Source organism: Ixodes scapularis, unplaced genomic scaffold (assembly GCF_016920785.2).
Source record: "Ixodes scapularis isolate PalLabHiFi unplaced genomic scaffold, ASM1692078v2 PGA_scaffold3__209_contigs__length_174095766, whole genome shotgun sequence".
NCBI classification, from domain to species: domain Eukaryota; kingdom Metazoa; phylum Arthropoda; class Arachnida; order Ixodida; family Ixodidae; genus Ixodes; species Ixodes scapularis.
The window spans coordinates 113352326-113496504 of NW_024609868.1; the positions used below are offsets into that span (position 1 = coordinate 113352326).

The 144179-nt window shown below is 46.7% G+C and overlaps 2 protein-coding genes across 2 annotated transcripts; both read right to left on the bottom strand.

Annotated features, from left to right (window-relative positions):
• Nucleotides 1-6720: 6720 nt before the first annotated feature.
• Nucleotides 6721-72524, bottom strand: LOC8053708. Its single transcript, XM_029981605.4, has 4 exons — nt 71841-72524; nt 58310-58479; nt 49753-49923; nt 6721-9635 (listed from the first exon to the last, which is right to left on the bottom strand). Exons 1-4 carry the CDS (start codon nt 72164-72166, stop codon nt 9352-9354), a joined length of 951 nt encoding a protein of 316 aa, XP_029837465.1. The 5' UTR covers nt 72167-72524; the 3' UTR covers nt 6721-9351.
• A 33686-nt stretch (nt 72525-106210) lies between these two features.
• LOC8029552 (protein spaetzle-like) lies at nt 106211-113319 on the bottom strand. The gene is made up of 4 exons (XM_029981609.4): nt 113270-113319; nt 108646-108828; nt 107558-107812; nt 106211-106558 (listed from the first exon to the last, which is right to left on the bottom strand). Exons 1-4 carry the CDS (start codon nt 113317-113319, stop codon nt 106348-106350), a joined length of 699 nt encoding a protein of 232 aa, XP_029837469.2. The 3' UTR covers nt 106211-106347.
• Nucleotides 113320-144179: the final 30860 nt, after the last annotated feature.

Consider the following 144179-nt stretch of genomic DNA (forward strand, 5'->3'; position numbering starts at 1 on the left):
AGGGTTGTGGTGTATATATAAGAGCGGAGGTGTTCAAATAAACTAGAAGCTGTGTTTGAGATTTGTTGTTGTTTTGTCCGTTTTTTTTTTTCGTGTCTCCGGTTTACGATGGAAGACCAGAATGGTTTATGGACAGTGCTGAACCCCATGTTCGGTCACTGTAGCGGTCAGATTTGTGCTACTTTCTAAAAATTGGTTTTACTAACAGCTCTAGTGAGAGAATTTCGAAATGTGAGCTTAGACTTAAAAACCCGTCGTCTGCATTGAGCGCTTCTAAAACGTTCGGAAAATTTCAATGCTGCAAGCAGGCGACGTTTTGCTACTGCACCTAGAACACATTTTTAAACGAAATATTTACTTTTAGACCCATTTAAACTGTCAAGACGTGTTCCAACTTTAGACGACTTCGCGTGTTAATAACATAATGCACTCTGCCTTAACGAGAGGCCCCAAATAACCGCCTAATACGAAATCTGTAATTAAACGCTAGCATAGCGGTAGAGTACTTCAGAAGTTTGTGGTTTGCGTGTATCCAGTTGTTTATGAAATTAAGGCAACGAGGTAGAGGTGCCTAAAGTGCGTCACTGACTGGAGTGTTTAGCGTCCTATGCTGTCCATACATCAAAAGCGGTCCCTAAGTGGCAACTCACAGAAGTCGGAGTATCATGCTGTTGCATGTCGCGATCCTGGCGGCTCGTCGTAGAAATGTAAGCGAGAAGCACAAGCGAACACGAGTGTAGCTGTCGTCCCGGCGTCCCAACTTCTGACTGCCGAAGTTTCCGTGGACTGTCATATTGGAAAGTGACCTGCAGCAGTAAAGGTGTCTGCCACATCAATCACCACCGATGGAACACCACCAGTATCGCGACCGGCGACAGCATGACACCTCTATAACGTCATCAGGCGGAAATCGAGGGACCACTTCTATTGACACGGTAAACACACCAGTCGGAAACGGGTTCCAGGCACCTTGGTAGACTCATAGATGTTGTGTACTAGAATTACTAGGCCACAGTACTAGAATACGGGGTGCCGGAGCGGCCGGCGTGAGGCGTGTGGTGTAGTAGATCGCGATAGGTGTCGACACCGGCGCACAGGCAGTAGGGCAGTATGGTGGTGGTCGTGCGCGTGCACCGCGTCCACGAGCACGTGCAGCGGCATGAGCGGACTACAGCGACTTCCTGCTGCCCTGTCGACTGCAGCCGCCGGGATTGTCGTATACACACGCAGCCTCACAAGCTCCCATTGCCGAGCCGCGCCGTTCCAAACACTATCCCGTATTCTAGTACACTGTATACTCTATCTCAGAAGTTGTGTGTAGCAAAGGTAAAGGCATTGGCGCGGGCACGTGGCTTTCAGAGGTGCTTTCTTTTCGCGAGTGCTCGTGAAAGGAAAGCAAATATGAAAGCCAGGCCCTCGCGCCTGTACTTTTGCCTCTGCTGCACGCAACTCATGAGACACAGTATAGTATGGTGGTGGCTGTGCGTGTGAACCGCGTGCACGCGCACGTAGGGCGGCACGTACGGAATGAATGATCGAATAATTGAGTGAATGGATGAACGAATGAATGAATGTTTATTTCCGGAAGCGAGTCCTCAATGCGGGACAGTACCACGAGTCACGGGACGGGTGGTCAGTCACTCTAGTGTGCTACGATATTATTACCATATGTGTATAGTTTTAAATATCCTCTCTGTAATGTCTACAAAGGCCCTTGAGGAAATAAACAAAATAACATTTTCACATCACTGGAGTTTGTTTCCAGATGCACCACATGTTCAGGAGAGGTGGAAAGGGTGCAGCCCCATGCAACAAGTCTGCCAGTCTGGTGTGTTTCATTTATTACTATTGGTGGGTCAGAGAGGCGGGTGTACTCAAACGCTCCAGCATGTAGCGAACACTTTTTCTTGGTGTGTAAACTGAAGGCGTAAAGGCTGTATTGCGAATATGATGCATACTTGGTTGGTATATAAAATATGTTTTGATTCTTATTACAACGGTTCCTTTAATGAGTTTGTTCTGCGACAGTCTCGTATCGGGCGTTCAGTCGTAGTACCTTGCGCTCCTTGTCGTTGGAGGACACTCCTAGCATGTCGGTGTTCAGTTTGGTCGAGTAACGACTTTGGCTGATGCCGAACTGGGATCATGTGTCATGTGCCACCACTGACATCTGACGCACTGAAGCTGCAGGGCTGGCTTTTATTTGCAAATTTTCCTGGTAGTTTTCTGTGTCAATGTAGCAAGTTCGGGCATGTATTGCTTTCGTGGCTGTGCCTTTTACTGTACTGTTGACTTGATGGCTGGCAACCATGTTTGTTTGCTGTCCCAACACCGCCTCTATTAGTTGGCTGTCCAAGCCACTTCACTTACATTCTGTAATGGCGATTTCTTCTGCATGCCACAACCATTGCATCTTCTGTAAGTCTCGTGTGGCTAAGTGGTCGGGTGGTGCTGGGCGTCCAATCTTTGAAAACGACCAACTGTTCCACTCTATTTCTTCAAGTGACTCAGTGGCATTTTCTCTCGAAGTTGGAAATCGCTAGCTTCGTGGAGTGGACACAGATAATTTGTGTCGGCAAATTATATTGCCCTAGGACGACGACAGACTCCAAATCAACTGTCATTGCATTGCCGCTCACCTGCATTGTTGTGCTTAGCGTAAAAGGATATGTCGAGCTTACGTCCCATCGAGGTGATAGGGGTCAAGAGCTTCGGGGTATGTCAGCACCAGGGACAGAGGCTACCGAAGATACTACTCAATATTCCATGGTTGCTCCTCGATATGTGGTCAGGGGTCTTTCGGCACAAACCCTCGCAGGCCTATTCACTGGTACGGGCACCTCTGGTAGACATGGTCGGCCCCGTGTAGTGGTAGCAGGGTGGTCGTCGGTTGGCCGCTTGTAACACCTCCGCCTTCTTCGATGTACTTTGTTCAATGCAGACCTACACTGGATCTTTCCGACGTCAGCAATACTGCGGCATTGGGGTGCCCCATTAAATTGGCATACTAATGAGCAGCCGGTGGCAGTCATCGTGCCACTGCGGCATAAGTCACCCTCGGTTCGTCAGATGCCGCTTTGCTTGAAGAAGTTTCCGGTTGAAATGCCTGTTGATCTTCCCAAATAATCTTGGCAATCGAAATAAAACCCGAGTGACTGGTGGCAGGAAGTAGCTTCCTGATCCCCTCCCGGACAACATTGTGCTGGGAGGCTGGCGTTGAAGTTGCAGCTGGACGACTTGAGTGTCGAGATGCTGGAAAGTTGTTGATGGTCATGCGCTCGGGCATGCAGTGCACATGCAATGTTTGAAGCCTCGGTGATGAACTCTTCGGCTGTTGTCAGAGGGTGTTGGACAAGGCTGCCAAGGATGTTGTCCTTCACATGAGGGACATATGGATTCTCAGCTTCTTGTCTTCTAGAACTTGAGGGTCGGCGCGGGCGATCGATCAGTCGCAAAACATCCTCTACGAAGGCGGTGATGCTCTCGTTAGGGCAGCGTCTCTCTCATCAATGTTGGCTGACGAACGTGCACTTCAGCTTGATCTTGCAAACTTCCCATGACGCTGAGAAGGATTCGTGGTTGTCCAACCAGTCTGGTAGTTTCTTCCACGACAAGTATACGTTCTGTAGGTGCCTGGTTGTCTGTCCACCTATTGTGGCGGGCAATACGGTCATATTGTTCAATCCAGTCCTTGATGTCTTCATACACCTTGCCGTGAAAGGGCATCGGAGTGTGAGGTGCGACGGGCATGCAAAAAATGGTGGGAGTGGCCGCGGTTTGCTGCTACGGGTTTGTCATTGTTGGCTTAGTACGCTTCAGTTTTTCTGGCAGGAGGCCGAATTCCGGTGGCTCTTCCTGGTAGCAGTGACTGGCTCAAATTTCAGGTTCTTAGTGGTGTATTTACAAGGTTCGCTCTAGTGGAACTCGCTCGTCTTGCGGTTTTTCTGCTAAACTCGGGATAGGAGTTGTTTCAGTTCGCCAGGGGCTAAAGATGCGAGATAGCTTGCCATCCGTGTCCCGTTATCGGGCAACTCAGCTGAGAGCCACCAGGATGCACACAAAGTGAAAGGCTAAAGGTAAAGTACCCAGCACCTCCACCAGAAAATACGATGACAGCCGAGCATGGCCTGGAACTTTCGAGAATAGTAAAGATTGATAAAAGAAAGGACTGGGACAAGCATATCCGTGACAACATAACAAAACTGACAGAATAGTCTATCCTGATCAGTAAAGAAGCTGCATTGCTTTAGTGGCATTCTGTCCGAATAACTTCTCCCCTTCAAGGTTTTCATGACTGCCGTGATGAAGTAAACTGAATGTGGGACCACTGTTCTGGTAATGAGCCACTGCAGACTGTCGCCGCAAAGCGGCGTGAAGTGAACGGGTGGGCTGCGTAGGTAACACTTGCCCCAGTGATACACGATTAATGAGATATGTCCACTCAGCTTGTGATTTGCTTAACGAGTGCTGATAAAACGTATATATCGACGAAACATGGATCAGACCAGTGGATTAAATGCCAACTGCAACACCTGCGATCCGCGAAAGTGCACAATTACGCCAGAACAATCCAGGAAGCAGCACAGCAGCACCTAGCACTGCACAAGAACTAGCAACTTGAAGGCAGCTCTTCGGTGCGCTGCACACCTGTGCTCCGTAAAAGTGCACGTGTACGCCGAAACAATGTAGGAAGCAGCACAGCATCATCTAGCACGGCACGGGAACTACCAGCTTCAAAGCAGCTCTCCGGTGCGCCACACAACAAAAGTGAGCCTTCAGTCATTTGAACAAAGCGGCACCACAATTACAGACTGCCAAGCCCGACTCATGCAATTTCCGTAGCTAAACTGTGTATCCAAATACATTACGCATGCTTCAATGTAGACCTCGAAGATTCTGATGATCAACAACAGCACAGAAACTTTGCATTAAAATTTTTCCTTGCGATATTCGAATTCATGGTCCAAGCAACACAGGGCTGACTGTCTTTCGTGGCAATATCCCTGTCGATCACCAGCAAAATGCACACTGTTCCTCCATATTTGCACGTTATACCAACGTGAGAGATGACGCTGAACTCTGAAGTTGCTTTCGACCAAGTTCATGTGGCGGCTCCCACACCTGAAATCAACTCTATGAGGCCAACGACAACAAACAATGAATCTGACAAGCTCTGGCCAATGCTCCAGCCCAGTTGAGGCCAACCGCTGCCTGGGTGCTGCCATCTTCTCTGGAGCGTCACATATTTGGTTCAGTCATGTGACAAGTAGACACATTAGCGCACAGTGGCAGCAGCCTGGGAGGGGGGGGGTCACTTCTGAGTGCAGACTGGAACCCCGGTTTATCGCTCTAAGCCCCTCTTACCTCGTTGCTGAGGCGTGTCGTGAAATGCGTCGGTTCCACACCGCCTGTAGATGTGTTCAGCAATCTAGCTTATCCGCTGTTTACATGCAAACAAGGCAAGTTTCCGTTCGACTTGATTTGAAGCCAGCGATACGCCATCGCACAACCGCTGTTGTCACGCTATGCCCAGCATGACAGTCGCCCTAACTCAACATCACCCACCCTAAATATCACAGCTTTTTTTTCTTTGGGCAATAGCCCAACCAACAGTCTGGAACACAACAGTAGCGGTTCATACCTCAAGAATCTTGGCAGTCTCCAGGCGCCAAAAGACGGCAAGAAATGCCAATTTCGTCCGCCTCAAGCGCATTGGGGAGCAAAACAAACAAAACAAAGAACATGTCAGATGTTTCGCAAACGACGTCACATTGCCAGCCGCTTACGCAGCTTGGAAAATGCACCAAAGTTAAGAAAAATAATGATTAATATTCGCGTGGTAATTCTATTTCACCAGGATTTAGTAAATTCTACTTTAAAGAATATCACTGATGCGGTGCGTTCTCTCCCAGAGTTCCATTCGAGCCCATCGCCTTCCGCACGCTGCCGGACCATCTATCGTAAGGCGGATCTACCTGCCGAGCGGAAGCCGCCAGGACACCATCCGGTCGCACCGCTGCTGCAGGTTTCAATGGTCGTTTCCCCACCTGCCTATCTAACACCCTGATCGCAATACTGGTGTTGCTGTGACCGGTGCTTTTAAGCTCACTTGTAGTTGCACAAGAGTGGAGAACCGAAGGACACTGTCTTAGTTGTACACACCAACCCACGATGGAATGTTAAATCGTTAAGATAGTACACTTGCCGCGGAATGAACGAGCCTGAATTATATGCTTCCAAAATGGTTTTTGCTGTCCTAAAATGACTGACCAAGCACATAACTGCATCAGAAAAAAAAAAAATGCATTATCGATCAGAATGCCAAGCATTCTGTGCTAAAATAAACAACCTAAACGTCAATACTATGACTGGTTCTCGTCTCGCCAAAAAAGAGGCATCACCACACGTTATTAATTTTGTCTCCCCTGAATTTGCAACAATCTATTCTGGCAACTCTCCGAATGTGTCCGTAACATTTCACGTTCGGTTGCAAAACACTCGTATTCAAAAACATTCTGCCCCATCAGTAAATGCGATGAATAGGACACCTCCAGCAGCAACACCGAGATTAATCCCTTGGCAAGACAGCATGCAACACAAGGCAGTGCCCCAAGTGCGGCAGAGCGCACCACCGACGAGTAGGAAACTGTGGCTGCCCGTGTGCTTCATACCCAGAATGCGCAGTTTGTATCCATTACGCAAGTTTGCCAATGTTTCTCATTTGTGGATACTTGCATTTTTATTGAAACATATCATATGAAATATATTTACACATCTCCTGAGATCAAAGGGCACAGCATTTGAGCTTTCAGGAAGGAGTATTTCATTCGTGATTAAGAATGGCACTTCACACTTGCGGTACTTTATTTTTTCGGATTCCAGTGTCCTAGTCTATGCCTCACTATGCAGCAGTGCTGCACACTTTTGCGATGTGTTCAGTCACAGTAGTGTGAATGCAAGATTTCAAAGCATAAAGGAAGTTATGAATACCACTTTCTGGGAAAAGTGCAGTGGTGACCCTAGACAGGCAACCACACCTGCATGTGAAACTTTCCAAACTGACAACAGAACAGCATTCCAGATGCAACCACAGAGATGCACAACCCCCTCTAGGTTTGAAATAGATGTTAAGAAAACCTTTGGCATTATTGCTCACAATCATTACCACTGACAGAAAGGAAAGAATAGGTAATACAGCACGAAAAGCATTGTTTCTATCTCAGCTTTTTACACAATATCTGGAACCCCTTATAAAGAAAACATGACAAAAACTACCTAGTCCGTGGACTAAATGATTGAAAAAAAATTTCAGTCTATTTCACTTTACACAAAATATGAACAATTTATATTTTCAATGCCTTAAGGGAGGACACTATTCAAAAGGGTCTACTTTTGAACCTTTGGCTGAATATGAATTAAATTTACAGTATATACTGGCAGTTGCAAGGCAGAATGCAGTGCAAAGTTCCATCTGTACATGAATTGTGAAAAAAATTACAGTGACTTTTGTCAGGGACACACTGACATTGTTTAGGTAGGAAAACTATCGGAAAACTAATGTAATTAACTTTTTCTTCACTAGATGAGCAGCAGAATTCCTGGAGAGTGCAGCTGTGAAAGCAATTTCCAAAAAGTAATTTATTCTATGCTAACATCGCGCTGAAAAATCAAATAAATTGATTGCATTTTATCTTGTCGACAAAATCTTAACATACTTAATAAAAGGCATCCACAAAGTAAAAAAACAATGCCACAGCTGCATGGCCCATTAAATTCCACTTAAGCAAAACCATGAGTGAACCTTTCCTTTTGTCCCATTACCAAATAATAGATTTCCAAATTGAAATTTATGCCGAAAATTCCCAGGACACCTAGTACTTCTTACGAGTTGTGAATGTGAAAACATTAATGTCCGCTCCCTTAGTTCGTCTGCAGTGTATTGGCATGGACGGCCACGTTTTGCTACTGCCGAGGTTGCGGCCGCCAACGATATAGATACCTCAAACAGCACCATGTTCCTCGGCGCCAAGAAGAGCAAAAACAACCGCAGCCCTCCTCGCCCCCCCCTTCGGCAACGCCTGACATGAGAGGGGCAGGCAGCGTGCGCACCACCCTCTCCCTTTTACCGGCGTGTGGGCCGCAGCGCCAGGAAGAGAGCTTCTCTGTGGGGTGGCGTTCCTTGGAACTATGACATGACGGGTCGCAGCCAATGGCTATATAGGAGCCGTTTCTCTCTGCCAATGGGAAAATGGGAATTTAGGTCGCGTTTTTGGCGATTACAGACGACTTCGGCTTTGCTCTACGGGACAGTAGATGCTTTCGGGTTAAAAGTGGAACGGAGACAAATCTGTTCGAACTACTCGAACCTCTATCTTGCTTTTAGCATTGGTGGACCGAAAAAGTTTTATGAAAAAAACTCTATGCTGTGTAAACAAAGGATTTTGTGAATACTCTCTAGATGATGATAGATGTGAATATGACATTCTTCAAAATCAACTTTGTTTGCAGAAATTCTTTTTTTCTGGGTAGTTGAGAGGAGCAGAGAGACAGCAGAGAACACAAGATTCAATAAATATTTGGCAGTAAACACCTTTACAGTCCGAATTTATCAGAAAACAACTCCAAGAGGGAAAGAAAATTTTTTTGTTGAAAATGGCCCTCTGTACCAGAATTTCACGCGGCATATCCAGTTTTCATAAACATTGTGTTGAGACACTTAAGTGCTCCTTTTTCTGCCAATGCAGTCGGGTCTGGTATAGCCCTGTTTGTACTTTTCATAGAACAGTTGCTGCACAAACTTTAGCAAACCACTATCGCAAGCTCATTCTCTATGTCGGAAGGGTGTTCTCTAGGTTCCAGCGGCAAAGTAAATAAAAAAAAGAATGCACTGCTATCAATTACTGCAATGTAGCAAACAATGTGTCATTGAGATTGAAACATAGTATCTCATAGCTATGTTGCACACCCTGACTGTAGAAAAGTCATTCTTTCACCTCATTTCCTTTTATTTATGTTTGCACAAATCATTGTTTCAAAGTTTCAAACTGTGTGATGACAAAACTCCACAAAACCTCCGTCCTCTACTAAACATGATTGAAGACTACGGAAAACTTCACATTATGTTCTCAAATTTTCCGGAAAATACGCTCCCAAATATGCGTTCTTGTAATCATGCATCCTCATGATGCATGATTACAATCTATTCTCCTTTGGACTCCACTCAATCCTAATGAATGAATTGTAATGAAGAATGATTTGAATCCATTTCACTTCCCCCAACCCTCAATGATAATGCCCACCATCATACCAAAACACTTGATACGCAACGAAGTGTCGCCTGGCAGTTCTCGATCACTGTGCCTTCCGGACTAGTTCGTCGAACATCTTCTTCATGAGCTCCAAGTGCATCTTGTCCGTGTCGTTGCGTATCTTGCGCTCCTCCTCCTCCATGTCCAGCCTCCTCACCTTGACCGCCATCTCTGCTTCGAACTTGGTCCTCTCGAAGGCCAGCCGCTCTTCGTCGAGCTTGAGCCTTCGTTCCTCAAGCTGCAGTTCTTTTTCCTTGATCATTTGTTCCCGGTCCACTTGCCTTTCGAGGAACTCCTGCCGCCCGTCCTGACACTTCCTTTTGGCCCCTGGAAAACACACCAAAAAGAGGACCATTGTAACAAGTTTTTACCAATTTATTTTGGTACCCTCAGGGTCTGGAGGCATTAAAGAGGGGAGGGGCAAAAAGCTAAACATAATGGCGGCCAAAAACAAGACCAATACAAAAAGAAAATGTGAGCGGTCAAGTTTCAACAAAAATGGCTGGATATTGCAATTTTAAATTATGACCGACGATATTGACACTAACTATGCGGGAAGGTGGTTCCATTCAGAAGACATTCTGGGGCGAAAGGGGCGATGTGGGCAACAGTATGACAGTGATGAATTCAGACTTTGAATAGAACATTTGCTATATCCCCCAAGCGCCCTGGCCCGAACTCGAGAAATCATGAGAACGGTGTTCCTTCACATCTTTAGTGATCGGTAATTTCGAACTTATCTTTGGTTACACAGCTTTAAGCTTAATTTCGAGTCACCCTGAACAAGTGCCTGATATACCCAAATGACCTGTCCATATCGCTTTTAATATTTCTCCTCAATGTCAGCATTTTTGATACTGTGCATGCTGTCCACCTTTCAACCTGGATGGGCTGCAGAAATTTCTTACATTATTATCATTCTCGTACAATTTCAAAGACGCTGATATTAAGTTAGAAACGCTAAAAATGCACTAAACAGCACCGCGGACTAAGAGCTAAATCCTGGTTTTTGTTGTTGTGAATTCTCGGCTTTTTAAGCAATTCCTGCTAAAACAAAAATCATGAGAATGATAATATTATATAAGAGATTTCTGCAGCTCAGCCAGGTTGAAAGGTGGATTGCATGCACAATATCAAAAATGCTGACATTGACAAGAAATTTTAAAAGTGATATGACAGGTCCCTGGGGTATATCAGGCGCATGTTCACGGTGACTCCGAATTACGCTCAAAAAGTGTGTAACCATGGAACTGGTTGAAATTAGCGATCACTAGGGAGCTGAAGGAACACCGTTCCCATGATTTCTCGAGTGCGAGCCGGGGCACTTGGGAATATTGCAAGTGGTTTATTGACGATCAATGTAAGAGGAAATATACAGAGCAGGAAAAAGCAGCTTATCTTTTATCACATTAATAGCGAGATAATAAGCAAGTTATGGTCTTAACTAATAAAAATTCCACCGCTGAATGTTGGAACTATTAGGCAGAGAATCAAGAAAACAAGAATAAAATTAACTGTGTTTATACATAGAAATAGAGAAAAAGTGAGAAAGGAATTTAAATGTATCTTACGGTAAAGTGATGAGACACAGAATATACAGCATGCTTTGAATTTTCGCACCATATGGGTGATAGTTTTTTTGTAGCAACATGTAACTATAACGATGATAATCAAAGCTGGTCTGCTGGCACAGTAGTTGGTGTTGTATTATGAAGCGACAGGTTTGTGGTTCAATTCTTGTTGGGGGACAGGGTGGTTTTTGGAAAGACACCTGGTTGTGTTGGCATATTTTCACAGCAACACTTGGTGATGCTCTTGACTTGAAGAGCAGCCGTAAAACACATGTTAGTAACTTCACCATACGAGTAACTGAAGAAAGAAAGAAAGACAAGGCTCAGCCCCTGGCCCCGATGGAATTCCCAACGCTGTCCTGAAGTCTTGTGCTGAAGTTATTTTGAGTTACTTGGTAATTTTGTTTACAAAATCGGTGAAATATGGCTTCTTGCCTCTAGACTGGAAATCTGCAAATGTTGTCCCCGTCCACAAGTCTGGCCCAAAAAATCTGGTACAAAACTACAGGCCCATCTCACTGACAAGTGTGTACTGCAAAACTATGGAGCACATTATTTACACTAACCTAATGAAACACCTTAGTCTGATCAATTTCTTTAGCCCATTTCAACATGGTTTTCGTACAGGATTTTCTTGTACCACGCAGTTGCTCGAGTTGTCACGACATTTCACAATCGTTTGATAAGGGCTGACAAGTTGACTGTATCCTCCTGGACTTCAAAAAGGCTTTTGACATGGTTCCTTAAGATCTTCTTACAAACAAGCTTCACAAACTAAACATAGATTTGGAAACTTTCAATTGGATTGGCGATTACCTAAATTCAAGAAAACAGTCCATGTTCATTAACGGCCTTACAGTCCTCTTATATGAAAATAACATCCGCAGTCCCACAGGGGTAGGTAGTTGGCCCTCTCCTTTTTTTTTCGATATATATTAATGATACAGTACAAGCCGTCTCTTCACATATTCAATTACATGCAGACGACTGCATTTTGTACAGTGATATGACCTGTGATGCTTGAGAGGATATCGCACCTCCCGAGCCCTATGCAATTCCAATGGCAACTTTTTAGTATATTTTCTCAAGAACCAGCAAACGGATTGACTTGGCATTGGTTTTATTAGAAAGATAATAAAAAAACAGTAATACTGTGGTGCTACATTTTTCGATTTTTAAGCTAACATTTTTTATGGGAACTGAAAGATGATTGAAAAAGCCTTTTTTTATCGTTCCATGCTTCATAAACCTTTAAAAATAAATCGGGGCCTAAATACAAATTTAGGCTCGACAATATTCAAGACCAGGACTTTTTGAATATATTTCTTACAAGTTTTTTTTTTTTAGAGATTCTCATTGTAATAAATTTTAACCTGGTTTGTAGCCCATCAAAACCTAAAAAAATCCAGCTGTCTGGTGGCACCATCTATGAGTGTGTCCGCAATACTTGCTTTTAAAATTGCGCAATGCGTTATCGTGCCCCGGACTACTTGCATCTTTAAGGTCGTCGGGTTGACAGTCGGGATTTTGAGGAAGAGTGCCTCTCAAAACAGATTTTTTTTCTTGGGGGGAGGGCGAAGATATTTTGCGGGTTATCGCGATAGTGAGTAATAGGTTGTACATCGCCCGAGCGCGTCCTTGGGAGGATTTGTAGGTGTTTTGGCGTCGCACTAATGCAAGTAAAAAGTTTTTTTTCTTCTTTTTTTTGTTTAGTGGCGGAGATATTTAGCAGGGTTGGGCAGAAATACTCAGAAATGTATTTGGAAATACAAATACTGGGATACATTAAAATAGTAGCTAAAATACTGATACTGAAATATATCTGTAAAAGTGTATCGCAATACGTATCGGAAATACATTTTAAATAGAGGCGAAAAGTATTTGAAAATACAAATACAGGAATTCATTTTAGGGAGGGCAGAAATACAAATACAGAAATACTGATCCTGCAATACATTTTTCAAATTTGTTTGAGATGCCAAATGAAATGAAGCTTGAAGTTGCAAATGGAAGTTTTTGATCCTGAAATCACTTTCCCGTAGGCTTGGCGCTTTGCCTTGAAGGTAGTGATTTTGGACGACGAGGAGTCTTCAATGGGCTCAAAAAAACATTCCATCAAGGACTGACCGCGGTCCCATCCCGGACATCCTGTCTGTCTGACGAGGGATGCGAAAAGACTTCAACCTCTAAATAGATTTTATGTCATGCTAAATCCCATCAAAACATCACCACGCCCCTGTCCAATAAGGACGCCCTTGTCAACAACTATCACATGACGTCACGGTGGAATCAACTGGTATTCTTTATCTGTAGGTGTGGCCTTGAACATGAAACTTTAACACACTGCTGTATGAAAGGACAATACATACTTTCATTGTAGGTTACCTCGTTGAAGATCGTGCAGGCAGTGTCATTTGGAATTTTCGAGAATAGTGGACCACCTGAAGCATTTTGGAAAACATGTCTTAGTTTCTGTTACGGTTGAAAAAAATGATACGGTGGCATCCCTGTTGTAAAGGTCCTTCCTGTCGACCCTCCGCCACCGACGCATGGATTGCAGTCCAAGTTTCGTCTTGCATACTTAAATAGAGACCTCGTGAATTGCGACCTCATATTGCCGGCACAGGTGCGAGCTCTCCGAGAAACAGCGCGCTCGAGACGCGTCGCAGGTGTACGAAGTCTGGGTCGGCACAGCGAGGCCACGTCTGACCTCCTTCCTGGCTTTTGGATCACCAGAGCAGCGGGTCACTTTCACGTCGGCTGATTACGTACCCTTGAGCCGTGCAATATTATGGGCGCAGCCGCAGACGCATTCGAATATGTGTTGAACTTCACTGCGTGGGCCATCCTACTATTTCAAGTCAACCACCGCCAGGATCGTGCTGCAACGGACAGTGACTCAGCTTCGCCGGCTGGGTGTACTGTGTACGTTAAGGCGAGCGAGACGGTTAGCAGCGGGCTTTGGATGCCTGCAAACAATGACTCAGGAAACCCCTACCTAAGGACCTGCGGCACAAGATGCTCTGACTCCACTCCTGGCACGCCACCTGGTTCGAGTCCCTGACTACGCAACATTTCTCAGAGGAGAGAAGAGGTCGCAGAGAAAAATAGTTGGAAGGAAGCTTGGTCAGCATAGTAACAATGCCCCAGCATCTCCCTCACCCTGGTGCCCTCAAAAGTTAAAAAACAAAAGCGTTCGGATTTGTATTTTTTTTGGGGGGAGTTTCTCAAGAAATGTAACGAAATACATTTCACCCTGACTGTATCGCGATACAAAGGAACATTCAAAATGTATTTCGATACAGGAATACAGATACTGATGAAAAAAATGTATCGCGATACAGAAATACAGATGCGAAATGTATTTCTGAAATACTATCGCGATACATTTGTATCGCGATACTGCCCAACCCTGATATTTAGCGGGTGGGTGAGAGTCATTAGTTTTCAATCGCCGGAGCGCATCATTGGGAGGATGTTCCATTCTTTGTTGGCATTTCGGGTCAAGAAAATGGGAGTGAAAGATTTCACGCTTCGAGCAGTCCTTGCGTGAGGCCTGAAGTTAGCAAATGCAGGCAGACAAAAGCTACTGAGGGGTCAAAGAGTAGATACTGCCTTACTACTTCTTTCTGTTCGAAATAGGATAGATGATTTGATCTGGCGATTTCAAATATTCTCCAGAGATGCATTTAAAATGTTTACTCATTTTAAATGTGGAGGAAACATACGTAAGTTCGTTGATTTTGTTTTAATTTCGACATTCGCTTTGCATATCAGCTTGTGGAGGCGGATTTCTACCCAAATAAAACAAACATTGCGAAAAAAATTCAATGAAGCTAAAAACAGAACAAGCTTTTTGGAAGTAGGCGTGACTCACATGTTGCTATTTGGAAGTTGTGGAAGTCGCGCTGAAGATTCCTTGTTTAACCCGAACCAATACACTCTTGATTCAGTATTTTATTAAATAGAGGCAAATGTATTAGACAAGAACCCGCACGCCTTTTATTATGGTGTTCGTCGATTGCACAGTCTTGGCTGCGATGAGCCTTTGGTCGGCTCCCTAGCAGCACAGATGTCCTATACACATCCACAGGACATCCCTGGAACGTCAGGACATCCTGAGGATATCCGGAGGACCATGTCTGCTGCTTGGGCTGTTACTGTTGAGCGGCGGACAGAAAATCTCAACGGAGAACGGGCGGCGGAGAAAAGCTTACCGAAGAGAAGCTCACCAGTGAAATGCTCACTGCAAAATCGACAAATGTAGAGAAAAGCTCATTTCCGAAATATTTTATTAATGTTCGCACTGCGGTGTTTATATTTAAAACTCACGTCCACACTTTGCTCAGCGCTCGCGCGCTTTTTGCGTGTTCGTATATTTGTAAAACCAAGTGTTCTCGTTCAGCCCCAGAAGAACAGCTTACTTTCTAAGAAAAATGGGGAAGAGGCAGACGAATCTAGTTTTGCAGAATGCAAACACATAATGCGAACACATAAACACATAAAAAACTTTTACATGGAGACAGGACATTGCCTCAACGTTGAGTACCACGAAAAGCAACAATGTCACCTCCGTCTCGGCACCCGACGACTCCTGGCCCCCAAAAAGTATCAAGTTCGTCTTAGGCCACATAACTGAAGGAAGTCATTGTTTACTACAAAGCAAAAGAAAAACAGAACATAATATTACCGCGTGCGCAGCTAGCCAACTAGGCAGCCCGCCCGTGGCCTAACGGTTACCGTGCTTATCTTCACGCAAGTAGCCGAGGTTCGATGCCTGGCCGCGGATACACCTTTTTTTGTTTCTGTAATGTCGCATTTTGGTGAATTCCAGAACACTGTTGCTTATTCGAGGTTAGTATGTTCTACGCGCCGAACCTTCTACGCCGGTTGTTCCAGAAGCCCACGCGTGTATGTAACGAGCTCCACGTGGAGAGCCGGGGTCAGTCCCGATCCTGCTGTTTCGCCGACATCACGCCTGCGACGCCAACCTTCTACTTTGTTTGCCCCATTAAATGTTTAGTTTTTTCAGTTATTCACCGCCTCATCATTTGTCATTCGTGACATTATCTTTATCCTTTGAATGCAAAGAAAAAAAGACTATTTACAAAAACGAGAAACGATGTGGCCAGAAACCATGATGTTCGATAAAACGGTGTTCTACGAAACGGCTTTGATGAAATAGACCTATAGGGAGTACCGTATTTGCACAATTCTAACGCGCACTTTTTTTCCGAAAAAACTGTCCTCTAAATTGCATGCGCGTTACAATCGAAACCGAAAAAAAAAAAATGGAAAAACAAACTCGGCGTTAGATAGCTACCCGCATCGTTATGGACACTGGATCGCTGGGCTTTCACTGGATTGTGTAAGCTCCAAATCCAATCCAATCCATGCGTCGTCACATGTTTTCTTCCTTCGCTTGCTACGCCATTTTGCTTTTGTCGTTGTCGAACTTCAAAATGGAGAAGCAGAAGCGGTTTCGCTATGAGGCTTCGTTCAAACAAAAAGTGATTCTGCTTGTTGAAAAAGAGGGAAATCGAGCGGCGTCCCGTGTCTTGGGGGTCCCCGAGACGTGTGTTCGCGAGTGGCGGAAACAGAGAAACCGCATTTTTGCGTGCAAGGCCACCAGGAAAGGTTTTAATGGCCCTCAACAAGGACGTTTCCCCAAACTGGAGAGCGCGCTTTCTGACTTCGTCAAGGAACTGCGCACAAATCAGCTGCCCGTATCTTCCGATATCATCAAGGTGAAAGCCCTTCAACTGGCTCTGAGCTTCAGGATCCCGCGGACCAGTTTCAAAGCCAGCCGGAGATGGATCACAAAGTTCATGAAGCAGAAGGGATTTTCCATGAGGCGAAGAACCAGCATCTGCCAGAAGCTCCCGGAAGCTTACGAGGAGAAGCTGGTGGCATTCCAGCGGTTTGTGATTATGCTCCGCCGCACAAACGACTATATCGCTGGGCAAATGGGCAACGCAGACCAAACGCCCATGTTTTTTGACATGCCGTCAAATTACACAGTGGAGACGAAAGGCGCTACGCAAGTGAGGATACTGACCTCCGGCAACGAGAAAAACAGGGTAACAGCGATGCTCTGTTGCACGGCCGACGGACACAAGCTGAACCCATATTTGATTTTCAAAAGGAAGACTTTGCCGGCAAACGTGGCATTCCCCGCGAATGGGATCGTCCGAGTGCACCCGAAAGGGTGGATGGACACGGACCTGATGGTCGATTGGATTGACTCCGTCTCGATGAAGAGGCCAGGAGCTGACCTAGCCGTGAGGTCCATGCTCGTGTTGGACTCTTTCAGGTGTCACATCACCCAGCGTGTGAAGGACAAGCTCGCGGCGTGCCGCACCGATCTCGTTGTCATTCCAGGTGGAATGACATCTCAACTCCAGCCGCTGGACGTGTGCCTCAACAAGCCAATAAAGGATCGCGTCCGGGCTGCCTACAATGAGTGGCTCATCGACGGCGAGCACGCTCTGACGCCAGCAGGACGTCTCAAAAGAGCGGCGCTCAACGACCTCGCCAAGTGGGTGCTCGACGCGTGGAAGGCACTTCCCCAGGCAATGGTCGCCCACTCGTTCAAGAAGTGCGGCATCTCCAACGCCTTGGACGGAACCGAAGACGACTGCCTGTGGTCCGTGGAAAGTGACAAGGACCTCTCGTCGGACTCTGACGACGACTAGTCTGTCAATTTGTATTCTTTTTTGTGCTGTATAAATACCTCTTATCAGGTATGTGTTGCTCAGCCTTGACTTTTTCTTACTTGCGCGTTAGAATCGGCATCAAGTTATTTTTCGAATATCCGGGAGTCAAAGAGACGTGCGCGTTAGAATCGGGGGCGCGTTAGAATCGTGCAAATACGGTATTCACTGGACGTCATATTTGTGGGTGCTGTTTAGAGCGCATCATTCAGAACGAGCTCACATCAATAGGCTGCTAAGACCGGCATTCTTGAGGGTGCGGAATGCACGCTGCAAAAGAACTGTGGAAGCTCGCCATCAGCACGCACCCAGCATTCGTGCACACAGCTATGGCCACCAGTGAATATTCCCTATTGCTATATTACCCTAGCATCAAGGATATTGCAGGAATTGGTGTTGCACGCGCCACACGTGCTGGCCTCAGCAGTAGTAACTTTTCTAAAACAAATACCGTATTTTCCGGTGTATAAGACGCGGCTTTTTTCAAAAGTTCTTGCTGGTGCGTCTTATACAACAATGCGTCTTATACGCGAATTTTTTTTTTTTTTTGCGAGTTCAGAAATTTTAAATTTACTCGGTTGATGTTCAAGCTTGTTTCACCAAAAACAAAATATCGCTACCGATCACGCGGTCGTAACACGGTGATACTTCAATACGGGGACCACCGCGTGCCACGTTTTAGGTGAACTCCAAGATTGCAAACATACGGTCGTTGCGGATGCGGAGGTCCCAGGCGTAAGTAATGTGAAATGCCAACAGATGGCGACAATCACGCTTCTCGCCAAGACAAGCCAGGACAAGCCAGGACAAGCCGCCTCTCTTTTTCAGTCGCCATTTTCATCTTTGTTCGCTCTGCGTGCGTGCGTCGTCGTGTTTTCCTGCCATCTGCCCGGTCTTGCTACAATATGCCACCGCAGTCGCGCAAGAGCTACACAGCGAAGTTTAAATTATATGCGGTCGAGTACGCTACCGAACACGGTAACCGGGCTGCAGGTCGCCGTTTCGACGTCACCGAGAAGATGATTCGCACATGGCGACAGTCGTCCACCAAACTACAGGCGATGAAAAGTGGAAAAAAGGCTGACCGCGGAAAGAAGGCGCGGTGGCCTGAACTTGAAGACCAGCTCGTCAAGTGGGCTCTTGAACAGCGGGCTGAAGGCAGGGCACTGTCAACCGTGCAATTGCGCTTGAAAGCACGCACTTTGGCCAGTGGAATGGGTGCCGCTGATTTTGTTGGTGGGCCGTCATGGTGTTATAGATTTATGCGCCGCAAAGCCTTGTCAATCAGAGCGCGAACGACAATGTGTCAGAAACTCCCAGACGACTTCGGAGAAAAAGTGGAGAAGTTCCAAGAATTTGTAAAGAAGGAAGTCGAAAAGAGTAACATCATCGACAGCCACATTGTGAACATGGATGAAGTGCCCCTGACATTTGATATCCCTATGTCAAAAAGTGTCGCTCAGAAAGGTGCCAAGGCAGTCACAGTACGAACAACTGGGCACGAAAAGTCTCACTTTACAGTTGTACTAGCGTGCTGTGCTGACGGAACAAAGCTGCCGCCGATGTTGATTTTTAAAAGAAAAACGATGCCAAAAGAAAGCTTTCCGCCTGGTGTTGTCGTCAAAACTAACGAGAAGGGCTGGATGGATGAGCAAATGATGGGAGTCTGGCTCGAAACCTGCTTTTCGAAGCGCCCGGATGGATTTTTTCATGCCCGGAAGGGCCTTCTAGTCATGGATAGCATGCGGGCACACATGACAGACTTGACACTAAGGCAGATTAAGACGATGAACTGCACCCCTACAATAATACCCGGCGGTATGACGAAGATTCTGCAGCCTTTAGACATATCCGTAAACCGCAGCTTTAAAGCTGTTTTGCGACGCATTTGGGAGGCGTGGATGACGGAAGGCGAGCACAGCTACACCGCAACTGGACGCATGAGGCGCGCTTCGTTTAGTGAAGTTGCAAAGTGGGTCCATGAGGCCTGGAGTGCAGTTTCAGCGGCAACCATAACTGCGGGCTTCCGCAAGGCTGGCCTACTAGCTTCAGCGCCACCTCAGCACGACGATGACGACAATGACCTGAGCGACTCTGAGTGTGAAGAGACTGTCGCAGCAGAGTTGCCGCCAGAAATTGCCGAACTTTTTGACAGCGCATCCGAAGATGAAGACTTCGCAGGTTTTGAGTAGAAATAAAATGTTATGGGCGTATGAGAGAGTTCTTTCGTCGTTATTTATTTATTTTTTTTTGCAAAGGGGTGGGTGGTTGGGGCGTGTGGTGGCTTTTTCGATCACTTCACGCCACATAAAGGCCCAACCACATGCCGCGTCAGCGTTTCCCAGTTAACGCCGAGGTCTGTCCTGTCCAGATATGCGCGTCGCTTTTTTTCGGATGGCCTTCGGGCGATGCGAGCAGGCGCCGGGAAACGCCGACTCGTCTCAGACGCGCCCGTGTGGTTGGGTCTTACGGACTTCTCACAGGTAAGGTGCATTTCGCAATGGTCGCGCAAGCGTGCTTAATTAGTTTCGTTAGCCTATGTGGATAAATTCGGGTGCGTCTTATACACGGGTGCGTCTTATATACCAACTCTTTCAATGAAAGCCTGCATATAGGGTGGGTGCGTCTTATACAAAGGTGCGTCTTATACACCGGAAAATACGGTACCTAAAACAAATGGCATCTTGCACGCGCGTTCATCAATGCTTTATTTTGGTTACTTTATTTTGGTTACTTCGAACCTTTTATACGAGGAAGGCGTGCGCGAGTGGCGCGTGGAACACCAATCTCTGCATTCTCCTTGATGCTTGGGTAATATAGCAAATGGTCTCTTGGGTTAAATTACATGGCGTTCATTTAAATGACTTTGATATAACAGAGTTCGATAAAATATCGAGTGCTGCGAAGAAATAATGTTAAAATGGTTTGTAAAGGTGAGCTTTTCTCCGCATCTATCCTAAGTCTGGTGAGCTCTTCTCCGCATCCGCTGGATTTCCGGTGAGCTTTTCTCCGCCAGAGAACAGCGCAACACCGAGAGGCTCACGGGAGAAAAGTTTGCCGAAAAACTGGGAGATGCTGAGATAAACCCACTCAAGAATTATACGATCAAGCTTTTAAATTTAGTATTTGCGGCTCTACTCTGGGGGCACTGTGGGGAACACAAACGGAGATTTATACAATATCCGTATATAGCAGACACCAAAATGAATGAAGAAGCAGAAGTCCACAGTTCTGCAGAATGGGAACAATTAACAAAGGGATAGACACGTCTTTTTCTATAAAGACATTGCCTCAACGTTGAGTTCTATGAACAGTAACGAAGTGACCTCGTCATTGCACCCGACGACCACAGAGAGCCCCCAAATTGGGTCAGGACCCATCACGCCAGAAATGTTAAGTTACTACAAATAAAAAAAAAAAATATGGAAAAGACTTTTTTTTTTTTTATCTATATACCAAAAAAATGCCATTTCCGAAAACGAAAATCGTAGGCGAGTTTCCACCGCATTCATCAAGAGGCCGGCGAGCTTCTGTCCGCGTCAGTCGGTTTTGCGGTGAGATTTTCTTCTATTAGCTTTATCTCGGAAAAAAGCTAATAGAAGAAAATCTCACCGCAAGACCGACTGACGCGGACAGAAGCTCGCCGGCCTCTTGATGAATGCGGTGGAAACTCGCCTACGATTTTCGTTTTCGGAAATGGCATTCAGATTTGTGACTTCGGCATCAACCTGAACCTTTTCTAAATCGAAACCACAGAAGATTGCACGGGCCTGAAAGACTATGCCGGTTTTCAGCCATCACATTTTCACAAAGTGAGGCACCTAAGGTTCTGCTGTGCACTAGAAGGTCACTCGCACCTACACTGGACATTTTATCGAACGCCGTTTCATTGAATGCGTCATAGGTTTCTGCAATAAAATTTGAAAAAAATTTCATTGTGCTCTCGTACGACAGACGCCTGGATGGCACGACGGAAGACACACCTGCATGGGGTGTACCCAAGCGGGAGGATTCAGGTTCCACCACGTCCCCCTCCACTAGTCCCAAATTTTTTGTTTTGTTTTGTTAGCAGCATTTTTTGGCCGGCTATTAGGATTCTTTGTTTAAAAATACTTGACGTTTCGGTACGGGACGACCATTATTTTGATGAAACAGCATTCGATGAAATGTCCTGGAACCTAGGCGTTTGCTACTTCTTTTTCTTCGAGGTTATTTTCCCGATTATTCCTTTACTCGACGACAACTCAGGCACAGCTTTGTGCCCCCCTTTTTTTTTCTCTCTCTCTCTCTCTCTCTCTAATTAGAAACCGACAAAACACAAAGGAGGCCCAGACTCCTCTATATGCCATATACCGGCATGTATACCCTAGCCACAAGACAGTGGACCCCCTTTAATAAACCGATCTCACCAAGTGTTCGGCACATGTGTGAAGCCGACATAACTTTCGTTCACAAGAAGCAGGTGGCAGTGTCCGAGACGGCTCGTGCCGTCTTGTGCTTTTCACGCGCAGAGTTCCAGCGAGGTTTGGGCATGTGCCGAAATACTAAAGTTCTCTCGAAGCATTGCGGCAGCGGTGCCGTAGTCAAACCGGCTGGTGAGATGGGTGTGTTCTTTCATAGACCCAGCACACAACAGCAGACAACGAGGCAGGGGACGCGAGCGCATCCGCAAGACGAGACCATGTTATGATGGCTGAATCATCCAGGTGGCTCTGTAACATTCGATTTTGCACGTGCCACGTTCGAATGCAAGCATCTGAAGATGCGCGATAACAAAACCTCTAAAAAAATAAAAATTAAAAAAAGAATTATACAGCTCGCGGCCGCAGCGTCCCATTAAACATTCCTCTCATCTTTGCCTTCGTTCACAGCTTCCGCGAGCACATATATTTCACTTTACGTGATAGCGAAGCCGAAGCTACTCACAAAAGCACATCCTCCTGAAAGATGCTTGCACTGTATGAGCACGCGTGCTTGACAGGGACGCTGAAAGCTCGCAGCTCGCTCTTGTAGCCCCTGCTACGCTGGCACTTAGAGTGTAATGGAGTAGAAAAAAAACTCTTGTGGGGAAGCGTATTGACGCATGTTTGAAACCCGGGCCAAATATTCTATTTTGCTCGCCTGGAGCGCTGCTCAAAACTTGAGAGCTACGGGCCTATCCCCAGGGCAAAAAGGGAGCATAAAATGTTCGTCGTTTCGTCAACCTTTTTTTTGTAACATCGCGGAGGTTTGTGGAAGTTTCAGATCCGACTGAGAACGAAGTTGGAAACCGTTCGCGCCAATATGGTGCCTTTATTAGCCGCGAGAACAAGTTTGCAATCAGTGTTATGATTGGTTGCTCTATCCTCGCCGTGGCGTCACTGGCAGAACAGCGGTTTTGTCTGCAGGAGATTAGGATTGCGGGAATAAAAATATAGGCCCTGTGGCAGTGTAGGCACATAATTCTTGCCTTGCAGGAATAAGGCAAAAATTATCATGGATGGAATATATTATCAGCCAATACTCAATCATTTCCGAGACGGCTCTAAAACTCTACTCAAAAAAACTTTTTTTCCATTTGTTTTTTCTCAAATAAATAAATCTGGAAACTGAAATAAGGTATTCTCTGCCGAAGCAAGGACTATACCCGTCGGTGCACCGATCTCGTGTTTTTGAAATTGAATCGGTCATAGTATGCGACAAAGACCACTGCGGAGGTGGCCGCAGTACATGGCTCACTGATACGCAAACATTTGACTTTATCTCAGTTTTGCTTGACATATAATTAACTCATTTCGAAAAAAAGAAAACAAAAAAAAACCTCTACCTGTGATTTTGTAAAAAATATAATCACATGGCCCACAAATCAACCAGCGCACTTTTACTCTTTTACTATGTGCAACGGCGTTTACTTATTTGAGTGATTTGCGGTGGCGGCGTCTCGTCCCGGCGAACAAAACAACAAATCCGGTGCTCGGTAAAATATGCTAGGGCCTTAGTGGCAATTCAGTTTTGAGAAGCGATTAATCGGAACACGTAATTATGGAAGTTATTGTTTTAATAACTTGTTTAAAGCATAGATTTGTCACAATAAAACTACGCTTTGATCAGTACGTACATAAGATGCAACACTATCTAAACTTGTGGTCATTAATTTTTTGGCATTTCGGCAGTACAACAGATAGTTCTGATTTTGTGCCATTTAGAAAACGCACACAGATTTAGGAATCGGGGTGACCGGGTATCGGGAACCGGTTCATTTAGTTGTTTTTTTTTGCACAAGGAGATCAGACACTTTTTAGAGTAAGTAGCTTTATTTTTTTAAAGCGCTGCTCCGCGGCAATAAAAAGAAGGCTCTGAGGGGCCGTTATTTGGGACGCAACACCATTCTGACTCGTGGTAGATTATTTCGCAACATTATGACACGACACATGGCCCATTTCGTTTTGCAATCACGATATGGCAAATTTTGTTTTTGTAACGACGATATCAACAGTCTACACGCTATTTGGAAATCGTGTCGTAGAAAAACCTCGTAACGCGAAGAACTGAGCCAAATGAATCCAAAGTATCGGCCAAATGAGGCGTTCTCTAACCGTGCTTTTTTTTTCCTCAATCCGGTAAGAATGGGACAAAGGGCCCCTTCGCGATGGCCTCGGAGGCCCACAACACTCCCTCTCTTTGAATGAATAAAAAACAAAGCCATTCTCGCAGCTCGCAGGGTGCAGAGCCTTCTGCACGGCGGTGGGACGGGATGGGTGGGTTAAGGGGGGGGCTTTCAGGGTCGAGCCGTCCGCCGACAACCGGAACAAAAGGTTGAGCTTTTTCTGTATTTTTATTCGGAAGTAGAACTATATCGCGTAAGCAGTTGAGTGGAGAGGCTTCCCCCCAGTGCCATCTGGATTTTGAAAAAGTTTCTATCGGAGATGAAGTTCTACTGCTATATCCTCTTAAGTGTTCGCTCTTCAAAGTGATTTAAATAAAATTGATGACTGGTGTATCAAATGGCACATGCCTCTAAACGTATCTAAATGTATTAGCGTTAGATTTACTAGAAAAACTCACTTTATTCCTTCATCCTACAGACTCGGTGGTGTTTCACATGAACTGGCATCGGAGGCTAAATATTTGGGAGTTATTTTTTCGCGCGACTTAAGGTGGAATAAACATGCTGACTATATTACTGTACAGCGAAAGCAAGCCGGTCACTGGGATTTATTAAACATAATTTTAGGATGACTCCCCCATCTTTGAAGGAGGCATCATATTTTTCTCATGTGGGGTGTGTCCTCGACTACGCCAGTGAGATATGGGATCCGCTCAGACAGAACCATATAGGTAAAATTGAAAAGGTAAAAGAATCTTGCTGCGAGATTTGTTTCGGGTAATTACGATTTCAGAGCTAGCATAACTGAACTTAAATTGTCTCTAAATTGGATGCCTCTGAGTCAACGATGGAAATTGCTCAGTCTCAAAATGTTACAGAGTGTTTTACAGCAATAGCGCAATTTGTAGGTCCAAGTGTATTTTTGAGCCTGTCTATGTATCAGAAAGAAGAGATAATTAAAGAAAAAATTTGTCCATTTCACTGCAGAACTGATGTTTTCAAATGCCCCTTTTCCCCGCAGTCCATTGAAGATTGGAATAATCCCGCTAAGGGACGTTGTTGAAACAGCGTTGTCAGAGCTGTTTTTTTTTTAAAAGATTCAATGTTACTTCTAACTACCGTTATGTATTACTTCTTGAATGATTGTGTTTCACCTTGTGTTTGTAGTGTACAAATTTTATGTCTGTGGCCCTCCCTACTATAATGCCTCTTCAGGCGATGTGGGTATGCAAATAAATAAATAAATACCCTGACAGCTTTGGCCTTAAAGAGCAATTCCGCTTCATTTTTTTTTTTAATAGAATGCAGTCTATGCAGTATCACCCAGGAAGACCACACATCAAATATTGCAACCTATAGTTCGGTCTAAATGTTTCTTGAACGGTTTGGCAAACTTTGCAATGTGCTAAGTTGCCAAAATCTGCTGATTCTACCGGACGAACTGAGGCGCAACAAACAGCACAGTCAAAGCTATGGCATTGGTGTAGCCAACATTGAGCTAAACGTCATCACCACTGCCCCCTTTTTGTTTGTTCTTACTTCTCCGGGCAAGCGTAATGGGTATTGTCAGCAAATTTCCTCTCGGTACAGAGCGGTGTCAACGTTATTGGCGTACGTGCTTGTGCAGTGCGCTTTTTGGGGGCAGTACTGCCGTCTCCTGCGTCACAACTGCTGTCGTCTTGCCGTTTGTGAATATTGTCTTGGAGTTTCATTCACACTATGTGTGCAGACTGATGTCGCAGTTGTGCAGACGTGATTGAATGTCGTAGACACCAAAACATGGTGAAGGGTGTGGTGCAGACGACACTTGCGCCTGGCACACGCCCGCCCCAATCCCACCCATTGTTGCATAGAGGATCATGTGACATCTCGTACCACGTGATAGCCAAGTTCTTGGCGGCCAGACGCCAATGTTGCCGGAAGGAGTCAAAGTTTAGGTTTCGATTTCTGCTCATGTTTAAAGTAAGATTTAACAATATATATCCCAGTTTTTGCAAAGCAAATTACATAGTGCCTTTTATTAATGCTTTTCAATGTGAAATCACTCATTATCCCGAAATTTTCAGAATCCAGCAGAGTTACCCTTTTAAGGGCAAGTGACCTGTTAGAAGAAGCAACTCGACTCTTTACTGCAAAGCACAGGGATCCTTGCCCTAGTGACAGAGTGCGCTAAATTTATTGAGGCGGACATGGCGTGGGAGGAATTAAATCATTCTTGAGTTGTTGCTCCTGAATATATACTGGGCATCAAAGAAATAACCATCGTCCTACATGGTCGTCAACATTCACAATCAAGAGGACACCGGAGACTGACCGTTGACAGAATGACAAGGCACCACTTCAGAGTTCCCATTCTACCTCCTAGGACAGATGTAATCCTGCCAATTTCTTTTTACAGTGGAGCTGTTAAGGGCTAGGTTCCCCAGGACCGTGTCCGGTACCAAAGAAATGTTGACACAAACCTACGCGAACCTCTGGACAGCTAACGCCATCTATAAACGACAACGGCAACCAGTCTGGTTGCCGCCATCGCTCATAGATGGCGGCAACCTTCGCAGCTATCATAGAAGAATGGATAAGTGGGCGAGTTGGTGGGAAATCATCGTTGAACACAGGGGGCGCGAAAAAAAGACGAGGACGAAGAAGAAACGTGCGTGACGAGCGTAGCGCACGTCACGTCGTCTTCGTCTGTTTTGCGTGCTGTATCGTACGCTCTTATCAGTTTCGGTTTGGACTCGCGATGGGTCGGCCGTGTGCCCTTTCTTCGGGGATAGAAGACGGAGTGCGGAAGAAGCGGCGACGTACGCAGCAGCGCGAATGGGTCCGCAACCGCCGCGTGCGTCGGCAACCGCCGCGTGCGTCCGCAACCGCCGAGTGCGTCCGCAACCGTCGAGTGCGTCCGCAACCGTCGAGTGCGTCCGCAACCGCCGCGTGCGTCCGCAACCGCCGCGTGCGTCCACAACCGCCGCGTGCGTCGAGCGCTTCAGATTCCCTTCCGGAAGAGCAGAGCAGAGCACTCGCCTGGAAAGCCACCGCCGAGAACAGAAGCTACTGCTCCGCTGCTCTTCCTTCTTCACCAGAGGGAAAAGGCTGAAATTTTTTGTTTTCTTTCTTTCAATAGATACTTAGTGGATTCGACACAGCGCACAAGAAACGAAGACAAAGTAGAAGGGTGCAAACAAAACAAGCGCTTACTCTCAACTGAAAGATTTTATTGAAAAGAAACACCGAAGTAAACAACAGCATTCCACACCACCACGGCCAATTCAGTATGTGTCGAGATAATATATCTCTTCGCTATGTAGAATGACCGATTTTCGGCGTACACATTGCCCAGTCCCTTCTTTGATCATGTAGGCCTCTAAAATTTCCCTAGTCATCTGATCTCCCCCCCCTTCCAGCAATTGACACGTGATGGAAGTTGGACTGGCATCCCCAATTGCTGGAAGGGGGGGAGATCAGATGACTAAGGAAATTTTAGAGGCCTACACAATCAAAGAAGAAGGGACTGGGCAATGTGTACGCCAAAAATCTGTCATTCTACATAGCAAAGAGATATGTTATCTCGACACATACTTAATTGGCTGTGATGGTGTGGAATGTTGTTGTTTACTTAGGTGTTTCTTTTCAATAAGAACTTTCAGTTGAAAGTAAGTGCTTGTCCTATGTGCACCCTTCTACTTTGTCTTCGTTTCTTGTGCGCTGTGTCGAATCCACTAAGCATGAACCAACTAGCCCGCATCACCACCCTAAAATAGATCCAGTCGAACCCTGCTTCAACGAACGCCGCCTCAACAAAATTTCTGGTTAACAAATATTTTTCGGTTCCTAGTCAATGATCCATAGGAGTCAATGCATAAAAATTCTCGCAACAGCGAACACTGCTTCTTGTGCCGTTTTGCTCGAGCAAAAGTTTATAGAGCAATTCAAAGTTCGAAAGTTTAATTTTTTGTAAGGAAAACAAACTTTGGAGCACTTTGGTGCATTTTGGCACATAAAAATATGTCTACTATAAAGTTCAAATCGCATGTTGAACCACCAGAAACTGGCACTAATAACTGGTACCCAAGCGCAACGTTGACTGGGCGTGCAGGCCGCCTTTACTCGATGGTGACAGCAATGAGGCTGGCCTCCTGGGCTTTCCTTCGTCATTGCACCGATGTGGGTTACACCCTAGATTTTGGCTTGATAATCCGCTGCTGCAGACTATCCAAAGCTGAAGCTCAGTCGTCTTTTATGTTTTGTCGGTCGTCCTTTTGTCAGTACAGCATGCAGGATTTTTGGGCATGGCACCCCAAAGCAAAACATGGAAGTTTTTATCTTTAGAAGATAAAGCTTGCATCTTGGCCAAAGTTGCAAGTGGACAGAAAAAAGCTGTCATTGCAGAAAAATCCGGAATTTCTCAGAGTTTTTATTTGACGATCCTAAAGTCTAAAGATGCAATCAAAAAGGCTCTTGCATCGGGACATCAGCCAGGCGAAAGAAACTGACGCCATCGGAACACGAAGAGCTTGACAAGGCTATGTATACATGGTTTGTGGAGACGAGGGCGAAGAAGATACCGATCAGCAGAAGCGTTGTGCAGCAGAAGGCATTAAATTTCGCTTGTCTGCTAGGAATCGACAACTTCAAAGCTAGTAGCAGCTGGCTCAACAGGTTCAAGGCCCACCATGACATTGTCGGCAAGACGCTTAGTGGCGAGTCAGCATCGGCAGACACAGGCAGTGCTTCCGCTTGGATGTCAACAAACGTTTCAGCATTGCTGAAGGACTGTGCGATGTCCGACATTTACAACGCCGACGAGACAGGACTTTTCTTTGAGATGCTGCTGTCGAAAACACTGGGAATGAAAGGTCAGTGCTGCCACAGCGGAAAACACAGTAAAAAGCGCGTGACTGTGCTGCTTTGCGCCAATGTGGAAGGGTCAGACAAACGCCCACCGCTGATTATTGGCACGAGTGCAAGTCCCCGTTGTTTTAAAGGAAACAGGAGCCTTCCCGTCAAGTATGTAGCCAACAGCCGGTCTTGGCTGACGCAAGCCATTTTTTCGGAATGTGTTGAAAGGTTCAACTACGACATGAGGAGGTAGGGCCGGCAGGTTTGCTTCTGGACAAAAGACTTCTTCCAAAACTCGAAGTCCCCCATCGCGGCGAAATGCCACGCAGTACACTCTGGGAACTTTGGCCCCTCAGTTTCGGTTTCAATTGACGACCTTCAATTCATGCTATCACGCCGTGACCGAATGAGCTGCTTGCGTTTTCGAGTGTCCGACTTCCCACGAATGTACAATACTCTAAGCATTCTCGAACGATTTAGAAGGAAGACCGGGGCACTTCTCTTGGTTCCCGACATGTCGGATATTGTGCGTGCGTATGCAAACGTAGTGAAACGTGATAGTCGCCTCTCCCCACGATTGTATCTTTGAGCTCACTTTCAATAATCCTGTCTAGTACCAGTGAACCACAATTAAAATTCGGTCACTGGTACTAATTTGAGCCCTACACGTATTTGATTTGCCAACCGTCCGCTTCGTGTTACTTCATTGAGCAAACAAGCCTCATTCTCACAGGATACTCACAGTTGAGCCCGACGTTAGTGCATGACCTTTCAGGGAAACGCAATGAATTTGCACTCACTACTGCACAGAAGTTACTATGAAGTCCTCCTTGTGTCATTATATATCTCCCACTCAAATTTTATGCCGAATGGAGGTTACGTTTTCGGAAACACCAAGATCGGCTAGCTTTGACGGAGTCCCTAACAAGCGTCCCCTACTCCTCGTGAAGCCTTTTTTGACGAGCCTTTACCGACGCCCGAGAGCTGTGTCTGAACGGTGGTTCTGAAATTATCTCGGAATACTCAGTCACGAAGAAAGCAAACATATAACAAATCTTAAGACTATTAGCAACCGCCAAATGCGCTTTGAATTCTTTAGTTAAGTGGGCGCACCACGTAGGGGTTCATGGCGTATACCTACTGTCCGCCGAACAGTGCAGCATTCTTCACACAAGTGCTCGACTGTTGCTTTCTTCAAAAAACGGTTTGTACGTGTGAATGTGCCTCTATGGTTGCAATATAACTTCATGCAATATTGAATTAGTCGAATCCAAACGTGTAGGAATTTCACTTCCTGCAGTGCCGTGGGTCAGTACAGCTATAAAGAGATGAGAAGTGTTTGATTTTAGCTTTTCAATGGCATCTCCCAGTTTTACCTCGTGTACTCAGGTGTATTAAGAAAAAGAGTAATTGAAAAAAAAATGAAATTTCGTAAAGGGATGCATAAAACAAGTAACAAACTTGCTGACCAGCAACACTAATGTAAAGTTGCGAGCTCGGCGTTCGTGAGTTATTGGTTGTTACAGCTTGTTGACTCGTACACAAGCAAGATCCTCAAGCTTCGGAGCGTCGAGATTCCCAACGCTGGCTCGTCCACCACACCTCGAAACGCTAACAGAAAGGCTCAAGTACAAAAATAAACAAGCATGCGAGTGTCAAGACAAAGTTTACGTATAGTTTGGGCTTCTGCAAAAGCTTAGAGTTCTGGCCATTCAGGTTAGTTTAGAAACCCAAAACGATGCGCTGGAGACCAGGAACCATGAGATAACGGCTGTTTATATTCCACGCTCTGTGAATGATCTCTCTCGAAGTTTCGCTCCAAACCAAAACCATGCCGCTCTCCTCCCTGGCCAACTAGTTCCCACAGTGCAACGTGCGCAGTGTTGCATGCAGGGATTTATGAAGTAGTCTATTGCTCCTTCACCGAATTTCGGACGCTACGCTCACAAATGTGAAGCTTTAGTAGTTTCCTCCTAACTGCACTTCAGTTATCCAGCACCTTGACCAAGGTGTCATTAGAAGCCTGAAGTGCATCCACCACCAGCGAGTGATGCAGCGTCTCCTACTAAACGTGCGCGCAGGTCGAGACACCCAGTTGGATCTCTACATCGCGCTGCAGATGATGGCTGCTGTATGAATCAAACGTCCAGTCATCGCAAACTGTCTCACGCACACGGGCTTCAAGCTCGGAGACCCAGACGCCGACTCCACTGATGATAACAAAGCAGTGCGTCCGCCGGGAGGGGCTGCTCCTTCTTGAGCCGCCCTTCAAGATGCTGAAACTGCACTATCAGGTGTCAAGCTAGAAGATTTTGTCGGCGCTGACATGGATGTTATTGCTCATAAAGAAGTGAACAACGAGGACATTATAAAAAGTGTCCACGACGGGACGCAGTCAGATGAAGAAGACGTGCCGGACCTGCAGCCTCCGCCGACCATGGTGCACGTACTGGATGTGTTCCCACATGCTCAGAAACTATGTGGCTGCGCACGATGACGACTTCGCCGTGAACCTACTCGCCGAATGTGAAAATTGCATCACGGAGCTCCAACAAGAAAAAATGAAAGCCCTTTACAACTCCCTGTAACGCCGAATTAGAGCGCAGCTCTTGAGGAGAAGGAGGGAAGGGTACTGGGGGATGGGTCAAGTGACCTCGGGGGGGTGGGGGGTCACGTGACCTTGGGGGTCACGTGACCTTGTGGGAGTCACGTGACCTTGGGGCGTCACGTGACGTCGGGGGGTCACGTGACCTGGGGCCACGTGACGATACCGATGACGTCATCAGTAGCGTCACTGATGACGCCATCAGTGATGATGATGACGATGCAAATGCCGGTGACGTCATCAGTGACGTCACTAATGACGTCATCAGCGATGATGACGATGCGGATGCTGGTGACGTCATCAGTGACGTCACTGATGACGTCATCAGTGGCTATGACGTCAACGGGGGGTCACGTGACCTCGGGGGGTATCCCCAGGTCACGTGACCCCAGGGGGGGTCACGACCTGGGTAACCATCGTGACCCTCATGAGGGTAACCCTAGTAACCCTTGTGAGGGCAACTCTCGTGACCCTCGTGAGGGTAACTCTCGTGACCCTCGTGAGGGTAACTCTCGTGACCCTCGTGAGGGTAACTCTCGTGACCCTCGTAAGGGTAACTCTCATAACCCTCGTGACCCTCGTGAGGGTAACCCTCGTGAAGGTTACCCTCGTAACCCTCATGAGGGTTACGAGGGTAAGTAACCCTCGTGAGGGTAACTCTCATAACCCTCGTGACCCTCGTGAGGGTAACCCTCGTGAAGGTTACCCTCACGAGGGTTACTAACCCTCGTAACCCTCAAAAGGGTTACCTTCACGAGGGTTACCCTCACGAGGGTTACTAACCCTCGTAACCCTCGTGAAGGTTACAAGGGTAAGTAACCCTCGTGAGGGTATCCCTCGTGAAGGTAACCCTTTTGAGGGTAACTAACCCTCGTAACCCTCGTGAGGGTTACGAGGGTAAGTAACCCTCGTGATCCTCGTGAGGGTAACCCTCATGAGATTAACCCTCGTAACCCTCACGAGGGTTACGAGGGTTGCGGTTACGCCGACGCCGACGCCGACGCCGCTCAAGCCGGGAACGGGCCCCTAAGAGCTGCGCTCTAAAAAGGTAGCAGGCGACGCTCGGTAAATTCTGGAAAAAAAATGAAAGCCGCTTACAACTCCCTGTAACGCCGAATTAGAGCGCAGCTCTTGAGGAGGAGGAGGGAAGGGCACAAGGGGGGGGGGGTAAACTAACCAGGGGGGGGGGGGTCACGTGACCTTGGGGGTCACGTGACCCCCAATGCCGATGATGTCATCACTGACGTCACTGATGACGTCATCCGTGACGATGACGATGCGGGTACCGATGACGTCATTAGTGACGTCACTGATGGCTTCACCAGTGATGATGACGATGACGATGTGGATGCCGGTGACGTCATCAGTGATGATGACGATGACAATGTGGATGCCGGTGACGTCATCAGTGATGATGACGATGACGATGTGGATGCCGGTGACATCAGTGATGATGACGATGACGATGGGGATGCCGGTGACGTCATCAGTGATGATGACGATGACGATGCGGATGCCGGTGACGTCATCAGTGATGATGACGATGACGATGTGGATGCCGGTGACGTCATCAGTGATGATGACGATGGGGATGCCGGTGACGTCATCAGTGATGATGACGATGACGATGTGGATGCCGGTGACGTCATCAGTAATGATGACGATGACGATGCGGATGCCGATGACGTCATCAGTAATGATGACGATGACGATGTGGATGCCGGTGACGTCATCAGTGATGATGACGATGACGATGTGGATGCCGGTGACGTCATCAGTGATGATGACGATGACGATGTGGATGCTGGTGACGTCATCAGTGATGATGACGATGACGATGTGGATGCCGGTGACGTCATCAGTGACGATTAGGGATGTCGCGAACCACCCTAGGTTCGATTTCGAAAGGTTTCGATATTTGCGAAGCGAACTGAGGTTCGATTTCGAAAAATTTCGATATTTTCGTACCGACCGAGGTTCGATTTCGAAAAATTCGCAACTTTTGTCCACAGCGGAGTTTCGAAATCGAAAAGTTCGAAGCTTTCACGGTTTCTAAAATTTCGAATTCGAATATTTCGAATATTTTTTTACTTCAGGTTCGATAAATTCGAAGATTTCGAAATTCTTTGTAAAAAAGATTCGAAAACTTCGAACGCTTCGAATTTGTATATACATGAAGTTCGAACAATTCGAAGATTTCGAATTTCTTTTTCCATAAAGTTCGAAAAGTTCGAAGGTTTCGATTCTGTTTTAACGCTAAATTAAAAAAAAAAAAAAAAAAAAATTTTCAAAGATTTTGAATTACTTTCTAATCCAAGTTTTCAAAGTTCGAAGTCCGATTTTCAAGTTTTTCCACAGTTTCAGTTTCAAATAACGTTTTCACGACTCACTGATTTTCACAAAATCAAGTTTAGAAAAGTTAGGGTGTGATATCTAGATTCTGCGAAGTTGGTCAGGCAATTAAATGAGACGACGAGTGTCCCGGACGTGCTAGAATATTTGCCAGTGCAGAATTGTAACCGCCAGCCCCGGGGGGGGGGGGGAGGCCTTTAACCTGCATCACGCAGTAGTGATTGCACGAACACACTGTTTTACGAGACTCTTCCAGTTCGAAACGGCCAGGGGCGAGCAGGAGGTTGAGGCTCAGAAAAACCGTGAAGCGACCTGGCAAACTAGCTCGCCACCCCTTGCACGCTGGTAGTAATCCGATCCGGTGAAGTTTATAATTGTCCTGGAGGTTTATTTTCTGGGACGGAGGAATCGCCTCGCAAAAAGCACAAAAGCCGACACAACTCGAGGTCGAGGAGCGTTCTACCATACAAGTGGCGTCGGAAGAGGAAAAACGGGGGGAAAGAGGCGATTTCTTTAACAGTCCGAAATACCTGCAAGGGGAAGAAGGAGGCTGAAGACCCCCCCCCCCCGCTACGGGGGGGGGGGTCTTCAGCCTCCTTCTTCCCCTTGCAGGTATTTCGGACTGTTAAAGAAAACAATACGGGGAAAGAGGGCGTGGTCGAGCTTATTTTAATCTGAAATTATTTATGCATATGTATAGCTAATGTCGCTCTTCACTGCATAAAAGGTTGTGTAGATGGTCATTGTTAGAAACTCGTTGTCAGAAGGCACTGCTCGTCACATGCTTAGTGGTTCGGAAGTCCAAAGCTGTCTTTTCGACCTAAACACCTGTGCCGATAGTAACAAAAGAAAAAAAAAAAAAAAAATGCGGGAATGAAAAGCAGGAGAAAAAAAAAAAAAAAAACTATCAAGAATTTGTTGGAAGTGTTCTATTCTTGCATATTCAGAGGTTCAGAACTTCGAAACAAGTTTCTTTTACCAAAGTGTGTACAGGCTAAAAGAAACACGTCCCAGGAACGTGAAGCGAAAAAAAAAAAAGTTTTCTTTTAATGACGTGCTGAACTTGAACACTACTAGAAATCTTCTCCCATGAGTTAATTTATTCCTTAACGTGAAAAAACAATAAATATATTATTTTGTATTCTGCAGATGGCAATTATATGTACTGTCTGTGGTGTTAATTTAAATGCGATACCTCAAACAACTTAGACAAAAATAAATATCAAGTTTAGGTCATAATTGCATGCAGATACATGTTTGGACATTTCTTCGAAACTCACAATGAATAAAATTAATCACATCTTAAAACGGCACTTACCTAGGCTATACATAGATCGTTCTTAAAAAAGTATAACTTATCTACCATGAATAGCTCCGGCTGCAGCGTGCTTCAAATCTGGCACAAACGATAATCGTCAAAAACCCGTCGTCCTTCCTCGCCCCTTCGGCGATTTATTTCTTTAAACCTAAGCATGCCAGAACATTGAAATAAACGACATTGTCTTTCGTAAGGAACGCAGCACCGCGTGTAAAAGTTAGAGAAAAAAAAATTACGAATGTACCCCACTACTTGAAATCAAATGAAACCGTCCGCCGGTCTTTCGAAGTTCGACGAACGTCGAACTTTTACCCTAAAAGTTCGAAGTTCGTCGAACTTCTGACTTTTCAGAGTTCGAAAGTTCGAAACTTTTCGAATTCTCTTGATAAATAAGTTCGAAAGTTCAAAATTCATCGAATTTTTTGCTCAGTCAAGTTCGAAAGTTCGACAAGCATCGAACCTTGCAGCGCAATAAATTCGAAAGTTCGAAAAAGATCGAATTTTTTAGCGTAATAAGTTCGACGGTTCGAAAAGCGTCGAACTTCTTAGCTTAAAAAGTTCGAAAATTCGACCTCCGTCGAATTTTACGATATAGACAATTCGAAAAATCGAAATCTTTCGAACCTTTCGAACCGCTTGATTCGATCATCGAAACTTCGATTCGAAAAAAGTTCGCGGCATCCCTAGTGACGATGACGTCATCGGGGGGTCACGCGACATCGGCGGGGGTCACGTGACCTCGAGGAGGGGGTCACGTGACCTTGAGGAGGGGGTCACGTGACCTCGGGGGGGTCACGTGACCCCGGTGGGGGGGCTCGCGCGGTGCATTATGGGACATTTCCCATGATGCACCGCGCGGTTACGCCGACGGCGACGGCGACGGCGACGCCGCTCAAGCCGGAAACGGGCCCCTAAGAGCTGCGCTCTAAAAGATGTCTGTACTCTACAAGTTCAGGTATGCCATTTTTAGAGCGCAGCTCTTAGGGGCCCGTTCCCGGCTTGAGCGGCGTCGGCGTCGGCGTAACCGCAACCCTCGTAACCCTCGTGAGGGTTACGAGGGTTAATCTCATGAGGGTTACCCTCACGAGAATCACGAGGGTTACTTACCCTCGTAACCCTCACGAGGGTTACGAGGGTTAATTACCCTCAAAAGGGTTACCTTCACGAGGGTTACCCTTACGAAAGTTACTTACCCTCGTAACCCTCACGAGGGTTACGAGGGTTAGTTACCCTCAAAAGGGTTACCTTCACGAGGGTTACCCTCACGAGGGTCACGAGGGTTACCCTCACGAGGGTCACGAGAGTTACCCTCACGAGGGTCACGAGAGTTACCCTCACGAGGGTGACGAGAGTTGCCCTCACAAGGGTTACTAGGGTTACCCTCACGAGGGTCACGATGGTTACCCAGGTCACGTGACCCCCCGTTGACGTCATAGCCACTGATGACGTCATCAGTGACGTCACTGATGACGTCACCGGCATCCGCATCGTCATCGTCATCATCAATGATGACGTCATCAGTGACGTCACTGATGACGTTACCAGCATCCGCATCGTCATCATCATCATCCCTGATGACGTCATCAGTGACGTCACTGATGACGTCATCGGCACCGTCACGTGGCCCCAGGTCACGTGACCCCCCCCCCCCCCCCCCGACGTCACGTGACCCCCCGCCCCCCCGAGGTCACTTGACCCACCCCTCCAGTACTCTTCCCTCCTCCTCCTCAAGAGCTGCGCTCTAATTCGGCGTTACAGGGAGTTGTAAACGGCTTTCATTTTTTTGTGAATTTCACAACAACAAATGTTTTGCTACAACAGATTTCTTCTCGTGCACCGTCAATTTCGTTGCAGCGGAACTTGATTGCACTTGTTAATTTTTTTTATTTTCCTCGTAAGTACAAACTTATTTTTGAACAAAAAGATCTAACGACTGGAACTTTGTCAATTATTTTTCAAAAAAGAAGCTGATATTAGCTATGACATGCTTCACAGGTAATATTAATGTCTGAGGAACTGTCCCAAAAGGTAGCCTGTTTCCCCCAAGTCAATGCAGAAGGAAATTGCCAACTAAGTACCCGGCTCAATCTGTGAAGTGTCACATAGTGACGAGTGCCAATGTCAGGGGTTTCAAACAAGCGGCCGGAGGGCCGCATGTGGCCCGCAACTCGCTGGGACACGGCCCGCAGGCAACCGGCTATGCGTCCCGGCTTCCATGTCTCGAGCACTAGAAATGGCGTGCGCCATCCCCCGTGATCTCCTCCTCGTCGATTCCTTTTCAATCGAAAAGTCGCTCCGCTCTTTTAACTAACTGATATAGTTTTTACTTATCTGTGTTCGTTTTCCCTTTGTTCCGCTTTATCTTTTGCTTCCCAGCTTTTTGTAATGTATAACAATTCCACTACTAGGATGCATGCACGAGCTCTGCATTGATGGATGCATCTTGGCTGCGCGAACTCTGGATCAGCAGGAGCAACTGCCGAAGATGAAGCTACCAGCTTGTGATTTACGCTTCAAAAAGAAATATCACCATTAAAAGACAAGTATAGGTGTTTTAATACAAATCGAGAGGAAGGCAAGAACTGTTAAATCACCGATTGTTTTTTAGAGAAATGTTGAGCTTTGCAAATTCCTGAGTGAACTGAGCAACAGAAATGGCAGTGTACTTGCTCTTTTGTTCTATTAAAAATTCCAACCACGTTGGCAGGGTGGTGTCATTTTAATTATTGTTATCACATCAGGTCAGGGTACCCGAAGTAGTCATATAAACGAATCAAATCTAAAAATGGCACTGGCAAAACTGAGTTTACAAAAAGCATAAAGCACGAGGTCTCTTCTCTTTTAAATCTCTTGATTCCTCCCCCCCACGTCTAACGTTGGCCCCCGGCCTTCCCAATGTCGGCTATCTGGCCCGCACGCTCAAATGAGTTTGAGACCACTGGCCTATGTAGTGCAAGCAGCGACTTAACCCTTTCCTGGCCATGAAAAAAAATCCGTTTTGTGTGGCTTTTTGTTACTTTCTTTTATTATTAGGTTTACAATATAATGCCATTAATAAAAATGAAGCTGAAAAATAGGCTTTTAAATGATGTCAAAGAAGAGGCTTGACCTTTAATGCAAAACTTGATTCATAAAAAAAAATTTTCTACAAATTGATTGAAACCGAATAAAGATATGGCTTTTGTATCTCGAAAAAGAAAGTGCCCCAAAGAATGAAAATACCTACAGCAAAATACCGGACAAGCGCCCACTCAAAATTTAGAGATAATCGCGAAAAAATGGGGGATGGGCGCTTGTCCAGTTATCAATTTTACATATTGATCTACTGTACATATTTTCTCAGATCTTAGAAATTTGGGAATGGGCGCTTAATGTGGAATGGGCGGATGCGCGGTATTCTACGGTACATATGAAATGTTATGTGCGATGAAAGTCTGGCGGAATGTCCGATGAAAGTCTGGCGGAATGCTTTAACACTCACTTTTCGGTTGAACAACCCACTGCTTTTAATCCTAGTGCCCTTTCATTTGTGAGGCATAATAACGATACTTTTTTTCTAAATCCAACTGACGAAATTGAGATATGTAATATATTCTTAGGACTAAAAACAGCAAAAGTAGTAACGTTGATCAATTACAAATAAAGTCGGCTAAATATGTAATAGATATAATCGCCCCATGCTTAGCACACATATATAATTTGGCATTATCATCTGGACAATTTCCAGCAAACATGAAGTTGGCAAAAGTTTCTGCTATATATAAAGGAGGCGATAAGAACGTCCCGAATAATTACAGGCCTATATCAGTATTACCTATCTTCTCTAAGGCACTTGAAAAAATTATACTCGCAAGTCTAAATTCGTTTTTTACAAAACATTCTATACTATCGGACGGTCAATTTGGTTTTCGACAAGGTAAATCCACTGAAGCCGCTTTATTACTTCAAAAAGAAATTATATTGCAAAATATTGAAAAAAGGCTTCTTACGTTAGGTGTATTTATAGACTTCAGTAAAGCGTTCGATGTTCTCAATCACCACATTCTTCTTGCTAAACTTGGCAACTATGGTGTCCGCGGAGTACCCCTTGCTTTACTTACATCATATCTACAATATAGGAAACAGTGCGTAGTAATTGACGGTCATTACTCTTCCTTTCATAATGTTATTGCTGGTGTGCTGCAAGGAAGCATACTTGGGCCTTTTCTATTTAATGTATACATAAATGATATTGTTAACATCGATCACCAAGTTCAGTTTGTCATTTATGCTGATGATACGAGCCTCTTTGTTTCTGCTACTGATGCTGATGTTCTGATATGTAAAGCGAATAATATCTTAAGTAAATTTGACATGTGGTCCAAAGTTAATGGCCTTAAAGTAAACACCCAAAAATCTAAAGCCATTTTATTTAGATCTACAGTTGAACCTCGATGTAACGAAGTCGGTAAAATTCGCAATTTACTTCGTTACATTGAAATTTCGCTAAATCGAAATTTGGCTTTAGCATGCGAAAAAAAAAAATTCCGAAACATTTTACGGGTATGAAAACTCACCGAAAATGACATTTATTTAGGGGCAAAGTAGTCCGCGAGTTTTGCTTGCGCCTTGTCCGACAGTAGCAGCGGCGTCGGCGGCGTCATACGGCGTTCGAGCGCCCAGAGCGCTTGCACAGCATCTTGCTGCCCATGCGACGCCGTGTACCTCCTCAGTACGTCCATTGCGTCGAGCACTTCCCGAGTGCTCGTGATCTCGGCAGTTTCTTCAGGATGGCGTTCAAAACGTTTGCTTTCTCATCCAAAGAAAGAACTTTACGTTTCCTTATGGCAGCAAGCACGTAAGTGAACCGCCCGGTTAAAAAATAAAGCTGTTTAGTTTAGGCGGTGCCAATGTTTCCAACCTACACAGCACTCTTGACCGCACAGTTTACTTGCCCCCTTGCGCCCACAGTGTGCTTGCGCCTTGGCTTTACATCACGCTCGCAAGACGATAATCGGTCTTCTCCTAGATGGCACTGCCCGTGCGGTCGCGCCAGGGTCGCGCCATCACGTCGCTCACCCGCGGAAGTTGGCTCCTGCGCTACCCGCGGTACAGTGAACTATGATGATCAGTGAATGTCAGTGGTGATGCTGTTATGCCGTGTTAACTTTTTGCTCGGCATTTTCTGGCCAGCCTCGCGGAATCCGCTTTGCCGCATGCCTCGCCGGCGCTACCGACGCCGCATCCTCGGGCAGCCTAGGAACGTTGGAAGGCCTGTCCCCGTGAAGTAACCTATCAAGCGCTCGCGTTTGCGCATAATTTTTTTTTTTTTAACCACAATTTTTTTGCGAAGTTGTTTTTTAGAGTTGATTTATTTATTGCCTTCTATGGCAATGGCGCTTCGTTATATTGAAATAGCAGCTAAATAGACTTCATTATATAGGGACTAAAAATACATGGGGTCTATGGGCAAGAAATTATGAAAAATAAAATACTTCGTTAAATCGAGGATTTCGTTACATTGAAGTTCGTTATATCGAGGTTCGACTGTATTAATAAACCAGTTCTGGTTAAAAATGAAATCAAACTTGGTGATTCACAAATTGAATTAGTTAGCCAACATAAAATTTTAGGAGTACTTTTTTCCGAGTATATGATGTGGGACAGTCATGTTAACTATCTAATTGCTAAACTTTCCAGAGTTGTCGGCATTATTGCCCGCTGTCGTCATGTTCTACCAATCAGTATTAAGTTAAAACTTTACTACGCACTATTTGAGTCCAATTTAAATTACTGTAATCTTGTATGGGCTACGACAACTAAGACAAACCTTCAAATTATACTATTATTGCAAAAAAAAGTTTTACGTTTTATCGCGGGTGTCTCATATACAGACCATACAGAACCATTATTTTCTAGATATAAGATACTACCCATAGAACGCGTATATAATTATCGTTTACTCTGTACCCTTCGTTTCTCATCGCCAACACTCATAGATTTTTTGTATTTTATTTCTCAACTTGAGAAACGTGAAAGTAATCTAAACACACGCCGTGTCGACACTTGGCTCCTTCCTCGGTGCCGCACAAATTACAACCTCCAATCATTGCATTACAAAGTACCGTACGTGTTAAATAAATGTTCCACGAACAACATAAACATCTACACAATCGGCAAAAAAGACTTACGTACCTACTGTTTTAACTATTCATAGCTAATTTTGTTCTTCTGCTACTCCAATGTTATGTGACCTTGTTTTATTTTTCTTATCACCATGGTAAAGTGTTTTATATGTTTGTTGTCCGAGCTGCTGCCATGTATAAGAGGGACCCAGACCCAGTCAAGCTGCTTTTAGCAGCTTTTTGTCTGGGGACCCCTCCAGTACTTCTGGAAAAATAAAGTTTATTGTATTGTATTGTATTGTATCTCGAAAAAGAAAGTGCCCCAAAGAATGAAAATACCTACAGCAAAATACCGGACAAGCGCCCACTCAAAATTTAGAGATAATCGCGAAAAAATGGGGGATGGGCGCTTGTCCAGTCATCAATTTTACATATTAATCTACTGTACATATTTTCTCAGATCTTAGAAATTTGGGAATGGGCGCTTAATGTGGAATGGGCGGATGCGCGGTATTCTACGGTACATATGAAATGTTTACCAGTTATAGCTCAAAAAGGTCAGGAAATCAAGACAAACTGTTTCCCCACGACCTCTTAAAAGCAACATGCAGAACTTTGATGTTCGCATTACAAAAAAAGTGTGGCTTGTTATAGAGAAGTTTTTTCCTGGGAGCATCCCAACAAAAGTGGCTGGTGCCTCCTAGCAGAAAGTGACTGGTGCCACCTTCTGCTAGAAGGCACCAGCCGTTACCCGATTCTAAGAGTTCAGCCCTATCCATTAAACTCTTGGAGCTGAACCTTGTGACACTTGAATAAACAGTAGTAGTTATAACCATTCTTTGCTCTCTTTGTTATCTGTTTGGCATTCGAGTCTAAAAATCCAAGTTATGTTGTGGGCAGTTGTGGGCTACATGTTGTGCTGCACTGCCGTTTTGCAACATTGTCATCAGTTCAAGTACAATAGCAAAACCCTCAAGGAAAAACTAGGGATTCTGTATGAAGTCGACAATGAGCACTCGCATTGGAAAAGCTGCCATGTTCATTGCCCTGTCAACTGAAAGGTGCCTGGGATCAAGCCACAGCGACGACTGCAAACTGTTTCTGTCAAGAACAGCGGTACAGCCCAGGTACGGCCGTTCGCATAGCAGGTTATGTTGGAACTTGATGCTGCGTGCCTCACCGTACACTGCAATGCGGCACAAAGAACCAGATGACCTGACTTTCCAAGAATGTAAGCAGAAGGTGATGAGCGGTTCATGATTGATTTTGATGAAAGACAGAGAGGTTAGCCTGGACATTTGGCCTAGCTGGCTGCTCTGCATGGGGCTAGGGAAGAAGGGCAAGAAGACTTTTGGATTAATACAAAAGTAGCAATTCTGGGCACTCCCGGGTCTACCAGACACCGAATGCGGCTCCTGTTCTTTGACTCTGAATGCAGTATAGCCCGCTTATAACAAATGCCGCGAAAATCTAAAATCAGTTCGCCATATCCATTCTTTGCTATATGTGGACTTCGAAAAAAAAAAGCGAAAAATCAGCTGCTTCAGCACGCCACTTTAATGCTCTTCAAAATAGCCGTCGATTCGGGACTGTACGTACCACGTAAGGACGTCTGCACGATCGCCTGCCAATTGCGTCGAAGTGCAGGAAAAGACTTTGTCAGTCTGACCTGCCTGACACCAGCGAAGTAGTCTCGAAGGGTTCCCACCGTGGCGAGAGCCGTTCTGACGGACACCGATCTCGCGGAGTCGTCGCCACTCTCGTCACTTTCGCTACCTGCCTCCACATTAAAAGGTTACACTTCACGAGAGCTTCATCAATCATCTCCTCAGTGGCCACAACGTCGTCCTCTGTTGTGAGGAAGCTGATGAGGTCAAGGCCGGACGGCACAAGTTGATCCTTAGCCATAGTTTCCCCAGAGCCGTTCCAACGGCGCAGAAATTTCGGCAACAGTAGGGGCGTCGTCTCCGGCAAACGCTTCGTTGCCCGTAGCAGGGGAGTCTGGCAGCCTGGCTCGGGAAAAACCACCTCTTTTGAAGCAGTGTGCGATCGTGCCACGTTGGACGCACCACTGACCGTTTGCACGGCTTTGGCTAATGTCACCTTCTGGTCCTTCGGTGTCACGTTGGTCTGTAGATCGATGAGGCGACGCTCGACAACCCGGCGATGGTAATGGACCTCAAAGTTGGCGGTAACGCCCTGGTCCATCGGCTGAAGCTTGGCCGTGGTGTTTGGGGGCAGGAAGAGGACTTCCATGGCGTTAAGCAGCAGATTGATGTGATGCGCGCTACAGTTATCTAGAAGAAGCAGAACTTTCTGTTTCTTCGCGCCATGTCGTCGTCAAAGTCGGTCAACCACGCCAGAAAGCGTTCCCCCGTCATCCACGCCTTCCCATTTGCACGTACGTCACGGGAAGCGAAAGCATGGCAGCAAAGCCCCGCGGTTTATGAGATTTTCCGATGACCAGCAACTTGCACTTGCCGCCGCCATCCATATTTGCGCACACCAGGACCATGACACGCTCCCTGCCCGCCTTGGTGCCGAGACACTTGTCATCTTTTGATGCAAGCGTCTTGGCCGGGAACAGCTGGAATAACAGTCCTGTCTCATCTACGTAATAAATGTTGCAGTCGGCATACGTTTTGAAGATTTGGTCGAGATGTTTGTCCAGCCAAGCTTGGAGCACCGTGTGTGTTGTCCAGATGCAGCCTTGACCACAATGCTTTTGCAGTGATGCTGTGTCGGTCCTTAAACTGCTGCAACCAGCCGGTTTTAGGCATGAAGTCATGAACGAAGATGAACCCCAGGTTGCGCACTTTGTAGAGTAGAATCAGTCTGCTGATCGGGGCGCCCTTGGTACGCACGTCCAGAAACCATTTAAAGAATGCAGATTTAACATCCTCGTACAATGGCTTGCTAGTCTCTTGCAGTTTGCGCGGTCAGCACCACTGTCTAGTGCCGCGCCAATTTTGTTGCCGTTCTTAATGAAAGTCGCCAACCGATATTTTGGATGCCGATTTTTCGGACACGTTCGATTATTCTGACAGCTTTGCCGAACCGCCACTCACCCAATAAAGTTAATGTATAACATTGACCGAAATTTAGGACGCCAGAAAGTTTATTGCTCGATATTTTAGACATAATCTGAATGATTTCCTCTGTGAGGCATGGCAGGGCTGAGGCAGGGCGTAGAAGTGATAATTAGGGACTTTATTGAAGAGCTTAGAGGATTACATGTTAAGAGGGCTAGAGGCGAAGGCGGTCTGTCACACAAAGCGAAGTAAGCGGTGGGCACCCGCCGTTTCTTCCCTTACAGCCAGAAAAGAGGGACGAGGGGAAGCGGGCAGCAAACTCCATTGTTTCTTTGGACCTAATCGCTTCGGCTATTGTCGCAGGTGGCGTGCTGTGCGGCGAAGAGGCGTTTAAGAAGCGACGCCGGGTAGTGGTGCGAGACTTCAACTTCAAAAATTGTTTTCTCGTTTTAAACAAAAATTACTCTGATTAAACTTTCAGAATCAAAAGACGATCAATCGTTCTTCCAAACCCACCATATTTTGTATTTTTACTTGGACCACCTCATGGTGAAATAAACGGCTGTTTATGCGTCAAAACACACTTTTTGGCAACTTCAGGATTTTTTGTTTTACGGCAAGATGTTTAATTGAGCGGTTTAAAATATTTTTTATACGTTTTATACCTAAAGGGCGACCTATAAAAAGTTATATTAGGTCCCGGGAGCAATTATATATTTTTTAGTAAAATGAAAAAAATGTTGATTTTTGAATAAAATTATGTATTTTTTAAAAATATTTAAATTAAACAAAACAGCACAAACTCAACCACATTCTAAGCCGACAACCGTGCAAAGTTAAGAAAAAAATATAGTTTTGTGTTTCATAAAAAAGCTGATTTTTCGTATATTATTGAGTGATGCCTAGTTTCACGCTGTTTTCAAAAATTAAAATCGCGCTCACGTCATCACAAACTTTTTTTTCGTCAAAACTATTTTAGGGTATGGCTACGGACCTTGTGACCGAAGCCCATAAATTTTTTTTAGAAATCGGAGGTGGTCGAGCGCAACGTCTGGGACGTTTCACATGGAATGACCCAATAGGCTTAGTATTGAAGCAAACTTGGTGGACTAAATGTTGTCTACAAATAGTGCCAAATGGTGCCAACTTCAACTTCGCTGTTTGTGCCAACGAAGGCGCCGACAATGTGCAGCACTGAGATCAAAAAGATCAACGAACAAGTGAAAAGTAAACAATATAAAGTGGAAGTTTCATGGGAACTTAAAATTGACATTAAGCAAGTGGAAAGTGGCCAATATGCAGTGGAACATGCGTTGCAATTTGATAATTTGATTAAAATCAATTTTTCGGACCACTTGATTATTCGGACAATTTCGGGATCCCCCGCGAGTCCAAAAGATTGGTCGGCGACCGTATTGTCGACGGTGTTGACGGAGGTATCTCGTACCTCTTGGGGTTTGCGGATTTCTTCAAACCAAGTCAAACATCTTCCAGGGTTGTCCGCTTCACCTTCAGTGACAGGACCTTTCTTTTCACTGTTGGTGGTCCAGAAAGTGACATATTGCACAAAATCCGGGGATAGTCAGGGTCGGCAGCGGTAGGTTAAGTCAGGTAGGGTACCGTAGTGTATGGAGGGGAGTCCGCCTCAATGTTGAGAGAAACTTTGTATAGGTCCGTAGTCAGATGGCGAAACGGGGGACGAAAAAATGCGGAGCAAACAGGAACGGCCGAAAACCCTAAATTTCGTGCAAGCCACGCGTACTGTGGAGGACAAAACTTACCAAACAGAGCGAATTCCTCCCTCGCTCGGACAAAGCGTGGTAGCCGCCTTAGTTGCAGGATCCGTACGCAATTGTTTGTTTTTGCGATTATTTTCCACAAAGAAACCGTAAATAGCTTTTCTTGCACTTAATTTGAGTATGTTTTGCAACTTTTTTTTTGCTATATCCATGGCGGGCCTCCCATAGTTTTTCGTTAAAAGCGGGCTCGTATCTCATTGCGGGTATACAAACGGTAACGGGAAATTAAAATCCGTTTGTTATATCCATTATTGCGCTATTTCCAGGTTTGTTAAAAGTGGGCTGTACTGTAGTTCAAACTTTGTTTATTTCAAACGTTTCAACACCCACTTGAAATTAAAGGGACCATGAAATTACTTTTTTACTTTTTCCAGATAACTTTTACATTAAACCGTCAATGTTCACTGAATGCCGAACAGGCATCCGTTTTCGTCTCGGTTTATTAACTTCTACACAAAAAATTAATGAAATATCGACTTTTTCTTGACCGCAAAACAAGCCGTGACGTACGCTGCTTCCGGAACCGGAAGTTCTCTCGGCAGTTGGAGATGGGAGCGTTAGCGGCGACGAGTTGAGGTGTGCCGGTAGGTTTTACTGCGCCGATGTCACCGACGTATTTTCTGAATCGGCGCCTCTCATCGCCACATCGCAGCTGAGCGAAATTCAATGAGATACGTTGCGCTACAGCGACAGCATACGCCGTTATGCCTGTTGGGAAGTGCAGCGAGTCTTCCGGTGAAGACTCCAGAAGTTAACCCAACTGTCATTGTTGGTAAAAGGCGGCCAGTGTCAGTCGTTTGCAAAGCGACGTAGATGGAAACAAATTGCCGCGGCGTTTTTCGCGGTCTCGGAGATGCAGGAGCGAGCCGACGTTAAAAAAGATATGTTTGAACTACGAGTGTCAGCAAGAGCCAAGTAAATACCTGTTCACACTCAGAGCGGACGCGCGCGTTTGATGAAGTGCTGTATTCGCGCTGTTGGTAAGCGCTTCGGGACCGATCTTTTACGATTGCAACTCGATACTGACGCGACACTCGGCAAAGAAAGGTTGGACCGGTATTGCGCGTATACCTCCCACGAACTGTTACAGCTCGACAGTGACGTGCAGTCTGTCAGAATAAAAATGGCATACCAATAACAAAGTGTACATACCGTGTTACGAAGGTAATCCATACAGCGTTTATTTCAGCTCTATATCACACAAAACAAGAAGAGAGAATTGACGAGGGTCCCTTTTCGACGAGTGTTCGTCAACCCTGCCTCGGAAAACAAGGGGAAGAGATTGACCTCACCTCTTAACCTAAAATTGAGGTCAGCGATCAAACTATAATACGGGAAGGGTCCACAAGGGTAGCGCGGGCATATTCCATTCAGCACGCCAACCGGTCGTAGGCAGACAGACGGTCTTGCGACGAAGCAACGCTGCGCCGAGTCGGAGTGCCTGCTAGGCCTATATCCTGAGAGCTTCGTAGGAGCGGGATTCGCGGCTGTTGTCGCTCTTCTCGGGTGTTTGTGGATCCAGCGTTCTTGTTCGTCGTGGTTTGTTTTAAGTACATTTCTTTCTTGCTGCTTGAAGTCGGCACGCGCGAGATGAACACGTAGAAAAATAAACGTTCAGTCAGTCAGAGTTTTGAGAGGAAGGAAACCAAAGGAAATAACCGTTCTGAACTTGGCCCTGCCTTACTGCGCACGCACAGTAGTTGCTTCGTTTACCACACGATAGATGGCGCTTGGCTCTCAGCATTATCAAATTTGGCAATTTTCGCCACACATCTCTAATTATGCTACAAAATGTGGATCTGAATATTATTTAACAAAACTTTTAGGAAACATTCGCCGGCTATTTATTGTTTACGATCGCGGTGCTGGTGAGGTAGGCTCTTACCCAATAGGCGACCTGGATTTGGCTGACGTGCTCCATTTCCGCGGATGCATCGTAGTGAACAGGCGAAGGAAGGAAGGCGCAAAAGAGTCCAGTTTTCTTTTAAAAGTTCTATAGCAAATAATTTTTTTTGGCTCCCTAGTTTTGTGTTTTTGTGTTTCTTTTCACACCTTTTACGAGGTGCGGTGGATGAAATTCGATTTTAAAATCATTTCATGGTCCCTTTAACAAGCTTTTAACGCGTCTAGTTACTATAGACCTTTGTCCAGAAGTGCTCTTTTTAGCCTCGACCGCAAGGAGCAAAAGCGAACAATAATCTCGAACCCAAATGCTCACAGGGAGGGGGGGCTGCGTCGGCCTGCGCCGCCGCTTCCCGTTGAGGGCTTCTTCGCTGGTGTGCCAACTGCCGTTTCGCCGGCACCGGTCCTGTTTACCGCGGTATGTGAGTACAGTGCCCATAATGTGAGAGCCGTGTGTCCATACGCCACTTTGCCGCTGTTGGTTTCCATCTAGCCGAGCCAGAAAACATCTCGCGACGAGTTGACCGCACCGCGAGTGACGACGTGCTAACATACTCGGAGCCCTCGTTTACGCCGCTTCGCAGCGGCAGACAAGGCGCCACATTACAAAAGAAAGCTAATCTGGGCTGTCTATGTAACTAGACCCATTCGCTAGTCATTCGATGAAACGCTGTGGTCTCGTTTTCATTCGCTAAAACGGCGTTCGATCAAGTGAACGCCTCCCACTTATTTTGGCTCGGCAGAGCCGCGCTGCCGCAGAAAGGCAAGCAGATCGCGAAAATCGGTCTCAAACGTTTCACGAATGTAATGTCGTATACAAGAAGTCAACAATCAAGCATTTGAAAGCTACAAGAAAGCGGTAGCGAAATATTTACTACGCAATGAACCCGGACTGAAACACGGATGTCAAGGGTCAGCAGACACCAAGAACATTTAAGACAAAAAAAGGTTTTCTCTTGTTTTCTTGATAGAGATGGGTTCTCGAATGTTCACGACATCTTATCTGTTGAAGAACGGGTCGTGGAGGCTTCTGGTGAAGACATCGTTCACGATGTGCCTGTGCATTCGGACAGCCTGCCGCATCCAGCTCCCCAAAGCAACGCCGCCAACGCAGCCCCCCCTCCTGCCTGCCAGTTCTCTCCGCGTGGTGGCGCGAGCGTAGATAAACATGGCGGCGCCCTGGAATTGGCGCGGACACTGGTCTATACAAGCACCTTCTTCCTAAAACATGCTTCCGTGTCCGCATGGCTGATTGTCCCGCCCAAAGTGTACGATACACAAGCCTAAGCTGCTACGACACCTCTCTCCTTGTTGCCCTTAACTGGCCAGGTGAACAAGAAACTTAGAGAAAATGGAGGTAAGGAAGAAAAGAAGGAAACATACCAGCACAAGCGAGCCAAACGAGAAGACCCCGACGGAAGCAGAAAGTATAGGTTGCTGTTGGTGGGAACGCCCCCAAGGGCATCCTTGGTTTTGTTTGTTTTTGGCCATCGTTGGGGGCGTGTCCCTCCAAACTCTAAGTCTTTCCCAGCTTCACCTCTGGCGGCATCGTGTCACATCCAGAAGCTTCCTACCTCCAAGCTAGAGAGAATCCCCTCCCTCATCCACCTCACGAAGGACACCCACCTCCGTTTTTGTGCTCCATGGTGTCCTCTCCGGACGAGACGGAAGGGTCGGCTCCCGCCAGGCTGTAGCCCTCGATGAACTCAGTCTGGACGCTGTCATGAAGATCTGTCTCCGGCACGGGGTAGGTATCTGGGTAGGACACGATGTGGCACACGACCCCGTTCGAATTCTCTGCAAAACAGTGCACAGGCAGTCAGCACCCCTTCACCGCAAGCTGTTGTACGGAAGCTTAGACACCGCGGAGTCACTGACAGCGTAACAAGCGCATGATGTGGCACGTCCCAAGCGTCTCATTATCACTCCACAGCCTAAGAGATTGCGGTATTAGCCAATCAGAATACCAAAGAACCTATCAGAAAGCAAGAAGCGTCGACGCAATAAGCCACACCCTGCATTTCTCAAATCGTCAGTGACTACAGACTGCTTTAAAGTCGCATCTGGTGTCTCTGTTATACAACTTTGTTATACTCCATCTTCTTAACAGGCACTACAAGCTGTGTTAGCACTATAATCCTTCACGTGTTGCACGTGACCTCAAGTCCCTCGTAACAAGAAGGCCAAGCAACACAATCCGAGCTATGGATTGGCTCCATCGTGCACAGAGCCAATCCATAGTGTTGTGCACGACTGTGCGGGGGGACAAACGGATAAGGACATTGGCAAACGCCCCTTCGCAAGCCCAGGACTTTGTTGCTCGTGCGCGTCTCAGTCACCCAATGGGCCAGGTGGAAATTATGAGCTTTTTCCTAATGTATTCTAGTTTGCACATATAAATGTTTACTAACTTTGCCTGTATGTATTTGAGATCATGCCTACAAACTTTTACAGTGTGCTTATTTCAGTTGATACCTATGAATGTTTACAATCTTTCTGAGACAATTTAAGTTCACACCTATGAATGTCTGAGTAAAATAAATTGTCTCGTGACAGTTCTTAGCTGTCTCATCTCTAGTTCCCCCCCCAAATGGTGTTCTAGTTTCTTACGTTTTGCCGGATCATAAGTTTTATTTCCCCGATCCACTGGAAAACATATCAACGAGGTCCTACTGTATCTAGGGATGCCACAAACCACCCTAGGTTCGAATTCGAAAGGTTTCAATATTTTTGAACCGAACTGATGTTCGATTTCGAAAAGTTTAGATATTTTCAACCGTAGGGAGGTTCGAATTCGAAAAATTCTCAACTTTCCAGAATCTTGGGGTTTCGAGTTCGAAAAGTTCGAAGCTTTTACGGTTTCTAAAAGTTCGGATTCGAATATTTGTTTACTTGAGGTTTGATAAATTCGAATATTTCGAACTTCTCTAATTTGAAATTCGAGAGATTTGAATGTTTCAAATTTCTTTAGATCTAAAATTCGAAAAATTTGAACGTTTCGAATTTTCAAAGACATAAAGTTCGATAAATTCGAAGATTTTGAATTTCTTTCTACATAAAGTTAGAAAAGTTTAAAGGTTTCGATTCTCTTTTAGTTCTAAATTAGAGAAGAAAAAAAAAAAAAAACTTTGAAGGGTTCTGATTTTTTTTAAGTCCAAGTGCGCAAAGTTCGAAGACCGGTTTTCATGTTCCGCCACAGTTTCAGTTTCAAATAATGTTTTCACGCCTCACTGGTTTTCACGAAATCAGGCTTAGAAAAGTTTGGGTGTGATATTTAGACTGCGCAAAGTTGGTCAGGCAATTAAATGAGACGACGAGTGCCCCGCATGTGCTGGAATATTTGCCAGTGCAGTGATGTGCAACAATAGATCAGCAATTGTGACCACCAGCCCGGAGTGGTCATTAACGTGCATTACGAAGTAGTGATCCTACGAACGCACTGTTTAACAACACTCATCCAGTTCGAAACGGCCAGGGGCAGGCAGGTGGTTGAGGCTCAGAAAAACCTTGAAGTAATCTGGCAAACTGCCCCCCTACCCCCTTGCACGCTGGTAGTAATCCGATCGAACGCCGCCCGAGTGACGCTGGCATATAGTAAGTTTAGTTTGTACATGATGCAAAATCCTGAGACTGATAATGAAATTTGAAAGAAAAAGTGTAAGAAGACAGAAAAAAGGGGACAGGACAACGTCTCGAACTCAACTCAGCTGAAAACTCAGCTCAGAACAACGTCTCAAACTCAATTCAGCTCAAAACTCAGCTCAGGACAACGTCTCAAACTCAACTCAGCTGAGTTTGAGACGTTGTCCTGTCCCCATTTTTCTTTTTTCTTACACTATTTCTTACGAATTTCACTCCCAGTCTCGGGATTTTGCATCATGATCAACATACACCAGCATGCCTGCACCTTGACAATTTTTTTGTTTGTAATTGCTTTGGAGGTTTATTTTCTGGGGCGAAAGAAACACCGAGCAAAACGCACAGAAGCTGACGCAACTTGAGGTCGAGGAGCATTCTACCATACCAGTGGCGTCAGAACAAGAAAAGCGGGGGAGGGGGGGGGAGCTCCAGTCTCTCCCCCCCCCCCCCCTCCCCCCAGATATTTCGGACTGTTAAAGAAAACAATACGGGGAAAGAAGGCATGGTCGAGCTTATTTTAATCTGAAATTATTTATGCATAACTATAGCTACTGTCGCTCTTCACTGCATAAAAGATTGCGTAGATGGTCATTGTTAAGGCCAGTTCTCACATGCAGAGAAGCGCTGATGTAACGCTGCTCACGTGCCGTCAGCGCTAGCACGAGGTCAGCGCTATGCTTGTTGCGCTCCGCTGCATGTGTGAACAGGCCTTTAGAAACTCGTTGTCAGGAGGCACTACTCGTCACATGCTCGGTGGCTCGAAAGTTCAAAGCTATGTCTTTTCGACCTAAATAACTCTGCCATTGGTAAAAAAAAATCAATAAATAAACATAACAATAAATGCAAAAATAAAAAGCTGGAGAAAAAAAAAAAAACATCAAGAACCTGCCGGAAGTGTTGTATTCTTGCATATTCAGAGGCCCAGAACTATCAAACAAGTTTCTCCTACCAAAATGCGTACAGGCCAAAAGAAACACGTCCCAAAAGCGTAAAATGAGAAAAAACAAATTTTTTTTATGACGCGCTGAACTTGAACAAGTTTAGAAATCTTCCCCCGTGAGTTAATTTATTCCTCAACGTGAAAAAAGCAATAAATACGTTATTTTGTATTCTACAGATGGTAATGATATGTACTGTCTCTGGTGTTAATTTAAATGCGATACCCAAACAATGTAGGCGAAAAAAATTACCAAGTTTAGGGCATCATTGTCCGTAGGTACATGTTTGGATATTTATTCGAAACTCGTATTGAACAACAATAATCATATCTTAAGACGACACTCACCTAGGCTATATATAGATCATTCTTAAAAGGTTTAACATCTCTACCATAAATAGCTCCGGCTATAGCGCGCTTCAAATATGGCAAAAACGACAATTGTCAAAAACCCGTCGTCCTTCCTCGCTTTTTCGGGAATCTATTTTTCTAAAACCAAGCATGCCAGATGATTGAAATAAACGGCATTGTCTTTCACAAGGAATGCATCACCCAATGTAAAATTGCAAAAAATGAAACCGCCCGCCGGTCTTTCGAAGTTCGACGAGCTTTGAACTTTTACCCTAAAAGTTCGAAGTTCGTCGAACTTTTGACTTTTCAGGAATCGAGAGTTCGACAATTTTAGAATTCTTTAGATTAATAGGTTCGAAAGTTCGAAAATTATCGAATTTCTTAGCGTAGGAAGTTCGAAAGTTCGAAAAGCTTCGAAATTTTTAGTGCAATAAGTTTGAAAGTTCGAAAATCATCGAATTTTTTCGTCTATCAAGTTCGAAAGTTCGACAAGCATTGAATTTTGGAGCGTAATAACTTCGAAAATTCGAAAAGCGTCAAACTTCTTAGTTTAATAAATTCGAAAATTCAACTTCCGTCGAATTTCTCGATATGGAAAGTTCGAAAATTCGAAATCTTTCGAACCTTTCAAACCGCTTGATTCGATCATCGAAACTTCAATTCGAAAAAAGTTTGCGGCATCCCTAACTGTATCTATGCTTAGACGAAAAGATGTTTCAAATTTAGCCTTATATCAAGCAGAAAATCGCACTACTTGCTGACTGACAAAATTGTCGCTCCTGGTGACATTGCACCATGATTCCCATGGCCACCATATGCGGCTGCAAATTGAAAATTAGCCACCTTTTCTCCTTCGAGATTAGGCAGCAGAATAGCAGTATTTCAAAGAAAGGTGACGCGTTTACTCGCACTTCCGCAGAGTAAACAGTTTAAAAAATGCAAGCTGTAAATTCTTTCAACGTCAAAATTAATGCATTGCACCTTTAAAGGAGCTGTGCAAGAGTTTCAGTGCTTTGCTTAAATAAATTGGGAGTTGGTGTCTCGACCTTTTTGAAGTAGAGAACAAAAAAACGCTTTTGCCTGCATGTCCTAGTTTTTATTATAAAATTAACAAAGATTGAGGTTTTTGGCGCCTCTCAACTCCTTCACCATCTTCCGAGTCACAGGTGCTGTGTTGTCAATGGGGTTGGCGCGGGGTTCCGGTGAAGCTCTCTCTCTAGAGCCATCCGTGAGCAGCAAGAACTTATCCGCTCGCGACCGCGTGACCATGCGCTGGGGGGGGCAGTGCGAACAATATGGTGAAAGGAGGAAAGTCTCATTCGGGTCCGGCCATACCCGTCCGGCCCTGTCCCCCTCCCACTCCGGCTTCTGGTGGCTGTTCGCGGTAGCAGATAGAGCTGACAGTTTTGTGGACCTAGGATAGATGGCGCCACTAAAACTCCGTTTAATAGAAGTTTTGTCGATGACACCAGGTTTTTGACGAAATTTATATTGATGTTAGAACAACAAGATTTAAAGAATAGTTACCTTTTATAGAGCAGGTATTCGCACAACTTGCTATTTTTTTACAAGACCCCCATTGACGTCATGCCGCGCGTTTCTCACGGCCGCCGCTTGCGGCTGCAGGTCGGAGAATATTCTCATTTTTGCCTCGCGATTATGCGGCAGAATCGCAACATTTCGAAGGAAGGAGGTGTATTTTCCGTCCTTGTGACAAGGTGAACAATTTAAAAGAAATAGAAGACGCCAATTCTTTCAACGTCAAAATCGTTGCACAGCTCCTTTAAAGCGGCACTAAAAAGGATTCTGCGATTGTCTGTTCTTGGTCTCAACTGATTCTACAGGCCCTAAGCATAATAAAACTCCAAAAATTACAATAATGTGACGCCGATTTCCCTATCAAAAATGCGATGAAAAGTCGGGACACACCACTTTCTGAGCGGATTTCCCGCTCAGGGACACCGCTGCTAGGGTGTTTCTAAGCGGTGTCAGCGCGGTGACGGCGGGCACTCGTCGGCCAATCGCAAGGCACCTGACGAGCACCCATCGTCACTGTACTGTCACCGCTGCTAGGGCGTGCTTTGCCTACCGTAATATCCCGAGTCATCGCCCATCCCCGAGCCATCGCCCACCCCATTTTTTGGGCCAATATTGATTTCCGAAAAAACACCGAGTCATCGCCCACCCCTTCAAATACCCCAGCGCGGACTCTGCGATCCGCGAACACTCATCCTACCCGAATGACGCGGCCGCGGACCTTACAGTTGGAGGACGTCCGTGACAAAGTAAAACGAAGGAGGGAAAGACACTTCTTTTTGTTTACGCATTTCCTCCGTGAGCGACCCCAAAGTGGTCGTGTATCCGTGCGAAAAGAAAACGACGGAGATAACAAAATAAGAGTTTGTTAACGTAACCGCGGAGTGTTAGGTCAAAGTCTGTCTCCGCCGAAGTAAGGTCATTGCGAACCCGCTCCTTCTTCCCGCCCGTCGCGACCGCGGTTGTGCAATATTTTAGGCAAAGCCAAAGCGTAAATAAAGCTTTGCTGGAACGTCCTACACAGACGTTTGCAGAGCGTCCCAACCGTGCATTGATAGCCCGCCGTGCACGGATGCACGTATGTACGCACCAAACAAGAAAGTTGCGCAAGAGCTTGCAATTGACAAGGCGCCCGACTTGGCCCGACGCCAAAGTATTTGCCAACGCGACCGCCGGCTTTCCCGCTTTCCCAGCATTGCTCTTGGTCGCTTCTTTGGTCCGCTCTCTCGCTCGCTCGTTGCGCCTGGTCGGTTTTTCTATTTTCTTGTAGACTTTTCTTTCTTTCTTTTTTAACTAACTAGGAGAACATAGTGGTGACATTCTTTCACGGAACAAACGTGCGTGCTATATGCAGATCGGCGGTGTTTCTAGCGCGTATGCAATCATCGGACTTTGCTATAGTAAAATATTCTTTCGTGAGCATTTTTTTCTATAAAACAATGAAACTAAATCGAGTTTTGAGTTTGTTGTATTTCTTGTGCATCAGCGCTAGATACGCAGAGAAAAATAGGCAGTTTTTTCCGCTTTTTTTTAAGTGTTTGTGCTCACCCACCGAGACATGGCCCACCCCACTTTTTTAAAGAATTTCAGGCGGTTGGGGGGTGGGCGATGACTCGGGATATTACGGTATACACACAGGAAGGGGTGTGTCCTGACCTTTTATCACGTTTTTAATAAGGAAATCGGCATCGCGTGATTGCAATATTTGAATTTTTAGAGTGCTTAGGGTCCATAGAATCACTTATGACCAAGAACAGGCGATTTGAGAATCCTCTTTATTGCCCCTTTAACTGCTACGTCAAAATGCTGCGACTGGATGCAACACACGCACGAAACAGAAGCATCTGGCTTGAGCTGGAATACGACCAATGTGTTGGCAAACACCCAAGATTGGGCTCACAGCGATGGAAATAGCGGAGTCTTAACAATATACACTCTTTGCAAATGTGCCAGATTACAGCCACCATTGCTGAGCTTCTCTTGTCTTACCGAGATACCAAGCCACTCAAGCAGGTGTTGACAAGCCTCCACAAAGGCCAATGCCGAGGAGAAGGACACAACAGAATCTAAGATGGCAATAACCTGGCCTGCTATGGAAGGTCGGTTATGGCGGTGCTCAAGCAGAGCTGCTGCAAAGCATTTCCAGGGCACACGCACCGCAGATCGCCCTGTCGAACATAGAGCTAACCCAAACATTAACAGTGCCAACCACTACCTGAACATATGGCCGCCCGTTCCAGCTGGCAGTCGGAAAAAACTCCCGCTTATCACGATACCTAGCTTCCGTAAAGAAAATCTAATGCGCATTCTGTAAATTCAACATAAAATTCTCGTGGTTTTTTTACAACTATCCTGGATTTATTTAAAACAGAGCTTTGCTCCCATAAAATCTTTTATCTCTTTTACAGGAGTACCGAGAATGCTCATTACAGTGTAGACCGCATATAACGTATGTCGCGGGAGTCACGAAAATCCGCACTATAAGCGGTACCGCGCTATAACCAAAACATCAATTTTTCAGGCCAAAATACATGCCATGAGACAACTTACCTTTGTAAAAGAATTTATTTTATGTTAGATGAAAAATAAAGCTTAGTTTGAGGAAGGTATTTATTTCACCAGACTAGTACTGCTAGTACACTTCTCTCTCAAGTGTGTCACACATTTTGAAAGAAATGAGCAACTTTTGCCTGGCGCAGCCTTCTAGCGGCACCGCGGGTTGCAGATGGACGTGGCGAGCGTTCAGGATTGCTAACCCTAATGACTTTTCTCCGGTGATGAAAACGCGTGAAAATTCGCATCCTTTATACGGTACGCGCCAGTAATACCTTCAACTTGAGCACAGGCATGAAATTCTCCAAATAAGAAATCAGGGCGATGTTCGAAAACACAAATGCTTAGAAAGCACCATTGTAGTCGAAGTAAACAAACACAACGACACAGGCGTTTCTGCCGTCTTGAGTGTGCCGCCACGACATCGCCGCACGAGTATGTGGATCTTCCCGTCTTTTACATACGTGCTGGGTTATCATAGCGACACACAGCGAAAATTCACAGTCAAGGATAGCGCTTTATGCGGAACGATGAGCTTCCACCATGCCTTCTATGTCGACGATCACAACCGACGTCATGTTTCCGGATAGAAGAAGCAAGAAGTTGCCCCGCAACCGGCATGCAACGCACGCGAACACTTCTCCTCGACCTGCGACTGGTCTGCCGTTGCGGTTGTTTCCTACGCAGCGGAGGGAAGCACGCACATGAACGACACGTGCATGCGTCCCTCCGTCGCTATGGCAACTGAAGCTTCTCTCTTCCGCTTCTTCGAGTCAGCCACTTCGAGCAACCTCCTTGCCCCGCGAGTGCCGCTTGCGGCTGGCGCCGTTATCTTGGTTATCTAGTGTTGCACAGGGAAGCGTGCTCGCTGCGTCGGTCGGCTCAGCGGGCTGTTTCAGAAACCACACTATAACCGGTATTTCCCTTGGCGCGCCTGCATTTTAAGCGGTCTGTAATTACATGGAGTTCTATGGGAGGCGAACCGGTGGTTTAAAAAAGCCGCGTTATACCCGGTCCTGCACTATAAGCGGTTACGTTGTAAGTGGTCTATACTGTACTAACCAGCACTGCTTATGAGAAAAGCTCGGCATACCAAACGTCAGAAAAGTGGAGAAATAGGACACGTCCCCACCCGCAGCAGTCTATGTACGCAGCCCAGAAGCTCACCGGTCGTGCCCAGTGGCGAGACCACTGTCTGGCCATCAACGTCCATCTTTTTGAGGCGGGGCCTCGGGTAAAGCACTCTGCGGGGCTTGGGGTACACCTGCTGCTCCATGTCGAAGACCTGCTGTAGCAGCTTCTCCTTCTCCAGGTACTGCTCATGATTGGCCGACCGGCTGTAGGGAAAAAGGATGGGGTATGCATAGGGACAGAGGTCTGTTATTCTAGCAAATGGCACACCAATGCACCGGGTGCCTCGTTTTAAAGCATAAGGTGTGTTAGAACGAAACCCACAAATCCCAGAAAGCTGATTGTCCCTCCGTTCATGCATACCTTATGCCAGGCAATGCGTGCACAGTTGGTCTGGCTGCCGTGTAACGGCGTGACGTGATGGCACTTCGCACGATGTCAGACTGTCGTGCACCACCACGACTTGACAGCGTAACACTACATGACATTTAATGCCTCTTAAACTAACTTTAACAATTGCTGCTTAAGCACTACATTCCACACATAAAGGTAACTGACAATATTTTTCACTAAAGGCAGCCCGTGATTGCAACATGCCCCCAAATCACACGGTAAACCCGGCACGGAGTTAGCCTTAGTAAGTTGACCGCCGAGTTTCGGGAATTTTTGTTTTCCAAGCTCATCTTTAAAGTTTAACATCCCTCTTGCGTAGTCTGATCTAGTTCATCGACCCACGAAAAGTTCAATTCAGCTTAAAACAATTCACGAATGGAAGCCGATGGCGGAAAGTCGGACAACACTACTGCTGCGAGCGATTTTTTCGTCGGGACAATGCAGGTACCCTCGCGTATAACATCACATTACAAAGTGGCTATTTTCTGCAGTTTTTTCATTTTCCTTTTTCTCATTTGGCTACTTCTAAGGCATACAGCCCCTTCTGGTCCACCCCTGGAAAGCCTGACAAAGCAGATTCTCAGTCTCCAAGAACGATCTCTTTCTCATTTCTTTCAAAACCCCTTTGAGTGCCACGCTTGAGTACACTCGGGCGCATTCACTTGTGGTTTCAGTTCCGCTTTGCTCCCTGTCCCTCCCATCTGGGCTGTCATCTGTTTTTATGTGCAGCAACATGCATGAGCAAGTGCTGAAAACAGTGTTTTATCTTGTGGTGCCACTTCTTGATGACAGTGGCACATATTGTTATTATTTTTCTAGGCAACTTTTGTTTCGGTATGCTCCTTCATTGTTACAGAATGGCAAATCTATGCGTTTAATCTCACGCTTCATGGTGCGAACACCGAGATCTAGAAATTACTAATGAACTAGGTATTTGACGACCATGAGAACAAGGAAGGAAGGAAGGAAGGAACCATAGCATAAGAGAGTGACCTTACGGTGCGAGGTCAAGGTGCCACTGCATAGTACCGTGCCTCAAAAAGTACAATACAAGAAATATGTCGTCGGTTAGGGGCATGCAGACATCAATTAGCTTTTTGCCTATAAAGTGCTGTCTTTCATAAATAAATATTCTTCATAGAGCACGCTAGTGTTATTTAGACAAAATTTGCATTCAGCATGCAGGGAAAAAAAACAGCATTCAAAGGGTTCAAAAAACACAAAACCTAGAAAACAAAAAAAAAATTCTACCTGGTCAGGACAGGCATGCCGCAAAATAAATGTTTGTCGAAAAAAATATATATACATTTTCCCAATGTCCATGTTACAATACAAATTTTTCGATTTCCAGGCGAAACCGAAATTGTATTCTGTGGCATGATGATGATGCTGATGATGATGATGATGATGATAGTATTTGTACGCAACTATACACCAACTCATGTCTACAAATAAACCGAAGCGCCCCTAGCGGACACCACCGACGTCGCGCATGTTCGGTGGAGGAAGGGCAAGAAGCTCACCGTCGCCCATAAACAAACCATTGAATTGCGTTGTTGTCGGCGTCGGTGTAAAACCCCGTGCTCTTTTTCTTATTAGAATTGTTGATTTTACGTCCTCATAGCAATGTCTTACCACTTTAATTGCCTGAGCGAAATTATCAAGATTCGTTACGCCGCTAAACTTTGCGTAAATAATTTGACGTGCGGTGATTCCTTCGCATGAACGCTGCAGAATGGACGCCAAAACCATGATGTTATTCTTCTAGCTATTTTCGGTCGCAATGTCGCTCGTGCTGCAGAAGTGTAGAAGGTAGCGGCGATGATTGATGCCGATACTGAAAATTGGAAGCGAGAACAGACTAAGCGTAACAAGTCGGTGATGGCCACTGGTACCAATGATCAACATCTTGTATCTACTGCTTACACCGAGCCTACTTAAGCCTTTTGAGGCTTGCAACTACTTCTTATTGCAATCACCTGGTCAAAGTTTGGTCTACGGGCCGCTTTTGTTTGAACGTGCAAACAACAAAACGCAGACAAGTTTGAAAGAGCAGACGAAAGTTCGAACGATCAGGCGGCTGTGTGAATTTGAAGATGCACTGAACCCTCGGGTGGTCCGGACAACTTGGCGGTTTTTTTCTCCTTCATGTTGGAACAAAACAACTACATCTGGCCTCCCCTGAGGACTACTACAAATGGACCAAAGTGAACGCGCATGCCGGAGCCCTTTTGGACTTTATACGGGATGCACAAATAGCGCACCTAATCTAAACAATCAAGCTATGCTTGTTGCACGAAGAAAAAAAAAAAAAAAACTACATCTGACGACCACAAAGTGTTGCCGCACAAGCAATCGTAGTTCGACAGCGTCTGGTTTGCCCTTGTCACGGCTACTATGCACGTTCTCGGACTAACGGAGGGGGCAGAAACACATGAAAACTGATCTTCAAACCTTTCCAGACTCTCTTGGTACAGCCCCTGTTGCAGCATTTTGACAAGAGGGCAGCTTTTTTGTCTGGTTTCCCCCAAAAAAATGCAGGAATGCATGTCTCGCACGGCGACTCCTGCCCACTGCCCCAGACCGGAAGTGCACCCAATGCGCCACCACCGCGGCGCGACGTAGGAGAGTTGAGTTTGTGTACAGACCGTTTTACTGAAAGAGGGCGAGAGAGAAAAGGGGAAAGGGCTACCGGCGCTTTCCCCCTTTCTGATTGTGTAGAAAGAGTGAAAGTCCCAGATGAGAGGCTTGGCCGGTGTTGGGTGTCTGCTGTGCCCCAACTTCGTTCGCGCTTTCTTTTCTGTTTTGAACTCGCAAACTTAATTAAAGTAACGGGCTTCGATGGCAACAGTTCCCCGGTCATCGGGACACCATTGCTCGGTCATACGGTGCACGAATAACGACAGAAAGCGTTGAATACTGTCCGAGGACCTATGTAGCTTGCAATGAATCCGGCAAGGCGAGAGCGGCTGCAATGTCTTTAAGGTCCATCGCTTTCCAAATGACCCCGGTCTTGGCGGCAGTGGATTCCGTTCGTAAACCGAAAGGATATTTCCTCAACACCATCTTCTCGACTGTGCTCGGAACAGCTTGTGAATGGAGCGCGCACCAAACGCTGTACCGCCGATGAACATAGGGTACGCTCGCAAGGTGCGTGCCAGCTCTCTCATGATAACTGCTGTTTCAGCTTGTAAAATTTTGTAACTGAATTTATCTTAATATTGATAATTTGCAGTGGTGACTGACTCGATTTCATCATTTACAATACTTAGTTGAAGGCTTATTTCCGCCGCCGGGTGAGGCTAGAAATTGTTGAAAAGGTACTTCTATCGGTTTTCCTGAATAGCGATCCCCTGTGCGATACCAGAGCCGACAAAAGCACTCCGTGGAGTGCCGCGGGTGGGTTGTTTCCGTTGATTGGGCACTTTGAAGCGCTGGATAGTCGCTCCAGGGTACGACTCGTGTGTTGCGATCTGCGTCTTCGAGCCCAGTGTGTACGTTTCTTTGTTAGAGTCATGGCATCCGCCAGTGCGGCAACGGGGGGAACAGCGGCAGCGAACGTGTCAGTGATAGAAATTGGAGGTTAGTACTCAAAATATTGCATCAAATAGTAAAATAATTCGTGGCTGCTGTGACGCTTTCTGCGGTTCGATATAAGCACATCTAGAACGTCTTCGTCGTTCACCCACAATGAAATATGAGAACACGGACACGCAAGATAAAAGCAGCGCAGCAAAACGATATGTAGCAGCTCCGGGTGTTTACAAAAGTTAATTGAGGTTCCCATTTTGTGTATTGCTTGTTCATTACTAAAATCGGCTGCGTTGAGATGGGCCTATTGCAAGCAAAAATTTATGATTGGTTCATCATTTCCAGTCACGCGGAAAGCGGTGGAGCTTCAAAACATTGCAGCCACACGTGCCTTGCCGAATTCCATGCAAGCTACGAGGTCCTTGGGCGGTATTCGACGCTTTCTGTCGTTATTCGTGCACCCTATGACCGAGCAATGGTGTCCTGATGACCGGGGGACTGTTGCCATCGAAGCCCGTGGCTCTAATTAAGTTTGCGAGTTCAAAACAAAAAAGAAAGCGCGAAAGATGTTGGGGCACAGCAGACACCCAACACCGGCCAAGCCTCTTCATCCGGGACTTGTACTCTTTCTACACAATCAGAAAGGGGGAAAGCGCCGGTAGCCCTTTCCCCTTTTCTCTCGCTCTCAAAATGGTGCTAACCATGATAAAACGGTCTATACTCTGTGTTACTAGTTTCAGGCAGTACAGGCAAAGATGATGCAGAGTATGAATTTTTAGCACACATCGAAAATGGAAACAAGATTAAACCAATCTGGCTGAAACCAAGAGTTCAAGAAACTCTCAAAATAGGGATGGACGCAGGGTCCAAATACTCTCTTCTGTCAATGACTCTGTACAAGGAACACTTCTCGCACATGTGACTGCAAAGAACACCAGTGCGTTCTAATACCCTGATGGGTGAAACTTTCAAACCAGAAGGTATTGCAACAGTCAAGGTGACACTTGGGAAGTCAATGGGCCAACTGCAGCTGTTTGTGGTGGACACCCCAGGACCTCTGCTCTTCAGGAGGGATGGGATCAACCATTTAAACCTTCTCAAGCTTAGCAACGTGTTGAAGGTGGACAGCCAGCCTGAACTAAAGAAACAGGACCAACTAAACATGAAGACCGCAGAGTACAAGGACGTCTTCGATTACAACATCGAGAAGCTCAAATACTTCAAACTGAAGCTGCACCTGAAGGATGATGCTCATTCCAAGTTCTGTCGTCCACATCAAGTCCCATATGCCTTGAAGGAGAAAGCGAACACCGAACTGGATCGCCTGGGGTCAGAAGGCATTGTGACAAAGGTCAACCACAGCGACTGGGCTACACCAGTGGTGAAAGAAAGTGGAGTCGTTTGCATTTGTGGCGGTTTCAAGAGCACAATCAATTAACCCCGACCTTGTGGTGGCCCAGTAACCCTTACCTTGCGTCAAAGAATCTTTGCAAAGTTGTCTAGGAAAAAGATATTTTTTCAAGATTGATCTGCAAAAGGCCTATCTTAAATAAAAGTGGACTAGGAACGTAGCGCCACTCCTCACCATCAATACAGAGAAGGGACTGTACCAGAAAGACAGGATAATCTTTGGCATATCACATGCGCACCAGCCGAGTGGCAGCGAATAATCAACCAGATCTTGCAAGGGATTTCGACGTGCCATGCAATGCAAGAAAACATTCTGGTCACTGGGGAGTCAGAAAAGCCACACCTGCAAAATCTCTCTAAAGTACTGAGCATTTCTTCAGGTTGGCTATATGTTCATACTTGTTCAGTACAATGTACAAGTATGGACTTAAAGGGGTCATGAAACGCTTTTCCAACTTTTTCCTGTTTCGCTTTCCTCCTCAACTCATAAATCGCGCATTTCACCAAACAGTTCAAGAAGACGAAAAGAAGGGAGGCCCCCCTCGCTCGGAACCTGGTTTGTGTAATCCCCGGACACATCCATTCTCCCCCTAGAAGATTAGCCCGTCGCTCAAAACTCAGACAAAAGTTTCTTTCCCTAGCCCGTTCACCCCTAAGCTGACAGTGCTGTGGAAGCTACGTGCTCCTTGGGCTAGCCACACTTTTGCCACGTAAGCGTGGCAAATGTGGCTGCAGAGAATGAAGTCAGGTGATGAAACGGAGGTGCCTGATTGGTCCGGCAAGCGTGTAGCTTCCACCACAATGTCAGGGTAGGGGTGAAGGGACTAAATGAGGTCCGGTTTTGTGTGACGTCAGTTTGGACCCGATGACACGCTTTTGGGACCGCGGATGTATCCCCGTGAAAAGGCAGAGCGGTTACGAAGGGGAGAAGGAACGAAATAGTCCGCTGTGTTTTCAAATTTTCGCACTGAATGTCAGGCTTTTGACTTTCTACCTTTTTTCTTTTGGCCCACTGAACGATGTTCTATTAGTAAAATCCCAATCTAAAATGATTTATCCCAACCCAAAAATCGTTTCATGGGCCCTTTAAAGCCAACCTGCAGAAATACTCCTTTTCAAAGACTCAGTTACTTACTGTGGCTACAAACTTGATGGAATGGGCCTGCACACGGCTCAAGACAAGATCAGAGCTGTAGTGGATGCTCCGACACACAAGTCTAACACTGAGCTGCGGTCGTTCCTTGGCCTTATAAACTACTACGAGATGTTCATTCCCGACTGTGCAAACCTGCTTTGACCTCTACATGTGCTACTGTAGACGTCGACAATTTGGAAATGGACCAAAGAGTTTGTCATATCATTCGAGAAAGCCAAGGAAATCATCGCATCTGACACACAGTGCTCGTCTACTATGACCCCAACTTGGAGGTGCACTTAGCATGTGATGCTGGACCCCACAGACTGGAAGCAGTTCTCTCACATATCATGCCAAATGGAAGTGAGACCGATCGCATTTGCTCTCTGGACACAGAGAATGTCAGAAAATAACTAGTTGCAATTTGGCACGGGCCTTAGCCATCATCTGGGGAATTCAGAAATTCCATGTGTGCCTGTATGCAAGACGCTTCAAACTGATCACCGATCATCAGCCACTAACACAAATCTTCGGTTTGAGCAGCAGCATACCTGCTATGCAAGCAGCACGGATTCAGCGATATGCACTGTTCCTAGCAGGTTCTGACTATGAGATTGGAAGCAGAGCTCTTCCACATCACTCAAATGGAACAACTTCCTGTGACAGTGCAGCAAGTCAGACAAGCCATCTAACGCGATCATATTCTTTCAAGAGTACATTTCCATGTTTTGAATGATTGGGAAAAATGCAGGCAGGACGATGATATCTCACCCTATTACAGACGAAAAGATGAGTTCTCGATCCACCAGGGAGTGATCACATGAGGCATATGGACTGTCATACTGCCGAAACTGCAACAAAGTATTCTCACAGAACTCCCGAGTGGCCGCAATTGTACTGTACGGATGAAAATACTTGCCAGCTCATACGCCTGGTGGCCCACCAATAAGATACATTGAAGAGCAAGGAAAGAAGTTCAGCAGTTGTAGTGCACAACAAAACCTTTCAGCAAAGGCACTGCCCCTCCAGTGGGAACTTCTAAGTGGACAGTGAAAGGGAATCCACATTGACTTTGTTGGACCGTTCATGAACAAGATGTTCTGGTCGTCGTGGATGCCTGCTCATAGTGGCTGGAAGTGGTGGTCATGAACAGTATGACAGCCACACGTACCACTGAAGTTCTTCAAACCATCTTCTCCAGAAATGGAGTGCCTACCAGGGTCGTCAGTGACAATGGCCCTCAGTTTGCATCAAGAAATTAGACTTGTAATTGAAGAAGGAAGGAACTGTATAGTGTTTGGCCTACTCACAGATCTGGGTAGGTAACATTGGGCAATGTCATTTCTGACCCAAAGCTCTCCGCCATGCTGTCACAAGTTTGAACAGCTTTTTAAGTTGTGTGTTAATTTCCTTAAGAGTTGCAAAGACAGGACACCTGTAGTGCTTATTTCACTGAAAAACTTTTCAGTTAAAAAGACAATATTGTTTTCTTTCTTGTCGACAAGTCTTTTTCACCGACATAATAGACCTTTTTCAGAGCTTGGCCACAATCGTGGCACACCCTCGCAGGAATCACTAGAAACACTTTTGGGGTCTCCAGGACCGTTACTCCATCAGCCGTGCCGGCGCCTGGCGTGTCTTCCAGTCCGAGTGTTTACGTGTTCTCTGGTGGCATTGTTTCGTCTTTTGCCATTCCGAATGTGTCTCTCTGTCGTCTCTTTGCGTGCATCTTTTCTTCGAAACGGCTGAGGAAGACCCTGGAGGGTAAACGAAAGCCACTGCCTACGAAACAGACAACCTCGTTTCTCTTTAAACCTTCAAAGATGGATAGACCGCTGACGCTGCATCGCTTCCTACCCAGGGTTCATAGCAACTGAGAAGAAAAAAATTCAACGGTTTTTAATGACTTTCAAGGCCCTAACAAAGAATTTTTCAGGGACTTGAAACATGAAACAACACTTTTTGAGATCGTAGAAAAAGACAACACCATCTTTCACAGCATGGAAGCACATCTTTTACTGCACACAAGTAAAAGCAAGCACATTTTTCACAAGCGAATAGACGTATTGCACACACACACAAAAAAAGGGGCCTATTTTCAAACAGTGGACACCAGATTAAGTTCCCGAAGCTTTCCCTTCAGGTTTTCATCCATTTCTGCGAGCTCCGGAGTCTTTTCTTTTGCCGTTTTTTGTAAGCTGCTTGACTTCACAATCAAGGTGATGTCACTTGTGGCCCGCTGAGCGTAGTTGTCGGCGCGGGCTGTTAAATTGGCAATTGTTGCTTCCAGCCTCTTCTTTTTCGTCTTGATACCACGCACCTCTTCTTCAATGTGACTTCTCTTTGATGCCTTTGTCTGCTCGATCACTTGTTTTTTTCTCTCCTCCAAGTAGGCCCGATAGCGGTTGTGTGCGGCTGAGACAGATGTACGAAACTCCTTCATTGTTTCAATGTTCAGGATGCCGCCAGCCTTGCTTACTGCATCGCAAACGATTCGCTGTGTACACATACGAGATCTCCTTCAGGTTTTTGACAGAGACCTGACGGTTGACGCTGAAGCCTCTTTCAACTGCTCGTGGTCGTGGCTCAAGACGAGAAGAAGTTGGACAATTTTCCACAACTGCACATAGTATGAGTCGACCTTCAATAGCTCAAGGTGGAACTTGTCTAGGCTAAAAGAGTGTTTATCAAACTGCCGCAGGTTGTGTTTCTTCTCTTCCAGAAGTTCTGTGTATTCGCCAAGGACAGAATCACGCTCATGCTCACCCAATCGTCTAACTGCAATGAGCACGTCAAAGACTATCCTGAAACCTGCAAGGCACTCAACCGGCTTTGAGACCATTTGACGGGGGTCGAGTGAGGACAGACTCCTAACTAGATGGTATGTCAGCGGGCTCTTTTCCAGAATTTTCTTGGTTGTACTTATAACGAACTGTTTGCATTCCATCCTAAAAGCAAGTATATTTTTGGTGCACACCTTTGCAGGTTTGAGTGCTTGTTCAGCAGCATGCCCAATGTCAACTTTCTCTAAGGATACATGGTTATTTGGGTTTACAAGGTTCATTTTGAGTATGCTGACAATTCCCGTGGAAGAGGACAGCACCGAGCTCTTCACGAATCTCACGAGACATTCGAGCTCTCTTTTCAGTAAGAACATCAGTGGTTTGTCCAGTTGGTATTCCGTGAGGAATGGTTTTAGAATCATTGCGATGCCGAGAGCAAACATCAGTTTGGCCAACAGCAGTGCGTCCTGGCAAAAGACACCGAGCTGTGTAAATGACGCACACTTAGGCAAGTTCACCTCTTTCTTTTTTGCACTTTCCACATACCTTTTCACGTCACCCCACAGTGCAATGGCACGTTCGATCACAGGAACATTTTCTGCCCAGCGATGAACAGCAAATTTTAGGGGAACTGTCGTTTGGCCTGTCACAGCAGAGAAGTCTTCCCTTCGGGCTGGCGCATCATGAAAAATGGCATTGAGGCTTGAAAGAAGATTCTCTAGGCCCCACTTGCTGGCAACAAGACCCGCCCCGTAAAGGGATACTTCAACGAAATTGGAAATATTCCCGTCATGTTCAAAAATAGGCTGAATATGATCCACAATATCCGTAAAAGACAATCACACATTTGTATTTTGAGCCTGGTGGCTATATTTTTCGTTATAAATGGCCCACTCTGGCAAGAGCTCGGAGAAGGCCCAGCGGAGACCATGTGACACCTAACGCAATCGTGACGTTGGTCATCTTGGGACGAGCAAAGCTACGGCCAGGCTGACGTCGAGAGGATGGCCTAGTCGTTGCAGCCACCGAAGCGGTTGCTTTTGTACGAATTTTGAGTGACGGGTAAATCTTCTATAATCTTATAGGGGGACAATAGCGACTTCTGCGACACACAAAAGGCATTCTCGGGAAGAGGGAAGTTCCTCCTTCCCCCACTTCTTTCGTTGTGGCTGGAGGTGCGACAACCTCCGTCACTAGCTGTCAAGGTTCCTAGACGTGCATTACAAATGAGGCATCAGCGACATCCACCAGGTGCTCTTTGCTAATCATTTAATTCAATTTAAAATTCCTTTTCGTGACTTTTTTAACAAGATACTGGTATGTTCGCTGTCATACTGCTCCTTTGAACACATATAGACCATAAAATAAGCACCGAAATTTTGTTGTAGTATCCCTGTATGTATTGTATGCAGTCCGCAAGTTCCCAGGTCCAAACACTGGACTGGATGGTACCGCTGCAGGTATTCCTGCATTCCCCTAAAACACTTTAGGTTTACGTTGGGGCCATCCATGGACAGATGGACAGCTTTCGCCAACGGCAAATCGGCCAAGGCAGCCAGAAGCTTCTTCTGAAGGTATTCGGCAGTCAAATGTCCCATGAACACCGACGTGTAATATCTCGTGGTTACACGCTCGGGCATTGTGCTCCAGGACCGCAAATATATGTCCATCTGTTATCTCTGCAGGCAGTCGTTGAAAGACTCATCAAACAGAACGGTATAACCATCAGACTGCTCTAATTCGCGTTGTAGACACGAGAGAAAAAACGGTTTCAGACCATGGCACACCACGTATGCAGATTTCTTTTCGCCGCAGGAAAATGCCTCAGCGATTTAGCTATCCGGGAACATTTTCTTGAACAATTCCCCTGCATGTGATGACGAGTTGTAGGAATAGTGCGATGTAACCATTTTCAGGATCCACAGTATCTCCGCGTCAGTCAAACCCTTGTGCGCTTTGCACAGGCTGCTCACATCCGACGACGTCGATGGAGCTGGCTCGACGCGTTGCTCATGAACTGTTGTCGTCAAGTAGCTCCGCACGGTACAATGCGCCGTAGTCGCTTTCATATTCTCCATGTGTTTTGAGCTCTTCATGCGACTTTTAAGGGCTGACTCCCCCATTGATGACACGTCAAATGTTTTCCCACGTGGTTTGCACTTTGCCCAATGCAAGATCGACGTATCCGGAGAAATCCACTCCTTATAAGCACCACTGCTTAACCACGACTGTTGGAAATTGCACTTTCCAGGCATATTGAGGCTGCAAAAGACGCGACTTTGATTATACGTGCACCATATTCCCGAACCGAAGGTAGGCTTAGCTTTTGTTGTTGCTGCCGCTGGCCGTACTGCGTTGCAGCTACAGAAGTGGATTGGATGGATGCCTAGGTGGCTCAAGTACGTAGTTGCCAGGCGTTTAAAAGGCATCCGCTAAAAACCAGCTGAACGAAAGTCTATTGACAAAATTCAAGGAAATTTAAAGACCTAAAAAAATGTAAAGGTTTTCAAGGCCTTGAAAATGCTATTTTAAAATTCCAGGGTTTTCAAGGGTCTCAAGGACTGCTACGAACCCTGCTACCGTTGACTCGGAGTCACTCAATTGTCACTTCGGTATTGCATCATGCAAGGAACTGAAAAATGTGTTGGCTTTCAAGGCGAAGTGTTATGAGGAAAGTAATGGTGATCAGTTTTGATACTAACCCAACTATCCACCTTGTGTGTGGCTTTTGAGCTCCGTTTATGAGGCCAGGCCACTAAAAACGGCTGATTTCGCTCTCCTTGAGCACCTAAGTTATTCAAGCCTATTGCATTCTCTCACTTCGCCGTCCTGTGTACTGCGCGAGTGCACGGGGCATCGCCGTACCAAGGGGCATCTAAACAAACTATGGATGGCGTGAAATCCGGGTTGTCTTGATATCGCAAAGCCTTGCCTGCACCGTCAAAAAGTAAGGAATGGTATGTTATAAAGAATCTCTCTTTAAATTCAGCATGTCTACAAACCTTTGATGAAGTGGGCTCCACAAACAGGAGAGTTCACAGTTGGTTGGCAAGATGTACCGTCAGGGTTCCGTCGCCGTAGGGCTTAAATTAATAACTGATAATTTCTGTGTCACAACATCGCAAGACGCAAATGTCTATGGCACACGCCTCAAGAACGGAAAGCTTTATCCAGTTATTTTTAGCTTTAGTACCGGGTACGGCATGATTACGTTACACAACCTCATGTGCAGGCTTACTGTCTTTACGTTAAACACAGATGTCCCACCGTCACATTGCGGAGCTGGCTACCTGACACGGGGGATTCGCGTAACAGGTTTCTAATCGGGGATTTTGAAAGTGGGGAAAAAAGGGCAAGATGTTTGACACTGGGTGCTTTCGTTTACCACCTGCAAAAGGCTGCTGAAACTGAATAAAATCTTGCATTCAAACCATTTTTGCTGCTATATGTGTAACTAAGCAGCTGCACAGCAGTAAGGCATGACCACTATGAAGCCAAGCCGCGAGAATAGCAGAGGTAGTCAAGCCAACCAGCACTGTCCAAGCGACTGAGCAGATGAGAGCCCCCCCAAAAATGGCAGCTAGGTTTTGGTAGACACTGGCTCATCGAAAATTTTAGTTTTTCTTTTGTATATTTAGGGCCAGGCAATGTTATGGGCTAAATCGCATTTTGTCATCCAAGCTAGCATCTTACTGTCAAGGAGTTTCAGCTTTCTACAATACATAACTAATGTATGCAGGCCTAAAGCCTGTTTCATTTTCTCGGTCTCAGCTTGTACTTTACGCAGCCTAAACATGATATATCAATTCACTCGCTACTGCTGTATGTTTTGTTTATTTTTGTTTTTGAAAACTTTTGAGTGCAAGCTAGGCACTGCAGCTACATATAGCTTGCATGTGACGTCATTCGCGGCCATGGTAGTATTCTATTGCCCCGAGCGTTCGGTTCGCAGTGTTACTTTCACACCGCAAAAGCTATATTACGAAGAAACCAGTAGGTAGAAATAACCGCCAGTAACCAGTAATGGCGACGCTTGCAAGCTAGGTATTACATATCAACCGTAAATTCAACAAATAATTTCGCGCAATCAAATTTAAAAAAAAAAAGTTTACCCGCCAAGCGTGGACACAAGGCGCCCAGCTAATTGATTTAATTAACTGATTAATGGGTACATCCACGGCAAGCCCGTACTCAACAAACCGACGACACGTTCTCGATACGCTGCGACTCGCCAAAAGCACGATTCACGACCCAGAGCGTCGCTGCACCGTAGCTCCGCTAAGCTCCCGCACCAGGTACCGTAAAGAGGACGCACCTTTTCAGGCGCTCTCTGGCGTCGGTGTCACTCCACTGCGAGAGCAGCAGGTCCATCCGTTCCCTGGCACCCCGCACTGTGAACTCTTTCAGCGTCTCTTTCCTCAGGGTATGCACAACGTTCATCCAGCGGTCGGGATCCTCGAACGGGTTGTGCTTGATCACTTCGCGCAGGAGCACAAAGTCGTCCTGGAGGTGGAAACGCTTCCTCGTCATCGCCATGTTTTTGCGGAAGCGGCGGGCTTCCGACCGATCGCTTGGCGCCACCGTGGTTGCACGATCGATCGGCGCCGCTTGGGTAGCGCCCGTCGTCGCGTTAGACCACATACGGGACTCGTGCGATCGATTCCTTCTCGGTCGATGGCTGCCGAATGGTGCGAAGTCCGGAAACGCTCGTAGTATGCGGCCAGGGTTGTCGTGAAGCGCGCCAAGGATATCGTGGGTTAGAGAGGAGAGGCCCAGAGTACACCATACCAGGGAGGCTAACGTTTCGAGCTGGAATCGGCAAGCACCCCGACAAACGATAAAGAATAGCGCGAGCTGCAGCTCCTACTGCGCACGACCACGATACGCGGAGCGGAAAACAACGTAAACAGCAGACACCGAAAACTGCCGAACGAACCGAACGGGATTCCAAGAACGCGAGCGGACACCGTGGCGCCATCGCGTGGAGGGCAGTGCGACTAGAAAGAACGAGACCAATGTTGCCACGCCAGGTAGTGACTTGCCCCTGACTGGAGGCCCCAGGGATCTGGAGGGCAACGAGCTTGCTGGAGGGCCACATATGGCCTCAGACTTAGGGTGACCACCTTCCTGCAATCGAAATGCGGGACAGCGGGGCAGGGGGGGGGGGGGGGGGGGGGGGGGGGGGGATCGGGTTATCGGATCGGGCTGGAACTTTGGCATCTGGTTGTGACCTCTAGCTCTACCTTTGGGCGGAGAATGCGCGTTCAGCGATGCCTAGTTTATTTTTGCGGTAAAAAAGACCGTGTAAATTTTCTTTTGTGACACCCTGTATATTATATTTAAAATTTTGGCGAGCAATTTTTCTTAGAATATTTTGCCACCAAGGGGAGAGGCGCAACAGAGCAAGCGCGTCGGTTCTACTGCAAGAACAACGGTCGCTTCCCGCAATGCTTGGATAGAAAATGGCGTACCCATGCGATTCACACGATTACCAGTGACCTCCGCGCTTTCCCGTGCCCCGTTGTTCGGCAGCACCATGAGTTGCAGTGTGAATTTTACTACAGTATGAAGTGCGGGACATTTTGAAGATTTGAAAATTTCTTGCGGGACGCGGGACTCGAGCCCTCAATGCGGGACAGTCCCGCGAGTCGCGGAACGGGTGGTCACCCTACTCAAACTCCGAGTTCCCGAAGCGCGCGAATGCGCGCTTCGGGATTTCGGTTCAACTGGCGCTAGTGTGCTGCTGCAAATTGAAGCAGGCAGCAACCAGTCGAAAACTGACTTCCGGTAATGCATTTCTATGGGGAAAAGTGAGTGCATTTTCTTTTTGTGCACGATTATAAGAGGCTGAGCAAACATACATTCCTAACTCAGGCAGGCGAAATAATTGGCCAGTTACGACGCTTTTCTTTCAAATGAATTGCATTAGAAACGGTGCTAAGACGGCTTCGTATATGTATTTATGTGCACTGTCGGCCACCGTTAGCGTGAACACGACGTCGGCACTTTTCAACTAAGACGACAAAAACTACGCAGTAACACTGGATCAGTAACTCCCTCCGTACGTACGATCAAAATAAAATGAGGGCCACGCAACACAGTCATATTTTCAATATGTACTGCTTTATTCTTTCTGGTCTGTGCAAATATTCTTCTTCTAGGTTCAGAACTTCACCCGCAAGCTCGAAATCTTCGATGACAAGTGCCCGATAAAGACTACCCGGCAGAGGAAATATTAGAAAGAGACGCCTTTCATATCTCACATACTTTGTTCTTTACGCTTTGAATGTTTTTAACCGCTCCTAAAGATAAAAGAAGGGGTCATTTTCATATAGTGCCAAGCATATTATCAATATACCCAGGTAGCACAAAACATTATAATAACATTAATTTTTTGTTGTGTAAGTTGAAATAACGTTTTGTGTGAGGTGTAAATGTTGCAGCAACGTTCAAATACAACGCACAACGTTTTAGGTATGTTTGCAATGTTAGTGTAACGTTCAAATTAAACATACAACAATATGGTTGTGTACAAAATGTTATAACAACATTCAATATATTACTGTAAAGCAATGTTATGAGCACTAACATTCAAGCAACATTTAGTAACATTATGCTGCTAACATTATTTTGAAGTTTACAATTAAACACCACGTACAGTAACAATTTATTGGTATAATGCTTTCAACAGAGTAACATTTTTGCAAATGTTGTAAGATAATATAGTACACTATTTCAGTTTCAGATTTTATTGAAATGTAGCGTGAAGGTACAAAAAATGGCAAGGGAAATGAAAATATATGCTATGCTACTTTTTTGCATTTCATGTCTCTTGCTCTATAAAGATGGAAGCATTTCGATTAACCATTTCTGTAGCAGCTGCAAACTCCAAAAAACGGAAAATCTTGGAAACCTGAATGTAAAATGTGATTCATAGAAAGACGACCATAAATAGAATGTACTTGTTTCGCTTGTTTTTTGTTTCACATGAATATTCACTTCCCTTTACCAGGAAGGTCTGAGGGGAGAGGTGGTGATGATGTGCATCACGACAACCCTTTCGTCCCTTCTTGATAAACGGTTCGTCGCTCGGCTTGCCAGCTTGACCCTTCTAAGGTGTTCACTATATTTCTTTGGCCCTCTTGAAGTGACCTGCATCCCACTATGATTTACTACAGAGATGCCCGAAGGTGGTGGATTAATTATCTGAAAGTATAGAAACATGCGCCTCCTTAAATAATAAAACATAATAAAACATAATAAAACATAATAAAACGACCCACTAAAGCACCACACATGAGATCATCTCTAGCCTGCCAGTGAAGGGCCAGAATTCTAGCCAATGTCAGAGCAGTGAGTGATCGGGAGCGAGCATGGCTGCCGAAGAATAGCGTAAGCTTCCCCCCTTTGCTGAACACTTTCAACTGATCTTATAAGATCAACCTCATAGGAGTCTTATATGGAGCTGTGATACTCTAGGGATGGCAGGCCCAGGGCTATCAGAGGCACCTAAGTGAGCTATGGCCTGTTTCGCTGGACACGCAAAGTACAAAACCCAGTGTTCCGCACATTTTGGACAAAACTGACGACATGCTGTGTGAAGAAACATAGCTGCTTGTTTATAGCAGCCCTTGTCGATGTTGTTCTGCAAATCTTTGTGGTTTCCGGGGTCACCTGATAAGCAGCACCACCATCAGGTCAACCGTAACAGCAATGGAGTCGTTTGGAGGGAGGCATTATCACGATTAATAAGCATGCTGCGAACAACTGGACTGAGCACACCGTCCCGTCAAACAGTTGAGCACTTGGACCACTGGAAATAGTTTCATGGTATACACTGCACTCCGAGCGACTGAACTTGAAGGCTTCTAGTATGCACACATTTAATTAATTCTAGTGTTAATGAGCACCAGTGGCTCGCTGGGTAAGTCGTAGGACTCGGTCACGGAAGCCGGGCAGCACGCACAGTATAGCAGCACCTTGCCAAGCTTGTGGGAGGTTCCAGCTCCAGGTTACGGCGTCGCTAAAAGGGTAATCGGAAAAATACCACGAGCAGCACAAATCTAGAGTTCTTAGCACGATCCTTTCCGTAAGTAGCGTGCTCCACTGTATCAATTGACAGGGTGACCGCCATAAACCGAATCTTGCATCCTCGTTTTACATACCGATAGAACTGACGTGGGATGCGTCTCAGGGAGTGAGTGAAGGTGAAACAGGTCAATTGGAGCCAAGTACCCATTTTGAGAATCATACTGCGAGTTGACACAACGCAAAAGGCTCGCGTCTCGCAGCGTCGCTTGTAGAAGCACCATTCGGAGAGTCTGCACACTGTGAAGGTAAGAGCGCGTTCACATTGAAGAGCTCATCATTGAAGGTGGCTACTCAGGTTTTAAGAGCCACTGATCGTCGCAATCGCACTACGAAGACGCCGCGTTGTCGTAGATTGTTTTTCACCAGCTTGGTCATGTAAGGCTGAGGCCAGGGCTGGGGGATCTGTCGCCGGAAACGTGAAGGAACCAAGCAAACGACGTGAGGCCCACTGACTCAGTTCCTGGGTGTCGACGACGTCCGAGCAACCCTAGTGGGGTCCTTGCTTCCAAGAAGACTGGAGATTCTTTCCGGCGGGCCCATAATATCCAGACAGCATGCTTGTGGCTGATGCGGATCGCAGGAGGTGGATAACAGGACAACCAACGCACGAGTAGGTCGAGTACGGCCGGCACTCGAGAAAATGGTGGTCGCCGCCATGTTAATATGAAACCAAGTCAATTGGCCAAGCTTCAGTTTAGTACACAACGCACTACAACCTGGTTTATTACAAATAATTATATAAATGTTAAAAAGCTTTTTGTATTTGAACGTTCTAATTTCCGTCGACTAAAACAAGCACGTTCACGTTGCGTCAAATGAGCTTGGTCGGAACCAACGTTACTACAACACTCAGTTGGGAAACTCCCATAGAGACACCTTTAAAAAAATTGCCCCAATCTGTCCCCGAGCACCGAGCTGATGACGAACACAATGCACACCGTTTCTCCGGCAGCGGCCACTCGAGGAACTGCACATGACTTCTATTTTGGCTTTGAGAACAGATGCCACACCCGTCACCCCAGCGGACGCGCCGCGTTCAACTGCCGAAGGTAAAATGCACCTAGGTCGGGACGTGCTACCTGAAAGGCCCGCTGAGGCATGGTTGTATAAAAACAATATTAATTGTTCTGCAAAACCTTGCGAACTAAAGATGATAAAAACATCACGCGCCCATCATTTGGTACTAAACTCCAATAAATTTCATACAAAAAGAGTCTTTTCCGTTTGTTTTTACGCAAAAGCAGGCTTTCAAAAAAGCTCGAGGTGACCATAGTACAGACAAACGAAAAAGAGTGGCGCTGTTGTCGCATTTAGCTCGGTCTCGGTGGACGCCAGCGGCCCAGGTTTCGACGGCGAGTTTCCGAACTGAGTGTTTTATTAACGTTGGTCGGAACCAACGAGCAACGACTATCGCCGCATCTCCATCGCCATCGTATCAAAACACAAAAACACAAAGCGAACGGGTGCTTTCAGACTTTCGGAAAAAAAACATCGAAGAACGTTCTTAGAAAAAGGAAGTGTCCTAGGTGCCGGCGTGCCCATGGAACCAGCTGTGGATTTGAGTCTAATTGGTGAGTGCTCGCCGAGTTTTACTTTTTCAGTCCTTTCTGTTCGGAGCGTTTCTGACGTGTTGTTGTGTGTGCAGTCGGCGTGAAAGCGAACGTGTGCGGTTCCTGGCCGCACACGTGCTTTCCGCATTGGATGGCCTTCGAGCTTTTTCCAAGGAAGTCCCGGAACCGACCTGTCCCTGACCGAGCAGTCAGATTGCTGGAACGCACCCAGAGCCAAAGGTCCCACCGGAGGCAGGCGGGCGGGCAAGCGAGGCACCTGGTAAGTGTATCAGGGAGCTTTATCTCGTAGATCGGTGGACAAGGCTTGATTTCTGCAACTCGGGTGGCGGCTTGGTACCACCCAGCTAGGAGGTGTGTTTTGTGGAACCCATGACCGCTAAAGGTACCCGTCAGCGTGCTGGCGCTCGCATTCGGTTCCACTGTGGGAGTTTGGATTCAAGTTAGAATTTCTTCATCGGAAACTACTCGAAACATTGCGTGACGCGCGCCTTTAGAAGTAGAGTCTGTATTGAATATGTCGCTTGCGAAGAGTATAAAGAGTTCTTTTTCGAGTTGGGCACTGACTTTTTATACAAAATCCTGTATATGTTGCGCCACAGGCAGTACTTCATTGTGAAGGTTGGAAGAAAAAACAAAAAAATGCTCATTGAGTCGTGACAAAAGAAACACAAAAAGCGTTGAAAGCTGTCTGAGGACCTATGTAGCTTATGGAATCCGGCAAGGTGAGTGCAGTTGTTTTCACATGACCCAGATCTCCGGCGACAATGGGTTGCGTCCGTAAATCAAAAAGACTTTTTGCCCAACGCCATCCTCTCAACTGTGCTCGGAACATTTTGTGAATGGAGCGCGCACCAAACTTAAGAGGATATCTCAGTAGAATTTCATCTCCGATAGGAACTTTTTCAGAATCCAGATGGCTCTGGGGAGGACGCCTTTCCACTCAACTGCTTACGCGATATAGTGCTGCTTCCAAATGAAAATAAAGAAAAAGCTCGACTTTTTGTTCCGGTTCTCAGCAGACGGCTTGACCCCTGAAAGCCCCCCACCCCACCCATCCCGACCCACCACCCTGCGAGCTGCGAGAATGGCTTTGTTTTTTGTCCGTTCAAAAAGAGGATAGCGGGGAGTGTTGTGGGCCTCCGAGGCCATCGCCAAGGGGGCCCTTTGTCCTATTCTTACCGGATTAGGAAGAAAAAAAAAAAAAAACGCGGTTAGAGAACGCCTCATTTAGCTGCCTGATACTTTGGATTCATTTGGCTCGGTTCTTCGCGCTCCGAGATTTTTCGTACGATACAATTTTCATATCGTCATTACAAAACGAAATGCGCCATGTGTCGTGTCATAATCTTGCGAAATAGTCTACCGCAAGTCAGAATGGCGTTGCGTCCTAAATAGCAGCCCCTCGGAGCCTTCTTTTCATTACTGCGAAGCAGTGCTTAGAAAAATAAAGCTACTTACTCTAAAAAGTGTTTGATCTCCTTGTGTGAAAAAAGAAACGAAATGAACCAGTTCCTGATACCATCAGCAGCCATTAGAGTCCCAACGTTTTTTCTAGAGCACCGGATTTCAACGGTCACCCCGATTCCTAAATCGGTGTGCATTTTCGAAGTGGCACGGTATCAGAACTATGTTGTACTGCCGAAATGCCAAAAAAATTAATAACCACAAGTTTAGATAGTGTTGTGTCTTATATGCGTACTGATCAAAAGCGTAGTTCTAGAGTCACAAAGCTATGCTTTAAAAAAATATTAAAACAATAACTTCCATGATTACGTGTTCCGATTAATCACATGCTAGAGCCACTAAGGCTCTAGCATGTTTTACCGAGCACCGCATTCGTTTTTGTTTTGTTTTGTTCACCTGGACAAAGCCCCGCCACCGCAAATCACTCAAATAAGTAAACGCTGTTGCACATAGTAAAAGAATGAAAGTGCGCTGGTTGATTTTCGGGTCATGTGATTATAGTTTTTACAAAATTATAAATATTTTTTTTTTCGAAATGAGCCAATTCTATGTCAAGCGAAACTGAGATAAAGTCGAATGTCTGCGTATCAGTGAGCCATGTACTGCGGCCACCTCAGCGGTGGTCTTCGTCGCATACTTTGACCGATTCAAGTTTAAAAACACAAGATCGGTGCACCGACGGGTATAGTCCTTGTTTCAGCAGAAAATACCTTATTTCGGTTCCTAGATTCACCCAATTTAGAAGAAAACAGAAAGTTGGCGTCGCAGGCGTCGATGTCGGCGAAACAGCAGGATCGGGATTGACTCCGGCTCTCCACGCGGAGCTCGTTACGTACACGCGTGGGCTTCTGGAACAACCGGCGTAGAAGGTTCGGCGCACAGGACGTTCTAACCTCGAATAAGCAACAGGGTTCTGGAATTCACCAGAACGCAACATACAGAAACAATAAAAAAAAGGTGTATCCGCGGCCAGGCATCGAACCTCGGCTACTTGCGTGGAAGATAAGTACGGTAACCGTTAGGCCACGGGCGCGCTGCCTAGTTGGCAAGCCGCGCACGCGGTAATATTATGTTCTGTTTCTCTTTTGCTTTGTAGTAAACAATGACTTCCTTCGGTTATGAGGCCTAAGACGAACTTGATACTTTTTGGGGGCCAGGAGTCGTCGGGTGCCGAGAGGGGGGTCACACTGTTGCTTTTCGTAGTACACAACTTTGAGGCAATGTGCTGTCTCCACGTAAAAGTTATAAAAAAAAGAAGCGTTCCCCACTTTTTCATGTGTTCGCATTCTGCAAAACTGTAGGTTCGTCTGCCTCTTCCCCGTTTTCTTAGAAAGTAAGTTGTTCTTCTGGGGCTGAACGAGAACACTTGGTTTTACAAATATGCGAACGCGCAAAAAGCGCGCGAGCGCTGAGCAAAGTGCGGACGTGAGTTTTAAATACAAACACCGCAGTGCGAACAGTAATAAAATATTTCGTAAATGAGCTTTTCTTTGCATTTGTCGAGTTTGCAGTGAGCATTTCATTGGTGAGCTTCTCTCCGGTGAGCTTTTCTCCGCCGCCCGTTCTCCGGTGAGATTTTTTGTCCGCCGCTCAATAGTAACAGCCGACCAAGGGCTCATCGCAGCCAAGACAGTGCAATCGACGAACACCATAATAAAAGGCTTGCGGGTTCTAGTCTAATACATTTGCCTCTATTTCATAAAATACTGAATCAAGAGTGTGTTGGTTCGAGTCAAACAAAGAATCTTCAGCGCGACTTTCACAACTTCCAAATTGCAACGTGTCACGCCTACTTCCAAAATGCTTGTTCTGTTTTAGCTTCACTGAATTTTTTTCGCAATGTTTGTTTTATTTGGGTAGAAATCCGCCTCCACAAGCTGACATGCGAAGCGAATGTCGACGAACTCACGTATGTCTCTTCCACATTTAAAATAAGTAAATATTTTAAATGCATCTCTGCAGAATATTTGAAATCGCCAGATCAAATCACCTATCCTATTTCGAACAGAAAGAAGTGGTAAGACAGTATCTACTCTTTGACCCTTCGGTAGCTTTTGTCTGCCTGCATTTGCTAACTTCAGTCCTCATGCAAGAACCGCTTGAAGCGTGAAATCTTTCACTCCCATTTTCTTGACCCAAAATGCCAACAAAGATTGAAACAACCTCCCAATAACGCGCTTTGGCGATTGAAAACTAATGACTCTCACCCACCCGCTAAATATCTCCGCCGCCAAAAAAAAAAAAAAAAAGCACAACAAGAAACTTTTTACTTGCATTTGTGTGACCCCGAAACACCAACAAAGAACGGAACATTCTCCCAAGGACGCGCCCGGGCGATGTACAACCTATTACTCACTATCGCGATAACCCGCAAAATATCTTCGCCCCCCAAACAAAAAACGCTTGCAAGGTGCGTGCAAGTTTTCTTGTGGTAATTGCTGTTTCAGCTTGGAAATTTTTGTAACTGAATTTATCTTAATATTGGTATTTTGAAGTGTTGACAATGACTCAATTTTATCAGCTACAACACTTAGTTGAAGGCTAATTTCCGAAGCCGGGTTTGGCTGGAAATTGTCGAAAAGCTAGTTCTATCGGCTTTCCTGAATCGCAATCTCCTGCGCGATACCAGAGAGCTGTGGGCCTCTGTTGATTGTCACAATGCGACTAGATTGTTCTTATTTTCAAAATTAGTACATAATGTAGATGGGAAAAAAACCTTCAATTTTTGTTGCTGAAAGTTAAAACATGCTCGTGCATCGATTTTGAATCGTTGAATCGCTGATCGACTCGCTCCGGCAATCGGCCCATCTCTACTTTGCTCTTTTCAGTTCTCGACAAAAGACACGCTCGTCAGCACGGAATCCTCAAATGAGACATTAACAGCAATGCATGAGCATGTTTCAACGTTTATAAGCATTGATGCATAAGCATGTTTCAACTTTCAGCAACAGAAATTGAAGGTTTCTTTCTAGCTACATTATGTACTCATATTGAAAATAAGAAGAATCTAGTCGCGTTGTGACGGTCAGCATAGGTTCACGGCTCTCTGGTTTTGCACAGGAGATCGCGATTCAGGCAAAGCGATCAAACTAACTTTTCACCAAGTTCCAGCCACACCCGGCGGCGGAAATCAGCCTTCAACCAAGTGCTGTAGATAATAAGGTCGAGTCATTGTCACCACTTAAAAGAAATTGATATTAAAATAAATTCAGTTCCAGAAAGTTACAAGCTTATATAGTAATTATCAGGAGAACACTTGCACGCACCTTGCGAGCGTACCCCACGTTCATCGACGGTAGAGCATCAAGTGCGGTGCGCGCTCCATTCACGAAATGTTCCGAGCACAGTCAAGAGGATGGCGTTGGGGAAAAGTCTTTTCGATTTAGGGATGCAAGCCACTGCCGCCAAAGATTGGGGTCACGTGGAAAGCAATGGAGCTTAAAGGCGGGGGCTCAAAATTTTCTTCAGCGTGGCAGAAGATTCCCCCTCTTTTCTTTTTTTCCTCCTCCCCTTTCCTCCTCCATTTTCCTCCTCGCTTTTTACGGCCTTCTCGCACGAGTGCTAATGGGCTTACCGGCCCCCCGACAAAATCTCTGTAACCCTTCAAGGTTCTCTGCTTCAATCCCAAACACCAGGGATTAGTTAGGCAGGCTGGATATGAGCTCGGAAGGGTTCGGGCTGGCTCGCTTTTCTTCTTTTTTTCTTTTTTCTTTTGCTCTTTTTCTGCAGTTCTAAAACACACTCAGATAGTCAACACCAACTATACTCCGTTTCACCTTCCGTCCGAGCACAGCGGACCCTAGGAGCCATCCCAGCCAATGCGGCGTTGAGGGAGTGTCATGCGACCTTGAGCTCCTTGTGTCGCCCCGCCCCACCGGCAGGTCACGCGACTTTCTCCCGGCGCTGGATCGGCTGGGATGGCTCGTGGCGTCCACTGCGCTCGGTCTGAAGGTGAAAAGGAGTATAGCCCAACAACAAGTTCTTTTACATTCAGATACTTTTGCATGCGGCCACACACGCTACACCACCGCATATTTATCTCGAGTGAACGGAACTTGTACATCACAGCAGAAGGAAAAGAGATGGGTATTTTTATCCGAACTTTGAGCTCTACCCAGAGAGTTGAAAATTTGTCGTTCTAAAAACGGCACACTAAAGAGTAATTATATCACTATTGTGTTTTTTGTTTTTGTTTTTGTTTTTTGTACAAAGTAATAATCATGAGTAATTACAAGTCAAAGATATTGCAGTCAGAGGGACCCAGTCTGACCATTTCTGGGGCATAATATATAGGTTCGTACTACAGGTGTTTTCTAGAGTGACGGCCGCCTCGTTGAAGCTGCTAAGAAGAGTAAAAACAAACTTCCATAAAAACTGAAACGGTTTATGGTATATTTCATCTATCTTCAGCCTTTGAAAAAAATTTCTTCGTGGCCAAACGTGCATTTAGTTTCTGTCGACAAATGTAACTGAAAAGTTGACACCCGACAAATATCTTGCGTATCAGCAAAGAGAACGGGAAAGACGGACATAGAACCGCAAAATCACAATTTTCTTCGCGTAAAATAGTGCAACTAGCAATATTATGCCACTAGCAATATTATGCCATTTATTGAAAGACAGCAGGTATTACGAAGTTTTCGTTCTCTTCTGTTCGCATTTGTTCGCTGATGAAGAAACGGAATGCCCAGATAGCCTCTGCAGCCCTTACATAATTGTTTGGGGCTTTGTCAGGGTGGGCGAAGGCCATCTCCAAAAAAACCCAGGAGTTCGGAAGGTGTACTACCGCAAGTTTTGGGGCTGCTTGGATAATTTAGGCGTCTGGCGTTCCCCGCCTACTCAGAAAAGGAGTGGAACAGCGGTCAGCTCAACGTCGTCACCAAGCAGGAAATCATGCCGAAATGTGTCCTTGAACACGTGCGAGATCTTTACCCGAACCCAGCCGGGATTCGCCACAATTCATCTACGAAAAAAATTATAAAAAGGGGTAGGCTTAAACGATTTGGCAGTTTTTGAATATATTCATGCGGACTAACTGTCCACAAGTACGGAAAGAAATGCAGTAGAGATGCAGAGCTCTATTGTGTTCTTTATGTCCATACTTGTCTTTCGCGCTGTACGCCAATTAAAATGAATTCTGCAATATCTGTAGATTATGCCTGGTTATGTTGTCTTTAAAAGAAAAGTAATCAAGCAAGTTCGGTATCGTGCCACAATTTGTGCATATACAATTTTATATGTAATTCAAATTCAAAACAGTACTTCCGCGGGAAATAATGCATCCGTCGTTCTTCGTCTTCCTGAAGCTATGAACTACCGATCCCGGCTACAGGACTTTTGGGTCCACAAAATATCACGCTCAGTAGAAAATTCGCCTTTTCTACCAAAAGTACTGAAACTTATTTATTTTTCAAACAGGTCGGGTGGTGATGCGTGTTTGAGTGTAGAACCGTTGACTGGGCACTAGTTTGCGCCAAGAGTGCAGTGCTTCCTTTCATGCTGCCCGCGACGAGTGTTAAATTTGAATATAGTAGAAATAAAATCAACTGACACCCTTAAAATTATTTTAAACTTGCGCTTTTTTCAGGCATTAAGATTTTTATCGCACCTTTTATTCATTGTCGTCTTCGATGAGGGAACAACTTGCCGAGGAGGCCGCGCTGTCCGCGTACGCGCCTTGACAGATAAGGTCGCGAATGCTTTTCACGAATCTTTAAAGACCAAGCATAAAAATGAAAGACGCAGCCACTTTACGCCAATGAAGCCAACTTTATGTTTTGGGTAGACGTCTTGCGAGAGTTGCAGTATTTTTAATTATGCCTAATAAATTAAATATTTAGGACTAAGTACCAAACTTTTTTAGATGTATTAAGAACCAAAATGTCAATTGGAAAGTTCTAGAGCTGCTTGAGAAACACCCGAATTAGCTGTTTGCAACGTGATGCGGCTCGCGTGGCTTCCTTCTGACTAGTAATAAAGCTTATGAAACATGACAAAATACCCCGTGATAAAGCGCCCGCCCCATCATAAACTCAATTTCGAATGTCCCGGGATTTGTTTTCATAGGCCGGAAAAAAAAAAGAGAGATGCATGCAAGACGCGTGCCCCACGCTTTATTTATATCAGAAAAGAACTGCCCTCTATTTTATATACAACGTTTATTTTTTTTTTCACCTACTAGATATTAGAAAAAAACGTGGAAATTAACGTTTTGTGGATGTGAGCTAAACGGCCAGGCGAAGATTGGGTTCAAGAAAGAACGCAACAAAAACCGACTGATTACCTAACATTTGTTAATAAACGTTTTGATTATAAAAGAAAACGGGATAGTTGATTTATAAAGTTGTTGGGCGTAATCGAAAGCCACCAAATTGTCCAGTGAAAATTAGCGCCATTGCGGTTTGTGTAGGTGAGCTATACGGCCAGGCGAGGATTAGGTTCAATAACGAACGCAACTAAAACCGACCGATTGCCTAAAATTCGCTAATTAACCTTTTAATTAGAAAAGAAAACGGCATCTTGTATTTAGAAAGTTGTTGGCCATAATCGCAAGCCATCAAACCGTCCATTCTTAAAAAGATGTAACGCGCGTACACTATTATACGGCGTCCTTCTAATTTGGGCGCGAAAATATAGTTCTGATTTTATGTGGGCTCCATCTCCGCGTAGCACAGCCTAACGCCATGAAGCTAAAGCGACAAATCATGCGCATCGCTGTGACAACGCCACTGTAGAAGGGGCGAGGAGTGCGGTGGCCGAAAAGATTGCGGTAACACGATTCGCGTCCAAATTAGGCTTTTTAGGACGCCGTGAGCCGCTTCACGTCCACTACATCTCCTTAAAAATGAATGATTTGGTGTTTTTGATAACTATAGATAAGGCACAAACCGCAACTGCGTAACTCTGACGTCTTTTCTAGAAAAATGTCTAGTGGTTAAAAAAAATCGCCCTGTATAAGCACGATTGTAAGGCAGTTCTTTACGTCCGGCGACATCATTACGGCATGGAAGGAGACGTTGACCACAGATCATACTCTGTGTATGATCTGTGGTCACTGTTTTTTTTTTCGTACGAGAATGCGCAAATATTTGATACCAAATAATATAGATTTAGCATTCACCAAATTCGGCTTGTTTACTTGATTCAAATCGATATTTGATTTGATTACACTTATTTTGTACCCGCACACGCCTACTTTATTCCCTAATGAGTTACAAGTAATAATTACATTGTTTTTTGTATTTTTTTTTGTCGTGCGAGGTCATCACAATTTATTATTAACAATCGGAGCTATGCGATTACGTGGAGGAGGCGCATTTGAAGATATTCAAAATTGTTCTGAATACACAAACAACTTCAAACGTCTTGCTGTTTGGGTCGTTTCCTACACGCAGGACCAATAATAAAGTCATAACTCAACGCGCAAACACGATGTGAAGCGTGTCTGCGTACGTTGGAAAAGAGATACTGGCGAGCAAACCATAGCGTCGAATGTCCATGCATCAAAATGTCCGTGCACCGAAATATCCGCTCACCGAAAAGTCCAAAACCAAAAAGTCTTTGCAGCAAAAAGTCCGTACACTGAAATGTCTGTGCACCAAAAAGTCCGCACCGAAATGTCCTACAGCAAAACGCTCTACACCGAAAAGTGCTAGACCCACTGCGGATGGGATCCTCTGTCACCTCTGCCGGTTTACGAACCATGTTGATTCAGAACCACTGGTCTATGGAGCGCCATCCCTGATATACAGAAAACGCCGCTCGTACTTCCCGTTGTCGCCATGAATCCGCCGAAACAACGAAAGATGCCAAATCAGATATTTATATTAAAATTGATACTTCAATGACTACTTCTTTGAGCAGAACAAGGCATTTGTGCTCTCACAACAGCAAAGAATCGTCTTCCAAACCAATGCTAAAAAAGAGCCAATGCAACTCGTTGGGAGGAGCAGGTGCCAAGCTCGCTCAAAACAGCTACTCGGTTGGTTCAGGTCCTTGTCGCAGGTGTGCCGGCTGGCTTCTGGATAATCTTTTAATCCTTGAAGCTTTCATTTCTTCCACCCCAAATTTGTAAAAAAAAAAAAAAAAAACAGGCAGCTGGCAAAAAAAAAAAAAAAAAAAGTCGGAAAATGGCGAGGAGGAAACGAGAGGCGATTTCCTCCTTTCACAGTGGCGAGAAGGAAAGTGAGGGTCGGGTTCCTTCTCTCTGCTTGCGGGCCGGCCTTTAAAGGAGTCATGAAACGCTTTTTCAACTTTTTTCTGTTTAGCTTTCCTCCTCAACTCATAAATCGCGCATTGTACCAAACAGTTCAAGAGGTCGGAAAGGGGGGAGTCCCCTCTTGCTCGGAATCTCGATGTGTAGCCGATCACAGCTATTGTCCCCCTAGAAGATTAGCCCGTCGCTCAAAAATCCTTCTTTCCCCACCCCGTTCACCCCGAAGCTGACAGTGCTGTGGAAGCTACGTGCTCGTTGGGCCAGCCACACATTTTCCACGTGATCACGCTCTCTCGCGCATACCGAGTACCGACCCGCAGAGAATGAGGCAGGTGATGAAAGGGAGGCGGCTGATCGGTCCGGCAAGCGCGTAGCTTCCACCGCAATGTCAGCTTAGGGGTAAAGGGATTATGTGAGGTCCGGTGTCGTGTGACGTGCGCTTGGGCCCTGGTGAGGCGCTGCGGGGGCCCGGTTATGGTGGCTAGTAGCCCGATGACGCGCTGCGGGGTCCGCGGATGTATCACAGTGAAAAGGCGGGGAGTTTACGAAGGGAAGGAGGTACGAAATAGTCCGCTATGTTTTGCAAATTTTCGTAGCGAAAGTCAGGCTTCTGACTTTCTACCTTTGTTCTTTTGGCCCACTGAACGATGTGCTATTAGTAAAATCCCAATATAAATTGATTTACTCCAGCCCAAAATTCGTTTCATGGGTCCTTTAAAGATATTGCAGCCGCACTCACCTTGCCGGATTCCTTACAAGCTACATGGGTCCCAAACAGTATTCTACACTTTCTGTCATTATTCGTGCACCTTATAACTGAGCAACGGTGTCCCGATGACCGGGGGACTCTCACCATCCAAGCTCGTGCTTCTAATTAAGTTTGGGAGTTTAGAATGGAGAAGAAAACATGAAGGAAGTTCGGGCAATGCCTACACCCAACAGCGGCGAAGCCTCTCATCCGGGACTTTCACTCCTAACGCTCCAGCAAGAAGGAAAGCGCTGGAAGCCCTTTACCCTTTTCTCTCTCGCCCTCATTCAGTAAAACGGTCTATATATGGCTCTGCTCTGCTTTAGCCCTGTTGAGCACGCTTTTTACTGAGCCCTGGTGCACTGCGGAAAAGCAACACCTGCGGGAGCAAGCTCCACGGGTAAAAGTGCACTCAACGGTGCCGCAAGAACAAAAAGTGTGAATTACACGAAAACGCTGTTCGAGTAAAGCGGCTTATGAATACATTGAAAAAGTAGCGGGACAACCCAAGTTTTGAAAACTGTTTTACCTAACGAGAAATATTAAATACCCGAGTTTGAAATATCCCGAGCCTACTGTATACACGAACTCATCTCTGTTACGTCATGGCACGGTGGTGGCGCGTCGGTCACACTTCCGGCCTGGGTCTGTGGGCAGAAGTCTGCATGGCAGACGTGTATTCCAGCGTTGTTTTGAAAGGAACCAGGCAAAAACCTGCCTTGTCAAAACGCCGCAACTCAGGCCGTACCAAAAGTGTCGAGAAAGGTTTGAAGGTCAGTTTTCACGTGCTCAATTCGTCCGAGAATTTGGATATGTGCCGTGAAAAGGGAAAAGCAGACGCCGTCGGACAACGATTGCTTGGGCGGGAAGCACTTTGGGTTGAATTGACGGATACTTGTGGTCATCAGATTTATTTGTTTTGTTCCAGTATGAACGCCAGAGCACCGTCAGGTTGTGCGGACTAAGTTCAGTGCGCCTTCTACTTCAAACGGCCGCCTGATCGTTCGAACTGTCGTCTGCTCTTTCAAACGTTTCTGCTTGTCGTCTGCTCTTTTAAACGACGTCGGCCCATAGACCGAATGTTGGCGCGGTACTTGCGATAAGAAGTAAGGGCAGGCCTCGAAAGACTTAAATTTGAAGGTTGGTAAGCAGGCTCGATATAAACAGTAGATACGGAAAAGATGTTGACCATTGTTACCAGTGACTATCACCGACTTGTTAGCCCTAATTCACTTGGTCCGTTTCTGCTTGCGATTTTCAGTATCGACGTCGACTATCTCAGCCACGGTTCACACTTTTGCAGCCCGAGCGGCGTCGTGACTGAAAATTGCAAGTGAAATCGCATCATGCGAATCAGGCTTTAGCGTACATACTGCGGCGTCCATGCAGAATGAAGCGCCACATGTCACATTATTCACGCGAAGTTTTGCGGTGTAACGAGCCTCGGTAATTTCGGTGACGCCGCTCAAGTAGTCAGACATCGCCAGGAAGACGTAGAATCAACAATTCGAATGCAAAAAAGGGCAGGGGGACTCACACAGACGCCGACAACATCGCATTTTAATGCTTTGTTTATGGGCGATGGCGAGCTTCTTGCCCACACCCCCCTCGCGCATGCGCGGCGCCGGTGGCGTCCGCTAGGGGCGCTCCGGTTTGTTCGTAAACATAAGTTGGTGTATACACGAAGGGAGATCTGACTCAGTTTAATGTGCTTAATATCACTGAATAGTTCTGCAATTCTAATTTGCTAGTTTTATTTCTCAAGCATCTTGTTGTATGGGGTACTCAAATTAATGCAAATTTTTACTTTGGTTCAATTTATGAAAAGTTTGTTTTATATGTCATGTACAGTACAAAGCTGGGGAGCTGGGCTAGTTGGTAAGCATGTTGCTCGCTCACTTTAACCATGTATGTCACATGCAATTTGTTTTGATTGTGTATTGATTTCAAATCCTCTTCTGCTCTTTATCTCAAGCTGCACTTACATGCACCATAAAGATACCGAAGAAGTCTTCAACTGAAGGACAACTCTAAGCACAAGCATGGAGGGGCATCTAGTTGGCCAGCGCAAGGACAACTATAATGTAAGTTATCTCCAAATTTAAAGCAAAGCATGCCTTCTTCCAATAAAGGTATTGTGGCAAGTAGGTATGGCTGAGCTTCAAGCCGTCACAGTATATACTCCTGTTCGTTTATTTCACGTGTTCACCCTGTGAGTGAAGTGAGATGGTCAGTGCTAGCATCGAAGGCTTACTTCGAACTCTACTTTGGAAATAGTGTCTCTGTTGCTGCATCGCGGACAAAGATATATATGCTCTTATCACTGTAGCAAAAGAATGTGGCAGGATTTGTGCTTTTGTTATGATCGTGTACCATTGTAGTCGACGTCATCCCAGCACGGCGTATCGTGTTTGTATTCTGTTCAGGCCCTGCGAACCACACTTAGGAAAAAAATAAAAGTTTGCACCTTGTCTGTTCAATTTTTTGTTATACTGCAGAAACGCATTGCGCCCCGTGTTTTTGAAGGCACGGTAGACGGTGGTGACGGTGAGGTGGCCGACCCCCATACCCGCCGGCGTCTCGCTCGACCTCCTCGGAGGACAGGGGCCCTAAGCTGGACGCTTGGCGAAAACGACGGCGAGAAATCTGGAGGCCGCGATTGGCCAATGCCACACTTGACCTTGGCGCCGGCCAATCAGAGCCGCCAAATTTCTCGCCGACTTTTCCGCCAAGTGTCCAGATTAGGGCCCCAGGTCGTTTTTACTGGTGACTGGTGCATGCGTGCAGCAACTCCGCGCGCATTGCGTTCTTCATCTCAGAGAACGCAATACATGACTCAGCTCTATCTCGTCATTGCTCCAAAATGACTATGGAATTCGCAACTGTAGTCGGTGACAGATAAAAGAACGAAGTGGAACCTCCTCCCACCCTGTTCCACTTCAGCGGAGCGAACTGTGGAGAGGAGGTCGCCCCCTCTCCAGCGTTCTAAAATGGCAAATTTTAGTTTATTAGGCCACTAACTGTCAATTAACGCTCATTCCTTTACGTCCGCCGCAGCCGATAATGTTATCCCGTAGGAATACCAACGGTATCATTTCTTTCAGAAAGAACAAACAAACAAACAAAAAAAAACAATAATAAAACGCCCGGTATATCACAGCTTTGACAACGCTTCACGTGTGTGAGGTTCGATGACCGACAGAGAACCACCGCTGGCCGTGCTCCCGAAGTGGGGAAGTGCAATTTATGGAAACCGATTATATTTTTAGAAAGGTGCAGACAATCCAGGAAAAGTATTCTCGCAACTATGAGGTTCCAGTTGTACTTACACATGCATTATCATCAAATTTGACGGAGTTCCTTCGAACACTAAAGAGTTGTCAAGAGTGAAGATTATAAAGGAGAATATTAGCAGGAATCTAATGTTTATTCAAAAACGCAAGCATCAGAAAAACGCATTTGGGCGGCCGGGGCGACCAGAAGCACGGACTGCGCGCACCCAGCGTGGAACCAGCAAATGAGAGGGCACTCCTAGCAATCTGTTTTCAGAGCCACGGTATGCCGGCTGCCGGCCAAATGTCCACTTTAATTCTATTATGGCTTTCGACACGTAAGTACACGCTCGAGAATTTTCAACAATATCACGCGAGCGCCGACCGGCGTGTAGATCAGCGCATCGTCACGGCGCGAAGTAGCGATATCAACGACAGTACGCCCGTGCGCAGAAGAAACGCGCCGAAGTCGGCGTCGGCTGCTAAAGGGGTGTCCAAACAGAACATTGTATACAAAAGGCACGACTCCGAGAAATCGTGAAAATTGAAGCGGGCTTGAAGCGGGCGCGTCCGCTTCAATTTTCACGATTTGTCGGAGTCGTGCGTTTTGTAGTGTCCTGTTACACCCCTTAAGCTGTTTCCCCAATCACGACCCACCCCTGGCGCGACGCCCACCGCTTGTTCCGCCCCATAAACAGGGGACCTAGTAATCAAAGCGACACACACGGTACGCAAACACGAACAGCAGCCAGTAGGAAGGACACCGACACGAGCTTAGTCAGCGAACGAAAAGACAGACACAAACTTCACGCTAGGCACAGAGAGCAGGGGTAGTTACAAGGATGAGAGGCATGCGCAGACAGAGGTAAGCAGTGCACAATAAATACGCGAAAACTCGCAGCAACCGAAGAACCACGCAGTAAGCACGTACGTGCACACGAACCAGAAGCACGTGCGTCACGCTGCGTATCGACGCGGAACTGGCGATTTTGGCATTTTGGTAATTTGAAATTCGATATCGATTGCGTGAACGATTTATTCAGCAGACTGAACCGCTAGAGTCTCGCATAAAAAAAAATCGTTTGACAATATGAAAGCGATTGAAACTCTTCCTAAAAGCTATATTAGCAGAAAGTACCGTGTTATAAAGGACCTCACGAGTTTGGACCAAATTTTCCAGCACGTTATTTTGCAAGAAACGCAAGAAGCCAAGTGTACAACCATGCAGTTTCCGAAGCCGGCAACCACAACTGGAATCAGCGCCATCCTCGGCAGTTTCCTGATGGTGATGAAATACGTTTATTTTCTTTCATAATTAAAGCTCAGGCAATTGCTCTACGGCATGGCCTAAAAAAATTCAAAAAGTTTTACTGAGGCCCGTTTTCTCCAGGTAGGAAATGACGGATCTGAGCAGTTGAAGTCTTCTTCCGGAATTCCCTGCTGGTTTTATCCATTCATTAAGTTTTTGGGGCTTATCTTCGGGATCTATTGTTGCATGTGCATCCTCCCTTTCTCTTCTGAAGTGTTTGCAGTCCCACAGGAGATGATCGATATTTGGTGGGATCTTTTCTCTACAAAAGTTACACTCTGGTGGTTTTGGTATGAATTTCGGGTCCTGTCTCAACTTTTCTTGTGTTTCCCATTTCTTGAGGAGATGCGGGGTTATAGCACTTCCTGTCCTTACCCTTCTCAAAAGAACTGTTTGGTATCTTTTGAGCCCAGAAGGGATAGGATCCTGTTCTTCGGGATGCCTGTTTCGTAGTTGTTGCTGTAGTTGTTTTTTTGCCTTCTTTATGGTAGCTATAGGATCGTATTCTTTACTCAAACTTTTTAATTCAGTAGAGTACGGGTGATCTCGTTGAGATTGGCCTGGTCTGTCGGAAAGGAGGGAACGACTATACTCTTTCGCAACTTTGTTGGCAATCTCATTTCCCTTAATCCCCGTGTGTCCCGGGATCCAACGCAGGAGTATCGTTGCATTCTTCTTCTTCAGTGTTGTTATTGCCGCCTTTAGGATTTTTCATATTGTCGGGCTTACCGCATGGTGTATCTTACATGCTCTAATAACCTATTGTGAATCGGTAAAAATTGTTATTCTTTTCTTTTCTATTGTACTGCTGCTTGCGTGTTCTACTGCAGCCAAGACTGCTTGCGCTTCGGCTTCTTCCGGGGTGTCTGCGACTGTTGGGTATGCCCATGTTCCTATGTTTAGGAGGTGAAAGGCTATCGTTGCGTTATTGCTGCTGACCGCCGCGTCCTTATAGTATATCGCTAACTCGGGGTCATTGCGGATGAGCTCAATTTCTTCGTTGTGTTTTTTGGCATATCTTCTTCTTCTTTCCTGGTGATCAAGGCCCATGCTCTTGGGAAGGGGAGTGCCTGGAACTACCATTATCCATTCCCATGGTGGCATCTGTTCCGGAAATTTATCCAGTTTGCTCGTGTCTTGATTTAGCAGATTCATGATGCGTCGCCCTTCTTTCGTATTGAGCATCTTAATTTTGTGCATTTCTTCCCGTGTCGCTCGTAATTCCTCAAAACTCGGGAAAGGGACGCATTTGTGTAGTTCTTCTATCTCGACGTTTCGCGGCAATCCTGCAATGCACCGTCTCGCATCGTTTAGTAAACTTTCCAGTTTCTCCATGTTCTTTTTATCGATCTTGTAAAATCTTAGCCCATACATAATTTTGGAGGTGAGCACTGTTTAAGTCAGTGTTCGAGCCACTTTTTCTCCCGCCCCTCCGAGTCTGTTTGCGATTCTTCTGATTAGCGATGTTCCTTGTTTCCACGTTTTAGTCATTCTTTGTATCCATTTAGTTGGGTCGTTCCGAACATTGGCTGTTATTCCCAGTATTTGGTGATCCTCTGTCTTTTCGATAGTAGTCCCGTTAAGTTTTAGTTTCACGTTGGCAGGTGCCTTCTAGCCGAAAATCATGTATCGGGTCTTTTCTGGCGATGGATTAAGTCCAATCGATTGGAGATATCTATCGATCGTGTTTAATCCCTCTTGCAGGATTTCTTGCTGGCGTTTCGAGTGGCCTCTGTTTGTCCATATTGTAATGTCGTCCGCATATACCGTACAGTGGAGTCCTTTTATTTTGTCAAGCTCCCACAGCAATGGAGCCATTGCGAGGTTGAACAAGGTCGGTGATATTACCGATCCTTGGGGTACGCCGATGTTGTTGGACTTTACTGAGCTGAGGTGCTGACCTACTTTAATGGCATACGTTCTATGTTTCAAGAACGCTTTAACAAAATTTAGTGGCTTACCTAGTATTCCTTGGCTTTTGAGGCTATCGAATATGGCTTGGTGTGGGAGCGAATCGTAGGCCTTTTTGATGTCTACGGCCACGAGGATTCGTACTTGATAGTGCTTCGTCGGATATTTTAGAACTCCTGTTTGAATTAATAGAAGGCTATCATGTGTCCCGAGATGTTTTCTAAAACCGGTTTGTGCCGGATGAAATATTTCTTTCTCTTCTGTTATCCAGTTGATGCGGCCAAGAACCATTCTCTCCATTAGTTTACATAGCACCGATGTGAGTGATATGGGTCTTGTGTATTGTTTCCTGAACCTTGCAGTTTCCTGAACCTCGCGTAGTCACATTTCAGCCGCCACCACATAGAGGGCGCAACCAGACATCCAATTTATATTTTCTGTATTTTTTGTGATTTTTTAATAATTAGGCACAATTAGCGAAAATGTGGGCTAATAATCAGGACTGGGGACAATAATCTCCATTTCATACTAAAAATATTGGCCTAAATGTCTGCCAAAAGGGGTCAAAATACTCGGTTTTGACTATCAACAAATTCGTGATTTCGCCTATATTCAAACTTGTTTGATGGAAAATCAAAGGTGAATTTGAGAAAAAGGGTCTCTGTTGACAAAGCAGAATATGTTTTTCTTTGCGGGTCTACATTTTTATTCAAATGTGCCAATCCCTAAGCGCTGTACCACAGTACTACCAAATGAAGTTTGCCAAAATTAACTGTTTTTGTCACTTTTCAAGTGAGCATTCTGAAAAAAGTTTAGGCCATATTACAATGAAATGTAGCGTAGCTATTTCGACCATAGTCGCAAATACAAGTGAACAGTTTCAACTAAAATGACTGAGTAGGCGGCCAAAAATTCGCGACTGAATGTGCTTCCGCGAGGTAAATTTTTTAAAGTAAATATCTGTCAAAATAAAATGAAAAACAATAAAAGGGCCTCTGATGACAATGAACGCACTCTTATTCTATAACATTTTAATATTTTAAAGAAATTGTTCCAATTGTGCACCCTGTACAACTGTACTACGAAACCATGTTTTGCCGAAAAGGCCAATGTTCGCGGGTGCCCACTGAATTAGTGTTCTGCACTAGGAAAACAAGTCCTGCATCAGAGGAAAGATAATGCTGTACAGTACAAGATGATATATAACATAATTTTAGCAAGCTTAAACACGCCACAATCGCATTTCGAAGACGTGCGGAAAGCGCCATATGTCATGGCCGCCGTGGGACCGCAGCCTTAAAGGGAAGCTACGGAGCTTCTTGGAAAAAATGTGTTAGAAGTGAATTCTAGTGTATTTTTACCCCGTGAACCCGAATACCCAAACCATTTGCTGCGTAAGTATTGTTAAACGCGAGAAAAACGCGAAAGACAGTCGCTGTCCATGACGTCATCGACGGCTCTTTTGGCTGCCCAAGGCTAGGGGGGCGGGGCTTCAGCCCTATTTTGAAATTGCTCTTGTGGCTCTCCGGCGCGTCGCATTGAAATATAATTTTGATATCTATTATTCTAAAGGCCAAATGAACGCAATTCAAGCGGTTTCTCTCAAATGTAGAAGTGCCCCATCTTCCCTTTAAAGGGGCCCTGCAATCATATTTAAGCGTCCACATTTTTTGCGGTTTCCACGTCTCTTGGGGTTCGGGCAAGCCAGCGGGCACGGAGAGAGTAACTAAATATCAGTGCGTCATATTTTAACCGGACGGCGCGGAAACCTCCTCCACCGACGAGGGCGACCCGTGGTTCCGAAAGCGCGCAAAATGTGACGTCTTTGGTCCTGGGCTTACTACTGGTCAGAGCCGCTAAAAGCTTCTTTTTAGTCGAAATACAAAATACAATTGGTGCGAACCGTTTCAGTTATTTATAAAAGTAGTTTTTGTTCAGTACTTTAGACAAAAAAACAAACAAAACGAATGCAGTTCATAAAGTACGGAAACAAGAAATGACCCGTCGACATATCCGCCACCAAGCGGTGGAAAAGGCGGCGCATACTAGAAAGGAGTAGTGGGATCAGGCGCCGACACGGAAAGGTCCCGGATGTACGCGGCAGCGCTGCGGTCGTTCGGGCAGGAGGATCCGACTGGCTCCGAGCTTTCCGAAGGCCTTCGGCGAGAAGCTTTGTCTTGCGGTTTGGCCGTTTCACGGTATGGCAGCGCAAAGTAGCTTCCATTCTGAACTGATCTTTACCGCGTGTTTGTTCTCGTTTGTGGCCAATGAAATGTCATGCCGAATTAGTATTTAATCGCGCAGCAAATGCAATGGGAGCCGCTGTGGCTGCCCGCTGCATACAGCCTATCCAGAACACGCTTTAGTGGCGCCCTCTCGCGCCATCGACTCGGAGTGCGACAGCCGTGAGCGCTGGATGAGCTCACTATAACCTCTAGTTCACGGCCACTCTCAAGCAACCAAGGACGTCATGAGGGAGGTTATTTTTTGCTTGTTTTTGTAATTTTAATTTGCCTATAACTTTTAAAATAAAGGCAATTTCGAGAAAAGAAAAGTTTCACTAAGTTACTACGTAATCAGTGCGCTCAGGTTCGGTGCAAATTAAAAATGAGTAAAATAGTCATTGCAGGGCCCCTTTAAGACGTCCGCTTTCGGCGCCGTATGTTCGTTCGTTGCCGCAGTTGGCGTCGCGACCGCTTGCGCCATCTCTTGTCTCCCGTGCGAAACGGTGCCGTATTGTTTGACGACCTTCGGCTTCGCCACATTTTCATAGGAGCTAAGCCTTTTTCTTTCTTTACTTTTTCCTCTGGTAAATTCGCTCTTTGCAAATTTTACAAAAAAAAAAAAAAATGCACCATTTGTGGGCAGTACGGAAACAAAAATTGAAATATTCAAATGTCGTTCGGAAATGAGTCAAGCATGACGGTTAATAACGGTAAATGATAATCGCGCGTTTGTATTTTGAACGATTGGCTATATTTTTCGTTCCAAACGGTGCACTCGAGCAACGTTCGAAGGACCCGTGGGGTGACGAGCGTGTGGCTGGCCCAAGGAGCACGTAGCTTCCACAACACTGTCAGCTTGGGCTGAACGGGGTGGGAAAAGCAACTTTTGTTCGAGTTTTGAGGGACGGGCTAATCTTCTAGGGGGAGAATGGATGTTTCCGGTTGCACGAACGAGGGTCCGAGAAAGAGGGGAGTCCATCCTTTCCGTCTTCTTGGACCGTTTGGTACAATGCGCGATTTGGGAGTTGAGCTAGGAGAAAAGCTAAAAAGGAAGATGTTGAAATTCCAAAAGGAGGCGCTGCTCCGAAGGAATCTGCTACGTCACGACTACGTAGCAGATTCCACAACATTGCTAGACTACCTCACAAATAGGCTCCGCATGCATCCACCATGTGCACATTGAAAGATCGTTTATTTAGTTTTAAAATTATTTTCTTGTGCTTTTCAACGGAAGACTGGTGTTTTTGAGGTTAGGGTGCGACATGCAACACATTAAAGCTAAAAAATGAGCGCTGAAATTTCGTTTCTAAGAAACCGCATTTTGCTGTCGATTTAAAGAGCCTGGCCACTCCTTGATGCACCCAGTAGAAATCACTTGTAACTTTTGATTAAAGGAGCGGTGCAACGATATTCAATCGGAATGTTTTTCACTTGACACGAGCTTACTGGCACACCTGAAACTCAAGGATACTCAGACGCAACGCCACTGGCCAAGGAACTCCTTTATTGCGGTGTAATTTCTAGGACAAAAGCGATCATTTTCATTCAATCTCTCCTTTGCAAAATTTGATGACGTAACGTGGGGATCGCAGTACACCCAAGTGACGATATTTGAATGCGGTTCATAGATTGGACCCGAGCATTGCGTGGGCACTCGACTTGGGCTCGTGATAATTGCTAGCTCGAGAAGCATTCGAGTAGTGACCCGTGTCCAATCGCTGCAACGACGACAACAGCCGAGCCATAACAATGTCTGGAACTCAGAGCGTGTTCTGCGCTTTGCCAACCCTAGCACGCGGCTATAATCAACATTGGCGGTATATAATCGGCTCCAGATCGCGTGGCCGCTTGTTCTGGCTGCGAGTTGAGGGGGTGAACGCTGCTTGTTTTTCTTTAATTTTTTTCTGGGACTTCTATTGCGTGGGGTGAAAAACAAGCGCGTGTTTCATAGGTCATTAACGTTAGGGATCCGTTTTAAGCGGTATTTGCGCAAAGTACAAAAATTGTTGCATCGCTCCTTTAAGTTATCGGATCGGGCTGAAACTTTGGCATCTTGGTGTGACCTCTAGCGCTACCTAGCGTTCGGCGATGACTAGTTTATCTTTGCGGTAAAAAAAGAAAAAAAAAGAAAAACTGTATATAGATATATATATATATATTTTTTAACATTTTGTAAGCATCACTGGAATGCTGGCCAGCCTTGAACACGCTCTATACTCTTATCGATTGTTAGTTTGCTTAGAATCCTCGCTTGTTTCTACACACCTGCTGTGGAACAGAGGTTTGGACCTGCAATATAGCGAAGTTAAACGTCATTCACTGGTGATGAAAAATGCGCTAACCAAAGCAATTGCACTTTTACAATGTTAGTAGGGGACAAACCATTCGGTACGACCCAAGTAAGAAAAGTGCTCCATGTTATTTTCCGGCGAAGAGACAAAATTCACGCGCGTTTTCCCATAGGAACGCACAGGAGCACCGCAAAGGTAGACTGGTTATTGCTGTCTGCTTCAATTTGCCTCCCGGAAGTCACATCGACACTAGCGCCAGTTCAACCTCTATCGTGCAATGTGCTTAAATGTTAAATATAACGCGGGAGCGGTAGCCGAAACCAAGGAGGTTATATTAAGATAAATATATATATATATATATATATATATATATATATATATATATATATATATTACCTAAATATAACCTCTTTGGCCGAAACCGATATCAGAGCTGTCTGGTGATTAAATCAATGATGCGGAAGAGAATAAGGTGGCTCTTGCGATTGCCGCCACTCCCCGATATAATTATCGCATGACCTCCTCGTTTCTTTCTTTATTAACCACGCTTTAAATTTTTACTTGTCTGTTTTGTTGTTTCTTGCCACTCTGTTTAGTCACATTCACCATGCGGGGCTATCATATCTCGGTGATCTTGCAGTTTCTCTGAGAGCCCATCTTCTTTAAACAACAAAAAACAAAATCAAAAAGCAACATTTTGTTTTATTTTTATTGCCGAGTCACGCACTGATGAGGACTTGGGAGTGTAACTCCACAAAACAACAGCGTCATAAGCTGCCGGAATGAGGCGGTAGATGACGCATGCAGTTTCTCCGCGCATATCTCCACATATCTCCACATATCTCCAGGCCCCTTTCTGTTTACCCCAAATTAAATAATAAAAAAAATAAAAACCGACACTTGTCAGGTGGTTGCACCCAGTTCGTCGAAGGACGTTTTAGTATGGTGGTTTTAGCGACCGCCGACTTTTTATCGAAAGACACGGGCCGTTTTCGGGTTTGGCCATGTGAGCGCACATTTTTGTAATGAGCCGCCGCAGACTGCCGCTGGGCAAAGCTCCGTGAATGCTGCGCATAAAGTAAATTAAAAAGAACCTGAAAAAAAATACTTTTTTTTTTTTACCAGTCTTGGGGGGGGGGGGGGGGGGGGAGACACGCGTGTCAAAAAACGAATTTTACGCGAGAAAAAAAAAAATATAGAGCAATATTGACGGCGAGAGATTTATTTGAAATTCTGTGCGCAAAGTCCATGACGTCATGGAATGGTCATTCGCTTAACGAGATGGTCATCCGCTCTTTCCTCCTCAACGTGAAGGCGAAGCCTATCCAACTCTACTCCATGCGCCCAAAATGCCGAGAGAGAAAACAAGTGGAAAGGAGGGGACTACCGACAAAATTGCTCATCGCGCCGTCAGTATTGCTCTAATTTTTTTTTTTTTTTGCATGAAATTAAATTTTTTACACGCGTGTCTCATTTAGACTCTTAATTTTTTTTTTCAGGGGCATTTTAATGCGCGCCCCCCTTATTCACACAAATTGCTGTTCGCTAAAACGTCGTAGGTACGAATGCTGTGACTGGCTGCGGCTGTTGGTCAGGAAGGTGCCTTGTATGCAGTGTAAGGCATCGTTCCTGCAGCAATTCAATTTTGTTTGTTTGCATCAGCGAGGACGGAGAGTCCGACCGCTTGAATTTACTGTAAGTGAATCTGGCTGCTCGCCTCTTTACTCTTTGTAGCTATGCGTTTTTGGTAAAGGGATCCCATACAATACATCCGTATTCATTTTTAGGCCTCGCAAGTGAATAGTAGGCTCATAATTTAACGTCAGTGTGTATATTCTCTAGTTTATACCTAATACAGCAAAGCTTTCTAAAAGCAGCAGATGTAATATTATCTACAACATGTGTCTTGACCACTTCAAACGCTTGTCGATTGACTGCTCAAGATACTTGTAGTAGTGGCGTAGCTAGGGGAAAAAAGGCTAGTCCTACTTGACCTCCCGCTGTGCGAACATTCTCTCGCGCTGATACATGGTGTCAGAAGTGGGATACGGCGACCACGCATCTTTCGCTGACTTCGCGACCAAGCCGTAGAAGGACTTCGACCTCCAGAAGGACTCTTGCTGACAGGCAACCTTGCCCAGAATTAGCGTAAGTTCCAGCAGCGATTGGAATTGTACCTCGAAGCCACAGAGCCTGTAAAGCCGCGCTCTGAGACGCGGAAGGCCGCAATTCTTTTACATGACGCGGGTCCAGAGGCGTTGGAAGTTTTTAATACTTTCCAATGTTCCACTGAAAACGCGAAAGCTACCCTACGTTAGTATAAAAATTTGAAAGCTACTGCCCACCGCGCTGCAAGGAGACTTAGGAAATATATATATTTCGCTCGTGCAAGCAGAACAAAGACGAAGCGTTCGAATGTTTTTCAGAGACCCACAAGCTCGAAGTATAGTCGTGCAACTTCGGAACTTTGGCCGAATCGCTGATTCGAAACCAAATTGTTTACGGGACAGCTGACGTGAAGCTGAGAGAAAGACTGCTACGCGAAGACCCGTTGACGCTCGAGGAAACAGTACAACTTTGTAAGGCGGCAGAAATAGCAGTCAAGCAGAGGAAAACCCGAGACAGTCCGGGACAGACCGGGGAAGTCGTGTCGAAGCAAAGCCAGTATCGCCAAGCAGGAAAGTGTGGGCGGTGTAACACGAAGCACGACCCGAAGAAATTTCCCGCATACGGCAAAGAATGCTACAGATGCAAAGGAAAAAATCCCTTCGCGACATGCTGCAACACAAAAGTTCTGTTGATAGCGTGCACGACGTGCCCGAGGACCATGTTCGAGGTCTTGGAAGTGCAGAATTGCGACAAGGGCGAATGTTGGGTACAAGCGCAAGTGGCTGGGAAGCGTATTGACCTAAAGGTAGATACGGGAGCACAAGCTAACCTGCTATCAAGGAAGTGGCTCCGCCAGATCGACGAGGCTATTCCAGTGACCAGGATAACTTCTGGATTACGGCACTACAACGGCAACGTGATCAGCTACTATGGAGCTGCCGTTGTCACTGTAAAGTTACGAGGCAAGGAAGCACGAGTGCAGTTTTTCATCGTGCAAGACCACCATCGACCGCTCCTAGGACTGCCGGCATGTGAATACTTCGGACTCGTGAACCGCGTTGACGATGTGTCGGCCAGGGTGCCAAATGACATAATTGAGACCTTCCCAGAACTCTTCCACGGGCTTGGATGTATCAACAAAAAGTACAAGATGGTACTCAAGCCCGGATCCGAGCCAGTCATCCAAGCAGCACGCAGGGTGCCCCACCTTCTGAGAGAGCCGCTGAAGGACGAGCTGGAGCGCATGGAAAGGGCTGGAATCATCACGAAGGTGGACGAGCCATCAAACTGGCTAAGCCCACGAAAAAGGATGAAAATTGCGAATGTGCATGGACCCTAGGAACGTCAATGAGAGCCTACAAAGCGAACATTTCCAAATACCGAAAAGAAAAGACATCAGGCAGAATTGGCAAACGCGAGTGTCTTTTCGAGACTTGATGCCAACGCGGGCTTCAATCAAATACCGCTGGAAGACGCAACATCGCGAATCTGTACATTTAGTACGTCCTTCGGTCGTTATCGCTTTTTGCGATTACCGTTCGGCATAGCATAAGCGCCGGAAGTTTTTCAGAAAGCGATGACTCAGATATTTGACGGTCTTCCAGGCGTACGTGTGTACTAGATGACTTGTTAATTTGGGGAACCAGCAAAGCGGAACATGACGAGTGACTGCGTAATGCTCTCAAAGCTGCACGCAAAAGTGGTATTACCATGAATGCTGTGAAGTGCCAGTTCGGAGTGAGCGAAATCACTTATTTGGGAGATCGAATAAGCAAGACAGGGATTAGGTCTTACCCCTGTTTAGTACAGAGTGTTGTGCAGATGCCAGCTCCGACAACTAAAAAAGAGGTTCAGCGAATCCTTGGAATTTTCCCATATTTCAGCAAAAACATACATTGCTGCACGTAGAAGACGAAGCTGCTCCGAAGTCTTATGAGAGACGACACGCCTTTCGTCTGGGAGCCACACCACGCACAAGAATGGCACGATCTCAAGGTGGTGCTAACAAATGCGCCGCTGCTGGCGATCTACGACCCCACACGAGATACCAAGGTGTCTCCAGAGTCTAGACGCATCAAGGTATGGCCTAGGCGCAGCGCTGTTTCAACTACATGGTGCAAACTGGCGTCCAGTAGCTTACGGCTCTAGAGTGCTCACAGAATGTGAGTCAAGGTACTCCCAAATAGAAAAGAAAACACTTGGTACTGTTTACTGTTGTGAGGTGCTCCACGACTTCATCTACGGGAGGAGAATAACTTTAGAAACAGACCATGAGCCACTAATCGCCACCTCTAAGGAATCTCTTGGCGACATGCCGCCCCGTCTTCAACGTTTCTTTATCCGACTAATGAAGTATGACTATTGCTTTCAGTTCGTCCCGGCAAACAGCTCGTCCTGGAGAATGCGCTCTCACGGGCACCGCTACCAGGCAGCCCAAAGAGGGCACCGCACAATGACGTGGAGGTTCACGCAATCTCCGTCCTCTCCAGCTTGGTGAATGAGGCATCGTCCACGAGGCTCAGACAGGAAACCGCGAACGATGCTGTGTCGGACACTTTGGTCAGGTCAGGTCTGTTCGAAACAACTAGCCGGTGGCAGGAGACTTTAAGGCATATTCTTCTGTGTTGTCGGTGATTGACGGCATGCTCTTCGAGGGTTCTCAGGTAGTGAGACCGAAGAGTCTCCGCCTAGAGATGCTAAAGAGGCTTCATGAAGGTCACTTGGGCAGCAACAAGTGTAAAGCTAAAGCGTGGCTTTTGATGTTTTGGCCGGGAATGACATCTGAGATTCAGGACATAACTAGAAAGTACATGCCACATGCGAGCAGTTCGCGTATAAGCATTCAGCAGAGCCCTTATTAATGAGGCAGACTCCGCCTCAGCCATGGTCCCGAGTTGGTGCCGATTTGTACGAGTATGCTGGGAAAACGTACTTCATTGCGTTTGACGCGTACTCTAATTATCTCGAGGTGGAGCCTCTAGACCACACCACAACAGCTGTGGTAGTCCACAAGCTTGCAGGAATTTTTGCAAGACATGGGGATTCCGCTAGAGTTATGCAGCGACAATGGTCCCCAGTTCTCCTCAAAAGAGTTCCGGGATTTTGCGAGGCGGTACGATTTTCGGCATGTCACATCCAGTCCGTATTTACCGCAATAAAACGGTCTCACGGAAAAGGGCGTTAAGAAAATTAAGAGAATTATAAGAAAATCCTGTCACTCAAACGGAGATTTCTACCTAGGTCTCCTCAACTATAGATCATAACCCTTGGAGGACGGAAGACCACCCAGTGATCTGCTAATGGGACGACGCATCAGGTCGCTGGTCCCTGACACTGCGGCGGCGGCGGCGGCATCCGTGTCGAGGCTCGCGTTGGGGCCGGGATGCCAATGACCTGTGGAGCGACTGGGGCTGCACTAGTTGCTGTGGGTGGGCTTTGTGAGCAAGATGTGCCCGAAAGGTTCGTAGATGGCTGGGGCCAGGTCACCATGGGTGCGTCGTTGTTGTCGGGCTGAGGGTCAGGGACAAAGACTTCGGGCGTTGCGATGAGGTGTTGCCGGTTGCGACGCAACTCTCTCCCGTCCTCTGTTACGACCCTGTAGGACTTTGCTGCCACCTTCTTTTGAAGGTGGCAACCAAGGTCCTGCAGGCTCCACGGTGAAGTTAGATCCTGACTTCACCGTGGAGCCCGCAGATCACGTGAAGAAGCTAGAGCAGCTCCGACCAACGAGGCACCTACCATCACTCCAGTCAGGGGACGTTGTCCTCATAAGGGATAGAAAGGGGTAGTCAACCAAGGCCAAAGAGTATGTTAAAAAAGAAAAAAAGGAAGGGGTAACGGGAACGTGCTCCACCAGTCAACCAAGCTCGTGCCCGGGCAGATCGCACAGACGCCATAAAAAAAAGGTTAGCCCTAGTTGACCTCCCGCTGTGCGAACATTCTCTCGCGCTGATACACCCAAGATGCATGAAAAAAAAAATCAAGCGTGAAATGTTAACAGATAAGCGCTTAATTGGAGACGTAAACCTATGCTTTTTACTTGAATTTTATAGAAGAAAGAACCACTTTGGCTGGAACTTAAGAAATTAAGGAAACATAAACTACATCATTACCACTATAAAAGTTTTATGATTTCAATACATGCATGTCCTAAGGCAATCTGCATAGCTGCATCTTTAATTGGATTCAAGAGTTTATGCATGCATTTGATATATAAAAAAAGATATCTATGCTTTTGTTGGATATCAAGATGAATTGCGAAGTTGCATCTCAAAAAAGTTGAAAACACGTAATTCAAAAAAATATTAAGAAAACAACATCTTTATTCAGCGTTGCCCTTTTTACACATGAGGTTTGGTGCAAAGCTCGGTGGCTTCGTTGTCTCAGCAGCCACCCACGAGCTTGCTCTGTACATTCTTCTTTTCCCTCAACTCTTCATATATAACACGCTGCATTCACCTTCAAGTATACACATCCAGTCTGAGTATAAAAGATTGGAATGTTCAGAGCACCCTGGAACACCATAGGTGCCTTCGCCAGCATTTGGCAGTTTGGTTCCGTGCACCGTTCTTTTGCCGAAGGCACTTAAACGGCTCCCCAGTTTTTATTTAAAAAAAACGAAAACGAAACCCCAAAACAAAAATTTCGCGGTTCTAAGGTCAAGTCCCTAGTGAGAAGGAGAGACTGGCAGGTGTCTGCGTTTCAGAACTGTCCGATCACTTGGGTGCGGCATGCCGGCGTACAGTTTGGAGTGCCTGGAGGAACGCTTGAGTACCTCAAAGAGTGCGCAGGTTCATTCCTGTTCAACGCTATCACTGAATGTATTTTCCTCGGAGGAAGCTAGTATCTCCATCTATACACAGTATCACAGACGGAACACACACTGGTACAATATTTACAACGTTCAGTACGTACATCTTCACGTAGAATTTAGAATCACTTTTAGAAACAATGAGAAATAATCTACGCTCGCTTTAAAGAGATAGTCGGGGCAAACAGTTCGTCATCGAGCGTTACTTCCTGGCTTCTAAAAACTCTCGAACGACAAGCCATACAAGACATTTTTTTTTCTTTTTACTGAATCTTGAAGCCTAAGAGAAAATAACAACTTATTGATCGAGCCTCATTTATTAACATCTTATCTCGCTTCATAGTGCTGACCTGATGAACACTTTGCGCTTGTGGTCGTTGGCAGCACATCTTCTGTTTCATCTCTAGAGCCAAATTACTGCTTAGTAAGTGCAACTGGGAAATAAATAAAAAGATATTATTCAAATTTCTTGAATAGTGACGTAAAAAACAACACAGTGGTGTCTTTAAAAGTATGCTGTTGGTCAAACAATTTGTTGTAAGGTCACAGACCTCGAAGATACTTTTCCAGCTCTCATAATGGAAGCAGAAGTGGGGTTACCATCGCACAATGCTTGCTCACTTCGTGGTCTACAAGCTTCGCACCCAAAAAAGGAAACCAGGCAGCACTCGTACACGTGACAATGCCGCACCGAAGTAGAAACAAATAGGAAAATATAGTCACAAACCGAAACGACGATTCTGAACAAACAAAACGACGGACAACACTCAGTAGTAGTCTTGGAAAACTAAAGGACAGTTCTTCTCTCACTTCCTGTAGGACAGCTGCTGCTCCTGCGCGTTCGCACCACGGACGTCGACGCGACAAGAGCATCCAGCCGGGAACTTAAACAGCGTGACCTGGGGACTCCTCTCAGGGTTCCAGGGGTGCAGGGCGAGCAGCCGGTGAAGGCTGTACCGCTGCTGGCAGGTCGACTCGTAGAAGGGCGCGATAAACGAGCACGGCTGGTCGGGCTTCCTGCGAGGACGCGTTGAAGAAGCGCGCTGGTCAGAACCACGCATGATGCCGCTCAGGGTGCATCCCGGGCGTAAACGTACGCCTGGGATATCAGTTCGTTACGTGCTCTATTTTAGCACGTTTCGTTGACGCATTGATAAAAAACAATGAGTTGAGCAGTGCAACGATGCTGAAGAGGACGCATGATTCCAATTAACACTCTTCAATTACTCTTAAAATATCTGTTCTTTACGTGTAATATTTTAGTACTTTTTGTTGATGCGTTATTGATAAAGAAAATGAGTTTATCAGTACATCGGTGCTGCGGAAACGTATGAAAAGCGCAGAGGGTGTGTTACCCTAATTACGTACAGTCCTGTACTGGTAAGTAAATTCTATTGTTTTCAGTCCAAGGCGATTAATTAATAAGGTACGTTGTTGATCCAGTCATGCTAGACAAGAACATAAAACGTTCGTGAAACCGTTGGAATACAGTGAAATTCGAGGTTTAAAATAGCCAAAAAGCCGGACATGGCTGAGCATCCAAACGAAAAACAGGTACCATTGCGAGCCCAAGATCTTATTGTATGCCAATATTGAATACAATTCGAAAACCAGTTGCACACGGCACGAGACTGTACGGTAGAAATAAGAGCCTTTCTGTTAAAGAATTGAAGAAGTAACGCACAAAAATTATGACACTTGTTAAATTGTGGTTTCTTTTTCATATCTATGTTGAATAAGCGAATTCAAAAATCGTTTAAATACAAGCGTGTGTCAACAGGCCAACTAAAAAATTTAGGTAATTTCTCGGTAATCTATTTCGCGGAATCCTCTGATGAGGACACCGCGTTAACCGCTGCAGATAACGGAGGAGAGAGGGTAGGCCCTCGGGTTCTTCGAGACTGAGTGGAATCGTCTTCCCTATCTGCCTCATCGCCCCCGCGACGTACTAGTCCTCCACGCTCCTGCGGACGAAGTAATGTGAAGTGACGCCAGAGAATGCAAGCTCACACTTACTTGCAACTCTCGGTGCGAACCTTCTGCGGGAAGACGTCCGTGTTGATGACGACCATCCATTCGCCCGAGATGGCGTCCTTGGCCCAGCCGGGCCTCATCGTGTTAGCGTCAGTCTCACAGGCAAAGGCTCCTCGTGCCGCTGAGCTGGTGCCCAGGTGGTTGGGGAACAGTTCGGGGTCTCCGACCGTCTGCAGCTCCTCGTACATTATCTTGATCTTCTTGAAGCTCTTCTCCACCATCTTACCCACGAAATCGCTGCCGAAAAAAGGAAGCATTCAAGTCGGCGTCAGCCAGCGCCGCGCCTCGGATGTGTGGGGTGGAGTTGGTAGAAGGCTCTTTTACACGGGATTTGTTAAATAATTTGGCGATTTTTTCTTCGTGTTTTTGTGCTGCTCTCGGGGAGACAAAAGGCTCGTCAAGCAACACCTAAGTATTGGTGTCGCGATTTTTTGTATAATCTCGGGGTTCGACTGGTACGGTGAACTTCGGAACTTTTATCAAAGTTTGTCATAGTTCAATTTATGGGTAGTGTTGCCCGAATTGTACACAACAATTTTGAATTATTTGAAAACTAGCAACTTATACAGTAGTTTATTTTATATTTTATAAAATGACTACCAATCTTTAGAGAGCATAAACATGTGTACTTTTAATGCTCTAATTAGTTCCTTAACGTTAAAGAAATGCCGTAACTTTCCTCCGCCAAGTGGCGTCAGCTCAATTTTCAAATTTTCGCGCATGCGCACAAAAGTCGAACTTCTTGCGAAGCTTCGTCGATCTTCGTGTTATAAATTTGGACAAGTCGAACCTATTCGAACTCGAACTTCGGCAGGTTCGCGACATTCCAACACCTGAGTTGCTTTTCTCCCTGCCCCCTCTCTTCCAATACAAAGAAATACATTTTAATTTAAATTTCTGAAGTTAAAAACCACTTTGTTTAGGTACATCAATGACCTGTGACATTCACTGGACGTTAGCAATAAAGCTCATAAATATTCGGGTGCTGCTGCCGGGGTCCACAAAATGAGGCCAGCTACGAATGGGCAAAGTCATAGTCCTGAAGCTCGTACATAATATATGTTACTCACGCTGGATAGTCGTTTGTGAGAACGCAGAAGTTATCGCCCTGGACCTTGCAGGGCGGGAAACCTCCGTCGGGCAGAGGACGGTCGGGACGCGGAACCACGACGGGCGGTCCCGTGGGTGGCTCGTCATGGTGGTACTGGGGACGGTCCGCTCCGGGGGGCGGCCTCTGAGGTCGCCCGACTGGCCTGCAAGGAGAACCACGCGCGAAGAGACTCTCAGTATGTGGTAGATTGCAGGCGTGCTCTGATTAGTATGCTTGATCTATTAGGAATGACTCGTTAATACTATAAGATTTGTAAATGAACACGTTAAGCTGACTAGATATGTCCTGTTTGCGAAATAAAGTAGTTGTTCTCGAGTCTGTACTATACTCCGTTCCACCTTACGTCCGGGCGGAGAGGATGCTACGAGACTTCGGAGCCAATCTAGGGCCGTGTGAGTGTCTCATGTGACCTTTGAATGGGCTCTCGTTAGGCCTATCGACCTGACGAGCCCGTGGTCGTGGGCCGTGGTGTTGGGGTGCCAGCAAAAGCTGGAAGTTTCATGACGCGCGAAAGGTAGGGTTAATTAGAATTAAGGATGGCCTAATGTGTGTGCTATATATGATCGCGTGCTAATCGCACTCACCGGCAGTCGCTCCCGATCGAAAAAGCGTCGTCGAATATACGGGAACGAGGGACACGGTGAAACCTCTGAACTATTTAGCCGGCCAGAAATTTTCAATTGGGCTGTCCCAGCTCGTAAACAATAACAGCGGTACGTAATGACAATTGGACTGAATCATGTATTGTTTGTATAGGCTTTGTAAAGTGCGCTACAATTTCGAACGCATACATCGCGTACTTTAGGAATCGTCCTCTCTCTTCTGTGTCCGTTTCTTAAGTCAGCGTCACCGCTTATCTGTTAGAAAAAGGTCCCTGTGGAATATCGAGTGCATCGATTTCATCGAAGCATTCCGGCTGAATCGCCGGAGTCGCTTGGCACGATTCCGCCGAACCTGCGAAGCAGCTAGGTTCGACGGACGCGATACCGGGATTTTACAGCGGAGCTGTTAAGGGTGAGTTTCTCCAGTATCGTGTCCGTCAGCAAACAAATGATGACACAATACTCTAGACCGCTACCGCCATCTATGAGCGACAACGGCAACCAGACAACCGGCTTGCCTGTTGTCTGGTTTCTGCCGTCGCTCATAGATGCCGTTAGCTTTCCAGCCTTTTCACTCTCAGGCTGTGTTCCAAATCTTACCCTAATGGATCCGAGTTACTCCGGCGGATCGGGTCACGTGACAGCACAGTTTGAAAAACGCTGGACGCGGGTTGGTTTCAGAACGCCAAGGGTACAAAACCCTTACCCTGGATTATGATCGAGTAAATTTTGGAACACGACCTCAGTTTTCACTCTGGCTTGCCGACTTGCGGCCGGCCATTACTTCATTCCCACCATACTACAGCTTCGCTGGTCTTCCTTCCTCACCAGGGTGGAAAGGCTCAAAGTTTTTTTTTTTCGCTTTTGTTTTTCCGTTGACATTTGTGTTAAATTTAGGTGAAAATAAATGCTGGTTTGCACTCGTTATCACCATCACTAGCTTGTTTTTGAACTGCTTACCGCTACCTCGTATGGTTGTTTTGAAACGTGACAACACGAGGACGAACCACACTGGCCGATTGCATCTAGGCTAGGTGCCGCAAGCTACAGCCCATAGATAACCCGCAGAGACGATGTGGTTGCCACGGAGACGCGCATGCGCAATGTGGGGTACTGCGTTAGTCTACGCTGGACTGCAAACACCATCGTTCGGGCGCTTCTCAGCGCGGCGTATCGTGGCGCAGTGGCCGACGAACGTCGATCTGCGCCGGCGCGCGTTGCGTTCGTCGACGTTGGCGTATAAACAACTCTTAATTCTAGTATCGTATCCAAGAAAGAGGGACACCATTTCGTATTCCGATGATATTTCTTTTTAGTGCTACGTACTCGGGGGGAGGGGGGGGGGGAACTAAGATTTATGACTAAAAGCTATGACTAGGGGGCATAGTTAGTTGACTTGTGCACTATACCTATAATGCAAAGGTAAGGCTATGAGAATAGTATTCGGGCCTTTGTAATTATCAAGAAGTAATAAATAGGACGCACGCGTATTCGGCGCTATGTTAGAAAAAATAAGCCCGTTTCAGAAGAAAATACCACTTGCTGGTCCTTGTTTTAAGGGCATTCCCAAATCCTTCAAATAAAAGGCATTTAGACCTTGGGTGAATCATCTCGGGATATCCACTTTGCGTCTGCCACTCAGCATGCGCTGGTCGCTGGTACTCGGAAGACCCTCTATACTGAAGGGTTTCGAATCACCAGCACAGCAGGTTTTACATGCTAAGAATGATAATGAAAACACGGAATCAGCAAAATTAGACACGGTCGATTTCCTACATTAGAGGTAAAGGCAAGTTACTTCTACCGGTTTACTAATTGCCTTTGATTTACGGCAGATTTGGATACGCGAGCAGGTTGCGGATACAGACAACTTGTTCGCAAGCAGTTTACCGACTTGACCGTGAGCGACACTCTGTATGAGCCTGAGTTTAATACAAGCGCTAACGCAGCGCTCTTGCTTACTTTGTATGGTGAACTTAGTTTTAGTTCTAGACTTATAGCACGCCTGCACATTTATCCTTTATCGACGACCACAAAGCCTTCCCTGTTTACACTCGGCGGCCATCGGCGAACAAAAAATCGACATTGTTAGCACCTACGATGACAATAAAAAAAAGAAAACAACCTAAGTTGACAAATCTAACTTTTAAGCGAGCCCTTCCTCAAATTGTATGGAAATTATTCATTATTCGAAAGATTTGAAGGCAGTTCCGTGAACACCAAAATTGAGTTGACGCCTCACTGCCTTTGAGTGCCGTTCGGCCAGAATCCGACCCTGGATGTACTATCGTAAAGATCACCTTAAAGCTTAACCCTACCGATTAAGACTTGTTTATTACCTATTCTGCTAGGAAAAAAAAAGCCTATAAGGAACTGTTGTTCGCCCGAAATTTCAACTAAAATAAAAACTCAGTATTGCTTGCGTTATAAAATAAGGGTCGACCAACTTCAGAAGACGTAAGGCAATCACTTCCACACATCGGTGTGAAGTTGTCATTTTTTTTAATAAGTTAAAACTGTTTCTGTCACCCGCAGAGCGAATTTAACTGGTAGACGTTTTCTGGTTTTGTTCTGCCTCATTAATTGGAACGAACAATTAGATTTGTAGCCGCGTCACGGTGGTATTAAATACAGGAGCCAACAATACGAGGTCTGACATTTTGGTAATCCCCACAGTGTTGGGAAGCGCTTTAAGTAATGTACATTGTATTTAAAGTACTACTTCAAGTAGGATTAGCAAACTTGTACATTACTTGAAGTACATTCTCCGAGTCTGTGCTTCTAATTTACTTAAAGTAGTTTTCTGGTACGTTCTGAGGAAAGCACAACTCTCGACTTCAAAAAACATCCCCCTTCCCCCCCTAAAAAAAAAAAAAAAAGAAAAGAAAAAAGGCTCATGGCCATGGGAAAACGCGCTATTGTTTTTCGAGACATCATTTGGTCATTTCTATAGTTCATCAGAGAGAGAAAAACTACCCTGTGACCGATTGGCTTTATATAATATTTACCGCGATTTTCGAGAATAACTGATGCACCCCGATGACCCTTGGGAAATTGCATGCCAGTTAAAAAAAATACTTTATAGGGGAACAAAAGTGCATTACGAAACATTGTGTTAAAAGTACTTGTACTTTGCCTCTTAAAGTACATGATATTTATAATACACTTTACTTCAAGTACATTGCGCCCGGTGCACTTACTACTTCAATTGAAGTACACAAGCTCTTTTACTTTGTACTTTAACTACATTTTAGATGTACATTTTTTAACACTGAATCCCCATCAATGTGCACCAAACCCAGGGAGGAAAAGAAAGAGAGATTCCGTGAATAAATAGGCCTGCAAATGAATGCAGAATAAAAACAGCGTGCGAATGAACATACGGGTGTTCAGGCCCGCCCGGCTGTTGCGGGTGATCTGACGGTTGGTCCGTGGGCGGAAGCAATACAACTAAAAACAAATCATCAGGGGGTCCTCTGCAAAACAAAAAAGGGCAAAAACGGAAAGAGCGATTGAGGCACTTACGGAGGAAGAACTGGAGGTCTGGGTTGAGGTGGGAAAGGGAAAGAAGGCCTGGAAGGAAAGAAGAGACGAGCTGAATCTGAGCCGTGCGGGAACAAGAAGGGGGAGGACAGTGACGACTTTTGTTCGCCATTTCCAGACTTTCGGGGAGAAAAGAACACAGTTGAAACAGAAGTGGTCAAGGGAGGAGAGCGCCCTCGTGTAGCACGAAGAGGGGGACGGCTATGGCTTGCACATAAACAAGATGTGGTGTCAAGTTAGCAGGTAGTGACACTATGCAATTATATAATTCGAACTCATTGCCATATGCCTGCTCTTCAAAAGATTATGTTAATTGATCTGGAATTCTAAAACGCAGTACGAAAAATATTATGTGTTGAGACTTTTCTATTGAACCGCTTTACAAAAACAAACATCGGAACTAAACACAATTACGCCTCTCGCAAATGGAGATGTTACGAAAGGGTATCCGGTCCCAAAATTAGTTGCTGGGCGAGTTGGTTAGACATGTTGACCTAAACAGCGCAAATAAGGTAAGGAAGGAAGAGACAACAGGAAGGAGAGAGCGTTGTCTCTTCCTTCCTTACCTTATTTGCGCTGTTTAGGTCAACATGGGTATCCGGTCCACATAAAATGCTAACCTTTTTAATGTATGATTTACAACTTACAACTGACGTTCGGCGCAATGGAAAATAAGCGTGGAACTCACTCATCAGATGGACCCGGAGGAGGTCTGTCAACAGAAGGAGGGTAAGAGGGAGGGGGTCTGCTAGGTGGAGATGGAGGCCGTACTGGGGGTGGCCTTGGTGGGGGTGGGCATCCGGGTGGGCACCCGGGCTGCCCTTGGAAGCAGCCTGGTGGGCAGCTCGGTGGTGGTTGGTATGATGGTGGTGGCCTCTGGGGTGGAGGCCTTCGTGGCGGTGGACAGTCAGGAGGACAACCGGGCTGCCCTTGGTAGCAACCTGGAGGGCAGCTTGGTGGGGGCTGGTATGAAGGGGGTGGCCTTTGTGGCGGGGGCCTTGGAGGCGGAGGGGGTTGATACGATGGAGGTGGCCTTGGGGGAGGAGAGGGAGGTGCTGGTGGGCACCCAGATGGACATCCAGGCTCTCCTTGATAACAACCTGGTGGGCAGCTTGGTGGCGGTTGGTATGATGGTGGTGGCCTTTGTGGCGGGGGCCTTGGAGGCGGAGGGGGTTGATAGGATGGAGGTGGCCTTGGGGGAGGTGAGGGAGGTGGTGGTGGGCACCCAGATGGACATCCAGGCTCTCCTTGATAGCAGCCTGGTGGGCAGCTTGGCGGTGGTTGGTATGATGGGGGTGGCCTTTGTGGAGGGGGCCTTGGAGGTAAGGGTTGTGGGGGGCACCCAGGTGGACAGCCAGGCTGTCCTTGGTAACACCCTTGCGGGCAACCTGATGGGCAGTCCGACTTGCAAGCGGCCGGACAGCCAGGTTGACCTGGTTGACAACCTGGTGGACAAGCCGGTAGACAATCTGGCGGACAGCCGGGTTGTCCAGGTTGACAACCCTGCGGACAACATGTTTGGGGCACCGGTGGCTGGTATGTTGGAGGGGATGGATATGAAACAACGGGCGGTGGTTGGTATACTACCACTGGTGGATATGCTGTTGGTGGCCTTTGAGGAGGTGGTCTAGGAGTAGGGAAAGGCCTTGGTGGTGCAGGGGCCGGTTGTTCTGGCCCACAGCCCGGCTGTCCCGGTTGGCAAGGTGGCTGATAGGCTGGCGGTGGCCTACGTGGGGGTGGTGGTCTTTGTGGTGGAGGAGGTATAGGTCTTGGTGAAGGTGGTGGTGGTCTTTGAGGAGGAGGGGGTGGTGGTCTTTGTGGTGGTGGTGGAGGAGGATATGAAGGCGGGGGCCTTTGAGGTGGCGGTGGTGGAGGGTAGGATGGTGGTGGTCTTTGTGGAGGTGGTGGTGGACACCCAACGGGGCAACCGGGCTGACCTTGGTAGCAACCTGGTGGGCAGCTTGGTGGAGGTGGATATGATGGTGGTGGCCTCTGTGGTGGGGGCCTTGGTGGTGGTGGACATCCAGATGGACAACCAGGTTGTCCTTGGTAACAGCCTGGTGGACAGCTTGGTGGAGGTGGATATGATGGTGGTGGCCTCTGTGGTGGGGGCCTTGGAGCAGGAGGTGGCCGTGGTGGTCTTGCTATTGGGGGTGGATATGCAGGTGGGGGTCTCGATACAGGTGGTGGTCTTGGAGCAGGTGGGCGAGGTTGGGGTGGGGGATATGAAGGTGGTGGTCGTCTGGGAGGAGGCGGTGGAGGTACTGGTCTAGGTGCAGGTGGGGGATATGAGGGAGGTGGTCTTGGCAAAGGAGGTCTCGGTGGTGGCCGTGACGGAAAAACAGGTGGCCTTCTGGGGGGTTCAGGAGGTGGAGGGGGGCCAGGCTGCTGTTCAGGTGGGGTGTAAGCCGGAGGAGGTCTCCTTGGAGGCGGAGGTACAGGCCTCGGTCGGGGTGGAGGGGGTGGTCGGGCCACGGGAGGTGGCGGTCTGGCCACTGGAGGGCGGGGTGGTGGTCGTGCAACTGGTGGTGGAGGTCGATAGGTAGGGGGTGGTCGCCTTGGTGGAGGTGGTGGTGGGGGCCTCGGAGCTGGAGGGCATCCAGATGGACAACCAGGTTGCCCTTGGTAGCAGCCTGGTGGGCAACTTGGTGGTGGAGGGGGCCGATATGATGGAGGTGGCCTTGGTGGTGGGGGACACCCAGATGGACACCCGGGCTGCCCTTGATAACATCCAGGGGGACAGCTTGGTGGTGGTTGGTATGATGGTGGTGGCCGCTGCGGTGGAGGCCTTGGTGGAGGAGGAGGTTGATATGGTGGAGGTGGGCATCCGGATGGACAGCCTGGTTGTCCTTGATAGCAGCCTGGTGGACAGCTTGGTGGTGGAGGGGGCCTTGGTGGAGGTGGTGGTGGAGGTGGTCTTGCCACTGGTGGAGGAGGCCTATATGCAGGAGGAGGCCTTGGTGGAGGGGGCCTTGGTGGTGGAGGTGGACACCCAGATGGACAGCCAGGCTGTCCCTGATAGCAGCCTGGTGGACAGCTTGGTGGTGGAGGAGGTCTTGGAGGAGGGGGTGGAGGAGGGGGTCTGGCCACTGGTGGAGGAGGCTGATATGCGGGAGGAGGCCTTGGTGGAGGGGGCCTTGGTGGTGGAGGTGGGCACCCAGATGGACAGCCTGGCTGTCCTCGATAACAGCCTGGAGGACAACTTGGTGGTGGAGGGGGCCTTGGGGGAGGAGGTGGTGGAGGTGGTCTTGCCACTGGTGGAGGAGGCTGATATGCAGGAGGCGGCCTTCGTGGGGGAGGTGGGCACCCTGATGGACAGCCAGGTTGTCCTTGATAGCAGCCTGGTGGGCAGCTTGGTGGTGGTGGAGGCCTCGGAGGAGGAGGTGGCGGAGGTGGTCTTGCAACTGGTGGAGGAGGCTGATATGCGGGAGGTGGCCTTTGTGGTGGAGGTGGGCACCCAGATGGACAGCCGGGCTGTCCTTGATAGCAGCCTGGTGGGCAGCTTGGTGGTGGAGGAGGCCTTGGGGGAGGAGGTGGTGGAGGTGGTCTTGCCACTGGTGGAGGTGGCTGATATGCAGGAGGTGGCCTTTGTGGTGGAGGTGGGCACCCAGATGGACAGCCGGGCTGTCCCCGATAGCAGCCTGGAGGACAACTTGGTGGTGGAGGGGGCCTCGGAGGTGGACGTGGGGGAGGTGGTCTTGCCACTGGCGGAGGAGGCTGATATGCAGGAGGCGGCCTTTGTGGTGGAGGTGGGCACCCATATGGACAGCCTGGTTGTCCTTGATAGCAGCCTGGGGGACAGCTTGGTGGTGGAGGGGGCCTCGGCGGAGGAGGTGGTGGAGGTGGTCTTGCCACTGGTGGAGGAGGCTGATATGCAGGAGGTGGCCTTTGTGGTGGAGGTGGGCACCCAGATGGACAGCCGGGCTGTCCCTGATAGCAGCCTGGTGGACAGCTTGGTGGCGGAGGAGGTCTTGGTGGAGGGGGTGGAGGAGGGGGTCTTGCCACTGGTGGAGGAGGTTGATATGCAGGAGGAGGCCTTCTTGGAGGTGGCAGTGGCCTCGGAACAGGAGGCGGTGGCAACCGTCGTGTTTGTGGTGGAGCCGGGGGAGGATATGCTGGGGGTGGTAGCCTTCTTGTCTGTGGAGGTTGGAATGAAGGTGGCACGGGTGGAGGTGGTGGGTATGACGGTTTAAGAGGGGGTCTCAGTATGGGAGGTCGAGTCGGTGTTGGTTGCCTCGGCACTGCCGGTGGTGGCCGGTACGAAGGTGGTGGCCTTCTCGGTGGAGGCTGTGGGCGACTGCAGAAAGGTGTATAATAAATTAGGGCACATTCAACGGAATACTATAATTTTGTTATACTTTGAATGTATTTATTTGTGATCTAGTCACTGGGAAAAAGTATAAAAGATGCATGTCAGTTTGTTATCTTACGGTGTATAGATTTTCGGTCGTTGAGGCATTGTATTAGGTGGTGGATATATTGGATGTGGCCTTCTTAATGGTGGAAGCCTGGAAAATAAAAATTACATAATAGACAAGGTAATTTGCAACGAACGAAATATACAATATTGTATAAGGCGCCCATATACTTCGACATTTCCCGCGCGCGAACGAGTGCTTGTTAAGCCAAGGGTGGAGGCGAGCTGGTTGAATATAGACATTTTAACCCTGGAGGGTGGGGACAAGGAATCGGCTGCGTCACGGCGATTACGTGCACGTCAGAAAATGCTTCTGTATACGCTTCAACCTGCTTAAACATCTCCGACGGCGCTGGGCCGTATGTGCATAGCGCTACCTCGACCGCACGTTCTGTTTTTTGTTTGTCCCCTCTAGCTGCTATCCGGCGAGCGGAGGAGGAGGTGGTCTGGCGGTTTTAGCGCGGCCGTCGCGAGATTAGTACAAACCCCTTTCGCGCTGGGGATGTTCGTGCGCGCCTAACGCAGCCGGCCGCGTCGACTGCGTCAAGACGTCGGGCTCTGGACTTCCTGTTTTTGACGACTTAGCGTCACCATGACAAGCGCGGGCGCGCGTGCATTGCGTTGGTATATAGTGGTGCCTATACAGTTCATTTAAATGCCGATCTGGATATAATTTATATAAGTTCAAGCCTTGTTGGATCATCGTCGACATTTCGCAGTGGTTATCGCGACAGATGTTGATTTTAGTGTGTTCGTTGGGCGGGCAGAGAATGAGATTTGAACTGAACCTCCCGTCACTACTACATGAGTTACTGGTGACTGTGTTGATGATAGCAATCTTCTGTGAAGTAATATCTAAAAATATTTAAGTGCTTAAAGCGACTATTGATTGTTTTAGCGTACTATACCAGTTCAACCATAACCTTTTCACAAGATAAAAATGAGTGTATTATTTTGTCTCTGTGTACTTGTTATCGAAAAAATATGACAATGTAGCAATGTCAAGCTTCTCAACTCGCAGCTGGAAGATGTGGCGGATGTGCCAAAGTTTCAGAACGAATCCTTATCCTATTAAAAAGTTATCAGCGATTTTATGATATTTTTTACGGTCAAATTGTGGCCAATGGATCCTACGATTACATGCGAACGAATGGCGTGAGCTACTTCGAATGGGCCCCATATTCCCTTGAACATTTAAGAACAAATGTTTCTAACTTTGGAACAAGCTAAGGGTTAGTTCTGATACTTTGGCATTTCGTCCGAACCGCTGGCAATACATTTAGGTGGAAACTGATTGATCGTTCCGCGAACCGTAGTATATTTTTGCGATAATAGAAACACTGTAAATGTTTGTCGGGGACGAGCTGTATATTTTCGTAACAAATATACAGATCTACCAACACAATCTACGACGACCATGTTATGTTCTTTATAAGCAGGCTCGCACTCCAGGAGTTCGCATCAAGCAGAATAAGTATGTTTTTTTTATAATCATCATTATATATTAATCATTTTTATTTGCACCATTGAGTCCTTAAGGTATGTTAAGAAACGAAAAAAAAAAACAGTCCCAAATTGTATTAGATACCACAAAAAAGTGGCCACAAAAGCAGGAGAAATCTCGGATAGAGTGCTTTGAGCGTTTTCATGAAAGCTGCCTTGTCGATTCAAAGTGAAGGGTCCACGTCGATGACCGGAATCGTAGTGTTTGGAGCGTGACTCAGTGGGCCCATCGATTTGAATCGCGGCTAAGGGCTGTCGGTAAATGACGTTGATATAGTGTGATGAAATGATTTTGCGGAAGACCCGTTTTTAAACAGGCATAGAAATCGGTCGCTCCGAAGATCTGAAGTGATCGGAAAGGTAACGGTCACTTAATGAAGTAACGACGAATTCCTTCTTTTCTCAAGTACTCAAGTAATATAATGATTACTTTTTAATCAAGAGTAATTGTATTTGTCATGAATTTCTTTTACAAGTAATGTGTAGAAGACTGGTTTTGGGTAAAAAAATAAAAATGTAGATAAAGCAATTTTTGTGACGCTTTTTTTAAATTTAAGCACAGCTTTTGTTTTTTTCTGGCCCGCTTTGGATAAGATTGACTCTGAAGTTAATTTCTGGAATTTTTCAGACTTCACCAAAATCACAAAACTCTAGTTATGAAACACTTGTATTATTCTACTTCTAATACAGATATTCGAAGTCGAGACCAACAGCCCTCCAGATTCGCGCTCTGAACGCCGAGGTGCCGACAGTTACCTCATGTCCAACCAAAATGCGTCGGTACGAACAACCCAACTCCCATGGCGCAGTAACGCCCAAACTGGGGGCTTTCCACTTCCGGTTTGCGCCCTGTTGTTTTTTATTGTATAGGTCATAACATTAATCCGACGATTGTAAATCGTTAGTACAACAAAGAAATTCAAACCCTGTTATTCTAACATAAGATAAAAAAATACGACTTATTAGGCAAAGCGAATTTGCGCGACGCATGAAATATTTAAAATTAAACGAAAAAAAAAGCGCAGTTGGGAGCATTTGACAATTGCTTCATTATTATTTTTTACCGCACAAATAAACTACATATTGCAGAACGCTCATTCGCTGTCAAAAGCTAGCGCAACCTGTCCAAATCTGATTCCAACGTTTCAGTGCTAAAAGTTAACTTATTCAAAAGTTATAAGTGATTTTCTGAACTTTTCAATAGGAAAATGGTGGCAGAAGGGACTTTCGAATACATGGAGCTGAGTGGTACCTGTTATCGAAAACGGGCCAAAACGGGCCCAAATTTCGCATTTAAATTAAAAAAACAACACTTACCATGTTTGATTAAAATAACGGTTAGTTCAGAAATCTCGGCATCTGGTTCGGAACTTTAGCACTACATTTGGATAAAAAATGAGCGTTCGGTGACTCATGGTTTATTTTTGCGGTGGAAAACAAAAAAAGCACTATACATTCTGGGAAACACGCTTGTAAATATTGGTGCGGTATTAACTAGGGAGGGCTCATCGGTTGACGCTACTTACACGTGTAAACTATTTCTTCGCCAGAAATCTAAAGGGATTGTTGGCCATTATGTTCTGGAAATACTTTCTCCAAACGTTCTTTTTTGATTCTGCGGTTACGTTACTACACCACGCCATGGAGAAAATTTAAATCCGTATCGAATCGGACTTTCTGATACTCATGGACACCTTTGTGCCCCATGCTCATTCAGTGTATCCAACCGCTAAAATGGCAATAGAAGGGTCGGGGGGGCGAGTGGGCTGGCGCACACCTGCTCGGAGCACGAGGAGAGGATGCTCGTTCTGCAGAACCCAGGGATCCAGGGTTCAATCACCACCCCTGCCCGTTTTGATCTGGATGAGCATCGCTTCGGCGTTCGGTCTTGTATCACTACTGCGTGATGTACGTTAAAGGCCCCAGGCTAGCGGTTGTACTGCACTGGCCAGATTTCTCCTCTCCAGCTGAAAGACAAGTCGCCCTTTGAGGCAGACTAAGTTCAGGCTGAATAAACGTACATCCCCACCCTTTTTTTATTGAGGCTGCGATAGAGCGAATATCAGGATCGATTAAGCGCTTACCGAACAGCGTTTAATACGAGAAAAGAGTGTGCACGTGACGGGGGAAAACAACCCAGTAAAAACACACGAAGGAGAGACTCAACCACTACAGGACACAAATGCCGGGGTAGTGTCTTGTCTTCCTCTGCATTTAATGGGCTAGTTTTCCCCACTAGGCACACCGTTAACCGAATGGCCCCATTCGAAACATTAGTGCAGAAAAACGTATACTCACGGTGGTTCTGGGAGTTGAACAGGAGGAGGTGGAGGAGGAGGAAGTGGAACGGGGATGTACTGTTGTGGAGGTTGTGGTTGCGGACGAGGTGGTGGAGGAGGTCCCGGAGGACAGCTGGCAGGACAACCAGGTTGTCCTCTTTGGCACCCCCTTGGACAGCTTGGCTGACAGTTCGGAGGACAACCGGGCTGTCCGGGCTGACATCCGTTCGGACAGATTTGCGGACAGCCTTTGGGACAACCGGGTTGTCCCGGCTGCTTGCATTCGGGAGGGCAGCTTGGCGGACAGCTTGGTGGACATCCGGGCTGCCCGGCTTGGCATCCTGGTGGGCAGCCTGGCTGGTACGCCGGTGGTGGCCTCGGCTGCGGCCTTTGCGGGGGCGGCCTGGGACGATACAAAAAATATTCAGTTTGACTCAGGTTCGAAACTTCCCCACAGCATGCGACAACCCGTGCGCGAAGAGTTGCCGAGAGAATTGACTCCTGTTTTTATCTTGTAACATAGTTTGTTTTAGACCAATTTCTCAGGTATTCACTGAGGAAATACCTGCTACCTTCGACATTCAGGTCCATTCCAGATTAGGTCGCTGGAATCGAATTTCCGGTTTCTTGCCGCCTCCTGCTAATGAACGGTGGCGACCATGCACCGAGGCGCTGCACGCTTTGCGGAACATCGACTACACACAATCCCACTGCACACTAGCATGACGTCATGTGACGTCACAGGGTCTCCTGCTGTCATGGTGTCACGTGACATTGGGATATATACTGCAGAAATTTTCCCGCTCTATTAAGCCAAGAAATTTCCCAGCCATGACGACCGTAAAGGAAAACACCGGGAGGGATGCGCTACGAAGATTCGGCAATGGGGAGTTTTAGTAGATCGTTCCGACAACTCCGATAACTATACCCGATATTCCGGCAACACCTTTGCAAATGCATTGTTTCGTCATCAGGTATCGTTATCGGAGGTATCGGAACAATGGAGAGTTTTAGGGAACCGTTTTTTTGCCTCCGATTAGAACTGCGCATATCTGATTCTTCTGTGCCAGCGCGTGCGCAGTTCGTACCGGAGGGTTCATCGGACCGTATCAGATGTGGAAAAACGGTTCCCCAAAACTCCATAATCTTTTAAAGCTCACTAATGACGACTTTGACCGTAAAAATAGTAAGGCCTTTTGGTGGACCACCTGTCAAATTTATGTCCATTTTGCATCCTAAAATTAGCTCTTCAGCTGAAACGTAGACGGATGAAGGGTTAAAGTTTATCCATGAGTTTTCCGACGTTTTATATTATTGCCAACCTTAACTCTGAAAGGGGTGAACTAGCAACGGAGGGCATTGTAGCAGCACTCATAAAATGAGCTCGGGTAGTGGTGTGTCGTATTTCAAACACGTACGGCGGCAGAGGAGGACGGGGCTGTGGTGGTACGGGCCTTTGGGATGGAGGAGGCGGAAAAGGCCTCGGTGGCTGAGGAGGAGGGAATTGGTCCGGCACCTCGTCGGGTGGGAGGTAGGCGGGAGGAGGTCTCCTTGGGCGAGATGGGGGTCCCGACACAGGAGGGGGTCTGCAGGGCCGGGATAGAAAGCAGAAAAAACAAAACAAAAAAAACATGGAACTCTCGTGGTGTCTCGTTGGGCACAACTGGTACATTTAGTAGAGACGGAAGACTTGAGAACGGTGCACGGGCACATATTGATCGTGAACAGTTAATGATATATCACGTTTATTACTGTGTCAACGTTCCCGATGTAAGTGGTGTATCACGAAACTTGCTCAGAACTATTCGTTCGAATGAAAAATTATCGCAAGATGTAATTCCGGGCTGAAGTCGCAAGCGAGTTGGATATAAAAACAAGAAAATATATGGTTGTTTGACCTAAAATGAAATTGCAATAGGCATTAACTTCTAGCCAGTGAATGTGGGCTTGAATTTAATTTATATTAAAATGCAGTATAGATTTAATTAAACACGGAGGTATTGAACTATTTATAAACATTTTGTGGCCAACATAAGCCTTTTGTATGTCTTGTGTGCAGTTAAGAATTGCTGCGTAAGATGGCTCCGGTTACAAAAGCGGGAGTTTTGAGAAGCACCAAAAATAGCAGAGACAATCAACGCATTTTCAGGTTTTTGCTTTGAAAAATAAAGCTCCGAAGGGTGCACCTTTAATATTATTTGTGAGTAATATAGAAGGGGATTCAGAGTAAAGATATCTCTCTTGTTAAGTAAAAAAAAATAGGTGCTTGTGTTTACTCTTTTCATGTTGTAGCGTGGACCTACTTAGACGTACGCATACATTATCACCAGTAACAACAGTCACTGCAGGCTTGCCAGGTACCACTATTATTGCACTCTACAACAAACAGCTATTCAGAAAAAATACGTATGGCTGCAAATTGACCCCAATCCGCCCTTATGTTTAAATCAACGGATATTTATGGTGCAGTAGATCTAAGCATGTACGCACCTAGTAACGAATGATATCGCGGCAAATAAGCTTTTTTATGCACTGTTTCATTTTAATGGCTAAGGCCGTCACCAAAGTATGACCGTAGATCCCTCGTACATAAAAAAAAACCTTTCAACATTTTAAACAAGAATATTTTTTCCCTCAGAGTTCCTATTTCTGATAGGGACCAAGTCCCACTACGAGAAAAACTGAAATAAAAGATTCAGAAAGACGAAATAAACTTGACAAAATATTTCAGGCCGACCGCATTTTTATCAAATTCGCTAAGGGGTTTGGTAAAAAAGGTCATATTGCATTAATGCTTAAGCTTTCATTTTAAACCTAGAACCGAGTTTACGAAGCAGGCTAGCTTTTTTTCCCCTGCTAATCTCGCCCAACAGGACAACCCTAGCGGCTATATGATACTCCCCTATTTGATGTAACTTAAGCAGTGCTTCAAAGTTCCCTTTTAGAACCGCTTTTTTTTTTTCTGCTATTCATTAAAATTTAGTGAGTTGTGTTTCGTTTTGGATACATCTATACGCTGAGGATTGCGTTTTTTATGTTCGTAATGACGATAGCAAACACATTTTACAATCGGATTTCTAGGAAATTATTTTTTGGTGCAACAACACTGACAAGATGAAAGTCCACGCGTCCTTCCCTGCAAAGCAGGCGCCCTAGAGTTTATGCCCTAAAAGCCATTGAACTCGAATCCGTAAAAATATACAGACATCTCGGCGACCTGAAAATCACCTTTTAGCCTAGCAGTTGGCAATGCTCACCGCATATGGGTATAACTGCAACGAAATGTTTAGCAAAGCCTCAGGTAGGCTAACATCGCTTTTATATAAAACTGTTGTACGCTTGAGATTAGAATATGCAGCTTCTAGTTAACATTCTTACTACGTCAATTTGCATAGGCCTCTTAAACTAGTTAAAAGCATCGCTGTCCGTTTCTCCGTTTCATTCGTTTCTAATTATGATCATACAGCCAACATTGGATCAATGAAGTCTCCTTATTCTACCTTTAAATAGGGAGTTTTAGAATAGCGCACGCTAAAGCTTTGCGTACGCAAAGAATAGCGTCGTCGCCACTCCGCATGCTCCGAACGCAAACCAGGTTTTGCGCTTTGCGTGCGCAATTTTAGCGTGCGCTATTTCTCGGAAATAGCGTGCGTACGCAAAGAGTCTTGGCGCTTCTCCTAGGAGGATTCGTGATGAGAAGTTGGCTAAATCCAAGACGAGCACAGTTAAAAAAACATGGCGGCTTCCAGGATTATGTGGCATTCTCCATGCGGCGGCTGCTTTGGCGGCGTCGTGAGTGCGACGTCGGCGGTATCCTCGCGACTGCAATTTTCAATACGGGACGACATTGTACTCGGTTTGGCAGCGATTACCGACAACTTGATGCTTGCGACGCGCGAACATTTCACGGCGAAGGTATGATGTGCGAAGGTTAGTACACGAGACCTCTCTTGCCGAGGCGACGCAAGCGGACACGACCGCTCAACTGCTTACGTCGCGTTCTCATGTTTAAACAAATTAAAATGCTACTCTGGACCAAAAAACTCGTTTTTTTTTTCTAAAGTTACAGCATTTCGTGTGTGAAATAAAAATTTTTGCTGTATCTTGGTGGCGTCGCAAGCGCGAGATGCTTGGGCTTTTGCGTCGCGGCGGAGAAACGCTATTCTAAAGCTCTCTTGCGTCACGTGCGCTAATATAAGCGCTAAATTTAGCGCTAGCGTGCGCTAAAATTGCGTACGTAATTCTAAAACTCCCTAATACCTAGAAAGATGTATCGTGTTGTTTGCGGTGTCATGAAGTTAACTACAATAAATTTTTATAATGTAATGTCATTAATAACTACTTGTCACTTTTTCGTGTCAAGCATTAACAGAAAGTTGACGCACTCGTTGACGCAAACAGTTTTTTTCTCTTCGCTCATCCTGCTCACAGCAAACGACTGGAATTCCCACCCGACAGACATTGTATCAATATCTGATTACTCCTTATTATGAATATTACTGTTCACAATTTTGCGTCAAGTTCCTGCGTGAGTGCTTATGCTATTCTTTAATTTGTTCTTTGGCTCCTGACTTTTCTTTTATCTAAATATTGATTTATGCATTCTTAACGTTTTAAACTTTGACGAGTTTTTTTTAAATTTTTTTTCTTTCAAAATTCTTCAACTTTAGAATGCTTCTGCGCTTGATAAAATGTACCATAAAATAAATAAATGTTTACTACTAGGCTTCATGAGTCTGTGCGAGTGCAGAGTATCTTCGCGGGCCAAAAATCTAAATATGTGTCCAAACTCATGAAGTCTCCTCGACAAAATACGTTGAAACTTAAAATTACCTAAGTACTTTTTAATTACATTTTTGCACACTCTATTGTAGCTCGCCGCCAAATTCAAATCACTAATGCTTTGTGCAGATGCATTATATTATAAATATTATAATAATTTTCTTTTTCTCAGATTTAAACGCCATAACCTTTTAGAACGAACAAGGATGAAACGTTAATGTAATAAATATCTTACGAAGGCCGAGGTTGAAACGGTGGCGGAGGTGGTCTCTGAACAGGGGGAGGGGGAATGGGCCTTGGAGGCGGTGGAGGAGGAGGCCGTGCCAGCGGAGGTGGCGGCCGAGCCGGCGGAGTGGGAAGCGCCGGTGGGTATGGCCTCTGCGGTTCAGATGGCGGTGGTCTCTGGGGCGGAGGCCTTCGAGGTGGAGGTGGAATCGGTCTCGGGGGTGGAGGAGGAGGCGGACGAGCTGGGGGAGGTGGTGGTCGCGAGGGGGGTGAAGGCAGTGGGGGTGGGAATGGCTTTTCAGAGGGTGGCCTTGACGGAGGTGGTCGTGGTCTTCCAGGGGGACACCCTTGCGGACAGCCAGGTTGTCCCTGCTGGCATCCAGGAGGACAACTTGGCTGACAACTATCAGGGCACCCTGGTTGACCTGCCTGACACCCGGGAGGACAGCCCGGCTGATAGGCAGGGGGTGGTCTTGGTTGTGGTAGCGGCCGTTGCGGAGGAGGCGGTGGAGGATACGGCCTTTGAGGTGGAGGAGGTCGTTGTATAGAGGGCGGAGGCCTTGCAACAGGTGGTGGTTGAGGTCTTCCCTGAGGGCAACCCGGAGGGCAACCAGGACTCCCTTGCTGGCATTGCATTGGGCAGCTTGGTTCACAATCCGCTGGACAGCCCGGCTGCCCGGGCCGACAACCTGGGGGACACCCTGGTTGATATGCCGGAGGTGGCCTCCTGGGTGGTGGTGGCCTCTGTGGCGGAGGCCGCGCCACAGGAGGTGGTGGTGGCCTCGCCACAGGGGGTGGCAGAGGGTACGGCCTCTGGGGAGAGGTCGGTGGTCTTGAAATTGGAGGGGAGGGTCGCGGTCCTCCGGGTGGACAACTTGGTGGGCAGCCAGGCTGGCCCGCCTGGCAACCCGGTGGACAACCTGGTGTGTATGCTGGTGGAGGCCTTGGCTGTGGTGATGGCCGTTGAGGGGGAGGCGGCGGCGGGTATGGTATCGGTGCTGGCGGAGGTGGCCTTGAAATCGGGGGTGGTGGAGGTGGGGGTCTAGGCACAGGTGGCTGAGGTCGAGGTCCTGCAGGCGGACAACCCGGCGGGCAACCAGGTTGTCCCTGCTGGCAGCCCGGTGGACACCCTGGTTGATATGGTGGTGGCTGCGGTTTGGGAGGGGGCCGTTGCGGGGGAGGTGGTGGTGGATACGGTATTTGAGGTGGAGGAGGCGGCCTAGCAACTGGAGGTGGAGGGGGTCTTGGAACAGGAGGAGGAGGTGGTGGACGCGCTACAGGCGGTGGAGGAGGGTAGGGTCTTTGAGGAGGAGGAGGGGGAGGTGGCCTTGAAACTGGAGGTGGCGGAGGCCTTATTTGTGGAGGACTAGGAGGTGGGGGATAAGGTCTTTGAGGTGGTGGTGGGGGAGGCCTTGCAACCGGGGATGGAGGCCTTGACACAGGTGGTGGAGGGGGTCGGGGCCTTCCTACAGAGCATTCAGGTGGACAGCCCGGTCCCCCTTGCTGGCAATCCTCGGAGCAAGTAGGCTCACAGTCAGGAGGACAACCTGGCTGACCAGGACGACAACCTGATGGACAAGGTGGCAAGTAAGCTGGTGGTGGCCTCCGTGGTGGGGGCCTTTGTGGAGGTCTTGCAACAGGAGGAGTGGGCGGCGGTCTTGCCACTGGAGGTGGTGGAGGAGAAAATGGTGGCCTCGACGGGGGTGGCTGTGGTCGTGGCGCACTGGGTGGACAACCAGGTGGGCAACCAGGTTGTCCTTGCTGGCATCCTGGCGGACAACCTGGTTGATAGGTTGGCGGTGGCCTCGGTTGTGGTGGTGGACGTTGCGAAGGAGGTGGAGGTGGTGGCCTAACCACAGGAGGAGGTGGAGGGTAGGGCCTCTGAGGGGGAGGTGCCGGTGGTCTTGAAACAGGCGGTGGGGGTGGGGGCCGGGGTACAGGAGGTGGAGGTGGAGGTGATGGCCTTTGTGGGGATGGTGGAGGTCTTGGAATAGGAGGAGGGGGCCTTGGTACTCCTGGTGGGCATCCCGGTGGACACCCAGGCTGTCCTTGCTGACACCCTGGTGGACAGCTTGGTGTACAGCTGGGTGGGCAGCCAGGCTGTCCTACCTGACATCCCGGTGGGCATCCTGGCTGATATGTAGGGGGTGGCCTTGGTTGTGGTAATGGCCTCTGAGGTGGTGGTCTGGAAACTGGAGGTGGTGGAGGTCTCGCTACAGGTGGACGAGGAGGAGGTGGGTATGGTCTCTGGGGAGGAGGAGGAGGAGGCCTTGCCACAGGAGGTGGGGGTCTTGAAACAGGTGGTGGAAGGGGTCGTGGCCTTCCCTGGGAGCATTCGGGAGGACAACCAGGTGCCCCTTGGAGACACTCTGGTGAACAGCTGGGCTCACAATCTGCAGGACAACCTGGCTGTCCAGGCTGACAACTTGATGGGCAGGGTGGTAAGTAAGCCGGTGGAGGTCTCCTTGGTGGCTGTGGCCGCTGTGGGGGAGGTCTTGCCACAGGAGGAGGAGGTGGCGGCCTCGCGACAGGTGGCGGTGGCCGCACAACGGGTGGTGGTGGAGGAGGATATGGTCTTTGAGGGGGAGGTGGCGGCCTTGAAACCGGAGGGGGAGGAGGCGGTCGGACGACGGGTGGTGGTGGAGGAGGATATGGCCTTTGAGGAGGAGGAGGAGGTGGTGGCCTTGAAATTGGTGGTCTGGGTACTGGTGGGGGTTGCGGCGGTCTCGGTCTTCCAGGTGGGCATCCTGGGGGGCAGCCGGGTTGTCCTTGTTGACATCCTGGCGGGCAGCTTGGCTGACAGCTTGGAGGACAACCAGGTTGTCCTGCTTGGCAACCTGGTGGACAACCCGGTTGATATGCTGGTGGTGGCCTTGGTCTTGGGGGAGGCCTTTGTGGCGGGGGAGGAGGTGGCCTTGAAACTGGGGGAGGTGGAGGTCTTGAAACTGGAGGAGGAGGTGGTGGGTATGGTCTTTGAGGGGGAGGGGGAGGAGGCCTTTGTGGTGGTGGAGGGGGCGGCCTTGAAACTGGAGGTGGAGGGGGGCGTGCAACAGGAGGTGGTGGGGGTCGAGGTCTTCCTTGAGCACAACCTGGAGGACAACCGGGACCACCCTGCAAGCAGTCTGGAGAGCAACTCAGCTCACACTCTCGTGGACAGCCCGGCTGCCCAGGCTGACATCCTGGTGGACAGCCCGGCTGATATGCTGGCGGTGGTCGCTGTGGTGGAGGCCTTGCCACCGGTGGTGGTGGAGGCCTTGATATAGGCGGAGGTGGCGGTCTTGCAACAGGTGGTGGTGGAGGCCTAGCTACTGGTGGTGGTGGAGGGGGATACGGTCTCTGAGGTGGTGGCGGTGGCCTTGAAATGGGAGGCGGTGGTCTCGGTCTTCCAGGTGGGCATCCAGGCGGGCAGCCAGGTTGTCCTTGTTGACATCCTGGTGGACAACTTGGCTGACAGCTTGGAGGACAACCAGGTTGTCCTGCTTCACAACCCGGAGGACAAGTTGGTTGATATGCTGGTGGTGGCCTTGGTCTTGGGGGAGGCCTTTGTGGTGGGGGAGGAGGTGGCCTTGAAACTGGGGGAGGTGGAGGTCTTGAAACTGGAGGAGGAGGTGGTGGATATGGTCTTTGAGGGGGAGGGGGAGGAGGCCTTTGTGGTGGTGGAGGGGGCGGCCTTGAAACCGGAGGTGGAGGGGGCCGTGCGACAGGAGGTGGTGGGGGTCGAGGTCTCCCTTGAGCACAACCTGGAGGACAACCGGGACCACCCTGCAAGCAGTCGGGAGAGCAACTCAGTTCACAGTCTCGTGGACAGCCTGGCTGTCCAGGCTGACATCCTGGTGGACAGCCTGGCTGATATGCTGGAGGTGGTCGCCGTGGCGGTGGCCTTGCCACCGGTGGTGGTGGAGGCCTTGATATAGGCGGAGGTGGCGGTCTTGCAACAGGTGGTGGTGGAGGCCTAGCTACTGGTGGTGGTGGAGGGGGATACGGTCTCTGAGGTGGTGGCGGTGGCCTTGAAATGGGAGGCGGTGGTCTCGGTCTTCCAGGTGGGCATCCAGGCGGGCAGCCAGGTTGTCCTTGTTGACATCCTGGTGGACAACTTGGCTGACAGCTTGAAGGACAACCAGGTTGTCCTGCTTCACAACCCGGTGGACAAGCCGGTTGATATGCTGGTGGTGGCCTTGGTTTTGGGGGAGGCCTTTGTGGTGGTGGAGGGGGTGGCCTTGAAACTGGTGGAGGTGGAGGCCTTGAAATTGGAGGAGGCGGTGGTGGATATGGTCTTTGAGGGGGCGGGGGAGGAGGCCTTTGTGGTGGTGGAGGGGGCGGCCTTGAAACTGGAGGTGGAGGGGGCCGTGCGACAGGAGGTGGTGGGGGTCGAGGTCTCCCTTGAGCACAACCTGGAGGACAACCGGGACCACCCTGCAAGCAGTCGGGAGAGCAACTCAGTTCACAGTCTCGTGGACAGCCTGGCTGTCCAGGCTGACATCCTGGTGGACAGCCTGGCTGATATGCTGGAGGTGGTCGCCGTGGCGGAGGCCTTGCCACCGGTGGTGGTGGAGGCCTTGATATAGGCGGAGGTGGCGGTCTTGCAACAGGTGGTGGTGGAGGCCTAGCTACTGGTGGTGGTGGAGGGGGATACGGTCTCTGAGGTGGTGGTGGAGGCCTTGATATAGGCGGAGGTGGCGGTCTCGCAACAGGTGGTGGTGGAGGCCTAGCTACTGGTGGTGGTGGAGGGGGATACGGTCTCTGAGGTGGTGGCGGTGGCCTTGAAATGGGAGGCGGTGGTTTCGGTCTTCCAGGTGGGCATCCAGGCGGGCAGCCAGGTTGTCCTTGTTGACATCCTGGTGGACAACTTGGCTGACAGCTTGGAGGACAACCAGGTTGTCCTGCTTCACAACCCGGTGGACAACCTGGTTGATATGCTGGTGGTGGTCTTGGTTTTGGGGGAGGCCTTTGTGGTGGTGGAGGGGGTGGCCTTGAAACTGGTGGAGGTGGAGGCCTTGAAATTGGAGGAGGCGGTGGTGGATATGGTCTTTGAGGGGGAGGGGGAGGAGGCCTAGAAACAGGTGGTGGGGGAGGCCTTGGCACAGGAGCAGGCGGTGGTCTTGCGATGGGTGGGGGAGGTGGTGGCCTGACTATAGGGGGTGGCGGAGGAGGATATGGCCTCTGGGGTGGTAGCGGTGGCCTTGAAACCGGAGGTGGTGCCGGCACAGGTTGGGGTGGTCTCGGTCTTCCAGGTGGGCATCCAGGTGGACACCCAGGTTGGCCTTGCTGACATCCTGGTGGACAACTTGGCTGACAAATTGGAGGACAACCAGGTTGTCCTGCCTCGCAGCCTGGTGGACAACCTGGTTGATATGCTGGTGGTGGCCTTGGTTTTGGCGGAGGCCTTTGTGGTGGTGGAGGAGGCGGCCTTGAAACTGGAGGAGGCGGAGGCCTTGAAATCGGAGGAGGAGGTGGTGGGTATGGTCTTTGAGGGGGAGGGGGAGGAGGCCTTGCAACAGGTGGTGGAGGAGGTCTTGGTGGTGGAGGTGGTGGCCTTACTACAGGAGGTGGTGGAGGAGGATATGGCCTCTGGGGTGGTAATGGGGGCCTTGAAACTGGAGGTGGTCCTGGTACAGGTTGTGGTGGTCTCGGCCTTCCAGGGGGGCATCCAGGTGGGCAGCCAGGTTGCCCTTGTTGACATCCTGGTGGACAGCTTGGCTGACAGCTTGGAGGACAACCAGCTTGTCCTGCCTGGCAACCGGGTGGACAACCTGGTTGATATGCTGGCGGTGGCCTTGGTTTTGGCTGAGGCCTTTGTGGTGGTGGAGGAGGCGGCCTTGAAATTGGAGGAGGCGGAGGCCTTGAAATCGGAGGAGGAGGTGATGGGTATGGTCTTTGAGGGGGAGGAGGTGGAGGCCTTGCAACAGGTGGAGGTGGCCTTGGTATGGAAGGAGGGGGTCTTGCCACTGGTGGTGGTGGTGGTCCTGGCCCTATTTGAGAACATTCAGGTGGGCAGTCGGGCCCTCCTTGTTGACACTCAAGCGAGCAAATGGGCTCACAATCGGACGGGCAACCAGGTTGTCCCGGCTGACATCCTGACGGACACGGTGGCAAATAGGCGGGTGGCGGTCGTCTTGGAGGCGGGGGCCTTTGGGGAGGGGGTGGCCTTGCCACGGGTGGAGGAGGTGGCCTTGATACGGGGGGCGGTGGCGGTCTCACGACAGGTGGTGGTGCGGGAGGGTATGGCCGTTGAGAAGGAGGAGGAGGAGGAGGGGGCCTTTTCACCGGTGGTCTTGGGCCTCCCGGAGGGCAACCTGGGGGACATCCAGGTTGTCCTGCCTGGCAACCTGGTGGACAACCTGGCTGATATGCCGGTGGTGGCCTGGGCTGTGGTGATGGTCGTTGCAAAGGAGGTTGTGGTGGATAGGGTCTCTGAGGCGGAGGAGGGGGTCTCGAAACTGGAGGCCTTGGAACTGGTGGAGCTGGTGGGGGATAAGGTCTTTGAGGAGGCGTTGGTGGCCTTGGCACAGGTGGCTTTGGTGGTGAAGGCCGTCCCGGACCACAACCGGGGGGACAGCCCGGTCGACCTGACTCACAACCTGGTGGACAACTTGGTTGATACGCGGGTGGGGGTCTCTGCGGCGGCGGAGGTCGAGCGACTGGAGGTGGAGGCGGCCTTGCGAGTGGAGGGGGCGGAGGTGGGTATGGCCTCTGAGGTGGAGGTGGTCTCTGCACAGGTGGCCTTTGTGGTGGGGATGGGCTAGGGAAGCAACCTGGAGGACAACCAGGCTGTCCTGGCTGGCAGCCTGGCGGGCAGCTGGGTGCACAGCCCGGGGGACATCCCGGTTGTCCTTGTGCACATCCCGGTGGGCAACTGGGTGGATAGGTTGGTGGTGGCCTCTGGGGAGGGGGTGGTCTGGGTGGAGGTGGGGGAGGTCTGGGAAAACGTATGACGGAAGCTTTGAAACGGGGGGCATACGTTGTATAATAAGTAAAGATGTTTGACAATGAAGCTGACTAAGGGATCGATAATAGTCTTTTTTTAGAGTGAGCATGGCATCTGCTATGATAATATACATCATATAATAATTACGACCTCTGCAAAAATTAAGGTGTTTTAATATTTCGGTTTTAACAGTTATTGTTTCAGATATCACGATATTTGAAAGATCTAGTCAAAATCCAGTTGACTCCTCCAAGCTATGTCTTTAATATCTATACACGTCAAATATTACTATAGGTGTTGACTTTAATTAAAGATTATTATCTAACGGCTCTTATTGACCCAGTAGCTCAATCAGCTATCCCCTTAGTGTAGAATGTTTTTACAAATATTTGAAGAAGTGTCATTTGCTAATGTTTACAGCCTGTGAAGGTGTATGAGAACTCTTTTTGTATTGTTTTAATTTGTTCGTCTTGTTCAGTTTTTTGTACCTCAATTTACAAACTTTTTTCAATAGAACTGGCTTTACGTCTCAGAGTGGCTCTGTTGGAAAGGGCAGCATACTGATTATGCCTGGCGTCAGATAAGCAGGATACAAGTCTTAAGCTTTTGACGAACTCTCATCTTAGGCAAAGATGCGATAGCGGTAATCTCAAAAAGAACATCAACAGAGTTGTTAGGTTCTAAATTACTCACCAAGGAATATTCTGTACATGCAATATTTTACGAGCCATGTTGAAACAGTTATCAAGCGTACTTAATTAAAAGAGGGTTTAATTGCTAGTTTCATTACAAGCAATATCTACAGCAATTATAACAGTTGGAAAACGTTGTGAGTGATACCTCCGGCTTGGCCATCAGAAGGCAGAGTAATTAGTGATCAATTACCACCTAGTATAAGTCTGTCTCTTCTCTCCCATCAAACATTCGAACAGCTTTAAATATAATGCCTTTTAATAAATATTTCGCATAGAAGGCGATTTTGAAGTACCAATGCGAGAATAACAGTGTTTCTAAATTGACTTGAATCAAGCTATCGCTTCTGTACTATTGGCGCTTGTATTCATCCTTATTATAATTCTCTATCCAACATTTGACTTTTATGCTAATAAGCATTTTTTCTATTATAAAATTTACGATGCCGAATAACGAGGGAGCACTCCTGCATTTAATTTTTTTCTAGCTGTTTATTTTAATTTTATTATTATAGTACATCTCATCACCCGAAACTTAATATATTTAAAATGTATTTGCGCTTAATAATTACGGCACCTGTGTTTAAACGTTTCCACCAGCGTGTTTTGGTCATACTCTCAATCGTACTTTATACCAAAATGTAAAGACAACTAACGCTTTCGTGTCGCGTTTGGTAACTTATAGATATACTTGTGCTGCAAAAACACTTTACACGGCAGTAGGTGTGGCGAACTCATTTTGCCAGTTGGCCGGCAAAAAATATCGTGGTAATGGCCACCTGTGATTCATCAATCTTCGAATGGAAAAAATAACAACCCCCAATTTATGTCACACGAGCTCTATTTTCCTGGCAGCTAGATCAAATGACTCGCGCAGGAAACTGGCAAGAAAAAAAACTCTGGGTTTCGAGGATAACTATTTTGCCAGTGGAAGATTTAATAACAAATTAAGCTTATTGTCTCTGCCCTACATTGCTGAGGTATGGTTAACGCATAAGGTTCACTTGGTTGACAGTCCCAGGTAACGCAAGGTTAGTGAAGTCGTCAAGTCGGATGCGGTACAGATTGCCCTATTTACGTCGACAGCGCTGTATACTTCGCGTTCAGCACGGAGTGTGCGTTTAGGACATTTTCAAGGGTACCTTGACCGAGCCATTTGATATATATTGAAAATCTCTTACCGTACAATATTTATATCTTTAAATTGCATAACTAACCGGGGAAAAAAACGAGTCAGGCTTTCTCTCGTTGTTTGGTTCCAGCAAACCAACTGGCTCCAGTGAGGGGTCTATGCAATTAACACAATCAAATGTAATAACCATCGCGTTCCTTTTTTTGTTTTTTTACGTCAGTAACATCAAGGCATGATAGGATTTCAAGCAAGGTGTTTCCATTCTGTCGGTATGCAAAGTTGACCAACGTCTAACCAGTGGTTTTAAGTTGGACACTCGACGAGGAAGTCGGCGCGATCGCCGATTGCCGTGATTGGCCTACTGCGCATTTGAGCTTGGCGCTGGCCAATCGCGGCGGTCGACGATCTCGCAGACTTTCACGCGGAGTGTCCAACTTAGAGAGTCCCAGAAGGATGAAAAAAGTTGGGCGGATAATAAATTGTTCACTGTCAGCTCAACTACAATATCGACTGGAGTTCCTGACTAGCTGACGAAACACAGGGTGATGTATATCATGTTCACACTTCCTGACTCGTGATGTTTTTTTTTTTACTGTTCTTATTGGCATAACGTCGCAACCTGAGTGGTTGCGGAGCGATGATTAGATGCTCGAGACTCGCCACGCCCTTTTTTCTCAAGCTGTCAAAAAGTGAAGTTGTCCTAGGAATCACGAACACTTACGGCGGTCTCGAAACCGGCGGCGGAGGTGGTGGTCGCCTTGGGGGTGGTGGAGGCCTGCGAGAAGATAAGAACCTTTTTTTATCGGTCGCACTTTCTTTTCGATTATTGGCAAATCATCCTGGAGTCGTCGTCAGAATCTTTAAATTGACGTAACTTGACATGTGGAGAGATCTATTTCGAAATCTATTCTTACACCCTTTTTGTTTCAAAGAAGTTCAAGAAAAGTGTATTACTCATACTAGACCCTTCTCAAAATTGTGAAATGATGCATAGATTATCCGCAGCCGCCATTAGTTGGTCTGATCGCTTCCGACGTGAAGCCCGTGATTGGTTCCGAGTTCGCGCCGAGCAGTGACGCAAGCAGTGCTCGTGTGTAATGCGTTTCGATCCGAGTACAGTCCTCGAATGCTGACGAATCGCTCGTGTTCAAATGCGTGCTCACAGTGCACGACCAACTAATGCGGCCGCACATAATCTATGCACCATTCCGAAATTTCGAAAAGGGCCTGTTACTTGCTATGCTCGTGTTCACTTTAAGTCGGACCGCAGCCGAAGCCACGATCCAAAAGAGCCAATCAAGCAGCGGCAAAAAGTGCACCGTCACGACGGACTTGATTGATTGATTGATTCCTTACTTGCACCCGCCCCCCTGAAATTCAAGGATATATTGATAAAGTTCCTTACATAAAGCAGAAAAAAAGTGTTTAATATCCGATGGTAATAGCTAATAAGACATCACCGATGCACATGTGCAGCGACAGACAGATCTTTCATCGCAGCGATTCCTTACGATGCTCTATCCTCAACTTTTAGGCATGCAGCTTGGAACACGGTACCAAATTGTTTTTGATTTTAGACTCGAGGTCCTCCTGAAGTGGGCGTGATTCGCGTGCTCCGATTTCCCTCTTATTTTTCGTTTCTTCCTTAAGCGTGCAAGTCGCGGAACCTACAGCCGATTCAGCTGCTGCAACTAAATTCACTTGGTACTGTGCGCAGCTTTTCACGAATCTTGGAAACAGCATGACCGACCCGCACTTAAGAAAAAAAAATTAAAAAAGATTACCCTTCATTTAACTGTGCTGCTACGACACCGCATTCTTAAAACAAGTGTCTTCACGGTAGTCGTCGCTGTAAAACATTTCTGTTGCATTTAAGAGCCTCAGTTACTTATTCATCTTAAAATAAAAATCAAATAAACCGCATTCATTTATTTTAAATATTTTAAATATAAAACTTTGCGTTTATCCTTCAAAGTTATCTAATCTCCAAGAAACAATGTTACGGGAGGCGATTGTCTATAGTCTGTCAATATTCCTTAAATGGTTATCACTTTCGAGTAGTACCCTCGGGCGTAATTTGCCTGTATATCTCCTTTGGGTATATTTCTTTCACAAAAGGTATAGGCGGCCATTTAGCTATAACCTAAATGAGCCGAAGTACATTTTCTACTAGGTGGGAAAGTTTAACGTACTGGGGTCGTGGCTCCTCTGGTGGAACATACGCAGGCGGGGGCCTCCTTGGCCTGCGAAGAAGAGCGGAGGATGCCATTTATATATCATACGCTTCTGATTTACTCCACGGCTTGAGTTTTAATAACCCGCACGCAAATAGCGTGTTCTGTTGTGTTTGCGATTCTTGCTTTTGTTAACTGCATGAAACTGAGACGCATACGTACGGGGGTCTCGACGAAGGGGGTGGAGGGATAGGTCTTGGGGCAGGGGGAGGAGGGGGCCTTGCGGGAGGGGGTCTGAAAGGCCGACATGCAGTCTATGAACATCAAGTCTGCCTTTATATTGAGTAACGACAGTGTTGCGAAGGTTTTCTAGGAACTCTTACGCCGATAGGCTCGATTGCAGTGCTCTGCCGCCTTATTCCTGCACTAGATCTAAACAGTCGATCTAGTAAAAAAGGACCTACTCCTGTACAGAAAAGCAACGTTGGCAAGTGTTAACATTCTTTTCCTCAAGTACGTTCTAATCACTTATATTTTACTCCAAGATGTGCGGAGACATCTTGTTGCGTTGGCACAAACAAGAGATCGTCGCACTTTATGCATTTTTGCTTTCACAAGCTGCCTTAAGTCTCCTGTACCGATGAAAAAAAAAAACATTTTTTTTCTGAATAGTTAGTACAAGTGGGTAAATTTGGTTCTGGTGAATGTACAGTCTGAGCAAAAGGTATAAAATCGGCGATGTCGTGTTTCCGCAAAGCAGGTCGCTCAGTTCATAATAAAACTGCAAGTACGTGTAGTTCATAGCAGCACATTTTCCTGGTAATTTTTTAGGTGGATTAAATGGTTAATTTCTAAGCACATGCCTTCTACCCACTTTCCGATAAAAAGCTATTCCTTTAATAAAACAGCTTTGCTGGTATTTGTTTTTCTAGAAATGGGCAGTGTAGTACTATGATTTTCTGCGAAGTACTTCCCTCAGTATTTTATTGTATTCTAGTTTATCGTTACGCGAATATACCAGACAATATTATGTTCGGGAAAGTCATGCCTGATTTAGTTTACTCTAGTGTATTAATTTTATTTTTGTATCTTTATTTTAAGGGCTCTCTTATGAAGGCGCTTTTTATATGAAATTAAATATTAGAAAATCAAACATTGTATACAAAAAAATATTTTTCAAAACATACCACGGCAATAACATTGAATTTATAAAATCCACAGGGTGAATAATTGAAATTATACATTTTGGGAGACTCTTCCAGTTCACAATCGTGAGTGATAGGAATGATTTGTTAAATCCGTTAGTCGAGCCGAATATGCGTTGAAAATTGCAAGAGTAGTTAAGGCGACGAGAAGACCGTGCGGGAATATCCAGAAGTTAAACCCTCATAGTAGGATGAAAGTGAAGAAGTTTGTGGAGTAAGCAAGGACGTGATGTGCTAGCTCATGACGTGCTTTAAGAGAGAGTTTTGATTTGCATAGCGTTAAAAGAATAATGTTGTGCAGTGGCTAATAGTTACCTTGTATTGTATTTAAAATACGATTTATACGTACTCTGCCATATAATATTGAAAAGTAAAAATAACATATTGAAATCACGTACGGGGGTCTGACCACAGGAGGAGGTAAGGGATAGGGTCCAGGAGGTGGGACGGGAAGTCTGGGGAAAAATAGCGGTAAATGGGTGCGTGAGGAAATTCATGTATGAATGTTGCCTATATTGTTTAAACTTTAAATTCGGACAATGTACAGTGCTCACCAAACTTATATAAAACTGACGAACTGTGTTTTATATCAAGGGAGCTATCCTGCCGGAAACCCAAATACTACTTCACGACGCAGTGCTCAGTGAAACAGCTTGAGCAGGGGAGGTCACTCGCTCAAGGCCGAAACCGTGGCTGAACAGTAAACACCGCAGCAAATTTACGGGACCGACTGCCATCCCCTCCCACGAAAGTGCCTAGATGAATGCTTAAATTCTCAGTGATGAGTGATCGGATCAGTAAGCATTTTTTCTTTCCGATGAACGAGCCATCGACTAACTGATAATTTTAGAAGTAACCTATGAAGTGTAATGAGAGCGTGTGTCAAAAAGCGTAGATTGTCCGCGGAAAAGAAATTGCTGCGTTATCCACGGCACACCAGCCTTTTTACAAGTGTGAGCACTGTACATGAATTCTACCGCCACTGGAAGCCAAGCAATAAGAATCGACTGTCATTGTATGAGGCTAAGGGCTTGTCAAACCTTCTCTAGAGGCCTTTCGTCCTCACAAACAAATATGTATAAAAAAATAAACAACTTACGGTGGCCTCTGTACCGGAGGTGGAGGGCGCCTTGGTGGAGGCCTGCGAAGGACAAAAATAAAACTGTTAGAAAAAAAGACACAAAAAATACATGACGTATTTTTGTTTTTTTAATGTTGAGATCTACAGTCAGGTTGGGCTTGCCTGCAATAGAACTTTTCCATGAAGTGTTATGACAATGCCCTCGCTCCATTTGATTTAGTAGCTAATAGTCGCAAATGTTTGGGAAGAAACTGAAGCATGATGCATAAATACTCATCATCGCAATACAAAAATGTAGTACCTGCTGCAGCCCCACTGCGCTAGCGAGGCTGCAGCGGGTTTCTTCAATCCATGACAAGGTCGCAAAACACGCTACGCATTGCCCTTGAGTAAGTAGCTACGGCAAAAGCTTCTGCGGCACGTAGCTAAAAAAAAAAAAAAAGTTGCTTTCTAGAAGTGTCTCTCCTGTTGCGTGACCCCATTCAGTTTAGGTTTTTATTAAGAGAAAAAAGTTCGCATCTCAGTTCATTCAACCTGGGGCGAGTCTGAGCCCCCAAGTCGTCACTGCTACATAGATCTGCTGCATAGATAAAACACGAACTATCGTAAAATACTTGCGGGTTGTTTCTGCTGTTATTCTTAAAATGATCATTATTATGGGAATCCGATCACTCTTTGCGTTGGTAAGTCTTTGCTATAGTCACTGAAACTACGAGCATGGAAGGAAGGAGCTTCAGCTGGCCCGCCTCCAGCGTGAGCTTTCCACAGGGTGTACCCCCAAAAAAGATTTACAGGGTTTTTTTCAGCGCAAAACTAAACTATGCATCGTTGAACCCGGGTTTACTCCGGTTCATCGAATGCCATTTCATCGAAGCACGTTTTAGAGAATGGGCCCGCTTTATCGAAGCACGGTTTAGAGAAAGCAGAGCCTCAGTTTAGAGAAACGCCGTTTATCGAATAGAAGACGCTTTTTTAAAAAGGCTTTCCCACTTCTCGCCTGTATCACTGGTGCGCGTGTTAAGCCATGCCCCCCGCTGCGCTCCCGCCGCTTCGCGGCGGCAGTCTGCGGCCGCTGATTACAAAAATGTTAACTCACCTGATTTACCCGCAATCGCCGCTTCGCGGCGGCCGAATTCGCTAAAAGGAGGCTCATCGCCATTTTCTCTAAACTGGGTTCTCTATAAAGGCATTCGATAAACCTGGGTAGGTAAGACGGCATTCGCTAAAACGAGCTTCTCTAAACCGCATGCCTACGGTTGAACCCTCATTCTCCGCCCAGAGGTAGCACTAGAGGTCCTACACAGATGCCAAAGTTTCAGCCGGATCCGATATCTTATTCAAAACTTATAAATGATTTTATGAAAATTGCAATAGGTAATTGACTCCCATCTTCGGCCGTTTTTGGTTATGGCGCCATAGAACTCTGTGTCTTCGAGAGCTTCGTCGGCCGCCATTTTCCCATTGAAATTTTCAGAAAATGGCTTATAAATTTTGAATAAGATATCGGTTCAGGCTGAACTTTTGGCATCTGGTTCGGACCTCTAGCGCTATCTTTGGGCGGAGAATGAGCGTTTGCCAATGCCTAGCTTAATTTTGCGGCGAAGAAAACCCCGTAAATTTTTGTTTGGAACACCCTGTACATTGAGCGACGCTTCGACGTCTCGTGAGCTTTGAGCTTTCACGTGAAGACCAAGCACAGCGGAAGGCAACGACCGCGTGCTAGAGGCGGTGCGTTCGAAAAAAATATCCTGCCGTTTGTATTCTGTCGTAATTTCGGCAACTTCAAATGCCAATACAAAGGTTTAGGTAACCGTTTTTTTTTTGTTTTTTTTTTCACATCTGATACGATACGATAGGCCCTTCGATACCAACTGCCCATATGCTACTGCAGAAGACTCGCACATGGGCCTTTGTTACCGGAGGGTCCATTGTACCACATCGGATGTAAAAAAAAAAAAAAAAAAAAACGGTTCCTTAAAATTATATTGAATCTAAGCAATGTCTATTACCGTTAGGCAGAGCCTCGTGCCTTAATGAGTAAATACGTACTAATGTCCTTGATGTTTTCATGGGCTGAGGACCATCTCAGGCACAGTATTCTTCTTCATTTTAACGGCAACTTTCTTCAGTAATGGTCACAGTGAATGCAATGCATCCGTGTCACTTGAATGTTTTAGTTTAAATTTGTAAAATAAAGTATAGCGCACGCGTTTCCTGTCGGAAATACACTCTGTGGCTTCTTTTGTATGTTTTAAACGTATTAGCAGTTTTGCAAAAACCGTCGCTGTATACCGCCGCCTGTACGTGCAGGTAGCCGCTAGAAATGCTTGTCAGTCCTTGAGGTGTTGATTGACAAGAGTTATCGTTTTTATACTTGAAGCTAAACGAAAGATCCTTACGGGGCCCGCGCTGGTGGGGGCGGTGGAGGGTAGGAAGGAGGTGGTGCTTGTTGTGGAGGTGGGGGAGGGTAGGATGGTGGAGGCGGCCTTCCCAGTGGAGGTGGAGGTGGGTAGGATGGTGGAGGAGGCCTTCCCACTGGAGGTGGAGGTGGGTAGGATGGTGGAGGCGGCCTTCCCACTGGAGGTGGGGGAGGGTAGGATGGTGGAGGCGGCCTTCCCACTGGAGGTGGAGGTGGGTAGGATGGTGGAGGAGGCCTTCCCACTGGAGGTGGAGGTGGATAGGATGGTGGAGGCGGCCTTCCCACTGGAGGTGGAGGTGGGTAGGATGGTGGAGGAGGCCTTCCCACTGGAGGCGGAGGCGGGTAGGATGGTGGAGGCGGCCTTCCCACTGGAGGTGGGGGAGGGTAGGATGGTGGAGGCGGCCTTCCAACTGGTGGAGGGAGGCTGGGAGGTAACATAGAACGCGGTTCAGCTAACATAAACCGAGAATTAGGGTAATCACTGCACTAAATGCAAGGACTTTAAGCTTCTTACGGTGGCCTGGAGACCGGAGGCTTTGGTGGAGGGTAGGACGGAGGAGGATATCTGGGAAACAAAATCGACCCGTTTGTAATTCTGCTTTTACCAGTATCACACAAGAAGGTCGTACTGACGAGCACATTTTGTGAAGTACTATGTCCTTCAAATGAGGAGAATATTAGCCATATCAAGTAAGGGCCAACCGGTTGTAAGGCTACCACTCCATAGTGGCACCTCGAAGGCTACGAGAGTAAACGCGGGAAGGGTTTTTCAGGACTTCCTTTCTTGATAACAATGACAGAATGCTGCAATGCTGGTGAAAGTATCTTGGCCTTCCAAAAATATTTAGCGTTTGTTCGCATTCCGTTATTTGTCCTTTGAGGGAAGCGTACCCAAGCGCCATGGCGCCAAAATGTGACATCCATAATTTTCTAAATAAAAGAAGTTTGCGCAAGCACTGTGCGGCTTTTGTTGATTTCTGCACCACGCTCGTTTTTTGGGGGAACATTGTCCCCGCACAAATTGTGTGCGTGGGTCTGCTTTCTTGGTCCTGTTTTCAGGAACTACCACAAAGTCTTCCCAGTCGTTCAGCTGGTTGGTGCTAGAAATATCATTATTATGCTATTTCTACTAGAAATAACCTAAGAGTTGTGACCTTTTACTATTTGTTCGATATTGTTTTAGACCCGCAAACATCGCTCACCAACAAAATGCAAAAGGTACTATTAAAAAAGTAGATGGGAGCTTTGTTTCACAAAGAAGGCTAGGGTCGGGGTATCAGAACTTTTTGCACTAAAGGTGTAAAAAGCACTTGTTTCCGATCACACGGATCACAAAAAAAAAAAAGACGTAGTGTTGTCTGGGACACCTTCTAGCGAATCCTCATTTTTTACTGAAAGGAGGCTTACGGTGGTCTTTCAACTGGTGGAGGTGGTGGGGGGTAAGAAGGCAACGGAGGGGGAGGAGGGTAGCCGGGAGGGGGCCTCTCCTGAGGGGGCCGAGGTCTGCACATAAACAAGAGCATAGAGTACCAGAAACGCCACGTTTTCGAATACTGATCTCAACCTTATGTGCTGGATACCAGTCTGGAAGAACCCGATTGAAGCCACCGAGCCAGCATACGGTGACCGTATATTTAAAAAGTTTAATAATAGGGGCCCTAACCCTTTGGGTCACTCAAACAGCTTAGGGTGTCGCATTGCGCATTTCCAGAAGGTCTGCGCTTGCTCTGTGCGACACCCGAAGTTGCTAGAGAGCCAAACTCCAAAGCTCCCTATTGTCGGTTTTAGTGCGTGGTTCCCAATGTTCTCTTTGTCTGGTTACCACGATGTAGTGTTGCTACCTAAGAGAATGTGGAGTGGTGCGCTTTCGTAATTGAAAGATGATTACCTCGAGTTTTCATCTCAGTAACAATACTAAGTGCTTGAAACGGTAACCAGAAAATGAGGAAGAGTTCAGTGCTCGAAATTAGAGCTGGAGATTAAACAAAGCAAGGCACCGTACTGTGGTCTCGCCACTGGAGGGGGAGGTGGATATGAAGGTGGGGGCGGCTGTGAAGGGCCGGGTGGTCTGGAAGGGAAAAGGAGATCTTATTTTTCCAGCTAACGAGACATATCGAGATTTTTGAAGTCCCTAATTGTCCTAAAAGAAGCACGTGATATATCGCAGTGGTTCCATCCACGAAGATTGCCCGTCTGACACTCGTTCGGTGACGCCTTTATAAGTAAATTTAAGCTTTCATATACAAAATTCTCGTTTCTTTCCCTTGCCATCGGTTTCTAATGGCAATTGAGGAGGAGCAGTGGTCAGCTGCCAGAAAACATTTAGTCGATTCGTCTTTCGGCAGTCATGTGAGGTGTCATTCAACCTAGATCAACCAGTGTTAGCAGACCGTGACAGAAAATAAAAATATCAAATGAATATATTTTATTTGTAGGGAAATCAAACGGACTTGGTTGAGCCCATAACAATGTGCACCTGGGGTAAATCTCTAAAAATATTATAACAACGTACCA

What these genes read in the sequence shown, in the direction of transcription:
- LOC8053708 (XM_029981605.4), bottom strand. Translation starts at nt 72,166, where the DNA reads ATGTGGTCTAACGCGACGACGGGCGCTACCCAAGCGGCGCCGATCGAT. An exon ending in GCCAGAGAGCGCCTGAAAAG is followed by an intron (nt 58,480 to 71,840) that starts GTGCGTCCTCTT and finishes TTTTCCCTACAG; the next exon opens with CCGGTCGGCCAATCATGAGC. An exon ending in CTCGCCACTGGGCACGACCG is followed by an intron (nt 49,924 to 58,309) that starts GTGAGCTTCTGG and finishes ACTGTTTTGCAG; the next exon opens with AGAATTCGAACGGGGTCGTG.
- LOC8029552 (XM_029981609.4), bottom strand. Translation starts at nt 113,319, where the DNA reads ATGTCTAACCAACTCGCCCAGCAACTAATTTTGGGACCGGATACCCTT. An exon ending in TTGGGACCGGATACCCTTTC is followed by an intron (nt 108,829 to 113,269) that starts GTAACATCTCCA and finishes TTCTCCTTGCAG; the next exon opens with GCCAGTCGGGCGACCTCAGA. An exon ending in GTTCGCACCGAGAGTTGCAA is followed by an intron (nt 106,559 to 107,557) that starts GTAAGTGTGAGC and finishes GCGTCCTCGCAG; the next exon opens with GAAGCCCGACCAGCCGTGCT.